General features: G+C 43.1%; 2 protein-coding genes and 1 long non-coding RNA gene across 10 annotated transcripts; all 3 read left to right on the top strand.

Annotated features, from left to right (window-relative positions):
• The first annotated feature begins 9490 nt into the window (after positions 1–9490).
• IL18RAP (interleukin 18 receptor accessory protein) lies at positions 9491–43601 on the top strand. 7 transcript variants are annotated; one of them, XM_033401693.2, is made up of 12 exons: positions 9491–9576; positions 9695–9826; positions 19287–19456; positions 19925–20246; positions 20343–20526; positions 27747–27897; positions 32442–32507; positions 34105–34228; positions 36957–37108; positions 38225–38362; positions 41422–41595; positions 42808–43601. In XM_033401693.2, exons 3-12 carry the CDS (start codon positions 19387–19389, stop codon positions 43179–43181), a joined length of 1755 nt encoding a protein of 584 aa, XP_033257584.1. In that variant the 5' UTR covers positions 9491–9576; positions 9695–9826; positions 19287–19386; the 3' UTR covers positions 43182–43601. The 7 variants fall into 7 exon arrangements, with proteins under 7 accessions (XP_033257584.1, XP_049552033.1, XP_033257585.1 ...); XM_049696076.1 differs by having other exon boundaries at positions 9515–9532; XM_033401694.2 differs by adding an exon at positions 17264–17406 and having other exon boundaries at positions 9548–9826.
• A 450-nt stretch (positions 43602–44051) lies between these two features.
• LOC117195809 (uncharacterized) lies at positions 44052–59884 on the top strand. 2 transcript variants are annotated; one of them, XR_004475626.2, is made up of 3 exons: positions 44052–44239; positions 45652–45778; positions 59408–59884. It is a non-coding gene; the product is annotated as an uncharacterized LOC117195809 (long non-coding RNA). The 2 variants fall into 2 exon arrangements; XR_004475625.2 differs by lacking the exon at positions 59408–59884 and adding an exon at positions 49146–50673.
• A 1968-nt stretch (positions 59885–61852) lies between these two features.
• SLC9A4 (solute carrier family 9 member A4) lies at positions 61853–120927 on the top strand. Its single transcript, XM_049696073.1, has 12 exons — positions 61853–62108; positions 67176–67639; positions 91643–91902; positions 93139–93356; positions 96131–96333; positions 96900–96986; positions 100924–100994; positions 103582–103743; positions 109273–109369; positions 112624–112755; positions 113508–113595; positions 119850–120927. Exons 1-12 carry the CDS (start codon positions 61853–61855, stop codon positions 120203–120205), a joined length of 2394 nt encoding a protein of 797 aa, XP_049552030.1. The 3' UTR covers positions 120206–120927.
• The last annotated feature ends 368 nt before the right edge of the window (positions 120928–121295 follow it).

Below are 121295 nucleotides of genomic sequence, written 5' to 3'. Positions count from 1 at the left end.
ATTATCCTTGCCCATTGCTTTAGCAAACCTAAAGAGGAAAAAATCCTTCTTCCCATCTATGGTCTGTTTTCTGAGCTCTAGAATCACACATTCAGCTCTACTTTGGGTAACTTTATCTAGAAACATACATAACATCTAAAACTCAACTATTTATACTGAATTGATTCTAGTTTCCCAAAGCCTGTACCTGTTTTGGTTTTACGAACCCATTTTCTACCTGATGAAAATGGTAGAACCATTTTCTTCCAAGCAGGAAACTGAGGGTCACCTATATTAATTCTCTTTCTCCCATGTTTCATATTCAGTCAGGAAGTTCTACCCTGGACCTGTGTTCTCTATAATAGCTCCTTAGCAGCTGCTTTACATATGTCCCTTACTAACGCCTGCAAAAACAGGTGAGTAGATGCTTTTGACGGAGCTTAAAGAAGTTCTTTTCTGTTTGCTGTTCTGTTTACTGCAAGTTTCTCAGTCATCAGCTGAGAATGAGGATGAGGGGGGAAACTTTAGAAGAAAGGAAGAAATATGAAGTTGTTTTCTAGGAAAATAAGATACTGAGTGAAGTAGAGAAATATAGCATGGCTGCTAACAAGTATTAGAGTCTCCCTCAGGTTATGGAGACCAGTCAGCATGCCTGCGTGTTTCCTCCAGCCATGTTCAGTTGTGTATGTTCAACTAAGGAAGAGAGTTAGTAATTTTTAAGCTAATGCGATAAAATAAGAGAGTGTCAAGTGAACTAAAGGTATAGGTAAGCAACTGATAATAATGCACAATAAAACTTAAGTTGGAAAATGCGTGTATAGAGGGTGTCGTTGAAGATTTGGTTAGAGCAATATAAGTTTCTTCTGTGACCACATGATTGTCACAAATGAATTGTTATCACAGTGTTTCAGGGAGTAAGATGATAGGATGCTTGAAACGGAGATTATTGAGGCATGTCAAATACTAGTAATGGCAGGTGTAGGAATAAATGCCTGAGGTAGGTGTGGAAGTCAAGACATTTGGAAGAGAAGGAAGTTAAAGAATCGAGAGACCAGAGTGTTCCATGGATCATCTATGTGAATACTAAGATTACCAAGAATCAAAACAGGGAGGGTTCTGGTGAGCATAAGAATAAGTGGGGGGACTAAACTCTTCAGAGAATGTGAAACTGAGAGGAACCCTGCGGGGCTTTCCCAGGAACAGACTCCTGTGTCCTCCGCCTCTTGTTGGTAGAGCTTTATCTTCCTAGGCTTTCCCTGAGTTCCAAAGAGCAAATTTAATCAGAGAAGCAAGAAAATGCAAAAACAAAGGAAAGCAGTCAAGCAAGACAAAATAATAATAGTTTAGCCATAAAATTAGGTCAAGGACTTTTAGTTCTTCCTCAAGGGCTAGTTATTTTGCAGATACTAAAGCCCCCACCAGGTGGAGAAAGTTAACTGCAAGCTGACCACCAGCATGGGGACCTCAGACACTTTGGAACCAGAAGGTTGACGATTGAGATTTCCAAAGCATGACCTGTTACCTCACCGCCAGCTAATCAGAGAATTGTACACGAGCTGATCTCATACCCTGAGACTCTCTCCCTTCACTTTGTCCTTAGAAACACTTCCCTGATAGCCACCAGAGAATTCAGGTCTTTGGAGCACAAGCTGCCTGTTCTCCTTGCTTGGTACCCTGCAATGAATGCTGTTCTTTCCTTCACCACAACCTGGTATAAGTAGACTGGCTTTGCTGCATGTAGACCCAAGTTCTGTTTAGTAACAAATGCAGCAGTGTGACCAGAGGTTTGGGGACAACCTCAACAAGGTGAGTAATGGGTGGTATTACAGGGTGAGGACATGCTATTCAAAGCTGGGGATTTTTAGGGAGGAGGGAGTATAATGGCTGGAAATCAGTGGCTCAAGGGGTCTGGGAGAGAAAACAACCACAATTTAAGTGGGCTGTTAGGGAAACAATGTCCTTGGGAGAGAGTCAAATAGCAATGGTGAGAAAGGGGTAAGAAAGTCCAGGGAAGAGTTTGAAGATATGACAAATGATCAATTTAACTATCTACAAATGAGGTTAGAAAAAAATTAATTAAAATTCAGAGAAATCCCTCTGGGAGACATCCCCAAGTCTGTAGTTTGGCTAAGAGCCTGTCTCCTGTGGTCCACTGTGCATACCTCTATTTAGCATTTACCATCTAAGAAATGATCTTCAGAGGTCCAGTCCCTCTTTGACCAGCCTAACTGTTCACAGTTACCAGAAAAAGATCTTGCCTATAGTAGATGGTTAGCAAATGTTTGTTAGATTAAACTTATTACTGTCCACTGTAATTATTTACCTTTTCCCCCAAATATGAACTCTTTGAGTGTAGAGCGTGTGTATTTTATTTATCCTTGTATCATGTTTCTGATACAATAATAGACACACATAAAATGCTTGGAACCATGAATGCACAGAATAGATTCATTTTGGTTTCTCCCAGCAATTTACTCCAAGTGAAATAGAATTCATTTATCCAATGGTAATATTATATGTTTCAGTTATTTATTGCTATCTAACAAATCACCCCAAAACTTAGTTGCTTAAACATTGACAGTTTGTTATTTCTCACAATTCTGCAATCTAGATTGCACTCCATTGGACCATTTTTCTGCTCCATGTGGTGTCTGCTGGGGCTGGAACATCTAATATATTCTTCACTCACATATGTAGACAAAGATGGTTGGAGCAACTGGAGTATGACCAGACAGCTCACTCTCTCTCTCTCCTCATGTTTTTACAAGTAGCTTTTACAGCTACTTGAGCTTCCTTACAGCAAGGTGATCTTAGAACATTTGGACAAGAAATATTGTATCTGGCCTCCAAAAGAAAGCTGAAGACCTTTAAAAAACTACATCCAGATGGGCACTTCCACTGCATTTTGTTGGTCAAAGCAAGTCACAAATTCAACCTAGATTCAAGAACAGGAACAATAGACTCCACCTCTCGATATGCACAACAATGCACGTGAAGGACCAGAGGAACTGATGGCAGCCATTTTTGGAGACTATCCCCACAATGCCTGTAGGAGGGTATTCTGTCTCCTGCAAACTCGATTAAAGTGATCAAACTGGCTTTAGGAATCACCTCTCTAAACAACTTTAGACTCAACTTCAAGGTCTGCATCAGGATCTCTGAAGCTTCAGAAGGATAGCTCCCACACCCCAACTCACTTGAATCAAGTTCAAATCAATAGGTATTGAATACCGGTCATAGACAACCCCTTACGTTTAGCCTTTTCCTTCCATCTTAGCCACATCTCTTCCCAGGTCTCTTGCCTTTATTCTTTTTTTTTTTATCATTCATCTTCCATGGATTTTATTTATTTTTTTAAAACATCTTTATGGAGTATAGTTGCTTTACAATGTTGTGTTAGTTTCTGCTATATAACAAAATGAATCAGCTATATGCATATGTATATCCCCATATGCCCCCCACTTGCATCTCCCTCCCACCCTCCGTATCCCACCCCTCTAGGTGCTCACGAAGGCACTGAACTGATTTCCCTATGCTATGCAGCTGCTTCCCACTAGCTATCTATTTTACATTTGATAGTGTATATATGTCAGTGCTATTCTCTCACTTCATCCCAGCTTACCCTTCCCCTTCCCTGTGTCCTCAAGTGCATTCTCTATGTCTACATCTTTATTCCTGTCCTGCCCCTAGGTTCATCAGGACCATTTTCTTTTTAGATTCCATATGTACACTTTAGCATACAATTTCATTTCATTTCATTTTATGGCTGAGTAATATTCCGTTGTATATATGTGCCACATCTTCTTTATCCATTCATCTGTTGATGGACACTTAGGTTGCTTCCATGTCCTGGCTATTGTAAATAGAGCTTCAGTGAACATTGTGGTACATGACTCTTTTTAAATTATGGTTTTCTCAGGGTATATGCCCAGTAGTGGGATTGTTGCATCATATGGTAGTTCTATTTTTAGTTTTTTAAGGAATCTCCATACTGTTCTCCATAGTAGCTCTATCAATTTACATTCCCACCAACAGTGCAAGAGGGTTCCCTTTTCTCCACACCCTCTCCAGCATTTATTATTTGTAGATGTTTTTATGATGGCCATTCTGACCGGTTTGAGGTGATATCTCATTGTAGGTTTGATTTTCATTTCTCTAGTGATTAGTGATGTTGAGCATCCTTTCATGTGTTTGTTGGCAATCTGTATATCTTCCTTGGAGAAATGTCTTTTTAGGTCTTCTGCCCAGTTTTGGATTGGGTGTTTGTTTTTTGAATATTGAGCTGCATGTGCTGCTTGTAAATTTTGCAGATTAATCCTTTGTCAGTTGCTTCATTTGCAAATATTTTCTCCCATTCTGAGGGTTGTCTTTTTGTTTTGTTCATGTTTTCCTTTGCTGTGCAGAAGCTTTTAAGTTTCATTAGGTCCCATTTGTTTACTTTTGTTTTTATTTCCATTTCTCTAGGAGGTGGGTCAAAAAGGATCTTGTTGTAATTTATGTCATGGAGTGTTCTGCCTATGTTTTCCTCTAAGAGTTTGATAGTGTCTGGTCTTACATTTCAGTCTTTAATCCATTTTGAGTTTATTTATGTGTATGGTGTTAGGGAGTCTTCTAATTTCATTCTTTTACATGTAGCTGTGCAGTTTTCCCAGCACCACTTATTGAAGAGGGTATCTTTTCTCCATTGTATATTCTTGCCCCCTTTATCAAAGGTAAGGTGACCATATGTGCATGGGTTTATCTCTGGGCTTTCTAACCTGTTCCATTGATCTATGTTTCTGTTTTTGCACCAGTACCATACTGTCTTGATTACTGTAGTTTTGTAGTATAGTCTGAAGTCAGGGAGTCTGATTTCTCCAGCTCCGTTTTTCTTTCCCAAGATTGCTTTGGCTATTCGGGGTCTTTTGTGTTTCCATACAAATTGTGAAATTTTTTGTTCTAGTTCTGTGAAAAATGCCATTGGTATTTTGATAGGGATTGCATTGAATCTGTAGATTGCTTTGGGTAGTAGAGTCATTTTCACAATGTTGATTCTTCCAATCAAGAACATTGTATATCTCTCCATCTGTTTGTATCGTCTTTTCTTTCATCAGTGTCTTACAGTTTTCTTCATATAGATCTTTTGCCTTCTTAGGTAGGTTTATTCCTAGGTATTTTATTCTTTTTGTTGCAGTGGTAAAGGGAGTGTTTCCTTAATTTCTCTTTCAGATTTTTCATTGTTTGTGTATAGGAATGTGAGAGATTTCTGTGCATTAATTTTGTATCCTGCTACTTTACCAAATTCATTGATTAGCTCTACTAGTTTTCTGGTAGCATCTTTAGGATTCTCTGTGTATAGTATTATGTCATCTGCAAACAGTGACAGTTTTACTTCTTTTTTTCTGATTTGGATTCCTTTTATTTCTTTTTCTTTTCTGATTGCCATGGCCAGAACTATGTTGAATAATAGTGGTGAGAGTGGGCACCCTTGTCTTGTTCCTGATCATACAGGAAATGTTTTCAGTTTTTCACCATTGAGAACAATGTTGGCTATGGGTTTCTCATATATGGCCTTTAATATCTTGAGATAGGTTCCCTCTATGCCCACTTAATGGAAAGTTTTTTATCATAAATAGATGTTGAATTTTGTTGAAAGCTTTTTCTGCATCTATTGAGATTATCATATGGTTTTTATCCTTCATTTTGATAACATGGTGTATCACATTGATTGATTTACATATATCAAGAATCCTTGCATTACTGAGATAAACCCCACTTGATCATGATGTATGATCCTTTTAATGTGCTGTTGGATTCTGTTTGCTAGTATTTTGTTGAGGATTTTTGCATCTATGTTCATCAGTGATATTGGCCTGTAGTTTTCTTTCTTTGTGACATCTTTGTCTGGTTTTGGTATCATTGTGATGGTGGCCTCATAGATTGAGTTTGGGAGTGTTCCTCCCTCTGCTATATTTTGGAAGAGTTTGAGAAGTTTAGGTGTTAGCTATTCTCTAAATATTTGATAGAATTCACCTGTGAAGCCATCTGGTCTTGGGGTTTTGTTTGTTGGAAGATTTTTAATCACAGTTTCAATTTCAGTGCTTGTGATTGGTCTGTTTATATTTTCTATTTCTTCCTGGTTCAGTCTCGGTAGGTTGTGCTTTTCTAAGAACTTGTCCATTTCTTCTAGGTTGTCCATTTTATTGGCATATAGTTGCTTGTAGTAATCGCTCATGATCCTTTGTATTTCTGCAGTGTCAGTTGTTACTTCTTTTTCATTTCTAATTCTGTTGATTTGAGTCTTCTCCCTTTTTTTCTTGATGAGTCTGGCTAATGATTTCTCAACTTTGTTTATCTTCTCAAAGAACCAGCTTTTAGTTTTCTTGATCTTTGCTATTGTTTCCTTCATTTCTTGTTCATTTATTTCTGACTTGGTCTTTATGATTTCTTTCCTTCTGCTAACCTTGGGTATTTTTTGTTCTTCTTTCTCTAGTTGCTTTAGGTGTAAGGTTAGATTGTTCATTTGAGATTTTTCTTGTTTCTTGAGGTAGGATTGTATTGCTCTAAACTTCCCTCTTAGAACTGCTTTTGCTGCATCCCATAGGTTTTGGGTCGTCGTGTTTTCATTGTCATTTGTTTCTAGGTATTTTTTGATTTCCTCCTTGATTTCTTCAGTGATCTCTTGGTTATTTAGTAGCATATTGTTTAGCCTCCATGTGTTTGTATTTTTTACATCTTTTTCCTGTAATTGATACCTAGTCTCATAGCGTTGTGGTCAGAAAAGATACTTGGTATGATTTCAATTTTCTTAAATTTACCACAGCTTGATTTGTGACCCAAGATATGATCTATACTGGAGAATGTTCCATGAGCACTTGAGAAGAAACTGTATTCTATTGTTTTTGGATGAAATATCCTATAAATACCAATTAAGTCCATCTGGTCTAATGTGTCATTTAAAGCTGTGTTTCCTTATTTGTTTTCATTTTGGATGATTTGTCCACTGGTGAAAGTGGGGTGTTAAAGTCCCCGACTATTATTGTGTTACTGTTGATTTCCCCTTTTATGGCTGTTAGCATTTGCCTTATGTATTGAGGTGCTCCTATGTTCGGTGCATAAATATTTACAATTGTTATATCTTCTTCTTGGATTGATCCTTTTATCATTATGTAGTGGCCTTCTTTGTCTCTTGTAATAGTCTTTATTTTGAAGTCTATTTTGTCTGATATGAGTATTGCTACTTCATCTTTCTTTTGATTTCCATGTGCATGGAATATCTTTTTCCATTCCCTCACTTTCAGTCTGGATGTGCCCCTAGGTCTGAAGTGGGTCTCTTGTAGACAGCATATATACAGGTCTTGTTTTTGTATCCATTCAACCAGTCTGTGTCTTTTGGTTGGAGCATTTAACCATTTACATTTAAGGTATGTATCGGTATGTATGTTCCTCTTACCATTTTCTTAATTGTCTTGGGTTTGTTTTTCTAGGTCTTTTCTTTCTCTTGGTGTTTCCTGCCTAGAGAAGTTCCTTTAGCATTTGTTGTATAGCTGGTGGTGCTGAATTCTCTTAACTTTTGTTTGTCTTTAAAGCTTTTAATTTCTCTGTTGAATCTGAACGAGATCCTTGCTGGGTAGAGTAATCTTTGTTGTAGGTTTTTCCCTTTCATCACTTTAAATATATCCTGCCACTCCCTTCTCGCTTGCAGAGTTTCTGCTGAAAGATCAGCTGTTAACTTTATGAGGATTCCCTTGTATGTTATTTGTTGTTTTTCCCTTGCTGCTTTTAGTATTTAATTTTTGATAGTTTGATTAATATGTGTCTTGTCGTGTTTCTCCTTGGATTTATCCTGTATGGGACTCTCTGTACTTCCTGGACTTGATTGACTATTTCCTTTCCCATGTTAGGGAAATTTTTGACTATAATCTTTTCAAATATTTTCTCAGTCCCTTTCTTTTTCTCTTCTTGTTCTGGGACCCCTATAATTCGAATGTTGGTGTGTTTAATATTGTTCCAGAGGTCTCTGAGACTGTCCTCAATTCTTTTCATTCTTTTTTCTTTATTCTGGTCTGCGGCAGTTATTTCCACTATTTTATTTTCCAGGTCACTCATCTGTTCTTCTGCTTCAATTATTCTGCTATTGATTCCTTCTAGAGAAGTTTTAATTTCATTTATTGTGTTCTTCACCATTGTTTGCTCTTTAGTTCTTCTAGGTCCTTGTTAAATGTTTCTTGTATTTTCTCCATTCTATTTCTGAGATTTTGGATCATCCTTTATTTGCATTACTCTGAATTCTTTTCCAGGGAGACTGCCTATTTCCTCTTCATGTGTTTGGTCTGGTGGGTTTTTACCTTGCTCCTTCATCTGCTGCATGTTTCTCTGTCTTGTCATTTTGTTTAATTTACTGTGTTTGGGGTCTCCTTTTCCCAGGCTGCAGGTTTAGAATTCCCATTATTTTAAGTGTTTGCCCCTGTCACAGACACCCAGTGGGTAAGGTTGGTTCAGTAGCTTTTGTAGGCTTCCTGGTGGAGGGGACTGGTGCCTGTGTTCTGGGGGCTGGGGCTGGATCTTGTCCTTCTGGTGGGCAGGACGCAGCCAGTGGTGTGTTTTGGGGTGTCTGTGAACTTAGTATGACTTTATCCTGCCTTTATTCTTATCACTGTGTTGCTCTCACATGACTCTGTAAGCCTGGAGCTTCATGTGCCCGGAAAATCGTTCAGCTGCTCCCTATGACCTGTGTTGAAGCAGGGCTGTAAAAAGCCTCATATCCTCTTGGAATCCTAGGCAGATTCGTGACCCAGGGCAGATATATTTTTTTGGTTCATTCCTAGTTATAAATGCTAATTCCCTCTTCTCTCTTCCACCTCAGGGAAACACTCATTTTGCCTTCATCCCAAAGCAAATGTAGTCTTCTTTTGTATTTTATGTTATCCTCTAGTTATGTGTAGAAGCAGCCCTGGAGCATTCATATGCTCAGAAGAATCAGCCTTCTCTTTGTTAGAATGTCAGCCTCTTGAGGATGGGTGATATCTAAGCTTAACCAAGTTGCTTTCTAGATAAAGCTCTTTCTGACCAGAGTGGTCTCAGAGTGGCCTAGGGTTCTTATTAAGTGATTTTATTTCTTCTATCAAAGGAACAGTGGGGTTCTCAATTATATGTTATATTTTGAATCTTTGTTTTAATGAAGAGGTACCAGAGAATCTTGGTGATTTCAGAGTTTAAATTTATTTCCCTGTCTGTATCAATAAATTATTGTTTCAAACAAATGGTGTTAGATGTTTTTTTTCTTTTTCAGAATTCAAAAAAAGTTAATCACAACAACAGTTTTAGGTTATATCATAAAGGTTACATTTTTGGGAGTTAGTTTTACAAAACGAAAAAAAAACACCAAAAACCCAAAACCCACAGTTGAGAAACTGTTGAGTGCTAATAATCTTTACAGGAAATTCCTGTAAAGGAAGTTGGATTACTCACTCTTTCAACTAAACCTAACCACAAACCTTATCTAGTGAAGGAGGTTGGTCTGGGGAGAGTTTTAGATGCTTCATCTTCAGGTCATTTCCTTCTACTTATAGAGGTCATTAATTTGATTTTCCTCTGTATGACCATGAATTTGACAATGTCAGTGGTCATTTACAAAATACTAAAGGTTTTCCTTTTTTTTTTTCTCCAGGTTTAGCTCATTATTTACAAACTTGTGTGAGTTACATGTACTTTCTCCCTTTATCTCTCTGACTAGGAAGAGATATTGTAAACCTCTGAAAATGGATATTCTCACATGCTCATCTTCAGAGAGAAAAGCCGGCAGTCACTGAAAGAAAGACTTGAAGTTCCTTTCTCTTTTTCAACGTCTTAAGAACAGGAAATACAGGTAAGACAATGGTATATATTTTTTTCCACTAGATTTCCTAACCAGCAAATATAAGTTGAGAAAAGAACTTAAATCATTTTCAAAATGGATTGCTAACACAATTCTTTTTCATAAACTATTTTGTACTAATAAATTTGTTACCTAATTAGCAAATTTTCCATCTCCACATATATGGAGACTTTATAAAAAAAGCAAAAACTGGTGTTTATGAAATAAACCTATCTACAATGCTTTGAGCATTTTGTGGGAAAGGTGGAGAGCAGAGGGGTTCAAAATGTTTGCCGACTCAGCCATAAAAAGAAACAAAATTGGGTCATTTGTAGAGACATGGATGGACATAGAGGCTGTAATACAGAGTGAAGTAAGTCAAAAAGACAAAAACAGATATCATATATTAATGCATATATGTGGAATATGAAAAAAAATTGGTATAGACAACCTTATTTGCAAAGCAGAAATAGAGACATAGAGAACAAACATACGGATACCAAGGAAAAAGGTGGGGTGGTGGGGTGAATTGGGGGATTGGGATTGACATATATACACTATTGATACTATGTATAAAATAAATAACTAATGACAACTTGCTGTATAGCACAGGGAACTCTACTCAGTGCTCTGGAGACCTAAATGGGAAGGAAATCCAAAAAAGAGGGGATATATGTATACATATAGCTGATTCATTTTGCTGTACAGTAGACACTAACACAATATTGTAAAGAAACTATACTCCAATAAAAATTAAAAAAACAAAAAAGCAAACAAAAAAGGGCATAGATAGTCCCTATAATATCTAGCATAAAGTTTGCCACATAACAAGAATTCAGCAAATAGTTGTTGTACAAATGTGTATGACCAAGATTGGCAGTTTAGTTTAGATTGGGTTTTGTTAAGCTATTCGTATCTGTATTCCAGCATCATCATTTTTTTTTTTTTAATGAAAGAAAAAGAATATTCATTTATTTTTAATGACTTATTGGAACAAATACCTATAGATATCATTATATATATGATATATAAATTAATTATACAATATATCATGTATTAATTATTAAAACATACTCTGGTAAATATTATATATTCAATATGAAACAGGAGGAAAGGGGGCAGGGCACAACCTTTAAAAGAATTACATAGCCCGAGGACACAACATAAACTGATTAGAACAAAATAGGTCCAAGATGGCGGACGAGTCTACTTCCACTAGACCTTGAGCCTCAGTATACACTCATTGTAACACATCAGCAAGCTAAGCGACACACCCACAGGTGCCACGACAGTTCCAAGGATGACCATAAAGGTCAAAAAGTGGGCGGTGGCTCAATTCCTAGAAATCCCCACCCCTTCCCCAAAATAGCTGGAATACTCCTCCCACTCATCAGCGTATGAAATTACTCACCCCTATAAAACTAACAACCCCATACCCTGGTGCTGCCCTCGCCTTTTTTTTTTTTTTTTTTTTTTTTTTTTTTTTATAGGTATACCTGGATTTAATTCTCACTTCTACCGCTTGGTAGCTGGATAGCCTTAGGCAAGTTTCATACCTCCCTGAAATTTACTTAATTCAGTCTGTAAAATGGCATAATAACTTATTATAGCATCCTTTTAGGAATTTTAAATCAGTTCTTGAAATAAAAGTACACAATATATAGACAAGTATGGATTCCTCAATAGATGTTTGACCTTTCATTTCTCCACTATCCCACCCGCATCAAATAAAGAAAAATACTTTTTAAAATTCACGAATATTTCATTGTTGTAAAGTTAAAGCCATAAAAATAATCAAATGGCCTACTATCATCCCGTTAGAAGAAAAAAAAAAAAAGGTGTTCATGAGAGTTCCATATTAGAATACAAGTTTTCCTTAGGCACCTGTTTATGTATGCTATTCTGCTCTTTACAATAAATAATTAAATTTAAAAGACTTAATTCCTCACTTTTAAGACCTTATTAGTTTACAAATTACATATTGACCTATGCTAAATTTTATACCGACCCATGCTAATGAATTCAGTACAGAAAACAAAAAACACTGCACTCAAGCAAACTACATATATATATATATATATATATATATATATATATAACTTATATGAGAATTGCTACTCCAGCTTTCTTTTGGTTTCCATTTGCATGAAATACCTTTTTCCATCCCCTTACTTTCAGTCTGTATGTGTCTCTAGGTCTGAAGTGGGTCTCTTGTAGACAGCAAATATATGGGTCTTGTTTTTGTATCCATTCAGCCAATCTGTGTCTTTTGGTGGGAGCATTTAGTCCATTTACATTTAAGGTAATTATCGATATGTGTGTTCCCATTCCCATTTTCTTAATTGTTTGGGGTTTGTTATTGTAGGTCTTTTCCTTCTTTTGTGTTTCTTGCCTAGAGAAGTTCCTTTAGCAGTTGTTGTAGAGCTGGTTTGGTGGTGCTGAACTCTCTCAGCTTTTGCTTGTCTGTAAAGGTTTTAATTTCTCCATCAAATCTGAATGAGATCCTTGCTGGGTAGAGTAATCTTGGTTGCAGGTTTTTCTCCTTCAACACTTTCAATATGTCCTGCCACTCCCTTCTGGCTTGCAGAGTTTCTGCTGAAAGATCAGCTGTTAACCTTATGGGGATTCCCTTGTGTGTTATTTGTTGTTTTTCCCTTGCTGCTTTTAATATGTTTTCTTTGTATTTAATTTTTGACAGTTTGATTAATATGTGTCTTGGCGTATTTCTCCTTGGATTTATCCTGTATGGGACTCTCTGTGCTTCCTGGACTTGATTAACTATTTCCTTTCCCATATTAGGGAAGTTTTCAACTATAATCTCTTCAAATATTTTCTCAGTCCCTTTCTTTTTCTCTTCTTCTTCTGGAACCCCTATAATTCGAATGTTGGTGCGTTTAATGTTGTCCCAGAGGTCTCTGAGACTGTCCTCAGTTCTTTTCATTCTTTTTTCTTTATTCTGCTCTGCAGTAGTTATTTCCACTATTTTATCTTCCAGGTCACTTATCCGTTCTTCTGCCTCAGTTATTCTGCTATTGATCCCATCTAGAGTACTTTTAATTTCATTTATTGTGTTGTTCATCGTTGCTTGTTTCATCTTTAGTTCTTCTAGGTCCTTGTTAACTGATTCTTGCATTTTGTCCATTCTATTTTCCATTCTATCTCCAAGATTTCGGATCAACCTTACTATCATTATTCTGAATTCTTTCTCCGGTAGACTGCCTATTTCCTCTTCATTTGTTAGGTCTGGTGGGTTTTTATCTTGCTCCTTCATCTGCTGTGTGTTTTTCTGTCTTTTCATTTTGCTTATCTTACTGTGTTTGTGGTCTCCTTTTTTGCAGGCTGAAGGTTCGTAGTTCCTGTTGTTTTTTGTGTCTGTCCCCAGTGGCTAAGGTTGGTTCAGTGGGTTGTGTCGGCTTCCTGGTGGAGGGTACTAGTGCCTGTGTTCTGGTGGATGAGGCTGGATCTTGTCTTTCTGGTGGGCAGGTCCACGTCTGGTGGTGGTTTTGGGGTGTCTGTAGACTTATTATGATTTTGGGCAGCCTCTCTGCTAATGGGTGGGGTTGTGTTCCTGTCTTGCTAGTTGTTTGGCATAGGATGTCCAGCACTGTAGCTTGCTGGTCGTTGAGTGAAGCTGGGTGCTGGCGTTGAGATGGAGATCTCTCGGAGATTTTTGCTGTTTGATATTATGTGCAGCTGGGAGGCCTCTTGTGGACCAGTGTCCTGAAGTTGGCTCTCCCACCTCAGAGGCACAGCACTGACTCCTGGCTGCAGCACCAAGAGCCTTTCATCCACAGGGCTCCTTAATTTGGGATGATTCGTTGACTATTCAGGTATTCCACAGATGCAGGGTATATCAAGTTGATTGTGGAGCTTTAATCCGCTGCTTCTGAGGCTGCTGGGAGAGATTTCCCTTTCTCTTCTTTGTTCTCACAGCTCCCAGGGGCTCAGCTTTGGATTTGGCCCCGCCTGTGCGTGTAGGTCGCCGGAGGGCGTCTGTTCTTTGCTCAGACAGGACGGGGTTAAAGGAGCCGCTGATTCGGAGGCTCTGGCTCACTCAGGCCGGGGGGTAGGGAGGGTCACGGAGTGTGGGGCGGGCCTGCAGTGGCAGAGGCCGGCGTGACGTTGCAGCCTGAGGCGCGCCGTGCGATCTCCCGGGCGAGTTGTCCCTGGATCCCGGGACCCTGGCAGTGGCGGGCTGCACAGGCTCCCCGGAAGGGCGTGTGGCTAGTGACCTGTGTTCGCACACAGGCCTCCTGGTGGCGGCAGCAGCGGCCTTAGCGTCTCATGTCTGTCTCTGGGCTCCGCACTTTTAGCCGCGGCTCGCGCCCGTCCCTGGAGCTCTCTCAAGCAGCGTTCTTAATCCCCTCTCCTCGTGCACCAGGAAACAAAGAGGGACGTAAAAGTCTCTTGCCTCTTCGGCAGGTCCAGACTTTTCCCCGGACTCTCTCCCGGCTAGCCGCGGTGCACTAACGCCCTGCAGGCTGTGTTCACGCCGCCAACCTCAGTCCTCTCCCGGCGCTCCGACAAAAGCCGGAGCCTCAGCTCCCAGTCCCGCCCGCCCCGGCGGGCGAGCAGAAAAGCCTCTCGGCTGGTGAGTTCCGGTCGGCCCGATCCTCTGCGCTGGAATCTGTCCGCTTTGCCCTCCGCACCCCTGTTGCTGTGCTCTCCTCCGCAGCTCCCAAGCTCCCCCACTCCGCCTCCCGAAGTCTCCACCCGCGAAGGGGCTTCCTAGTGTGTGGACACTTTTCCTCCTTCACAGCTCTCTCCCGCTGGTGCAGGACCCGTCCCTATCCTTTTGTCTCTGTTTAGTTTTTTCTTTTGCCCTAACCAGGTACGTGGGGGGTTCCTTGCCTTTTGGGAGGTCTGAGGTCTTCTGCCAGCGTTCAGTAGGTGCTCCGTAGGAGTTGTTCCACGCGTAGATGTATTTCTGGTGTATCTGTGGGGAGGAAGGTGATCTCCGCGTCTCATCATTTTTTAAATGTATGACTTTGGACAATTTACTTCACCAAAAAAAAAAGAGTTTTGCCGAATTTAAATGCTTGTCTTGACTTGACTGTAAAATCTTTGAGAGCAGGAGCTACACTCTTGATTTTCTGTAATTCCTAGGCAATGGGATATATAGCTACCATGGATCATGTGAGAACAATAATAATATTATTTGAATTAAATACTTACTGTTACACCAGACCAAATGTCTACATGTACATGTGTTCCCTGGGTAGTCATTGCTGATCCCATGGGAAATTGTCTTTAACTGTGGGATTCTCCTACCTGAGCCTCAGATTCCCTGTTGACACCTGCCTTCTCCACCTGCCTTTCCTCTTTTGCTCCTCCCACCAAAAGCTTTGGTCAGAAAAAATTTTAGTTCATCATCAACCAAAGATAGTTGAAGGTGTAGTCTGGACCAACTGATTGGGGGAATCTTCAACCACTAACAAAAAAAATATGGCTCTCAAAAAGCAGGTATGGATGCTGTTTTGGATAAGAGACCCTTCAGATACTTGAAGTCACCCTTTTGAGCTCTTATCTCTTTTTGTGAGGTGACGGCATATGATGATAGGAAAATCAGAGTCTCTGAGACCCTCTTCACATGGACATGAATTCCTCTTCTAATACTTATAAAATGTGCAATTATCATTAATAGTGGGGACCACTCTCCAAGCAATGTGAGCCTTGGTGGTCCATCAGTGAAACAAGGACAACAACCATCTTCCCGAGTGCAACAGAAAGTATGTAAGAGAGCAGGACACCATTATGTTCAGTGCCACCTGCCCCTTGATTTACTGCCAAGAACAGACCTGCTGCCTGGTTTGGTTAAGTTTCCCAATGCTTGAAAAATGCTCGATAAATGCACCTTGTGTGATTCCTTATGATTCTTGGAAGTGTTTTGGTGATGGTGGAATGAAAGGCATCACACAGACATCAAAAGATCTTAAAAAGGTAGATGTTGACAAACAATATCAGTTGTGTTATCCCACATTGATGGGGTTTCCAGAGTGGGCTTGCTCTTGTGTTGCTCAGTTGCCAACAGTGTTGGTAATAACTGCTGTAACTTAGCACAGACCCAGCTCCCCAAGGTCTATTCTTGTCCCTGAGCAGGGCTTCCCAGAGATGATCCCTAAATCACAGTGATTTCCCTGACACTTGTTTATAATATAGAGTCCAATGTTCTTCTCCTTGAGAATATGATTTAATTTGATTTGGAGAGCCCAGATATCTGAATTTATAAAAAGCATTCTGGGTGATTCTTGTTATGGAGATAATTTGAGAAACACAATCCCAGAGACAAAGCTGTAGCCTAGAAACAGCCCCAGGCAGCCTGAGGTCCTACGCCAGTAGGTGAGGGTATCATGGACAGAACATCTGACCACTCAAGGTTGGGACAGGAATTCCTGAGGGCTGGAGACTTCTGGGTGTCATGGTAAAAAATTTTCTATAGGCTTGGTAATTCAAACATGGAATCACAGAATGTTAGAGCTGAGATGATCTTAGAAATACTAAAGTCCCATGATTCTCAAGTCAAGGAGCTTTAAAATAAAATGCAGATTTTCCAGTTTAATCCCCAGAAGTTAGGACCCCCGAAGGTGGAGGAACAACTGATACAGTCCAGATAATTTATTTTGCAAATGAAAAAACTGAAGTGCAGAGAGGGGCTAACTAGGGTCACACAGCAAGTTAATGGTTAAACTTAGGTTGCTATGCATTTATTTTGACTTCTCCTGAATTCTTTTGCATTTATTTGGACAACAGAATTGATTACAATTTATGCATGAAGCCTTTTCCTAGGATTTGGAGATAAGATTTCTGAAACAGGATCCCTGCTCTTAAGGAGCTCCCAACCTAGTGAGAGGACATGGTATATGAAATAACAATTTCACTGTGGTGTGGATAAATTCTGAACAAGGACTTACCAAACTCCTGTGTGAGTCACTCCCTATTCCTTGAGAGAGTGTGCAGGCTGCAAGACAGGCTCAGTTCTGCCGGCAGGGAGCTTTGGTTCTAGTTAGGGGAGAAGTTTATAAAACAAGATATTTTCCAGACAGTAGTGTGTGCTAAGACAGAGTAATATAACATGAGTAATAAGAGAGAGAGTTGCTGGCTGGTGCAGTGGTGAATAGAGAGGAGGAATGCCATTATGCGCATGGTCAGTGGTGGTCTCTCTGGGGATGAAACACAAGATAAATCATGAGAGAGCCGTATCGAGTCATACGGGGTTTTGCATCTGATGCTTTGGAATGGACTTTTTATTTAGTGGGCAGTGGGGCTGGTGAGGTTATCAGCACAGAAATGACATCCTCAGGCTTGATTTTTAGGAAGATGCTTCCAGTGGCCGGAGATGGGGAGATTGTCCCTTCAGGGGCTTTGTGGGCAAAGAAAGGGTAAGCAGGGGGTGGGGGGAGGTAGACCACATCTGAAAGGCAGTTGCTTATCCTAGGTCCTTGTTCCTAGACCACAGTCTTGGAAAGAAGAGCTACCCATTGTCACCAATGGGGATAAGTGATGCAGTGACTCTGGTCCCCGTCCGTGGCACTCTAGGTCCTCCATCATCTCATGAAGCCCTTTCGTGGCTGAGCACACCCTCCTCTCAGCAGGTCAGCAGCCAAGTGGAAACGTCCTGTACTTCTGGCCCCACCTGGGTACCCCGGTCTGGAGAGACCTCGCAGAGTGTACGACTCTGTCCGCCTCCGTCCAAGACAATGACTCTGTGGTTTTGGGGGGTTGTCTTTTCCCGCCTCCTCAGAGAAGTTGGGCCACACACCCTCTTCTCACTCTCACTTGCATTTGGCCTGCTACCCTGCCAGCTCATTCCCCTTGATTCGCTTATGGAATCAAGGCAGCACAGGAGGAAACACCTCCCCGTCTTGTCTTCCATGTGCAGTGTAGCCTGGGGAGGGTGTGGCTCTTCCCCACTCCCCACCTTCCTTCCCGAATTGCTCGTCTCCATCACCTTAAACCCTCTGCACGTGCTGGTCTGATCTATCAGTGGCCAGACCTGATGGAAACTAAGTCCTTCTTGTGCCCGACTTCTCTGCTTAGTGTCAGGGTGGTCTCTCTGTTCTGTTTCTTCTCTTCCCTTTGGGTTTATCCTTTTGAATTTTCCCTTGGCCCTGACTCACCCTTGCGGGCTGGTGTTCCTCCGGGAAGTCTATCTACTGTCTCCTCGCAGCCTCCTGACTTCTCTCGCTGGAACTCTCCCCTGTGGATCCCCAAAGGCACATCAAGCTCAATGTTTCTGTTAGAGAAACATACTTGTTGATCATTTATAAATATTAAAATTACTCCTTTCTGCATCTGAAGATGTTGGAGACATGGAGTGCTGTGTGTGTGTGTGTGTGTGTGTGTGTGTGTGTGTGTGTAAATGTTTGGAAATGAAGAATTTTATAAGTTGAGGACAGTATTTATTTATGGTAAAAGATGGAGGTTCCTGAAGAGAATGGTCCTGGGAAAGTCTGGGTGGAAGGTGTGGTTGCAGGAATGGCCAGTGAGCACAGGGGGCAGTGAAAAGAGGAATGTGCATGATGGTTAGATTGTGTGTGTGGACGTTGAGAGAGAGAGAGACAGGCAGACAGAGACAGAGACAGAAGCAGAGGTTGAGAGAGAGAGAGGGAGAGATAGAGAGAGAGAGATTGATTTTTGTCAGCTGCCCAAGAAACAGAGATGTTCTGGGAAGAAGACTTTTAAGGAGAACGTTTAGAGGGACCATATGATAGTAAAATTTCTTTTTCTTTCTTTCTTTCTTTCTTTCTTTCTTTCTTTTGCTTTTTCTTTCTTTCTCTTTCTTTCTTTCTTTTTTCTTTCTTTCTTTCTTTTTTCTTTCTCTTTCTTCCCCTTCCTTTCTTTCCTTCTCCCTCCCTCCCTCCCTCTCTTTCTCTTTTTTCCTTGAACCACCATGAACACAGTCCAGGGTGACCTTCCCTCCCTTTTATACTTCAGAGAATTGGTAGAAACGCCATCCAGTGACAACTTTTCCTGTCTTATTTGGGGCACAAAGAGTAAAGCATCCTCTATTCTCTAACAGTTACTACAAGTTAGCAACGTGCAGACATTCTCAAGTTTACACACCAGCTACCGCACTGGTTTCCCTAATTGGGGAGAACCTGACATTTTCCTTCAACTTGGATGATCTTTTCAGGAAAACTTTCACTTAACTCTTTCCAAATTACCCATGAAAATATACGTACTAGGTCAGAAACTTAGGAAAAGAAAAAGGATTCCATAAAGAAATGGCATCAAAAGACCACACCGTACGGAGTGTAGGTACAAGCAGTACCGTGAGTCTGAGATGTCCTTCCTCCTTTAGCTGTGTAAGAAGTGACATATGCAGGACCTGCCACACGCTGTTGAAAATACCACTCTAGTGTGGGAATGTGAAGGCTTGCTGGGTAGGACCTGCCCTTTCAAAACTTCCTGTGTGACTTGCGTTTTGATCACTGGTTACCGATTTCTTCATTTCCCATTTCTTGATTTACAGAAATGAAGATGATTCTCAGGGTGGAGCCCTGAATTACAATGTCCTCCACTCTGGCAACAGAACAGATGTCCTGAAGCAATGACAAGACCCAGAGAGAACAATGCTTTACTTGAGCTGGGTATTTCTTTGGCTTATCGCAGGAGGGAAAATTAAAGGATTTAACACTTCAGGTAGGGGTTTTTCACTTTTCATGCTAACCTTATGAGTTTTATGGTCCAAGTTTAAAGTGACAGGTATTCTGGGGTACATCGGCAGCATGGCATAATAATATAGAACATTTCCTTTCTACTTTTAAGATGGGGGTAGGAGGAGAAATTATTGGGGTGAACAGCTTTCAGTTGATACCAAGCACATCCATGTGGAACCCAGTTACTATATCTGGGTGTTCAGTGGAAGCAGCTGAAGAGGAATTAAAGGTGGGTTGGCAGCTCTAACAGGAAACCTCCGTTGCTACTGGTGATACTGAAGACCAGTGGGAGGGAATTAGAACAGGAACTTCTTTTCCCCACAGAATGGGAACCGTGAAGGAGAAAGACACCCAAGGGAGCTTAATCCCTTGTGAAACCAAGTACTCTTTGTAAATATGTTAGAATTCCTCTAATGTGTTTCTGTGCTCCTTTGTTTATTGTGGTTTTCAGATTGCTCCACTGGAAAGCTTCTTAGGACATACTCTGCAAGGTGTGGGGAGGAGTTTGTCTTATTTTGTGATTTTCCAGAGCCACAGAAATCCCATTTCTACCACAGAAGTCAACTCTCACCAACGCAAAGCTCTGAACACCTGCCCTGCAGTGGTAGTAAGAACCTATCTGATGTCCAATGGTACCTACAACCTCCAAACAGAGATCCACTAGTAGAAATTACACAAAACTATCCTCACGTGATCCAGGACAAGAGCACCCTTCATTTCTTGACCACAGAGATGAATCATGCTGGGTCATACATTTGTAGACCTAGGATTAGGTAAGTCCCAAGTACATTTCTATCTGAAAACATTACCAAATCCTTTACTATCTGGATATAACATCTGTGTTCACAGGACCTTGTTAACTTTCCTAGGAGCCCCAAGGATGAGGCCTGTTGTGTCAAGATGATCTTAGAAGTTAAACCCAAGACAAATATGTCCTGTGGGAGCTCCATATCGCATGAACAACTCCTTCTTCTTGGTAGCATGGACTCCATTTATTGCCCCGGTCTCAGCCACCAAAGTGATACACAAAGTCCAGAGGTGACCTGGTACCAGGTAAGAATGACTTCACTGATGCCGGAGCTTAGTTGTTATGGTAGCATCTCCTTATGTAATTTATAGAAATGTGAGTCTGAACCTGAGCTCTAGAGCTTCCCAAAGACTGGCCTCACACCTACAGAGAAGACCTGACTTTCTAAAGCAGTTTTCCCCTAGGTAGCCACAGAGTCCAATGTTCCAATTATTAGAACCATCCTTTTGATCAGTGTCAGTAAATTTTCTAAAATTCAAGTCCATTACATGTGAGGTTAAGATATAAACTTATGAACACCCACTCATTCAGAAGACCAGATTTGTTCAATTTTACTGCCTTTGGAAAGCAAAGGGCATTGCTAGGGTGAAAGGAACACCCAACAAGCATGTCTTGAAGGGTTTCTGAAAGAAGTAGGAGACTGGAATACTTTCCAAAGAGGACACCTCTGGGAAGACAGTTAAGGCAAGCACCTGGTAGCCTGGGTGACACGTGTATTGCACAGGTGAGTCAGTGGGGAGGGAGGGCAGTGCTAAGAGAAAAAGGGAACAGGAATCAGGAAAAGACAAGTTTCAGAATGATTCTGAGTTATGAACCACATGTGAGTAAACTTCATAACAAAAACATTTCCATTGTATTTTATAGTTTTTCTAAGTCCTAACAGATATATAAATGCCGCGTAAGCATCTCTTCCAAAGTCTGGGAATGTCAGTTGACCCAGGGTGGTGGAATCTGGGAATAGAATTTAAATCACCTCCTACATTTGTAATAATTGGCTTTTTAAATATTTATTTATTTATTTGGTAGTGTCGGGTCTTTGTTGCGGCAGGTGGGCTCCTTAGGCAGGCTCACGGGCTCCTCAGTTGTGGCTCACCCCCTCCTTAGTTGTGGCATGTGAACTCTTAGTTGCGACATGCATGTGGGATCTAGTTCCTGGACCAGGGATTGAACCCAGGCCCACTGTATTAGGAGCATGGAGTCTTAACCACTGCGCCACCAGGGAAGTCCTATGATAATTGTTTGAAGTTCAATACTTTGCTTTAAGAAATCATGCAAAACTTTAAATTTGACTTCCAAAGATATCTGTTTGTTAATATAAAAATATCATTTTAAATTGTCCCTGATCAAAGTCCAGAAAGTGGCCCATGTTTATCTGTCGGCTTTTTGTACCCCCAAACTTAGCAGAGTCTCCTGGAGGTAAAATTACCATTGGGTGAGACAATATTTCCTCACTTGATTCTCTTGAGATTCAGTGACAACTGGTGTTATTATGTCCCTCCTAGAAAGAACTGTACAGGGAGGGTGAGTGTGTGCTTAAGGTCTCAATTTTATATTTTAAAATGACACAGAAAATGTGCTGCCCTCAATAAAATCCTAATGTAAGATGCACCTTACTAATTATTAGAGAAGTGCAATCAAAACTACCATGAGGTCCCACCTCACACTGGTCAGAATGGCCATCATCAAAACGTCTACAAATAGCAAATGCTGGAGAGGTGTGGAGAAAAGGGAACCCTCCACCCTGTGGATGGGAATGTAAATTGGTGCAGCCACTATGGAGAGCAGTATGGAGGTTCCTTAAAAAACTAAAAATAGAACTGCCATATGATCCAGCCATCCCACTCTTGGGAAAGTTAGAAAAACCTCTAATTTGAAAAGACACGTGCACCCCAATGTTCATTGCAGCACTATTTACAATAGCCAGGATATGGGAGCAACCTAAATGCCCATCAACAGATGAATGGATAAAGAAGGTGTGGTACATATACACACAATGGAATATTACTGAGCCATAAAAAGAATGAAATAATGCCATTTGCAGCAACATGGATGGACCTAGAGATTGTCATACTAAGTGAAGTCAGAAACAGAAAGATAAATACCATATGATATCACTTATATGTGGAAGCTAAAATATGACAAAAATGAACTTATTTACAAAAAAGAAACAGACTCGCAGACATAGAAAACAAACTTATGACTACCAAAGGGGAAAAGAGGGGAGGGATAAATTAGGAGTTTGGGATTAGCAGATACACACTACTATATATAAAATAGATAAACGGCAAGGTCCTACTGTATAGCATAGGGAACTCTATTCAATATCCTGTAATAAACTATGATGGAAAAGAATATGAAAAAGGACATATATATATGTAACGTGAATCATTGTGCTGTATAGTAGAAACTAACACAACATAGTAAGTCAACATACTTCAATTAAAAAAAAAGAAACACGTTAATTTCATAACCTCTAAAATGAGGTTGGTAAGAATAGCCGATGGTTCTGTTCATTATTTTCAGTTCACTCTTAAGAACAAAACTTCCCATGGTTCAAAAGTATTTGTAATCTGGGATGACAGATGCCTTACTACGTCAAGGTAGGCTGTTCCCAAACCAGGCTTGCCCCGTTATTTAAAATGAAAATGCATTTGAATTTTCAATGATTGTATCCCTGAAATGAAAGCTATTTTCACTTTCTGGTAAAGCACAAGCTACACGGTAGTTGCCAGCTTTCTGCATATGCTGCTCTTAGGAACTAAACCCCCATGTTCTATGACATTCACAAAACGAAGCTTTATTTCTCTTCTCTGGGGCCTCGACTGCAAATGTCAGGATGTGTTTAACGGTGACTAGGCATCTGTCTTAAAAGTAGGCAAAGCATAGCTGTTGTTAAAATTGTATCTTCTGACGGAGATTTGGACAGGTCATTATTTAGGTTATGTTTCATGGATTGCATGAAATTCATGAGTTGCACGTGTGTGGACATGTGCTTACACACACACATGCACACACACACAGACAGTATCCTGGAAAGTCACAGACCTCATGGAAGTATCACTACAAGTGATGCCATTAGGCAGGAAATAATACCCAATGTTCCTTTTCTTCATGCTAAACCACAGATACTCAGGTGAAGGGTGGCTCACACTTAAGAGTATCTCAAAACCGACAACACTAACACTGGCTGAGAGGATGAAAACATGGTGGCACTGAATTCACATGAAACTGCCGACCAGGGATGAACCTGCCGGTTGTATAGAACAACCACGCGAAATAAATCCATGTGCTGTAGTCTCTGGGGGGGTTCCAAAATATTTTTAATAGACACCTCAAAAAATTTAGACTTGGAGATTCGTAACTGAAATATTGAACGATGAAGAAGTCAGCATAAAGGGAATTATCTGTTTTTCATTCTAATACTATTTTCCTAATTCATAAAAATATAATGGGAATCCCCTGGTGGTCCGGTGGTTAGGACTCTGCGCTTCCACTGCAGGGGGCCCGGGTTCGATCCCTGGTCGGGGAACTAAGATCTCGCAGCACAGCCAAAAATAAGTTAATTAATTAATTAATTACAATAAAAATATAATGAAAAATAGCTTTAGCGTAAGCGGACTTCGTCTTAGATGATATGACCTTAATGGGAGGGCGTTTTCGGTTCTTTAGCTAAATGAATCTTTGACACCAGGCAGAATTCTAACACAGGGCAGTGGGAGAGGCTCTTCTGCAAGGGTCTGGGGCACCGAGACATGGGTGCCTGTGACATGGCTGTGACGTCCTGGCGGTAAGACTGTGCCTGAGTGACTTTTCCATTGGTGGTTTAAGTCAACCTCATTCACATGCCACTGTGCTGACATGGCTGCTGGGTCATCTCTGAACCCTGAGTTCTATGGAATTTTCGCACGTAGACCTGCCACCTCTCATTTCCTTTGGCCTCGTTCTCCTTGTCCCTGGCACCTGGTGGCATCCCGCGAGCCCAGGGACATGGAGAGCTGGTAAGTATGGTGAGACTTGCCAGACCAAAGGTTGATGCAATTCCTGGTAGGGAAGAGGTAAAAGTCATTTAGATTCGATGTTTGGAAGCTGTTTCCAAGGTCCATACATTGGCCCATTCGATTGTCCTCACTGTGAAATTTCAGAATCCTGGGCAACTTCCTACGGTGTGTACAATGCTGCAATCCGCAGGCTGTCACGTGTGTCAGTCCTCTCTGGGACTCACTGATGCTCTTTATACAGGATCACACTGACTGATGCTCCTGCTTCTGTATTTTGCTCTCGACCGCTTCACATCTGAGCAAAACAAAGAATTTCCTGTGTGGCCTCATTAGCACGTCTCTCTCCTACTAGGATCATTTGTGATTATGTTATTAGATCAGCTTCCCATCATTCTTGACACAAATTTCTTGCCCCTTATCTCTTCGATGTTTTGTTTGAGTTCCATCCCATAAAGTCTTGATGATACACACTAAGCCATACTTATCTTTTTATTAAAAAAAGTCAGGCCCACTTTGTAATCACTCATCCTCCCTATGGCCCAGGTGCAGCCTGGTTCCAACTCTGCATCCCCTCCTCTGCATTCATTTCTCATGTGATTTACGACACACCTCCACACCAGTTTCTGTTCTCTGTATGTTATTACCATGTTCTCTAGAAATTTCATCTCTGAATTTTACCCCGTGCCCTGAAGCTTCCTTTTAAAATGTTCTTGATAGATGTCTAACCTCGTCAGTCCCACCTCTTGGCCTTGTTTTACTTCCTACCTGCAGCTGCCCAGCTCTGACCAGTTCTGACCCTCTTCTCAGCTCCTTGACAACCTACTGGAAATTCTTTCTTGGGCCACAGGAACCACACCAGAGACTTGGGGGAGGGGAATTTCTGCTTCTACGAGTCATCAAGCAAAGGGGAAGGGAAATTCCTCAATCAGAACATGAAACTCAGAATCAGAAGAACGTAGATACATTCTCAGGCCTCTCACGAGCTATATGGTATAGAACAAAACACAAACTTCAGAACCTCGGTGTTCTCATCTATAAAATGGAAGACATAGAATCTGTGCAAGTCAGAGAATCCTTTTTTTTTTTAATCTGTTTTAAAGGGCAGTTATTTCCTTCTGCCTCATTTATCTATTTATTTATTTTTATTTTTGCTATGCTGGGTCTTCGTTTCTGTGCGAGGGCTTTCTCCAGTTGCGGCGAGCGGGGGCCACTCTTCATCGCGGTGCACGGGCCTCTCACTGTCCCGGCCTCTCTTGTTGCGGAGCACAGGCTCCAGACGCGCAGGCTCAGTAGTTGTGGCTCACAGGCCCAGTTGCTCAGCGGCATGGGGGATCCTCCCAGACCAGGACTCGAACCCGCGTCCCCTGCATTAGCAGGCAGATTCTCAACCACTGCGCCACCAGGGAAGCCCCGCAGAGAATCCTTTGAATGTTCACACGAGATACACATGAGAAATAACTTTGTAGTCTACATAGGTAATGAGTTCTTACTATTGATATTTTGTTATTTTTGTTGTTTATCTCTTTTCTTTTGACTGCAGTGGTGAAAGATATATTGCTAGTACTCTTAGTAGGAAATTGGAAAGCCAGGTGCTATACAGAGGTTAGAGGATTAATGATTATAAGATTAATGATACACTGATACCCCATCATTCAATAAATACTACTGTGCCCCTACCACTTCCTAGCCCCTAAAGATACAATGGTGATTATGATAGTCTTTGCTTAAATTTACAAGAGTTTCCACAGTCAAAAAAGAGCTGCCAGTCATTTTTCTAAAAATGTCTGATCATCTGACTCTTATACTTCCAAACCTTTCTTCCAACTGACTTGCATTTATTCACCCCTTATTCACAAAGACCTTGTTCTTGCTGGCCTGCTTGCTGTATCCTGGAGACACAAAGATCAAACACATCTACTTGCATCAGCCCTTTCACCTTGGCCTTGTTTCCTACATGCAGGCTTTGCTTCAGGTGTTCCTAAAATGTCAATTACGTTCTTCTTTCTTTTTTCTTTTTCAAATTCTTTTCCCATTTAGTTGCCACATAATATTCAGCAGAGGTCGCTGTGCTATGCAGTAGGTCCTTGTTGGCATTGACTGATTCCTGCATACCCTTCAAGTCTCGGATTACACTGGGGGGAGAGTCCCTACTTTTCCTATGAGGCAGAGCCACCTGAGTGTGCTATACTCTGGCTTACTGCTCAGACGCGCATCCTTAGGCTGAGAGCTCGCTCAGAGGAGGGATCTGTGTTTATTCCTCCCAGTGTGTCCAGGACCAGCTAAATGTCTTGGCACAAAGGCTGCCCTCGACAACTCACAGGAGGAGACACCCAAATGCATCATTACTATAAAAGGGCTATCGTGGGCTTCCCTAGTGGCGCAGTGGTTGAGAGTCCGCCTGCCGATGCAGGGGACATGGGTTCGTGCCCCGGTCCGGGAGGATCCCACGTGCCGTAAGCGGCTGGGTCCATGAGCCATGGCCGCTGAGCCTGCGCGTCCGGAGCCTGTGCTCCGCAACGGGAGAGGCCACAACAATGAGAGGCCCGCGTACCTCAAAAAAAAAAAAAAAAAAGGCTACCGTGATGATGGAGCAGAGGTCACTGAGCCTGCTCGGGGAGACTTGATAACTTCTCTCCGTGAGAGCCACCCCTTCAGTTGGATTTGAAAAATGAGCAACAGCCTTCCCAGTGGGGAAAGGTGGTGGGAGACATGCTGATTAAGAAAGAACGTGGTTATGTAGGGAATGACAGATGGGTAGAGGGGCAGAAGCAGGAAATGAGTCGGGGAAGGAATGCCAAGATCAGGCTGTGAAGAATTTTAACCTTTACCCTCAAGGCAAAGGAGTGTCAATGAGAGATTCTAAGTAGGAGAGAGAAATGTTCATAATTGAATTTTAGTTCTCGCTCAACTTTGAGTCCACTAGGAGTTAAATAATTGTTCCTGAATCCCAGTCCTTCTTTGTCAAAGTTAGATACATCTGTTTAGTTACTTACTTAATGTTTTCAATTTAACATTTTTTCTTTTATTCGAGTGAAATTTATTTAAAGAAGAAACTTTATGTAAGCCCAATACACAGAAAATCTATATCAATTTCCAGAAATATAAATATACGTGTTTTTAAAAAATTCATTTAGGTATCGACCACTTAGACCACTATGAGTTTTCTAGAGTCTAGGGGCCTGAATCTCGCTTTGGGCTTTACCAGGTGAAACAGCTCTTGCTGGGCTGTCTTCATCTCCACATGTAATTGTCTTTGAAAATGCTTCTCGTTTCAAGTAAGAATCTTACAGATATAGTTTTGAGCAGAATCTTTTATAGCTTGGGGGTGTTATGTTCTGCAATGTCCTTATATCAGACTGACCTTCCCCCTTCCTTGGTTCAAATTTGTGAAGTTTCGCTATAGGTGAGCTTAATATTAATAGTAATTCTCTGGTTACATTATTTAATTTTCTTGTCTCTTGGATTAGAATGGAAAACTACTCTCTGAAAAAAGGAGCAACCCAATTAAAGTGGATGACGTTTACGACCATCACCAGGGCACATACGTGTGTGATCACACTCAATCAGATAATTCAAGTTCATGGACAGTCAGAGCTGTTGTTCGAGTGAAAACCATCGGTAAGTGAGGTTTGTAGTTTCAGTATTTGAGATTTCAACCCCAATTACCCAGTTAAAGTTATCTTCTTTGGCTTAGTGATATTTTTCCTTTTTCTGTGGTGAGGAAGGAGACACTCATAGCCTACAGTCACGTAAAGCCTGGAATGTTGGTGAACATCAATTTTCCATTCACCTAGATTCCATCCTCCAAGGAAGGCCTAGTTCTGGGTCATATTCAAGTTGTCACAGGTTGGGTTTTCTACGCATTGATTCTGGTTTGTTTTGTGATAAATTAAAAAACAATATCAAAGGCTCATGTAAAGAAATAAACAAGATTAAAGATTTTACATATAAGAGATAATAAATTAAAAAACAATGTTAAATATTTCACACCCAGAAATAAGTAACACTCGTGTACCTATCACGAGCTTTAATAATGGTTTTTCCATCTCACGGTTTCTTTGTCGAAACAAAACAATACAGATACTACTTGAGGCCTTCCCACTTCCTCTCTTTGCAGATGTAGCCCACTCTTAGCTTATAATCCTTTCCATTTATGTTTTATGCTTTTTCTACATATGTAATGTATCCATTAATAAAACAGAATATTGTTTTATGTTATAAAATGTGTTTTGTGTTATAAACACATGGTATTGTTCATAGACATTGTTTTGCTAATTTATACCCGCATCAGCACTGAACAGATTCCCATTATTCCCAAGTAATATTTGGTGGTTTCAGACTTTGGTGTCAAGTGGACTCTCTTTTTTTCAGACCAATTTACGTGTCCCTGACTACGAATGAAGTTGAATGTCTTGCCATTTGCTTACTGGCCCGTTGAGCTTATTCTTCTGTGACTTGTCTGTTTTTGGCCCAGGCTTTCCCTTGGGTCATTCTTATTAGATTTACAAGTGTAAAGCATGGCTAAACTGTATGATGTAATCAATTTAAGCATGGCCTCTATCAAAACATAACCGTACAGAATGGTTGACTCTGCTCTTAGTAAATATAGTAATCAGTTTTACTTCCTCTTCTTTCATTGCAAGATACAAACCACATGGGGCATCTGAGACCAAGTCAAACTCCCCTGCTTACTTCTGGGCCCTTGCACTCTGCAATACTTTAGACCTCATCAGTTTACATTTATGTGAGATTGTTGCTTGGATGAGGGGTTAGAAGGCAAATACCCACCTTGGACCACTTGCCCCTCCAGGCCTGGTTGCTCTCTCCCTCGGGCATGATAACTCGCCCGTCAAACTTTCAGGGGCAGAATCTGCTTTTCTCTCTCCCAGAGGATGCTTTGCAACCTCTGTCACATCTTTTTAAGTCTTCTCTGTCGTCATTCCTGTCTTCCTCATCTACTCATTCGTTCTTTCATTCATTCATTCTTACACCAGTATTTGTGGAACATGTGATATGTGTCAGGCACTGGGCTTGGTGCTAAGGTTGTAAGAATGAGCACCTGGACACTTTCTCTGGCCTCCCAGAACTTACCGTCTCGTGGGGCAGACAAAGAGGAAACAGGCTACTACAGTCCGGTGTGATGAGTGGAGAGAAAGGGAAGCAGCGGGGCATGTGGGGGACACACAAACCCAGACCTGGGTACCCCGAGGCTGGGTGAGAACTGAGGGGTGAAGACAAACTAGCCCAGTGAAGGTGGAAAAGATGCCGTTCCAGGCAGAGGGAGCAGCACAGTTAACATCCAGGAGATGAGAGACAGCATGGTGCTTTCCAGGGAGAAAGAGAAGGTCAGTTGAGGGTATCTGGAAGCAGAACAGACATCACACTGTTCTAGTAAGTTTGGACTTTATCCAAGGAAAAATGGGGAGCCATTGAGGGTTCTATGTGGGAGAGTGTCATGAATAGATCTGGATTTGAGATAGATCACTCTTGTTATGTAGAACATGGGTTTGGGGGTGGGGTGACAAGGGAGACAGAGAGAAGAATTAGGAGGCTGCTGTGGGTCAAGCAGGCAACTGCTGATGGTGGCCTGAACTAGGAGGGGCAGTAGGGATGGAGAGAAGAGAGCAAACTCCAGAAATACTTAGGAAGTGACACATGAAACGCTTTGGGAATTGGGAGTGAAAAGAGGGAAAAGGAGGGGTCCAGTATGAGAGCCAGGTTTTATGCTGGGCAACGAGGTGGACTTTCTATAACATATTGAGAGAAGATGGGATGGGATGGGATGGGATGGGATGGGGTTGGATGGGATGGGATGGGATGGAATGGGGTTGGATGGGATGGGATGGGTAGGGGTGGGATGGGATACATAAGGGTGGGATGGGATTGGATGGGAAGTGGTGGAATAGGATGGGATGGGATGGAAGTGGAAGGGGTAGGATGGGATACATAAGGGTGGGATGGGATTGGATGGGAAGTGGTGGAATAGGATGGGATGGGATGGAAGTCGAAGGGGTAGGATGGGATACATAAGGGCTGGTGTAAGGCACGGGTGGGGGGGCCGCAGATTTGAATCATGTTCTAAAAAGATGTCTCTGGTCACTCTTTGAGTAGACTTAGCAGAGGTGATTAGAAATGGCTTTACGTGTGTGTCAACAGAACATGTTGATGGAGTTTACGTGCAAGATGAAAGAGGGAAATCAATGCCGGATTACTTTTCTGGCATGAGTTGGTAAACAGTGGCACCATGTAATGAGACAGAAAAAATACTGAAAGAGAAGCAGGTCTGAGGAAGAAATTCAGTGTTAAGCTTGAAATGACTTTGATTCATCAAGTCACCATGACAAGTGGGTATTTGGATAAACCAGTCTGGGATACAGGCTACTACATCGGGAGATGTGAATGTGAGGGTGGCCGCCGGCAGGATATCTAAAGCCGAGGGAGAATGGGGTCACGTGGGGATGGAGTATAGAGAGGAGAGAGCCTAGAACATCCAGCACTGGGAGGCACGGGGGCCGGAGAAGCATCCCCACAGGAGATGGAGAAGTGGTGTAAGAACATTGAGTAGCTATACCAGGGCTCAGCGATAAAGTGTCCCAAGAAAGAGGGAGTGACGCATGGCCTCATATGGTGAAGCCTGGAAACTGCTCCTTGGATTTGGGAAGAGGGAGGTCGTTATTTACATCAGCAAGTGGGTATCAGTGGCAAGGTGGGGAGGGAGCAGTAAAGGAAGTGAAATTGATGGTGTAGGCGAGAGAGCATTTTGAGGGCCAAGAACTTTCATAGGGAAGAGAGGCCTGGAGCATGAGCTGCCCCACAAGGAGAGTAGGTGGAATGAAGACCACAAGGAGAGACCGGGGAGACGTGATACTCACAAGAGGCGCAGAGGAGGAGAAGCCCATAGCGCTCAGGGGAGTGAGTGGAGAGCGGGGAGACGAGCCTCAGAGCACAGAAACGTGCACCCCGAAGAGGAGAGGAGAGCATGCCCGCCAGCAGCCAATGCTACTGAGAGGGAAAGCAGACTAAAAACTCAGCCGTGGGCTTCCCTGGTGGCGCAGTGGCTGAGGGTCCGCCTGCCGATGCAGGGGACACGGGTTCGTGCCCCAGTCCGGGAGAATCCCACATGCCGCGGAGCGCCTGGGCCCGTGAGCCATGGCCGCTGCGCCTGCGCGTCCGGAGCCTGTGCTCCGCAACGGGAGGGGACACAGCGGTGAGAGGCCCGCGTACCAAAAAAAAAAAAAAAAACCTCAGCCATGCCCAGTGGATTTAGGTGCAAGGAGGTCACTGGTGACTTTGGCCAAAGCGGTTTCAGTGGAGTGATGGGGGCAGAAATCAGACTTCACGGGAGGGGAAGGGAGGGAGGAAACGAGCACACAGCGCTCTTTCAACAACTTGGCTGGGAAGGGAGGAGAATGAGTGGGGCAGGGGTATAAGGTGAAGGGTTTTTTCCTCTTTTTTTTAAGATGGAGAGACTGAGAGTGGATAAATGCTGATGGGAAGGAGAGAGAGAGAGTCAAAGATACAGGAGGAAGCTAATGTAATTGAGGGAAGGAGGTCCCTGAGAATTAAGAGAGAACAATTCCAGAAGAGAGGTGACGAAGTTTCCTTTCTTAGGAGATGGGACATCTTCAGGAGGGAGTTTGACAGTGGAGGCATATGTGAAAGTTTGTGGCAGGAAGCTGAGGGATAAAATGATTCATGAAGGGCTGAGCTCACCTTTATTTTCAAACAAACCATGAACTTGAGGATGGAGGGAGGGGTGGGCTCCAATCTGGCTAACCTGTGCATTCTCTCAGGTTCGTCCTCCTTCCTGTGGGATTACTCAGCCGGATGCACCAGAAAACAGTCTTGGAGGAGAAGATGGGGTGGGGTTTCACATCTGCGATGGGCCCGCGGGGCTGGCCTGGAAGGAGGTTCCCCCTGGGCGGGTATGGATTTATCAAGGACTCAGGTTTCGCTAGCACCTGCAACCTGATGTCACAGTCATTTCTGGAGGCGTGATTTTCACATGGAGACTTGAGTCTCTAGCCTTGTACATTATGGATGAAATTTGAAAAGGAAGTTCCAAAACATTTAGATCAAAGTGTGACCGTGCGTTCAAATCTTCAGGAAGCAGGCCTTCGGATTTCCTGGTGCAAATAATAATTTTTATTTTCATCTTTTAGTGAAGAACACGAATCTCAAACCAGATATTCTGGATCCCATCAAGGACACCCTGGAAGTGGAACTTGGTAAGGTGGGTGGTGTCATCACCCTTGAATGACACTTTGCTTCTGGGAGCAGGTCTAAGTGTGTTACAGTGAAGAGCCTGGGGATTTCAAATTAAACAGAATTGGGGTGAATCTAGCCTCGGCCACTGACTCGGTCTGTGATCTTAGACAGCTATTTAATCTTCTGAAGCCTCAGGTTATAAATCTGTAACTAGACAAAATAGAACTGACCTCACAAGGTGGCACTGAGAAATATGGGATGATGTATTGATATATTAGGTGACTTGTATGTGAGGCATGATCAATAGATTTTTTTTTTTTTTAAGATTCTTCCTTACTCCACCCAGGAACAGTGGGTTACACAGATTGGTTAGGTTCATTGATTAAATCTATAAATTTAATCAGTTAACCAACGTAGGTAGCCTTAACCCTTACGAATACAGCGTTTGGTCTAGCCTTTAAGATAAATTGTAGGAGAATACTACAACCCTTGCTCAAATAAGCTGTATTCCAAATTAGTGTCTTCTTTGGGGTAGAGGGGGAAAGTGACTTCCTGTGGTCCCCTTTGATTTTGTCAGCTTCAGTGACATCTACATCTTCCCACATAGCCAAATAGGAACCGTTCTCTTCAAAACCAAGTGCTGGTTGTTTCAATAAAGTAAGTGTTCTTTTAAGTGCTAATAAGATATTTATCGTTGTAGAAAGAAAGGTAAAAGTAGATATTATGGTAAAAGGCCACTGGGTGGCGGTTTCCTTTAAATGCTAATAAGATGTTTATCATTATAGAAAGAAATGTAAAAATAGATATTATTAAATCACCACTAGGTGGCGGTAGCGGTATACCCTGATTATGAAATAGAAATAACGGTACGGGCAAAATCACAAGAATGAAAGGAAGGAGGAAAGAAGCAGGGAAAACATTAATTAATTCAAAAATAGCCAAGTTACACAAGGTACCAATGAATTTTAAAGTATTACTGTGGGGAAAGAATTATTAAGGTGCAAAGGTGAGTTTTCAAATGGAGTCCCTAAACATTTCACGGTTAAAATATTGAGTTTGAGGCAGAGCATATCTGGATACCCCTTCCAGAGAAAATGGGCAGAAAGAAGGTAGCGCAGTTACATGCATGTCAGTCCACAGTGTAACGTTCAAAATACTCAGCTGAATATCTAAATACTCTCTTCTTTAAACTTCATGCCGCCCAAACCTCAGGATTTTCATTTAATATGCAAATACTAGTTAGTATTTCTTTACTGGCACCCTTGTACTACTTCAACAGCAGCGTCGGAAGACAGAGCTGGTCCCTGAAACTGCTCATTTTCCTGGCGTTTATCCTTAAACCACATCAGAACCCGTAGTGCTGTGACCATGCCTATCTTCGTTTGCAGAAATGTAGTCACAGGTTTGAGATCTAAGAGCTGCCCAGTAGAGACAAACATCCCTGGTTTTACCTGTTTCCGAATGAGAGACAGGTGGACGTTTGGCTTTGTCTGGTACACCTGTTTTACCTGCGAACCTGACTGCCCCAGGGAACAGTTTCCAGATGGTGTCTTCCTCCTGCACGGGACAAAGTGTTCTCACGGGCTTCCTTCCTGTGTTCTGTGGCCCTTTTTTCAGGAAAGCCTTTAACTCTTAACTGCACGGCCCGATTTGGCTTCGAAATAAACTTTAAGCCTGTGATACGATGGTACGTCAAAGATTCTGACCAGGAGTGGGAAGTCCCAACACCTGAGGGGAGAAGGTAAGAAGGAAATGAGCGAACTTATTCTTTGCAACTCACACTAAAAGCTTTCACCTTTAGAACCCCCTGAAATGTACACACAGAGCTGAACAAACAGAAGGAGTTGGTGTGGCCACTAGCGCCAACTAGTCGTGCAAATAAAAGTATAGAAATGCAAAGCGTGAGTTAATTTTAAACTTGGGGGCCAAATGCAGTTTCACAGAGGGCCATAGAATGAAATATTTCCGTTGTGTTTTTTTTATTGTTATTTTTTATTTTATTTTTTATTTTATTTTTTATTTTTGGCCGCACAGCTTGTGGGATCTTACTTCCCCGAACAGGGATTGAGCCCAGGTCTTAGGTAGTGAAAGTGCTGAGTCTTAACCACTGGACCACCGGGAAATTCCCCCCACCTTTTTTTAAAATAATCTTTTTATTTTATTTTTTACATTTTTTATCAGTTGTTTTAAAGTTCAATTTGTAGTAACAATTTGATGTGGCTACTTTGCCCACCAAACCAACCAGCAGACATAACAACCCATGCTGCTTGAATAGACTTGGCATATGGAACAAACGGGAAAGGATTCTGCACCCTAGCCAGCCATTCTCCATTCCCCCCTGTGCCGTCCGTCCAGAGTGGGCCGAGTCAGGGCCCCAGTGTTGGGGTCCTTAACAGTCCGGAGCGTATGCAGAGAAAATGGCACAATAATAAGCGATCTGACCGAAAATACGAGAAATGAGGAATAGTTGATGCAATCCAACCTGGAAAAGGAGACCCAGAGGTGAGATAGCTGTCTTTTTTGGGGTTTTTTTAGGCATATCTACAGCAGCTTCATTTACAATAGTCAAAAATTAAAACACGGTTACATTCATTCATACAGTGGATTATTATTCAACAATAAAAAGAACAAACTGACTAGAGAAGGAAAAACTAATCTAAGGTGAAAAAAATCAGAACTGTTATTCCTTCTGGTAGGCTAGGCATTGGCTGGAAAGGGATACAAGAGAACTTTCTGGGAAGTTGGAAATGTTGTATACCCTAATAACCATTTGTCAAAAGTATACAGCTAGGGACTTCCCTGGTGGCCCAGTGGTTAAGACTCCGCCTTCCACTACAGGGGCACAGGCTCTATCCCTGGTCGGGGAACTAAGATCCCTCATGCCATGCATGAGGGAAAAAAAAAAGTATACACCTAGATTGTGCACTTCAAGGTAGGTAAATATTACCAAAAAGAACCATATAATGACAAGGGAGTAGGTGTAGGGAATTAGTGAAGGCTTAAATAATACCAAAATGGCTGAGGTATAACTGAGGTATAACTGATAACTGAGGTATCATTTTATTGTTGTCTGCATATGTGAAACTATAACTTTTAAAGAAATTAAAGAAAGAAGAGATAGTCTTACATTTACCCAGACATTTGCCAACTACAGTCACCCTCGTTCTTTCCCGTAGATCTGATTACTGTTGCAATGTGGGACCTCTGTCTTGAAGTACTTGGAAGCTATTAAGTTGTATGAGAAACTAGACTTAGTTTGCAACCCAGATTAGTGGGAAGAATTTACTGGGAAGACAGTTTGGCTCAATGGAAAGTAAAACTCTAGACATTTGGAGCTAGAGTCCCTCATTTTCCCAACATCTGTTCCAAAGTAATAGCCTCTGTATTAAGCACTTCCTCCTGGATTTTAAAACATTTCAACAGACTAATGTAATATCGCTTTGAAGAGTATACATCATTTAAAAAATAAAGGTTGGGTTTTGGTAACAGTAATCAAATTGAGAAAGAACTTCTAAGACAAGGGAACTCATTGGGTCCCATATTAAGGTGATACTGCATCAGACTTGAAGGTAGTCAAGCACGGTAAAGGGAGAATGCCCTGACTATATGCTCCCGGGTTTGAATCTCTGTTTCCACCTATTTAGCAATGTGAACCTTAACCTCTGTGAGCCTCCACCATGCCATCTATCATCTATGGATACCAAACTTCACCCCTGTAAGGAGCAAATACGGTAGAGGTGATATGCTTAACACAGCCTCTGGCAGGCAGGAAGCGTCCAGTGAATAAGAGTGGGTATTGTAGGCCCCACACCAAACAGCCTAAAACATCACCCACAGAGACTATGTTCTTTAATGTGAAGACAGACTGCAGACGGGCAACTTTAGAGAATCCAGACTGTGAATCAGTGCCGAGATTCACACTTTCTGGACGGGGCGGAATGACACAGGCCCAGGAATCACGCTGCCACTTCCCAGCGGTGTGACCTTAGATTGTCTCCCACCTTCTTGCCTGTTCTGAGCTGCTCAAGTCAGGATGGTCACACCATTACCCGGTGGGGCTCCTGTGAGGATGGAGGAGATTTGATCCTCTCCTCCACATTTACGCTCGGGGGACCAGAGGACCGTCTGATACACACAGCCCTCAGTAGAAGCTAGTCATTTCTAACCTTATTCTCAAATTGTTGTATCTATTCTGAAGGGGAATTCTTAGAGTAAGGAAGATCAGATGAGCCTCGCAAGTAATTATAGTCTAGCGTAAATGCTTAGAATGATGCTTAGCTGATTCAATCACTTAATAAAAAACGAGCCACCTCTGAGCACTCTCTGTCTTTCTGGCATCTCCTTGTACTGTCTGATCCCACAGCTCTTCTGAAAGCCAAACGGTTATCTACTTACACGTGTTCCAAAAACTGCAAATGGGTGTCAATCTGTGTTACTAAAGGGGTGTGGTATTTTCCCTCCTTTCCTAGTGTTAAATCCACCTTAAAGAATGAAGTCATCGAGCGTGTTGTCTTCCTGAAGGAAGTTACTCAGAGCGATCTTCGCAGGAAGTTCATTTGCTTTGCCCAGAACTCCATTGGGAACACTACCCAGTCCATCCAACTGAAAGAGAAGAAAGGAGGTGAGCCTGAAGGTGGCTGCAGAGTGCATGCCCCTGCTTTCACCCGGGAGGAGAGGAACTTGCCCAAGGAAGTAGCCACAGTGATGGTAGCCACTAACGTGCTCTAGATGCCAGACAGCATTCTAAGTCAGCAATGTGCTTGTGCTGATTCATTCAGTACCTTGACCGAGGCCACACAACTAGTAAGTTTCACATTGGTAATCCAGAGCTGGTCCTCTTACGAATGTTCTGCATATGGGAGCTGTGTTCGTTCATTCATTCATTCACTCCTTAGTTCATTTACTTATTCATTCATTCATCCTACAAAGACCTACAGAGCATGCCCTGTGTGGCAGGTATCGTACTAGGACCTAGCTCCCTTTCCTATTTTCCTCCCCTGGCTTCCAAATCCAGAGAATGTGATGGTCTGGTGTCGGAGAGTAAAGGAGAAAAAGAGGGGAGAAAGAGTATTCTTGTTCAGTTTAGGAGTGATATGTGTACATCACAGATCATAGCCTCTTAAAGCTAGAGAGGAAATTCCTGGTAAGGAATAGCTCTTAAATTTCTTTAAGAAGATGCTCAGAGATGGAGGTGATATCATTCATTCATTCAGTTAGTAGAGATGAGAGAACAAGCAGGTTCTGAATGCTTGTGAGGCTTAAATAAGACACATTTGGTGGGTGCTCCGTAGAGGTGGGTCAGAGGTGCCACGTGTTAGGTACGGTGGAGGTGAGAAAGCCAGTCAGATGTGGCTCTGGGCTTCAGGGAGTTTAGACTGTAGTAGGGTCGATAACACGTGACAATAGTTTACAGTATGAAATAAGAGGGACAGAAATGGGTTGTGTGGAAGCTTATAGGAGAAAACAATTTAAAAAACGAGTTTTTGTCAGTTTCCCAGCCACCCCAATCAGAAACGACCCATTACCCTGGGTTTTCTTGAGTTCATTTTATGGTAATTCCCTCAAGATGTGATTTAAGATGTGTCCAGATTCAAGAGAAATGTTTCCAGTAGATTTTGATAAAAAATAATAGGGCTGGAAAAGGTGCTGGGCTGGCCTGAATGTGGCCTTATAGGGGAGGCGGGTGTTGGAGGGGACGCGGCCCCTGTACCTGCTCACGGCCGCCGCGTCTCCGCAGTGGTGTTCCTCTACATCCTCCTTGGCACCGTCATGGCCCTGGCAGGTGTGCTGACCACAGGTGCGCTCTTCTACATGTACTGGATTGAAATAGTGCTGCTGTACCGAACCTACCAAAACAAGGATGAGACCCTCGGGGGTAAGATGACCCAACTCGCCTCGGAACTGACTTAGAGGGAGGGGCTTGAGAAATGGATGTTCCACGATGGAGAAGGTCATGACCCTCGGGCTCTGAGACCCTCCTGCAGGTCTGGCGGCTTCACACCTGGGAAGGGCTGGGAGCCCAGGGGAGAAACAAATTCTCTTCATCCCAGTTACTAGGAATCTTGCCAACGATGTTATTGTAGGGCACATTGGACTTGAAAATAACTCTCCACTCACCAACCTGAAGCAAGATGGCAGATGACTTACCATCTCCATGCCTCACTTTTCTCTTCTGTAAAGTAGGGTTGTAATCACAATCACAATGAATGCAATGTGGGCTCTTTGAGTTAAGACATATTGAGCATTTAGAACAGCATGTAGCACATGGTAAGCACTCAGTGATGCCGGCTCCAGCTCTCATTACCTCTTGAGGACTGAGTGCACGCCAGGCTTATGTATCAGCTGCTGGAATCGTCACCGAAATCCTACACGCCAGGCAGAGGCGTGAAGTCTGTGCCCCCAGTGGAACTGCTAGGGGATGTTAGAGGTTGGGATGGACCCCAGGCAGTTAGGTTTAGAGCCCCATTAGCTATTGCCTCAGTTAACTTCTTCTGTAAAGTGAGGGGCTTGGGGATGTGGAAACGTCCCTAAAAGAGGGACGTTCTGGAAAATACTAGCAGTGGCACTCTCCACGAAGTATCTGTCAGTTTTCCCATGAGACAGGTTAATAGTGTTTATTAACATTTGCTTCTTTCGACTAGAAGAGCTGCTGGTGTGTTTTTCTAGTCCCGGAAGGCTCAAAGGTTAGAACGTTGGCAGTTTTAGTGAATGATTCTATTGCTTGGAAAGGGCAGAATCCCTTCTGCTGGATTCCAGGGACAATTAAATACTTACCTAATGGGGATGCCCCTTTACACACACACCAGTGGTTTCCCCACACTAGGAACTCAGTGAAGAGCTGTCAGATCACTGGGAAAAGGGGCAGCACAGAAATGCATCGATCACACTTTTCTTTAGACCAATGATTGAGAATACACACTAGAAGTCCTCAAGCCAAGAGGATTTTGAGGTTATATTTTAAATAGCTTTTTAGAATTGAGCAAATTATCTAATCACTGTCTTCATTGTTCTCCTAGACAACTTCATACTTCTTTGACTCAAATGCTATTTTTCCTAAGATTCTAGACCTTGTACAGAAGACTCAATCTACTGTGAAACATCGTAATTTTTGGAGGGATGTTTTTTACCCTAATTTATTTTTTAATTGAAGTATAGTTGATTTACAATGTTGTGTTGGTTTCAGGTGTACAGCAAAGTGATTCAGTTTTATATATAAAACTGGATTCTTTTCCATTATAAGTTATTACAGAATATTGAGTAGAGGTCCCTGTGCTATACAGTAGGCCCTTGTTGGTTGTCTGTTTTATATATAGCCGTGTGTATATGTTAATCCCAAACTGTGAAGTACCTTAAATGTGTCCGCTCTTGTTTGCACAGGCAACGTTTTAGTAATCTGACAGGGAGGCAGAGCCCAGTTTCCAAGCACAGAGATTCATTACACTCTGTGGTCAATCTAATGTTTCTCAGCAAAAAGACTGTTTCCTGTGACTATCCCAAAATTTAGAGAGACATAGGATGTCAGAATTGTGGGGATCGTCTAATTCTCCCACTCGCTAATATTATTACAAAAGAAATTTAACGTTTTCCGGTTATAGAAAAATCCCAGTTTGCTGGAGTGTCACAGGGATGTGGAAAAAATCAGGGTGACTACGGTGTGTCACACAGGAACTGCACAGCGTGTACCTGCTGGCCGCGCCCCCTGAGCCGCCGCCTCCCCACCTGGGCAATGAGAAGTATCTTAGATGCACCTCCAGGACCTCGCTCTTTGGCATCCTCCTCTCTTGACGCCGGACCACCTCTGTTTCCCTCTTGCTTTTCTGTTTCTGACACTTCTGTTGGCTAAAGCCTCGTAGGTCCATGTCGAGCAAACTGCGAAACTGCATCAGTAACAGCACTGCTGTTTGCTCCTTTGTAATAATACTATTGGTCGGGCACTGTGCAAAGTGCTGGAAGATGAGCCAGCTCTGTGCAACTCCAGAGCTCGTGGGTTAACTTTTGAGATTTTCTATGGCTTCCAGTTGGTTCTTTAGCACATCCCAGAATCTATGTGCATTTATAATAGTTGAGTCAACAGAGGCATATGAGACCTTAAAAATACCCTAAAACAAGTTCCAAAATATAGTTTTCCATCTAAAAGGGAAAGGAATGCATATTATCTTGTGCCTGCCATAAGTCACTCACCAAATCCTTCATATACATTATCCCAGGCAACCCTGACAGAAGCAAGACGGGGAGTTATGACTATCTCATTTTACATATGGGGATTCAAACAGACACGTGTGCTGTCAGCTCGCTAACGCACTGGGTCTCTGCAGGGCTTTGCTCACCGGGTATTATCACGCTTTGGTGGAGCAGACTCCACTTTGATGTGTGACTAATGAGACAGCAACGCTGCAGATGCAAAAAAAGCTCCGAGGAACTCCTGAGATCATGTGATTTAATCAGAGAAGGCCCCAGCTGTTTGATCTGACGTCAGTGAAGGTGCAGGAGGGCCTCATCGATTAGAATCTGATTCTGGGTGGATAATCAATACCCCTCAGCAGTGTGATTCTGAAATGAACACAGATGCTGCTTTTCATTTAATAAATCCATGCAGTAAGGCTCCCAAATCTTAATTCTTATCCATGTACCATATGGTTTGAGTGTATGTAGGTATGCCACGAGAGTAAAAAATAGGTCAATGGCTTGCATTCTTTTTTTTTTTTGCGGTACGTGGGCCTCTCACTGCTGTGGCCTCTCCCGTTGCGGAGCACAGGCTCCGGACGCGCAGGCTCAGCGGCCATGGCTCACGGGCCCAGCCGCTCCGCGGCATGTGGGATCTTCCCGGACCGGGGCACGAACCCGCGTCCCCTGCATCGGCAGGCGGACTCTCCACCACTGCGCCCCCAGGGAAGCCCCGTGTGGCTTGCATTCTTCATTGTGCTTCTTCCTCAGATAAAAAGGAGTTCGATGCTTTCATATCCTATGGGAAATGGAACTCTCTTGAGAGTGAGGCCACTTCGTCTCTGAGTGAGGAAAACTTGGCTCTGAGTCTATTCCCTGAAGTTTTGGAAAACAAATATGGATACACCTTGTGTTTGCTTGAAAGAGACATGGCCCCAGGAGGAGGTAAGTCCTGCACGCCAACAGAAAACGTAGCACAAGAAGGAGAGCTACGTGCAAGCACTCTCTACGTTGTCTCGTCATCTTTCTGCTGGGCTATTTATCTTCTGGAAGGTTTCATGAGCTTAGAACTTCTGGGGCAACAACACAGAAAAATGTGTGTTGCAGAGACACGCTCCATCATCAAAACAATCCATCTTCAATGGATATACGTATATGTCTAACTGCACCACTTTGCTATACACCTGAAACTAACACAACACTGTAAATCAACTATACCCCAATATAAAATTAAAATTTAAAAATAAAAAAAATTGCCACAGGAGGAAAATAATCCATCTTCAGGAAAAAACATTATTGGAGCGCAGGGAGCCTTCCAGAATGATCTCTTTTCTGGCTCCTCAACAGGAAGTTATCTCTTGTCCTCCCAAACAGGTGGTCCCCCTGCTTTCTGGGACTGTGCCTGACACAAACTCAGGACTGGGTCCAGCAGACTCCCCAGGCCCGGGCCCAGTCCTGGGCACGATCAGATGTGCAGACCTCATCCTGTCCCGCTGACCTCCTCTGCCTGAGATGCGCAACCCAGGAGCCTGGGACATTCCATGCCCCTCTCTTATCCCAGCCAACCTTGTTCCAACGAGCTTTGCTCCTAGAGGAATTGGCAGTTTGAGGAGACAGAACACAGGGAGGAATGTGAAACTGACAGTCACTAGACACTGGAACATATCTTCAACTGTCCACAGAGTTGATTTAGGAGAAGTGATAAAGAAAACCAGGCTTCCTTTCCTCTTTGCCTCAGAGTGCCCATTGCAAGGAACCCGCTGGATGGATCTGGGAGATTCAGGGTTATTGTGACTCAGGGTTTAACAATAACAATGTCATGTATACACTGATGTGTATAAAATTGATGACTAATAAGAACCTGCTGTATAAAAAAACAAACAAAAAAACAACTAATACTAAACTTTCTTTGGGTTATTTGTATGGAAATATGCTAATATAAATGTTTCAGACATTACATGAAATTTCTAAAAATCTTATATGTTCTGGTATAATGTAATAGGTCATAATTCTAGTTATTACTTTAAAATGTATAACTCAGAAATAACTAAGTTTCCTTGTCAATTGCATTATTATGAACTTTTATCAAATCTTTAACCGTGGTCATTAAAAAAAAAAACAATAACAATGTCGAATAATTAAATCTTTTATTTCCAGTGTATGCAGAAGACATTGTGAGCGTTATTAAGAAAAGTAGAAGAGGAATATTTATCTTGAGCCCTAGCTACGTCAGCGGACCCAGTGTCTTTGAACTACAAGCAGCAGTGAACATTGCCTTGGAGGATCAAACACTGAAACTGATTTTAATTAAGTTCTCTTCCTTCCAAGAGCCGGAGTCTCTACCTCATCTAGTGAAAAAAGCTCTCAGGGTTTTGCCCACGGTCACCTGGAGAGGCTTCAAATCAGTTCCTCCCAATTCCAGATTCTGGACCCAAATACGCTACCACATGCCCGTGAAAAGCTCTAAAGGATTCACGTGGAATCATCTCAGAATTAGCCCAAGGATTTTTTCTCTAGAAAAGACTCAGTAAAACAGAAACCGCTGGGAGGCGCTCCCAGCCTAAAGGACGGTGAAATGGGCCCTGAGCTGCCTCCTCCTACACTCCTCCCGTCCTGTCCCTGGTGAGTGGAGAGAGACCCTGATGGACAGAGCACACAGCGTGGATCAGGCTGATATAGAATGGGAAGCGTTCTGCCAGCCCTGAGCGAGTGTGGCGGGCACTGGAATGACACGAAAACTATTGTGGGAGCCTCAGATTTCCTGGGCTAGACAGAGGGAGAGCGAATTCAGCCCACACGACCCCTAAGATTTTCCTAGTAGTCTCAGCGGAATCAGCAGTTACAGCCACTTGGCTTTGTGGCTATGGACTTGTCATGTCTTCTATGTATTGTTCACATCACTTTATAGATCTTTGCAGTCAAATAAATATTATTTTATTAGAAACAAGTGATTTAAACTTTGCCTAAACCGTCTCTGTGAAGAAGACAATTCTTATTCCGTGTTCACCCATTCACTGGAGCACAGAAAGCAAGTCGGAGAGGCAGAGACCAGGGGCAAGGAGCAGACAGGGCCATGGTTCCTCTCTACTGTGTCCTTGTGAGAGCTGGAAGGAAGAGCCCCTTCCTCGGGACCCGTGTAGCCCTGAGCCAGGACACAGGGCTTGGGGAGAAGAGTGGGGCCAAGTTCAGCTCATCCTTGTTGCCTTGGCCTTTGCGCAGGGCATGAAGTACACAACCTTACTCTGGGCCATAGGAAGTAGGAACCAATTAGGCCAAAATGATTTGGAGGAGACAAGGAACAGACCAGCAGTTATGTGCAAAGTAGAAAGGCAGAAGCCAGGACAAGAGTCTGGAAAATAAATGTCTACACTGGTTAAAGGACAGCAAGACTGGGGCTTGCCTCTCGAGGCTGGTGGCCCCCATGTGCTTCCTGACTATCTGGTCTCCTTGAGTTCCTCCTAAGTGATGGGCCTTAGGCCAGAGGACCAAGAAGCTGTTCCACGTAGACGAGGCTCCTTTCATTCTCACCAGTGTTTTCCTGATGAGAGTTCAATGTGCAGTTCACAGGGCGTTCTAGTCTCACGTGAAGGTACAACACTCATGCTTCGTCTTCCCCGATAGAAGGGCGCGATTTATTTGAGCAATAAAGAAAAGCGATCTCTGGACGCGTTCACGTTTAACGTGTCCCATCCGCTTGTCCGAACGTGATCCAGGTTTGGAGGGGCTCAGAGTCATTGCCATCTGGCCACTGCTGGGTGCCTGTGTGAAAGGCTTTTGAGGTCTTTTTGCACAGAGACACCCACATCACAAAAACCACTGTGGTTTTGGCACCAAGCAACATCTTTGTTGGGAATTTCAGTGATAAAGTTAAAGATGAGTTAAAGGGTATAAATTATTCCTGGAGGAATTTTCTTGTGGGAAAAGCTCATTGTAGGGTCTCAGAAGGGAAGGACCCACACTGTCATCGTGTCCTTGTGTTCTGGTGATGACTAGAAGCCCTGGTTTTCCTGCCAGCCACTCTCAGAGATCTAAGACTCAGAAACCCCTTTTGGCCAGTGTGTCCAGATTTATTTTATTCTAAAATAAGGATGGCTGTAACTGATATATCCAGAGGTCCAGAGTGTTGTTCTTAGCTTAACCAAACTCAAAATGATCCCCAGATTTGTGCATACACACAAAAAAGAAACTATCTGGGTCTATCTTTTACAGAATACACTCTTCCAGGTGAGTGGGTATGCTAAGGACGACAAATTAACATTTAGGACAAGGTTTTATTTACAGTTCTTACGTGTAAATCAGTCAAAACAAAGTGGACAACCAAAACAAGTTTTCTATATACAGAAGACTGATGGTACTTAAACAGTGGATCTCAGTAGAATACAATGAGAAGGGATAATGGATTCCCACCACACCTTCTAAACAAGGTGTCCGTATATTCTGGTTCCGGCTTTACACTTGTTGTCCAGGTATGATTTTCATAGACCAAGTATAATTTCTTACTCTGAAAATGTATCCTACTTTGGACGGTGGTCATCTTACCTCTAGTGCACGTTGTAGAATAGTCCTTACTGACCCTGGATGATGTCTCAGGCGATCTCACCAAGAGCTTTCCTGGTCTCTTTTGGGTTTTAGTACCCACATTTACTATCTATATCATTTCCAGATTGAAGCTCCAGGTGAGATGGAGTAAGCACACAGCCCCCTACCTTTCCCACTCATTGTAGCTATGAAACCTGAATAAAGTGCATATAAAAATCAGTTTGAGGATTTTGAAAAGTACGTCAAAGCAGGAAGATTGGAGAAGACAAGGATTCAAAGTTCCACGATTTTATTTTCCTCCAATATCTCTTAGTTTAGACTCAGCACAGTCCAAAACCCAGGAGTGGACCTTAGTGTTAACACTAGTTCCAGAAGAAGCCCTCTAGTTCTGCGTTGAAGACTGGGAAAGGTGTTTCCTAACACTCCCGTATAGTTTCCTTTCTATATTCTCTTCCTTCCTAGCCCCTGTGCAATCCTGTGTTGGCATCAGTGACACCAACAAAAGCAGAGAAAAGAGGGGTCCTCAAGAGCCTATATCTCTCTAGGAGGGAGAATTGTCCATTTTGATACAAGGAGCTGTGGTCTCAAGGTGTGGCAAATCTCTATTGATTTTTATTTTTGTCTCTCTTACCACTTGGCTGGGGAGGTGGAAGCAGTGGGGGGAAGTGCACTGCAGGGTGGAGTACTTAACGCACCAGCACTCTTGCCAGAGAACTACAGAGAGGAAGACAAGAGACCTATAGAACCTGAAAGTACTGTGCAGAGTGCTGACAGAGAGGAGCTCGGGAAAGCAAACCCGTAAAGCTGCTTACAAACTCCAAGGCTCATCGCCAAGCTGCACATGCATGAGTCTGACCCTAAATAGAATCCCATAAACTCTGAGAATTAAACTATAGGATAGACTGCTTCCTGAGTTCCAGGGACAAGTCTAAATAGAACTGAAGGACAGTGAAATAGAACTGACATTGAAACCACAGGCTGGTTAGAATTTTGGGCTTGAATCCAACTAGGTCAGTTGCCTGCTTAAACAAAAATAGCATCGTACATAGGATTTCAACAAGATCCAGAGTTGCATGACATAATATTTTAAATATTCGGGATACAATCCATTGAAAGCAAAATGTGATAACCTTTTCTGATGGAATTTTCGATGTAGGTAGGTGTGATATATAAGTCAAGTACAACATAAAAGGGACAGAGTAGGGGAACTTGTGTGGTGGTTAGGTAACTACATCCTACTAGAAATGGTAAAATATTGATTCTAAGAAAAAAGTGAAAGCATACTTTAATCCCTTGAGCAACCACTAAAACAAACAAACAAATGAAAAACAAGTATTGTTAAAACATAATAGATGAATTTCAATGGACTAATAAAAGTGTTTAAATAACCCAAAAGAAGAAAGGAAAAGGAAAATAGAGGAACAAATAACTGAGGAAATAAACAGAAATCAAACAATAAAATGGTAGACATAAACCCAAATATATTAATAATTATATCAAATGTCAAATGTATAAACATAGTAAGTAGCAGACCAAGATTATTAGAACACACTTTTTTAAATGACTGTATTTAAACTATATCCCTCTGCAATAAACACATTTCAAATATAATGATATAAGCAGGTTGAAAGTAAAAGGTTAGATATAAACATATTATAAACAATAATTAAAGGAATGTTAGAGTGCTTATATTAACATCAGCTTAAGGAGACTTCAGAGAAAAGGAAATTACCAGGGATAAAGATGATAAAAAGATGAATTTGCCAAGTCTTCAATGTGTATGCACCTAACATCAGAGTTTCAAAATACATGCAACAAAAACTGACAGAACTAAATGAAGAAATAGACAAATCCACAACAGATTCTCAAATAAATTCTCCCCAAATTGATTTAGAAGTTTAACATAATTTCCTCAGTATCCAAGAAGAATTTTTTGTAGATCCAGGCAAACTGATTCTAAAATTTTAATGGAAAAGTAAATAACCTAAAATAATCAAAGCAGGGACTTCCCTAGTGGCGCAGTGGTTAAGAATCTGCCTGCCAGTGCAGGAGATACGGGTTCGAGCCCTGGTCCAGGAAGATCCCACATGCCGCGGAGCAAGGAAGCCTGTGCACCACAACTACTGAGCCTGCATTCTAGAGCCCCTGCGGGCCACAAACACTGAGCCCGTGTGTCACAAAAACTGAAGCCCTCATGCCACAACTACTGAAGCCCACGCGCCTAGAGCCCGTGCTCCGCAACAAGAGAAGCCACCGCAGTGAGAAGTCCGTGCACTGCAACAAAGAGTAGCCCCCACTCGCCGCAAATAGAGAAAGCCCGCATGCAGCAACAAAGACCCAATGCAGCCAAAAATAAAAACAAATAAATAAATTTTTAAAAAATCAGAGCAATTTGCAAAAGAAAATAAAGTTGGAGGAATTACACTACTCAACTTTATAAATCAATATAAATTTACAGCAATCAAGACAATGCTATATTGGCTAAGTAATAGATCAATAAAACAAAATCAAGAGTGCAAAAATACACCCATACAGATATGGCCTGTTGAGTCTTGATAAAGTGTGAAAGGTAATTCAATGAAGAAAGGACAGAGTTTTAAACAAAGGGTGTTAAATAATTGGCCATCATATGCAATAAGATGAACTTGAAACCTTACACAAACATTAACTCAAAATGGACCATAGATCTAGATGTAAAACTAAACCTATAAAAATTTTAGAAGAAAATATGACCTGAGATTAGGCAGAGTTCTTAGATATGTCACCAAAAGCATGACCTATAAGAAAAAAGATTAGTAAATTGGATTTCAAAAAATTAAAAACACCTGTTATGAGAAAAATACTGTCAAAATAATGAAAAAACAAGCCTTAAGCATGTAGAAAATATTTGAAAATCACATATCCAATGAAGGATTTGTAACTAGAATATGTAAAGATCTCTCTAAATTCAATAATAAAAAGCAAACTACCCAATTTAAACAAAGGAGCAAAAAATTTGAATAGAAAATTTACTATAAAGGATACATAGATGGCAAATAAGCCCATAAAAAGATGTGCAACATCAATATCTATTAGGAAAACGTAAATTAAAATAGCCCCCCAAAAAAGAAAAAAAAAATTGATGATACCAGATGCAGATGATGACATGGATACCTGGAGCTCTCATATACTTCTCGTGGAAAGCAAATGGTCCAGCCATTCTACAAAACAGCTTAACACCTCCTTACAAAGTGAAACATCCACTTACTATATATTCCAGAAATCCCATTCCTAGATATCAGTCCCAGAGAAATGAAAATTATGTTCACATACATACACATACTCTGTACATGAATGTTTATAGCAGCTCTGGTCAAAATCATCACTATCTGGAAAGAACTCAACGACCTTCAACTAGTGTGTATCAGTTTGGCTCTAATCAGGAGACAGAAACCGCACAGTAATTTTTAAAGGGAATCTTTAATATAAACAATTATTTGGCTATAAGAGAGTGAGTATAGAGATGTCAGTAGAACTCCAGAGTATCTTGGGGCTGAAGGAGAGTAGGGAGACAAACTTGGAAGGAGTCCCCTCCCCAAGTCTGGGGTTCAGACATTGTTAGAGAAGGTGAGATATTGCCCACTGAATGGCAAAGTTCTCTTAGTTGCCTGGGCCAGAGCTAGTCCACAGTTGCTGGAAAGCAGCCAGCAGACTCCCAGGACAGAGCAAGCCATGGCTGGTGGACGGACTCATGGCATGAATGGGGGCACGGCTGTGGGCATGAGGTCTGGAGCACCCGGGTCCGCATTGTGGGGGCTTCAGGGACCAAAGTTTTGGTGTGCAGGTGAGCCAAAGCCACGGCAGGGGTGCAGGGGGGAATGCGGAGGGCCACGTGGGCCGGAGGCTTGGACTGCACGGTGTCCATGAGAGGCCAGGACTGCAAGGTGCCTAAGAGGTAATTTCCTCTGTGTGCACAGCTTGGGCAGGGCACCAACAGATGTCACACACCCATGCTGCTGACTGATGGTGCAGCAACAGGAAGAATAACACAAAACACAGCAGCTGGAACCAGGAAGGCCCTCCTGCAAGGCCCCTCCAACTCTCTCCACTGATGGAGCTCAACGCTGTACTCGCCGGAAGGGATAAACGCTTCAAAAATCCAGTCTATTCCGTGGAGCAGATACTGAATGGTGAATTTGGGGCTCAGAGGTAAGCGAGTGATACCTGGCATAGGGTGCATTGATCACTCAATAGTTGTACCTGCAAAAATTAAACCCTTCGTAGAAATAAAAAAGAACGTACTACTGAGACACACAGCAGCTAGGCTGAATCTCAAAGCATAAGGCTGAGTGTAAAACATCTAACTTCAAAAGGTTACATTTTTCCATTTATATGACATTTGCAGGGAGCCAAAACCGAGGCAGAGAAGAGATCTGTGGTTTCCAGGGGTTAGGGGTGGAGGAAGGTGTGAAAAGGGGACACACAAAAGGAGAGTGCAAGAAAGTCACCTGCCTTCCTTGGTGATGGTGTGAATCTATATGTGTTAAAATTCATACAGTTGTGCACCCCAAAGGCCGATTTTGTTCTATGTTAATTTTAAAATAAAAAATTTAAAAGACTACTTTAATCTAATATCAGAACTTTAGTCTCCAGTCCAGTTCAGACTTCTCCTTTTACCCCAGCTTAGGTCCGACCGGCAATGGGACAGAGAGTGGTCTATTTTCCCCTCCTGTTCTACTTCCTCCTGTCTGCTTCGGCCTTTTCCTTCGCTGTGTTTAGAGGGAGGAGAAAGGAGAAGGAGGAAAGAGTTTCTTTGACTCAGATGATTCTCTTTGAAATTCTCTCTTTCTGGTGGAACGCCCTTTCTTCTACGTGATGCCAAACGTCTGGCTCCTTCTGTTTGAGGCATTCTTGTGGGTTCTTTGCACACCCTCCCCCAACCCCCAGATCCCACCAGGACATCCACTGCTCCTGATGCACCTGACTCAGGTCATGCCTTCTCTGGATACCCCTCATCTCCTGCCCCACGCAGTGAAGCCCCTCATGGCCAGTTTTTCCACTGTGATTCACCCACCTCACGGGGAATCAGATGCCCACTTTCCCGCCGCTGCACCTACTGTTTCTCCTCTGCTCCAGCCGGTCTCCTACTTTCAATGATATCCTGCTGAGGGTCAGGCACCAGTCTGATCTTTGAATTCCAAAGGAAAAATGAATTCTCAAGAATTTTGGGGGGGAGGTGGGATGAATTGGGAGATTAGGATTGATATACGTACACTACTATGTATAAAATAGAGTACTAATGAGAACCTGCTGTAGAGCACAAGGAACTCTACTCAATGCTCTGTGGTGACCTAAACGGAAGGAAATCCCAAAAAGAGGGGTTATATGTATACGCAGAGCTGATTCACTTTGCTGCACAGCAGAAACTAACACAACACTGTAAAGCAACTGTACTCCAATAAAAAATGTTTTTTAAGTTTTTTAAATTAAATTTAATTTTTAAAATTTTTGGCTGCATTGGGTCTTTGTTGCTGCGCGTGGGCTTTCTCTAGTTGCGGCGAGCGGGGGCTACTCTTCATTGAGGTGTGCGGGCTTCTCATTGCGGTGGCTTCTCTTGTTGAGGAGCATGGGCTCTAGGTGCGTGGGCTTCAGTAGCTGTGGTTTGCGGGCTCCGTAGTTGTGGCTCGAGGGCTTAATTGCTCCACAGCATGTGGGATCTTCCCAGACCAGGGCTCGAACTGGTGTCCCCTGCATTGGCAGGCGGATTCTTAACCACTGCACCACCAGGAAAGCCCCTAAACTCCAATAAAAATTAATTTAAAAAAAAGAATCTTTTTTTACTCCTCTACATCCCAGGCCCACAGATGCTGTTGGGATGACACATCTTCAGCTCTGGGAACCTTCAGTCTTCCCAGCCAGCAGACAAGCCCCATCTCTATGAGTTATTCTCTTGGAGTTCTCACACTTGCATTGAGTCACAGAAAATGGGATTTGTCAGTGGTTTACTAGCATGCAAGTGGGTTCCTTGAGGATGAATTGTGAAAAAAGGTCACAGCTATGCTTTTTCCACATCCATCTGTGTCCTTGAAGCCCAATTAGAGGAGAAGGTTGGAAACCTCCTCTGGCCCGTGATATCGCCACATCTCACTAGCCTGTATCTGTCACTTCCACCTAACCAAAATGCCTGAATACCCACCAGCAATTCTCCTGGGCTAACAAAGGCAGCCTCTCCTTGATGTCACCCACCATCGAGAGAATCAGTGCTCCTTGACATCCAATGTGAGAATCAGTGCTCCTTGACATCCAATGTCAAAGCCACCCTAAGGGAATTGAGGCAAGAAAGAAAAGCAGGTGTAATTTCAGAGAGAAGAGAGGGAGAACCGACCTACTAGACATTCTTAGTACCAGTGATGGTGGCAGTGGATTGGGGAGGGAGGTGACACTCCTGAAACAGAGAAGAAAGAGGGGGGAAAGTACAGATGCTAGCTCACCACGTTAGTCTGGGTTCAACTAACGTTATGACTCATCTTCTGAGCAGCTGTGACTGGCGATAATGTGTGTAGGTAGAGTAAGATGAAGCATTTCATTTTAAATCACCTGCTGTCTTAGTTCCGTCATCCGTTTCATTCATTTAGGGGATGTTGTGGAAAAGAAATTGCTTAGGAACTATGGTGAATACAAAGGGATAGAAACCTTCTGCCTATATAGAGTTCATAATCTCTTTGAAATAAAATGAATCTAAAATTCATCTGGTATCTAATATGTACTAAGCATTTCCCTCTCTGTCATATGTTATGTCACTTGATCGTCACACCATCTCTAAGATAGTCATCATCACCACCACCACCACCACCACCATCATCACCATCACCACCATCACCATCACCACCACCATCATCACCACCACCACCATCACCACTACCACCACCATCACACCATTACCACCACCACCATCACCACCACCACCATCACCACCACCACCACCATCACCATCACCACCATCACCATCACCACCACCACCATCACCACCACCACCACCATCATCACCATCACCACCATCACCATCACCACCACCACCATCACCATCACCACCATCACCATCATCACTATCATCACCATCACCATCAATATTATCATCAATAAGGCAGCTGAAGCTTGGAGGTGTTTAGGACACAACCAGGATCGCACAACTTCAAGCTTCTCTCCTCTACACTCCCTTAGGGAAGCAATCACATTAGAATTGTAAGACCATGACACTAGCCATACTCTGGAGTGAAGACCTGTTCCATTTCAAAGCCCACATTCATGCCCAGTCCCATCCACCTGCACCACCATGGTGCCTCTCCTCTCCTCCTCACAATGTGGAATCTCCCAGAGTTGATTACACCCTTCTGCAGCACCCTCTGAGTAGTAGTAGTTTGACTCTGGGAAGCGGAGACAGAGCTTGGCTTTTCTGTCCTGAAAACAGGGTCAAAGCTCTTGACTTCACTCCAGCTCAGGATGCTGGCTTTCAGTTTAGGGGTATGATGTGCCAGACCTTGATCTGAGGTCATCCAACTTAATTGCTAGCTGTGGGCTTGGAAAGCAAGTCATGTTTCTGGACAGCGCTGACCAATTCTCTATCATTGCTTTCTTCTTCTTCTTTCTTCCTAAAAAAAGAATAAAGTTCGAGCCCCCCCAAAGTAACAAGAGCTCAGAGGCAAGCAACAAATACTTCAGTTCCAGAAGTGCTGTGCAGATACCTTCCAGTAAGGTCAATTATACCGCATACTATGGGAAGGAAGAAAAGATGTGCTGATCATTTTGTTTAAAACTATTCTTGGAGGGAGATGATTTTCCACTTCACCATGGGAAGGCACAGAACAGTCAGTTTTGCTCTTGTTTGTTTTGGAACTTTTCTAAGACAGAAGTTGCTTTGGGAAACTGAGGGTGAAAAGGAAAGAAAATCAACCCCCCAAAACTCTGCTCCCAGCTGTGCACAGCTGAAGCCCTGGGTAATAGGTGAGTCCCTGCTGGGTGCATCACCCCTTAATTAGTCTCATGAGGGTAGACCGGATTTGGTCGCTTAACTTATAAGGGATCCACTGGGGAGAGGATGTCATTCTCTCCCCACCACTGGACTCTGAGTAGACAGGTTTAGAAGAGCAGATGACAAGGATCACAAGGGTTCTTGGGACCTGGCACCAAAGGTGGTCTGAGCAAGCAAGGTTTCTACTGCTAATACAGTTATCTGGATAATTAGACCAGAAGCTTCAGATAATTCAGTAGCTTGCTGTTGACCTGAAATTCCAGAATAATTCCTTTAATGCTCTGCTTTGCAAGTATAAGCTGAGCTTTTTCCTCCTTCATATTTCAAATATCTTTTTCTATGTACAATTATAGTCAGGGAAGTGTCAGCAGTTCTGTGGTGCTCTGATGCCTCATGAATTGATCTTTCCCAAGGAATTAAGTTAACCAATAATTATCATTTGGATCTTATTACCATGTAGACACATCAGGAAGTGCTTGTTTCAATTAAACTATGAGGATTGAATTTAAAAGACACCTTCTTATCAATTGCCCTGACCACTCCCCCAAATGTCTGCAACCTCTTGGTTCTAATCAGGGAATCCTGCACCACGTAAAATGTGTTCTTTTTTTTTTTTTTCTTTTGCGGTACGCGGGCCTCTCACTGTTGTGGCCTCTTCCGTTGCGGAGCACAGGCTCCGGATGCGCAGGCTCAGCGGCCATGGCTCATGGGCCCAGTCGCTCTGCGGCATGTGGGATCCTCCCGGACCGGGGCACGAACCCGTGTCCCCTGCATCGGCAGACGGACTCTCAACCACTGCACCACCAGGGAAGCCCTCCCTCTCCATGTGCTTTGAGATTATCTTTCATGACCAGTGATGAGCAGCATCATGTTGTTTCATGCAAGAACCTGCAGCTCATCCTCCAGTTCTGACCCCTTGGGCTGCAGTATTATATGTATATGTGGGGTGGGTCGTATCAATGGCTCCTGCAGGATCAAGCCCTCCATGGTCTTAGCCTGGCTGGACCCAAGGAGGCTATGGCTCCTCCTCCTGCTTCCAGGCCAATGTGAAGCCCCCCATTGCAAGGTGTACTATCAGGCTTCCACAGGTACTCCATAAACACATCCGGAATATATCAAGTTAATGCCCTGTGGGACAAAGGTGGACCATTAAGAGACGGGAGATAGTAAGGACCCTCCGGATAAATCCTTTCTCTTCTTCTGCATCTCCTGTAGAACTTTCTGAAGCATGGTGACTCCACAGGGTTTTCTGGAAGATGCCCCATGTGACCAAGGCACCAATTGCGTTTCCTTGTGAAGCTATGGCTGCTGAGTAATAACAAATGAACCCCCTTCTCTGTCCCACTTCCTAGTTTTTTAAAGGAGATTTATTGAGATATAGTTCACAATCTATACCATGCACCCATTTCAGGTATACAATTCAAATAGTTTTCAGTATACTCGTAGAGCTGTGGCAGCATCATCACAAGTTTAGAATATTTTATCAACCCAAAGAACACTTCACAGCCATGAACAGTGGCTCTCCATCCCCCACCTCCACTTCTCTCACCTCAGCCCTAGGCAACAGCTAATCTACTTTCTGTCTCTTCAGATTTGCCTGTCTTGGACATGTCATACTAAAAGAGTCTTATGGTCTTTTGTGACTGGCTTCTTTCATTTATCATAATTTTTTCAAAATCATACACATCGTAGCCTATATCAGCACTTCATTCCATGGTATAGATATTCCACATTTTACTTATCCATTCAACATTTGATAGGCATTTGGGTTGTTTCCACTATTTGGCTGTTGTGAATGATGCTGCTAAAAATATTCATGTACGAGTTTTTGACTGGATATATGTTTTCATTTTTCTTGGGTATATATTTATGAGTGGAATTTTTGGGTCATAGGTAACTCCGTGTTTAACATTTGATAAACAGATAAAACGGCACCAGTTTAGATTTCCAATAGCACTTATTTCCACCACATCCTTGATCCTTGCCAGCACTGACAACCTTGGTTATTACTTGTTTTCTGTTTGTTTGTTTGTTTGGTTGGCTTTTTTTGCCCAGTGTTCTAGTGAATGTGAACGCTATCTCATTGCGGTTTTGATTTGTGTGTATTTCTGTATGTATCTCCCTTAGGACTAATGACGTTGAGCTTTTTTTCATGTGCTTACTGCTCATTTGTGTATCTTTTTTTGAGAGATGTCTTTTCAGATCCTTTGTCCATTTTTAAATTGGATTATTTATCTTTTTATTATTGCATTGTAAGAGCTATGAATAGATTCAGAATACAAGTCTCTTATCAAATATGTGATTTGAAAGTATTTTTTTTCCCATTCTGTGAGTTGTCTCTTTTCACTCCCTTGGTAGTATAGTGTTTTTTGTTTTTTGTTTTTAAATTTTGATGAAGTCCAATTTATCTACTTTTTTCTTTTGTTGGTTATGGGTTTTGGTGTGTATATAAGAAAGTTTTGTCTAATCCAAGATCATCAAAATTTACTCCTGGTATTTTCCTATGAATTTTAGGGTATAGCTCTTACATTTAGTCCATGATCCATTTTAAATTAATTTTTGTGTATGGTATTAAAAAGGAGTACATCTTTATTCTTTTATATGTGCATATTCAAGTTTTCCAGCGCCATTTGTTGAAAAAGTCATTTTTTTTTACCTATCAAATTAATTGTCTTAGAACACTTGTCAGAAATCAATTGACCATAAATATGAGGGTTTATTTCTGCTTTCTCAGTTCTGTTCTATTTATCTATAGGTACTTTCTGATGAAAGTGCCACATTATTCTAATAACTGTAGCTTCGTAGCAAGTTTTTGAATTGGGAAGTATGAATCTTCCAACTTTGTTTTCTTGTTTCATTATTTTTTTGGCTCTTATAGGCACATTCCATATGAATTTCATGACCAGTTTGTCAATTTCTAAAATAGAAAAAAGACACCTAGGATTTTGATAGAGATTGTGTTGAACCTGTAGATCATTTGGGGGAGTATTGCCATGTTAACAATATTGTCTTTTGACCCATGAACAAAGCGGTCTTTCCTTCCTTATCTGTGGTTTTCCTTTCTGTGGTTTTTGTTACCCTTGGTCAACCTTGGTCCAAAACTATTAAGTGGAAAATTCCAGAAATAAACAATTCATACGTTCTAAATTGAGCACCGTTGTAAGTAGCGTGAAGAAATCTTGAGTTGTGTCCTGCTCCATCCAGCTCAGGAAGTGAATCATCCTTTCTTCCAGTATATATATCCTGCTGTTGGTCACTAAGTAGCCTTGTCTAGGTTATCGGACTGATCGTCCTGGTATTGCATACAGTGATTGTGCTCAGGTGACCCTTATTTTGCTTAACAGTGACTCCAAAGCGCAAGAATAGTGATGCTGGCAATTCAGATATGCTAAAGAGAAGCCATAAAGTTCTTCCTCTAAGTGAAAAAAGTTCTCAACTTAATAAGAAAGGAGAAAAAAAATCATATACTGAGGTGGCTAAGACCTACAGTAAAAATGAATCTTCTATCTGTGAAATTATGAAGAAGGAAAAAGAAATTTGTCCTACTTTTGCTGTCACACCTCAAACTGTAAAAGTGCTTAGTTAAGAGGGAAAAAGGCATTAAATTGTACAATAAGATATTTTGAGAGAGACCACATTCACATAACTTTTATTACATTATATTGTTATAATTGTTCTATTTTATTATTAGTTATTGTTGTTAATCTCTTACTGTGCCTAATTTATAAGTTAACTTTATCATAAGTAGGTATGTAAGGATAAAAACGCAGTATATATAGGGTTAGGTACCATCGGCTGTTTCAGGCATCCAGAGCAGGTCTTGGAATGTATCTTCCACAGATAAGAAGACTTCTACATTTAAATCTTCTTTGACTGCTTCCAACACTTTGTTTTTCTGAATACAAGTTTTACATCTCTTTTATTGAGAGTATTCTTAATAATTTTAGTTTTTGATGTTATTGTGAATGGCATTGCCTTTTCAATTTTATTTCGTTGTGTTCATTTTACTGTAAAATACAATTTACTTTGGTATGTGTCATGTCTTGCAAATTTGCTAAACTTCTATATTAGATCTAACAGTATTTTAGTCAATTATTTAGGATTTTCTATATAAGAGGTCATGTCATATGTAAATAAAGATAGTTTTACTTTTCCCCTTCCCACTTTGACATCCTTCATTTGTCAATTGCCCTGGCTAGAACCTCTACTAGAATGTTGAACAGAAGTGACAAGATTGGACATTCTTATCTGGTTTCTGATCTTATGAGGAATTCATTTAGTCTTCATTATTAAGAATGATGTTGGCTGCAGATTTTTTATAGATGCCCTTTATCATATTGAGGAAGTTCCCTTTTATTCATAGTTTGTTGAATATTCTTAAAATCAGTGTTAGATTTTGTCAAATGCCTTTGCCTAGTCTATTGAGATGGCCATGTGGCTTTGTCCTTTATTGAGATGATGTATTATATTAAATGACATTTGTATGTTAAAACAGCTTGCATTCCTGGGATTAATCCCACTTGATACAGGTTAGGTTTATAATTGCTATATCCTCTTGATGAACTGACCTTTTTATTTTTATAAAATGTCCCTCTTTATCTCTAGTAACATTTTTTCAATCTTCACGTTTATTTTGTCTGGTATTTGTATAGCCACTCTGGCTCTCTTACCAACTGCTTGCATGGTGTACCATTTTTAACCCTTTTACAGTCAATCTACTTGTATCTTTGAATCTAAAACTCTATCTTCTGTAGACAGCATAGAGTATCATTTTTATTATTGTTGTTAACAACTGGACATTTTAAATAACTTTGTAGTAATTCTTGATACTGATTCTCCCCCTCCCCTGCCTCCAGGTTTTGTTGTTGTTTGATTATCTGCTTATTTATTTGTTTAGCAACTTGGATGAACTATTTCAGTAAAGTCTATTTCTCTACGCAGACACTAATGCTGCCCTCAGTCGGTAGAGCCTTGGCCATTCTCATAATCCCCTTGACCTCTTCCTCTCTCACCCAGGATGACAGTGAAACCAGGGTTCTCGTTTACTCTCACTGATCTCCCAGTGAAGCTTCTATCTGGTCTGCTGTGTCTGTTGATATCACTCCACACCCAGTAATTGCTAGCTGAATGATCTACTGTTTTCTACATGCCTTGGGTCAGAAATTGCTCCACAGTCTGATTCAGTTAAAGTGCAGAGTAATTTTCACAGGAGTAAACTTTGAGGCCAGTCTTTGACACTTCTCTGACCCCACAATGGCTCCTCACCGGTCTACCCTTTCGTGTATAGATACCATGGAGCAACCAGCTCTTCCTACTTGCTCACTACCTAAACGTCCATTGTTTTTGACAGTGCCCTTGGGCTTGAACTTCCCTACACTCTGTTCCAAATAAAGCAAATTCCCTTAGTGGTACTTACGGAGTTCTCTGTTCTATGGGCTGCCTCCCACTTTAACAGAACCTCCATTCCACTGCTCTGAAAAGGGATACAGGAACAGCAACCTGCTTCTCTTAGAGAGACACTCCTGCTTTATGAATCGGGTGCTGAACAGGGGCAGTAGCTCCAACTCTTCTCAGCTTGTCTCCCTTTGCACAGAAACTCAGCCCTATGAGCAAGACAGGGCGAGAGGGTTTGGGGCCCTTTATTCTTGGCCTGCCATGCCTGGGGTAGAATTGCAAGCCTGTGAGTAGGGGCTTCTAGAAGAGGAGATCTCTCAGCCATACTTGCCTGCAGTAGAGCTTGTGCAACACATTTCTTGGGGCGAGGAAGGGGCGTTGATGACAAATACTGACAGCCTGATTTTCTGGGTAGAAACTGTAGCCCTGGACAGGGAGCTGGGGTTACAAGGGAGCCCCATCCTCTCGGCTGTGCCCACCCAGAGTAGAGTTTTCCTCACACTGAACTGGGAAGTAGGAGAGGGAAACAGTCCAGGACACAGACTCTTGCAGGTTTTACCAATATTTAGAAGATTGTCTTCAATTGCTGTATGCTCTCAGTACCATTTCCAGGGACTGAATGGTTGTTTTTGGTTGTTTTTTTTTTTTTTAATTTTTAACAGTTCTCACCAGTGATGGTTTTCCCACTAGGGAGAGCATCCAGGGCTCTCATGCTATCATTCTGAAAGTGCTTTTCCCTTGCTTCCCTTTTTCTCTTACTCTTGCTGCCTTTGGTTTACAGAATTCATGCAATCTTTGTCGTACACTGTTTTGTAGGGAACCCGGATTAAGAAGGCACTTTAGAAAGAACATTCAGGCAGCTGTGTGAAAGTACTGCTGCATGGGTGGAAGTGATACCAAGAGTTGACCAGGTTGACGAGGAAACTTCACCCTGGAAGAAGATAGCAGGATGCCACAGAATTCTAGTTTTTCTTCTATTACCCTCCCTATAGTGGCATCACTTATCTGACACCATCAGCTATCAATTGATGAAAACATGTTGTCGTGTATTCACAAAGAGTCAGAAATTTAGAGCAGGAAAAGGATACCTGGTATAGAATCTTCATTGTAGAGACGACAAAATTCAGGCTTAAACAGGTAAAGTGACTTTCTCAAAGTCAGTCAGGTAATTAATGCCTGAGGACAGAAGCTTCGTGGTGCTTAGTTTTGGTCTTTCCACAGAGCACCATGGGAAACGCTCTCTCTCATTTCTTTTTAGAAGAAACATAAAATAAAATTCAAATAAAAAGATAAAATATCTATTATAAAGAAGTTGTCCATCACAAGGCTATTCATGTAACTTTTTCTGAAAAAAAAAATTGACCCAGTATAGTCATCATCTGTGGTTCACCTGATAGTCTCGTTTTAGTGACTGGATCTGGTCAATTTCAGAGGCAAACTGTGAAGGAAAGAGAAGAAAAAAAATCCAAATGTGAGCTATTAATTCTATTGCCTTACTAAGAAGTTACGTCTAGAAGCTAGCTTTCCTCAACATTTTCCACCTCAATTTTCCATGATCTTCGCTGAGTGTGGGGCTGAAGTGGGAACCATCTACATGCACTAATATGAATGAAGAAAAAAGATGCAAATCACCCTGCAGTTTGATATGGAATAGGTGTTGAGATAGTCTATGGATTATGAATAATAATTCTCATTCTCCGTTGAGCATTGTTCATCATTGCAACAGAATTCTTATCCTCAGATAGAATAACAGATGTGATTAATAACAGAAACTAACATTTATTAAGCATCAGTTATATGCCAGATACTTTACTTGCTTTATCTCATTTAATGATCCTAGCCACTCGATGAGATAGATATTATTCCGTTCCCTCTTTTTAGACAAGGACGCTTTGAAAGGTAAGTGACTTGGCTACAGTCATCTGGCCAGATGTAGAGGAAATAGGAATAGATTCATGGCATGCATCTCAAAATTCTTCCACAAGCAGTCTGTTATCCTGCTTCTTTTGAACAAATAGGCCGTAATAACACGATTCTTTAAAATGAAAAGTTTGATGTGCCACAGAATTTTTCAAAACCGGTTTTTAGAGGCATTCATGGAGCTTGTTCCTCTGCTTATTCTTTTTGTTAATACTGTGGAAAGTTTATGGAGCGCTAGAGCTTCGTGTTTTGAATTACTGTCCAGACATATTCTATGCTGCCGCCTCCTCCTTCCTCTTTTTTTTTTTTTTTTTTTTTTTGCGGTACGCGGGCCTCTCACTGTTGTGGCCTCTCCCGTGGCGGAGCAACAGGCTCCGGACGCGCAGGCTCAGCGGCCATGGCTCACGGGCCTAGTCGCTCCGCGGCATGTGGGATCTTCCCAGACCTGGGCACGAACCCGTGTCCCCTGCATCGGCAGGCGGACTCTCAACCACTGCGCCACCAGAGAAGCCCCTCCTTCCTCTTTTACAGTGACCACATGACACAGTTTTCCAGCACGGTTCTGGTTTCCAGCTGTGGTCTGGTATGATTATTAATAGGTCTCCTGTACTTTCAGAAGTGCCCTGGTTTGGATGAGAATTACCCCGTCATTCATCCTTGAACCGGTCAAGGTGTAGTATTGTGGCCGCCCACTAGGTGTCAGCAGTGTAACCCCCGCCAGAGAACTCAGGGAAAGCATTTCATTACAAAAGTCATATCTAAGCAAATAATTAAGTGTTTTTCAAGAGCTACCTGCAGCCTCGGCCATTCAAAACAAGTGAGGTAGCAGGGGGAGGAGAGAAGGACGGGGTGCAGAACAGGTAGCTCCTTTTCTAGGATCTGGAAAAGAGGGAAGAATTCTCTTCCTGGTTAGAAGGGCTCTAGTGACATCTGGAATGAGCACCGTGGTGCCCTTTTTAATTTTCACTCACAAAGCGAAACCAGTGTGCAGTGAGGTGAGGAAACAGTTTTGAATGAAGAAGTATTTTTGCTTCATAGATTGCTCTTCAAATCACGATCGGATGAAGGTCGCACAGGTAGATCCCTGGGCTTTCTCAAGTCTATTGAATGACTAGATGCATTTGGGCCAGAGGCTGAGTTGCCTGAACACAAATACTTTAAAGGCGATTTTGAAAATATCTATACTCAGAACTCAATGACGTGCTCGGACTCTTCCCGGAATGACCCACGGACTGTGCGTGTTTCACCTGTGACCCAGGTAGATGCTGCCGCTCTCTGGAAACCCTCCTCACTTCAGAAGCACAGCACACAAAGGCACACACAGTGAGAGAAGCCCACAGCATGGGTTTGCAGATGCTTGTGCCTTTCGGTCCTTGGAGTTGGTTGTTCTTCCTGGTGGCCCTCAGGTGTGGTGGAGCATCTTCTGATTTGAATGAATCCACAAATGCCTCTCCCCAGCGTGAGCCTGATGTTCGGTTTGCTGCTGCCGGCTCTGAGCCAGCTGAGACGGTATCTGTTTTCGCACTGGATTATGACTATGTGCAAATTCCTTACGAGGTCACCCTCTGGATCCTCCTAGCATCCCTTGCAAAAATAGGTAAGGCCCCAAACATCTACCTGGTTTGGGGAGTTGTTTTCCACGTGAGATAAGGTGTGTGAAAATGCCTTGGTGATGGTGAATTAAGTGGATTTTAACTCTTGCTGCTGTTACATAAAAAATTCTATTCCTGAGTCAAGGGAAAGTCATAACTGATTTTTGTCAAGCCATTTAATACTTCAGGTTGTGTTTTGAAATTTAAGAACCTACATTTGCGCTCTCGGTTCTTTTGATTTCCTCTCCTTTCAGGGTAACAACCGCGTGACATTATTTGTCATTGAAAAATCTCGAGTTCTATGCTTTAAGAAATACAGAGTAAAATGTGTCGCGCTTGGAATGACGCCCGTTGGAAATTTCTGGAACCATAGAATGATTCTTCTGTAAAATGTGCTTCTTTCATTCTTGGCCATGGAACCATGGGCTTCATCAACGACGCGCATTGTTTATTCTTTAAAAGTGGCATGTGCTCCTTGAAAATTGACAGAAAGCAAGAAGCAAGGCAACCAGAAGCAACGCGTATCACTCAGGGATGGGATATGGTGGGATAGAGATGGTATCTGTCCGTAAAATCTTTGTTTACACCTGAGTCGAATGGAACCAGTGAAGCACCCCTGGTTTCCTCTGTGACATAAAGTGGATTCAAGTTAATAGATGAAATTCGAACCAGGGTTCTTTGTGCCCAAACCAAAGTGATGGTTTCCACTCTGTGACCATTTAATTTCCAAGTTCACCCCCTTGTCTCCTTAGAAACAGCTTATTTCAGAGTGGGAAACTAATACAAATATCTTAATTGTCAAGAATAATGTGTCCTTTGCTTTAGTTATGAACTTTGTTATTTGAGTAGATAAGATTGCCTCATTGAAATAGACCCTACGAATCATGTTAGTGCTTGTTTATATGTTTCCTCTGGAACAGCTGTGAAATATGGGGTGAGCCATGAAATCGGGCAGTTAACTCCTTGGCATCAGGATACTGGGCTCTGTCTTTTCATCTAACTCCCTGCCCGTGGATGTTGGGGGGTGTTGGCATATTCATTAGGTGCCCGTCATAACTGCTGTCCATTTTGAGCTCATAAGATGTGAAGATAAAATGAAATTCTTAGTTTGAAGAACTCTTGTGCAGTTTATCAAATGACTAAATGACACAGAGGGTTGCACATTATTTCTGAGAAGGGCTCAAGTAAAAATGGGTTTCCAAAGAGATGGTATTCTCAGTTCAGAGCTAGGGGTCTAACACCTGTCATGCAACCACATGGACACTGAGAACGTTCAAGTTGGTCTTATGTGATCTTGAGTTTTCCTTTGTCAAAATGCCAGAGATTCTGACCCCACCCACTCCCTTCCTTTTCACAGTAATGGGTGAAGTTGGTCTGGAATCAGGAAACTAGCTGATTCCACTGACTAGCTCTGTCTTTCTTCATCTCAGTTCGTTCATCTGTGAAATTATTGCTGAGATCTCTTTTTGGTAAAAATAAGAATTTTCTAATGGAAAAGAGGCTTCTATTCTATATCAGTGAACATCTCAAGGCACTAAGTATATGTTTTATGTTAGCATAAGACACGGGTTGTCCTTCAGAGGTGTTGGGTGTGCCCAGACTACATCTACAAGTTCAGAGTCCTGTAAGGACCCTATTGTTCATGGAATTGCTGTGTAAACGTTCTTGATGTTCATGTGGTTGCAACTCAACATACTTTAGAAAAAGAAAATAACTGAAGTAGGTTATCAGTTGGATCATGCTTATTCAAGCACAATTTCATATTTACTGGCCTTTAAGAATTCAGATCATTTTTATATTGTACATGAGAAGAAGGTCAAATTTACTGAATATATACTGTGATGCAAGTACTGGTCTTGTAGCTTTATATATGGTAGCTTGTTCACCTAGGGCAAAAAAAATAATAATAATGACATAAAACTTGAACACTTAAGGAAACCGTATCGCTTTTTTAGATTCTATATTATAAATCTTGAATCAAAATATAATTAATAATCGCTAGTGTTCTTTTATTCCGTCATTCTATCAAGACACATTTATTGAGCACCCAGGCAAGGTGTAGGAATGATTGTGGTCCCCAGCTTCAAGGGGGAAGATGGGTGAATCCAGCACTGCCTAACAGGTGCTCAGATAGGGCCATCTTTGACTTTCAGGCTGGACTTTGTCATTCGCGGCCTTTTAAGTTTCAGGCCAGGGAACTAAAACCTCAAAGTGACTGACTCTATTGTCCATTACGGAAGGGGAGAAGAATTTTGAAATGTGAAATTCACATAGCATTTCCCTTAAAGGGCCCTGCTTACAGGTTAAACCCTCTTCCTGCTATCACTGTGTAGATGCAACCTGGCTTCAGGCAGGTGACATTGGATCCATTTCAGGAAACTAGATCCCTGGAAGCAGGACCAGACTCGGGAGACACAGGGCCTGAGAAGATTACACTATGGGCTCTTCCGCCTACTTTACATATTTAAAAAGTTAAGTGTGGTTAAAATGAGCACTAACTGAAGAAGGAGGAGGAGAGAGGAGAAGAAGGAAGCTGTTATTAGGAAATGGACAGAGCAGGACTTTAGAAGGAGGCCTTAAGCTGATCTTGAAGCCAGTGGGCTCTGTGGTTTGGAATAATGTCTCTTGATACTCCATTGTATTAACCTGCCTGCTGATGGTGGATGGAGCAGTTCAAAGCTGTGGTGAGGGAAACCCATGTGTTTTTGGATGGCTGAACCTAAAACTTCCTAAGGAGACATTCCACGGCCCCAACACCTATGGGAGGGAGCCTACGTCCTTAGCCTTGAATTTCAGGCCCTCCATTGCTTGGTCAAAATCAGTACACTTCCAATAGCCAGGACATGGAAACAACCTAAATGTCCATCAACAGAGGAATGGATAAAGAAGATGTGGTACATATATGCAATGGAATATTACTCAGCCGTAAAAAGGAATGAAATCGAGTCATTTGTAGAGACATGGATGGACCTAGAGTCTGTCATACAGAGTGAAGTAAGTCAGAAAGAGAAAAACAAATATCATATATTAATGCATATATGTGGAATCTGAAAAAAATGGTATAGATGATCTTATTTACAAAACAGAAATAGAGACACAGACATAGAGAAAAAATGTACGGATACCAAGGGGGAAGGGGGGTTGGGAGGAATTGGGAGATTGGGATTGATATATATACACCATTGTTATTATGTATAAAATAGGTAACTAATGAGAACCTACTGTATAGCGCAGGGAGCTCTACTCAATGCTCTGTGGTGACCTAAATGGGAAGGAAATCCAAAAAAGAGGGGATATATGTATACGTATAACTGATTCACTTTGCTGTACAGCAGAAACTAACACAGCATTGTAAAGCAACTATACTCCAATAAAATTTGTTTTTAAAAATCAGTACTCTTCCCAATTAAAATTTGCTCTGGCCAGATGAATCTCCTCAGTGAACGTCAAAACTATCTGGCTGGGCCATCCCTGTCTCTCCCCTCTTTTTCCTGGAGTTCTCCCCTCCTAAAATGCCTTCCCTCTGTTGTCCAACTATGTAAGCCCCACTCATTCTCCAAAACCTGTTCAACTTCTCCTTCCCATGCAAGAGCTTCTCTGATGAACAGCTGACCTGTTCATTCATTCATTTATACACTTAAGAAAGATTCTTTGAGCAATTAGACATGCTGTTATGGACAAGACATCTTGCTAAGCGCTTTGGGGAGATATAAGGATGTGTACCATCCTGCCTGAGTTGGAGGAGTTTAGAGATTAGTAGGGGAGAAAAGTCATGGACCAAAAATGGTAGAAAGGGATTGTTGTTGAACAGGTACAGACAAAATGTTACAATAATTCAAAGGAGGACATATTATTCCCTTGGGAAGAGATTGGGGAAAGCTTAGCCTCAAGGATTGAGCAGAGGACCAAAATAAGGTGGAGAGAAGGACAATGCAGGCAACGATAATAATACGTCAAGACAAGAAAGGAGGCCTCCAGGATGAAAAGGCGTGAGCTTGGCTATAAGGTAGGATGCATGAAGACAGTGCAGGGTGTGTGGGATACGGACTCGGGGAGAGCCCCAGGTGGCCTGCTGTGCCTGGATCTCTTGTCATATTTGTTGATATATTCAATATACACTTCTCCGTATACTTATACATTATATTGGCTTTATCTTCTTATTTGTTAAGAACGTTTCTAAAATTTCATCAGTAGCTGGAATTGTAGAAAACATGTTTGGTCCCTCCCCCTCCCAGGACTTACAGTGGGTTGTTCTTGTCACAGGGATGCTTAACAAATATTCTCAGTTTAAATTCCATGAGTTGCTTTGTGTGGAGTCTTAGGTGGGGAATTGAACAATCAGATAACGTGGTGTAGAATAGTCATCTGGCAGCAGGATGTGGAATAGACCGGGAGGGGGAGGGAGAGGGAGGAAATCAGGAAGACACCGCAGTAAGTAGGATGAGAAGTGGGGCGGTCCTCAGTGAAGGCAGTGGCTGCAGGAGTGGACAGAAGGAGACGGACTTCCGGGGCAGCTAGTGGGAGACATAACTGATGAAATAGGTTGCCAATTGCACGAAGGGGCAAAGGTGACGGGGTCCCCATAAGAATGCGACTTGATTTCCTCTCAAGTGGCTGACTGGGTGGCAATGTCATTGGTTAAATAAAGGAAACAAAATAAAGACTTTTCATTTGTATTCATTTGTTTGTGGTGGAGAAGGAAGTGAGGTGAGGTAAGTTTGGAAGAAGCTGGGGTTTACGTCACTGTGATAGACTCTTGCAGGAGCTTCAAAGGTGGGTTTTGCATGAGAGCAGAAGAGTTCCACCGCTCACATCCCTCAGGATGGGGAAAACAGGAGGGCACGGCTGGCTGAGAAGATGCTGGACCCTGCACTGAGCACGGAAAGCACTTCCTCACACCAAGCCGCAGCCACACGTGCAGCTCCTGCTGCAGATGGGTGCTGAGGCTGGGCCCGGAGAGGCCGCCACCTGTGTGGCTTCGAAAGGCCTCTCGCACACCCCTCCCCTGGCGTCCCGGGGGCCAGAGCCGGGTTATTTGCGGACATCTAAACACGGTTCTCCGCTCTCCGCAGGCTTCCACCTCTCCCACCGGCTGCCGGGCCTCATGCCTGAGAGCTGCCTGCTCATCCTGGTGGGGGCCCTGGTGGGCGCCATCATCTTCGGCACCGACCACAAATCGCCTCCAGTCATGGACTCGAGCATCTACTTCCTGTACCTCCTCCCGCCCATCGTCCTGGAGGGCGGGTACTTCATGCCCACCCGGCCCTTCTTCGAAAACATCGGATCCATCCTGTGGTGGGCAGGGCTGGGGGCCCTGATCAATGCCTTCGGCATTGGCCTCTCGCTCTACCTCGTCTGCCAGGTCCAGGCCTTTGGCCTGAGCGACGTCAACCTGCTTCATAACCTGCTGTTTGGGAGCCTGATCTCTGCTGTGGACCCTGTGGCCGTGCTGGCCGTGTTCGAAGAGGCGCGGGTGAATCAGCAGCTGTACATGATGATCTTTGGGGAGGCGCTCCTCAACGACGGCATCAGCGTGGTGAGATGCGGCCCCCCGCCGTTCCCAGGGAGGCAAGGGGCCTGGCGGGTGGAGAAGGCCAGGCAGGCCTGGGCCTCAGCAGGACAGAGATGGGCCAGGGCAGCGTGGCCCCAGGTCTGGCCACCGCCCTTGGGATCTGCACAGTGGCCACGCTTACTCGCTACACTGCTTGCTATCCACTGGCTTCTTTAAAGGAGAAGCAGGAGAGAGGAAGTATGATTCTTTAGCGAATTCGGTGTTTCATTGAGCAAGCAGAAACTGTGGCTAAAGGCTCTTCTGGGTCTAAGGCTCTTCTGGGTTTAAGGCCCTTCTGGGCTTTCGCACTAGGACAAGCAGTACTTGTGTCTTATTTTCTCTCAGTCACGGGACCTCACCCTCCTTCCCTTTATATGCTTTCTTTTTAAGCTCTGTTTTAGATGATGAAGTTAAATAAAAGGTAGGGGTAGGGAGAGAGATGACGGAGGATTTGCACAAATGCATTGGCTTGTGTATCAGTCTCAATTCCGTGACTCCCACGGAGAATGTGACAGAGCAGCTTTGCTTAGGAGTCCTTCCAGAGAGAGGCCAAGAAGCGTTTACAGGCCAGATCAGCGCAGAGCATTGAGGCCCAGAGAAGACTTTGGCTAGAGGCGCTGAACTCTTCCTGATTGGCTGCCGCATTGCCCAGTTTCCTTACATTACTGCAAACCTTCACCAGGAGTTAGTCTATGTGATTTTATATAAATTTTGATGTACTTTTCTTATTCTTACATTTATATCATGTCACATAAGTAATACTAGAATGCATTTTCAGTGTAAAAGACTTAAATAGTACAGAATCATACAGCATAAAACACAAAAGCCTCCGCCTGACCCTCTTCCCTCCCCCTTGGATCCAGTTTGCGTTTCTCTCCCTGTTTTTATCATGGACACATGCATATACGTACGCAGATATAGATGTATTGACACATCATTCTACATAAAGTGGGTGGCATTAAATCACATGTACTGCTTAGATGTAACAAATCTTGGACTTCTTTCTAGGTCTTTTCCACTGTTGCAGAGTATTTCATAGATTACGTTTATAAAGATTTATTTAACCAGTTCTTGATGGGTGAATATTCAGGTGGTTGTCAAGTTTTCACTTTAAAAAACAGTGTTGCGATAAGTATTCTTGTGTCTGCAGGCATCTCTTTTCGTACTTGTGAGTCTTTTTATAGGATATATTCTTGGAAGTGAAATTTTTGGGTTAAAAGTAGGTATACTTAAAAATTTGAGAGATGCTGCTATAATCACCTCCTCTTCATTCAAATGATGAAGGAGGGATTCCCACCAGAAGGTTATAGAGTGACACCGATGCTAAACAGATGAGACTAATGACAAGTGTGTTCGTCACCTATACTCACAGCCCGGGGTAGGAGGCCACCGCACACCATGCCGGGCCACATGGGTGCTGCGCTGGGGAACCGAGTGAGCTATCAGGGACTGCGGGAGGAACTAGTAGAAGGATGGGGTACCTCCTGGTTCCTAGGGGATGATGTGATTGACTTATTAGTTTTTATTTAACAAACTTTCATTTGGTACCTATTGTGTTCTGGGCACAGTGCTAACTGCTTGGGTGGCAATGATGATGAATGAGACGAGGTCCCCTGCTCTCTTTTTTTGTAAATGTTTATTTTATACTGGAACATAGTTGATTAACAATGTTGTATTAGTTTCAGATGTACAGCAAAATGATTCAGTTATGTATATATATGTATCTATTCTTTTTCAGAGTCTTTTTTTTTTTTTTTGCTGCATTGAGTCTTTGTTGCTGTGCGCGGACTGTCTCTAGTTGTGGTGAGCGGGGCCTACTCTTCGTTGCAGTGCACGGGCTTCTCATTGCGGTGGCTTCTCTTGTTGCGGAGCACGGGCTCAGTAGTTGTGGCTCGCGGGCTCAGGAGTTGTAGCCTGCGGGCTCTAGAGTGCAGGCTCAGTAGTTGTGGCACACGAGCTTAGTTGCTCCGCGGCATGTGGAATCTTCCCAGACCAGGGCTCAAACCCGTGTCCCCTGCATTGGCAGGCGGATTCTTAACCACTGCACCACCAGGGAAGCCCATCAAAGTCTTCTGAGTAATTCCACAGGCTGTCAGGGAAGTGGTCCCCAGTACACATGGATATACGAGTACCGTGCCTGGTCCCTTGATAAGGAGGGTAATTGGGCTGGGGGACCTTACCGTGGGGTCAGATTGCAGGGGGAACTTGCAGGAGAGCCATTCAGAACCCTTCTCACTTTACCAAATATATTAAACCTTAATTTTAGTTTTTATGTATACGGCTGCCAAGGTTTTCCAGAAATCTTTATGGGCTTGCATTTCCACACACGGTGTATTAAGTGCATATGTCCTTGTAGCATTGTCAACAAGGGGCATTGCTTTCTTAATGTTTTCCCATCTAATGAGCAAAAAAGGATGACACATGTTTGCTATAATCTGCATGATGATACGAAGCATCTTTTCAAAGATTGTGGATCATTAGTGTTTCTTACGCTATGAATTGGAAGTTCACGTCCTTTCAGGGTTACCAGACTTAAAAAAAAAAAATACAGGTTACCAGTTAAATTTGAATTTCCTATAAACAATGAGTAATTTTTTATCAGCATGTCCCAATTATTGTATGCAAATATCGCTTCTTGTCAATTTTTCTTTGAGACCAGTTGCTGTTTTTTTCTTTTTTAATTGATTTGTAGACTCATTAAATTATCTAAACTTTAAGCTTTAGATAAACTTTAAATTAGCTAAAGTTGAATGTTACATAAAAAGCAAACATTTTCTCCCATTCTGTCACTTAAATTTTTTTAAGTCATGTATCTTCTATCTGTAAAAGTTTTAAATATGTATGTAGTCAAACCGACTAACGTATTCTTTTATTGCCCCGGGTTTCACATTTTGTTTTCCGAGACTGTGCCTAACCAAAGAACATGCACACATGTTTTGTTTTGTTTTTTAATTTTTCTCCCTTTTACAATTAATTATTTAATTCACCTGGCACACAATTTTTTTAGTGTTGTTATTCATAATTTTCTTTATTTTTTCTTTTTAAATTTTAATTTATTTATTTTATTGAAGTACAGTTGATTTACGTTGTGTTAGTTTCTGCTGTACAGCAAAGTGACCTAGTAATACACATATATACATTGTTTTTAAAATTCTTTTCCATTATGGTTTATCCCAGGATATTGAATATCATTCCCTGTGCTATATATCAATAGTAGGACCTTGTTGTTCATCGTGGCACACAATTGTTTTTTTTTTTTTTTTGCGGTGCAGGGGCCTCTCACTGTTGTGAGAGGCTCATGGGCCCAGCCGCTCCGCGGCATGTGGGATCTTCCCGGACCGGGGCACGAACCCATGTCCCCTGCATTGGCAGGTGGACTCTCAACCACTGCGCCACCAGGGAAGCCCGGCACACAATATTTTATCATGAGGACTTTATGCCAAAATGGATAGTACTGGGGGAAAAAGCATTTGAAAATAATCTAAGATATCTGGGGTGGATTCACCAAGTGGAGGAGACCCACACTTGAAGTCAGAAGCCAGGTTATTTATTCATAATGAGAATCTCTAACTATTGAGCGAGATACTAGACTCATCAGACCTGCCTGTTCTTCCCTGCTGGGCGAGCATCTCAGAAAGCCAAGTTGTCTGTCTGCCGGTTGCCAGGGGAGCCTGGACTCCAGCCTGCCATCCCATTTACGTATCTCATTTTTCAGTGTGTCCTGCCTCAGAACCCCCCAGGTGGGCTTGGTGAGCACTCAGATGGCCAAAGAGCAATGACTCTGTGGGAACAGAGCCTGGGAATCTGTATTTTTAACCAGCACCTCAGAGGATGGCTGACGTTTGGGAACTACTTGTTCACGGCCTTTAGGTGGTGAGAGCTGATATATCTTGATCTAAAACGATGCTACGTCTGGGAAAGGTCTGGGCTAGATTTGTCTCCACCTATTCTTTCTTCAGGTGCTTTCGTCCTTTGGGTTTTGTTACAGTGGAATAAGTCCCCTTGGCTGGGAACCAATTCCACCTCCTAAGGCACCCCTCTGAGCCACGATGCCTCTGTTTCACAGTTTATCCAGAGAGCATCTCATTTTACTCATATCCAAGTTCTTTGGGGTCCCTTGCTGACTGTAACCCTACGAAAGCCATGCCCTTGAGGGTGCTCATCTGTGTCAACATCAAGGCCACCTCCTGGCAGCCCATTCGGAGATAATTATCCAACTTTCCCTTCCTAAATGGTTAGAGAAATTTAGCAATGACGATATCACCTCACTTAATTTTTCACAGACCAAAAAGCTCTTTCTTGATACAACCTACAAACCTTGCTGCTGAGACATAGTCTTTGTTAACAACCCATGAAAACATGGGGCTCCTTTCCCTCTGTGGTGCTGCCTCTGAACTGGAGACTCACTTCAGCCTGAGTTTTCTCTAGACTTTACATCTAGAGCCAGTCACGGCCTGGGGTTTCTTTGCTAACTGCATTTGTTTGACTTTCCCAAAGTTTAATTGTTTCCACTTGGACTTTCTTTTTGAAATGATCATTTCCCAATAAAATTGTAATCCTCAGCTGACCAGAGTATCTGCTTGAGGGCACTGCTGTGACCTCCACGTGGTGAAGCTGCTGCGGTGCTGGCTCCGGGGTGGGGATGGAGGTGCCCACACGTCACTCGGGGTCACCCTGGGGTCACCCTGGGGTCACCCACAGCACAGTGATATTAAGTGTGTGCTGGGGCACTTCTGCGTCCCTGCGTGAAACTGGAGAAGCTCGGGGCCGGATTTAGAAAGCAGTTTGAGAGCAACTGGTATTTAATGCAGTGCAGTTGTCTTTTGAGCCAAGGGCCTTGGACTCACCCTTTCATTGAGGAGGGAGCCTTCCCGAGGGCAGCCGTCACAAGCGGGCTCTTTCAGCAGAAAGTCTGAGTCATCCAGAGAGAGACCTGTGATTAGTGGGTTACATGTGACAACTTTGCAGATCCTTATCCCACGAAAAGAGCTGCCTCTCACTAAAGAGGAGATGCTCCGGAGGAGATGCAACCCTCGAAAGAGCAATGAACCTGACCCTCCAGGTCTCTTGTCCACTTATTTCTCCTTCTCGCTGAATATTTTAGGTTATGACTCCAATCATGAGAACTTCCTTAATGGTGGGCAAAGGGAGAAGAGACAAAACCCCAGTAGCTTTCAAATAATAACTAGTATCCCCAGTTGAAATCTCATGGCCAGCATCATAGCAGTAAGAGAGATGCAGCCACTATACCCAGGCCCTGTATGGGGTCACTTGTACATTTATTATTTTATTAAATCCTTAGATTTTCCTGTGAGGCTGAATTAATAGTCACATTTCACAGATGAAGAAAATAAGGCAAAGGGAGTACAATAGATTGCACAGGGGCAACCTGCCTGGCCATGACAGAGCGGACATGGGTACCCAGGTCTGTCTCTTCCCAATCTCTTTTCTTTTATTCTTACCTTTTGAATTTTCAACTCATGGAGCTGAGAGGAACAGGAGAGAACCAATCTGTTACCCCTGAGGAGACTGGGCTCATGTCCAGTTGGTAGGGAATCCAGTGCTTTCTCCAAAACAGAACTGGCTTGTTTGGCCAAGTCCAGTATGTGGCTCCGGGCAAGATTCTGCTCATCTCTGTGCCTAATTTCTGTAAAATTGGGGTGATGGTATTACTTAGCTCGCAGGGTCACTGGAAAATTCCCATTAAGCTGTCAGTATAGTGAGTGTTCAGCATGCAGTGAGAACTCCAGGCATGTTGGCTATTATTTTTTATCACACCAACTCAGGGACATGCATCGTGGTTGGCTCCCTCTTAACAAGCGTTTGGTTTTTGGTTTTGGGGGGTTTTTTGCAGTACGCGGGCCTCTCACTGCTGCGGAGAGGAGCACAGGCTCCGGATGCGCAGGCTTAGCGGCCATGGCTCACGGGCCCAGCCGCTCCGCGGCATGTGGGATCTTCCCGGACCAGGGCACGAACCCGCGTCCCCTGCATTGGCAGGCAGACTCTCCACCACTGCGCCACCAGGAAAGCCCAAGCATTTGGTTTTAAACACGGCACTGCTTCGTGTATTGTAGGCAGATCGTTCTTATATTTGTATTCCTCCCGGGTTTTCCTGCATCAATTTGCTGAGTAAGCAGCAAGGTGATGCCACCACGGTTTCTATCATCTTTTTGCCCCATGTCCCCTCCTCCACCTCACCTGGGAGGTGTCGGCATCCCCCCCTGAGGTTGGAACCCAGGCAGCCTGGCTCCAGAGCATCTCTGCTCCTAACTCCTACTTCATGCTGGTTCTTCACCCCTCCCTCTCTCCCCACCACTTTCTTTCCCTCCTTCCTCTGGTGATGTCTTCATTTCGCATCTTGCTGCCACTGTAGTCCATTCTCTAGGCATAAGGTGGACGAGAGAGTGGTAGAGGGAGCTGCAATGCAATAAAGTTTCTGAGCAGGACCCTTGGGCTAGTCACACTGGCAGGCATTTTATCTGCTTTTTCTTCTTAGAGCTTTATAACAACCTACTGTGGCAGGATTGCTGTCCCCATTTTGTGAAGGAGCAGTATACAGTGCTTAAGAGCAGAGGACCCCCCTGTCCCCAGATGTCTATCAACTGAAAAAAATTGCACAACGTGAAAGTCGTGAGTTAAGTTGTCTGGGGCAAAATGTGGACCATAGCCTGGGAGATAGCCTCTCAGAGAGCTTGGACGCACTGCTCCAAAGAGGTCAGAGGGGAGGTCATATATATGTGATATTGGTGAAGGGGGTTCGTGGAGTCAAAGCACACACTTTGGCAGAAGGTTGCCGCTAGTCACGAAGAGCAGATGTCACCGTTAATGATTTTAGTGCTTTTCTAGATATGAGAAGATGCAAGAAATTGGGCTCATAAAATCTCCTGAAACTATCTACCTGGGGCACAGAGAGCCTCATTCCTGATCTCTGCCCTGAACTCCTTTCAGAGGGTGTTTGAGGTCAGCGACTGCAGAGGCCGTTGGTTTCATCCTCGTAGAACCCGCCGGCGAGCAACAATTTTCAGTTGGCACGTCTGTGCCCGCGTGTCTGTACTGGCCCTTCTTGGTCCTTTGAGCCTCTCAGGTGAATTACCAGATCTGCAGGTGCTTACGTTTCTTCATTGTTATTTTTATTATAAACACACAGACTGTCAGGGAAGTCATTTATTGAATATAATTTATTCTATGCGGCTCAATATCCAAAAGATATAGTCCCACTGCTTTTCCCAGCCCCCCATCAGTAACAACAGTTTCTTAGCATTGACCTTATACCTTTCATTCAATTTGCCTATTTATTATGCATTCTTATTGCTGGCATTAGAGCCTGAATTTCCTGACCCCTTATTCTAGAATTCCTTGACCTCTTCTCATCTCCTCTTTGCATCCCTTTATCAGCCCAGCTTTGCTGACTAGTTCCTTGTCGACCCTCATAATTTTTCTCCTAAGGCCTCCTGCCATCATCGTAGGACCCAGCAGAGAGCTCTGAGCATCACGGATGCTGAGGCTGCCTAGGAAAGGCTGTGCCCAGGCTGTGCTGTGGCCGCAGCCCTCCTCTGATTCCCAAGAGTGACACTCCGCTTGAATTGGGATTTGTCAGGGAAGCTGCCAGCAAACCAGGGGGCTCTCCCTCTGACCAGCTCCCATCATGGAACTTTGGAATTGCTCCCTGAGACTAAAGGGTAGAGGTGGGATGCAACCACGGGTAGGCACGCAGGGAGAGAAGAGTCTCAGTGTCCTTCCTTGCTGCACCTTCGTGGAGTCTGTGGACGCTGTCCTGGGCACTGTGCGCACGGAGATGAGCTGAGCATCTCTGCCCATCACTCAGTGGTGGGGGACGGTCATGGACCCTGCCGGTGTGAGGATGCCATGGCGAGTTCAAACCAAGCTAGATGGCAGGGAACAGCTTGCCAGAGGAGGCTGCGTCTAATCCAGGAAAGATTTTTAAAAACATTCATTTGAGGGTGAATTTTCCTCCAGGATTCTCCCTGGTTTATATTTTCCTACCTCAAAGAAGTCCTAGCTCCAGGAACATCCCATTCAAGAGGCAGTAAATGGTGCCCAAGAACATGGACAGTGAGGCCAAATGCCTTGGTTCTAGTCTTGGCTCCTGTACTAGTAAGCTGTGTGACTTCAGATGAGTGACTTAACCTCTCTGGGCCTTAGTTTCCTTTCTGTAAGCTGGAGATCAGGTTGTTTGAGGGTTAAAGTGAGTTGATACAGGTAAGCATTTAAAACAGTGCCTGGCACAGGGTTCAGTACAAAATGTTTCTAATATTATGATTTATAAGAAGAAATATATATTTGGGCTTTGTCCCCATTCAGGGCACAGAGCTCATTAAAACCCTTGAAATTTCCTAAGTGAAGAGAGCTGCTTTTGTTATGCTAATGAGGCGAATTTTGGAAAGCCCCTAAGTAAGCTAAGGAAGGGGGCTGGTTGCCAGTGGAATGGACTTTGTGAATAGGGGGTTGGAGCTTTCTGTCTCCCTCCCTAAACCACCCACAATCCCCGCCTCCAGGAAAGGACCTGGAGATTGAATTCAGTGACCCATGGCCAGTGATTTAATCAACCAACCGCAAGGAATGAGGCCTCCATAAAAACTCTAGAGGATTGGGTTTGGAGAATTTCCAGGTTGGTGGAGATTCGGGGAGGGTGGAGCTCCTGGAGAGGGCATGGAAGCGCCTCACCCCTGCCCCAGAACTTGTCCTAAGCATCTCTCCCACCTGGCAGTTCCTTTTTTTTTTCTTAATTAAAAAAAAAATGTTTTATTGGAGTATAGTTGATTTACAATGTTGTGTTAGTTTCAGGTGTACAGCAAAGTGAATCAGTTATACATGTACAGATAGGTCATTACAGAGTATTGAGTAGAGTTCCCTGTGCTATACAGGAGGTCCTTATTAGTTGTCTATTTTATATACAGGAGTGTGCATGTCAATCCCAATCTCCCAATTTATCCTTCCGCCCCTTAACTCCTGGTAACCGTAAGTTTGTTTTCTACATCTCTGTAACTCTACTTCTGTTTTGTAGATAAGTTCATTGGTACCCTTTTTTCTAGATTCCACATATAAGCGATATCATTTGATCCTTTTGTAGTAAACCGGTCATCTAGTGAGTAAAATGTTTCTCTGAGTTCTGTGAGCCATTCTAGCAAATTAATCAAACCCAAGGTGGGGTTGTTGGAACCTCTCAACTATGGCCGGTGGGTTAGAAGCCCAGGTGACAACCTGGACCTGCGATGGGCATCTGAAGCCGGGGGAGAGGTTGTCCTGTGGGGCTGAGCCCTCAACCTGTGGGATCCGACCCTGTCTCCAGGTAGATGGTGTCAAATTGAGTTAATTGCTTGATGGTGTGAGAAAGAAGCACACACGTTGGAACCTGTGTCAGGGTCGGTGTGTTATTTATAGAAGTCTACCTCCATGAGTGCCTGAGAGCCACAGAGCCTTCCTTACAGCCTAAGCGATGCCCCATCTGTCTGGACTTGGCGGTCTCAGCTTTTCCGCGAGAAGCGCTGCACAGAGACCTGAACAGACTCTCTCTGGGGGGGTGTCGGGCAATGTTTTTCTTGGCCTCTTTTTATCTCCTTATTTACCTTCAATTTTTGCAGGTTCCTAGGAAAGGAGGAGAGAGACTGCAGGTACCTTTACAAGTAGACAGTTTCCTCTGGCCAAGAATGTGGGTATATACAAGGGAGGCGGAACCCAACAAGTGTGGTCTTGAGCAAATGACTCCATCCTTTTGTGCCCCGCTTCCTCATGTGTAAAATGGGAACGTTTAGTCTGACCCCAGAGGGTGTTTCTGTGGAGGCTGTGAAATCAGACACACAGACGCCGGCACCTGGTAGGTGAGGAATCAGAGTCCTGTTGCCCTTCCCGGGTTCGAGGGGGGGGTTCCACGCAAGATGGACCATCTGGTTGGTGTCTGTCGGCCTGGAGATGGGGATCAGGCCTCAACCCCAGATGGACACTAGGCGCACCACCCTCCTAGCACCAACAGGGAAGCGCCCACCCGGCCCAGGGCACAGGCATCTTCCTTCTGGCCTGATTCTCATCAAAGCCGCTGGAGGTCTGCCTGGTGAGCTTCCCCTCAGATCACAGCTGCCATTGGTCATCAGTTACGGTACTGGCCGTGGAGCCCGCGGGGGTGTGTGTGATGCAACACACACTATAGCTTGGGTTGGCTCTTGGACCAGGTTGGGCAGTGGGAGGGGCTGGGAGAAATGAAGGGCAGAGGGCAGCCCAGGGTTGGCCCCAGCAAACAAGGATGTTCAGGGGGTCAGTTGTTCACCAACAGAGAAGCCAAATTTGACTGCTAAGCTTTCCCAGCTGGGAGACACCTTTACCTCACCGTGCCTGGGGTTTCAGCTGTAGGCTCTTGTTAACCAGAAGCCTGAAAGGTCTGCTCCTTGGGCCTGTATAAATAGTTCAGAGATGCACTCAGGCAGGGCAGGGTCGCGGAGGGACACTTCAACCGTAGGTCGTTGGAATTCCTCAAATCTGTTTCAGAAACACTGGTTTGGTTCATTGTCTTCTGGTTGAAGAAACAGATTAATTGAAGTCTGAGGGGTACAAGTGGGTTTTCCAGCAGCCTGAGCTGTGAGCCCCTGGTGGGTGGTTAGAACTAACTCCAGTTCGCAAGGGCAACAAGAAGAACTGAACCTCGCTGGTTACCAAGGTGTCCTTCCTTTGTCAGGAGGCAGGGTTGAGCAGCTATGGAAATGGATTTGGAAAAGAAAAACCTCTCGGTAGAAAAGCAAACTTTAAGCTGGGGACTCCAGACAGCAAAGAGTTTCCTAGTTCAGTGGTTTTCAAGAGACGCTCCTGCCCCAAAGAGCACGCCTGCATGCGTCCTCAGGGGTGTGTCAGGTGTGTCGGGCTTTGGTGTGGAAGAAATCTGCTCGGGCTCATGTGAGCAGTGCCATGAGCTGGCCGTTTGGAAGAGGTGGTGAGCAGCTAGTCTGTTCCCCCGTGGCTTCCTCAATGATTACGTAAAACGAACGGTCTCTGGCAGAACCTGTCCTGTGGCGGGCTCTGTCACATCACATCCAGGTGATGGGTCAGAGACGGAGCCGCTGGTTCTGTCCCCAGGCTGTGGTTTGCCCCAGTTCCCTCCTACTCACCTGGGATCACGTAAGCGAGCATTATACTAGCAGCACGGGAGAAAACGGAGAGCTCGTGAAATCCAACTACTTTATTTCAAAGTTCAGTCCTGTTTGATCGAGACAGAGTTCCCTTGAGTTTGAATCTTTCATTTATTCATTCGTCATTCATTCATTCATGAAAAAAATGACTGAGCAGTACTTTTTCTCAGAAACTGCTCCTTCTGTAACAGAGAAGGGCCAAATCTGACTCCATGTTGGCTGTTTTTTTAACTTTAATCTTTGCTTTCGCTGCTTTTGTTCACTAAAAGGACACTGTCTATACACAATGGCCTGCCTCGGGGAACCCTGCCCCTCTGCCTGAAGGTTAAACCAAAGTGCCTTTGTTCAGGGAAGCATCCGGACCATGTCCACCTGCGAATGGCTGCAAGAAACAAGAAATGAACACATCCCCTCCCCGAGGCTGGCCATTCCAGGGGGTGTTTGCAAATCTTATGGCCTTTTTACTTTACTTCCTCATCTCCTCCCCCTCTCTGTGCTATAAAAGAAACTGGCATCCAAACCCCGAAAAGATGGTTATTTTGAGACACTGGTCTGCCATCTTCTCAGTCTGCCCAGCACCTCGTGTCCAGTTTATTAGCCTGTCGTGCGCCCAGCAGAGCAAACTTGGACTCGGTAACATTTCCACTGTGCCAGACTGACCCTCTCAGAAGAAGCAAATCACTGAGCTAGTCTTCAGTGAATTGACATCTACTGGTCACAACTGATGTTTGCTTTTATAGTTTAAAAAGTTTGGAGGTTAAACAGCCTTAAAATGACTTTTCCTGTCCTGCAGGTGTAGTAGCACCAGATGGTGAAAGTCAGTCCTCTGGGCGTTTGCTTCAAGTTGGCATGGAGGTGATGGGAGGGGAAGATTGCTCAGACTCAGAGGGGCCGGGCTGGGCGGTTCCTTGAAGAGATCACGGCTGAGGAACAGGGGTGGGTGTGGGTGTGTGATTGCTATTAGCTCTGAACTGCTAAGTTTCATTTACCTACAGGCCACTGAAAAGAAATTTTACGTAGTTTTAGAGATAGAAGTCTGGAGCCTGGGGGAAAGATTGGAGGGAGATACGTATGTAGGAGCCATTGGCAGGTAGGTGGGAATAGCAGCTATGAAATACGGCCTGTCCTCTCCCCTGCTGTTCTTCAGGCTGAGGAGAATGTTCAGACTTTTTCAATTGAAAAGAATTTCCATAAAGAAACATCTTTGCTGCGCCCTAAATCAATAAAATCCTACCACTTACTTCTCTTTGTTAAATTTTCTGACCTCCGCTTAGGTCATCTTCCTGGTCTTTCTGAGATTATAAGCAGCTAGTGATCAAGGATGTCAGTCCTAAGAGAGTCGGGAGATCCCATGTTTAATCTCCTGTCCTGAGTTTCAGATCTTTTTTCCTTTCCTTTAAGGAGTGAAGTATAAAAGCTTCTTCCCTTCGTCCCTTTCTTTAGCTTTTTTTTTTAATTGAAGTATAGTTGATTAACAACGTTGTGTTAGTTTCAGGTGTACAGCAGTGATTCAGTTATATATATATTTTTCCAGATTCTTTTCCCATATACAAAATGTTGAGTATAGTTTCCTGCTATAAAGTAAGTCCCTGTCGGTTATCTATTTTATACACAGTAGTGTGTATATGTTAATCCCAAACTTCGAATTTTTCTCTCCACCCCCCCCTTCCCCTTTGGTAACCATAACTTTGTTTTCTATGTCTGTGGGTCTGTTTCTGTTTGGTAAATAAGTTCATTTGTATCATTTTTTTTTAGATTCCAAATATAAGCGATATCATATGCTATCTGTCTTTTTCTGGCTCTATCATTCTGGAGACTGCTACGTAACTGCTGGGTTTCTTATTTCTTAGTTAATTTCCTTTAATAGTCAAAGAAAGTGGTTGCCAAGGAACTGCTCTATGACAACTTAACGTGCCAGTGCCCTTTCATACCAAATGGAAAATTAACGGGATTCGTTATTTAATTTCCTGTGTCAGGTTGATGAATACAGTTTGTGTGTGTGTGTGTTATTCTCTGTACCTGTCCAGCATCTGATGTACAGTGAAGATCATTTCTGCTGTACTGTGCTGTGACTCTGAACTTACAATGTTTTTTTTTTAATAGATCATTATTGGAGTGTAATTGCTTCACAATACTGTGTTAGTTTCTGTGGCAGAACAAAGCGAATCAGCGATGTGCACACACCAATGCTTTTTTACAGGTGTAGAGTCAGTACTTAGTTAGGCTTTTTTTTTAAGGAACTGGGTTTATGGCAAGCTCAAGCAATAAGGATTAATTTAAAAGATACACAAGACAATCAGGAAGACATAGATCTTCTATTAGTCCACTAAGGCTGCCATGACAAAATACCACAAGCTGGGTGTCTTCAACAACAGAAATGTATTTTCTCACAGTTCTGGAGGCTGGAGCCTTTCTTCCTGGCTTGTGGCCAATCACCTGCTTTGTCCTCACAGTGGCCTTCACTCTGTGTGCACTCCTGGTGTCTCTTCCTTTTCCTTATAAAGACACCAGTCCTATTGGATTAATGGCCCCACACTTAAGACCTCATTTTAACTTAACCACCTCTTTACAGACCCTATTTCCAAATCCAGTAACATTCTGCAATTAAGACTTTATGAATTTTCTTTTATAATTTTTTAAAATTTATTTATTTATTTATTTATTTATTTTTGACTGCGTTGGGTCTTCGTTGCTGCGCGCGGGCTTTCTCTAGTTGCGGCAATCAGGGGCTACTCTTCATTGTGGTGCGCTGGCTTCTCACTGCAGTGGCTTCTCTTGTTGTGAAGCACGGGCTCTAGGGGCACAGGTTTCCATAGTTGTGGTGCGTGGGCTCAGTAGTTGTGGCTCACGGGCTCTAGAGCGCAGGGTCAGTAGTTGTGGCGCATGGGCTCAGTTGCTCCACTGCATGACCAGGGCTCGAACCCGTGTCCCCTGCATTGGCAGGCGTATTCTTAACCACTGAGCCACCAGGGAAGCCCAAGACTTCAACATATGAATTTTGAGGGACATAATTCATCCCATAGAAGACGCCGCAGTAACCCAGGGATAGGAAGTGCTTTATGAGGGATCTCACAGAGGCTGTAACTAGAACCTAGCTGGTTTTAGTGATTTCAGATCTTATCTTACAGTCAGCATGGACCAGGTTATGTTCTGGTAATAAACATCCCTCCAAACCTCAGTGGCCTACAGCAACAAAGGTATATTTCTTACTTACACTTCTTGTCTTCTATTGGCCAACAGAGCCCTCTGTCTATTCTATTCTATTCTATTCTATTCCATTCCATTCTATTCCATTCTATTCTTCAGGACCTGGGCTTATAGAGCAGCCATTGTATTGAGCACTGCTGGTCTCTGTGCCAGAGGGAAGGAGAGGAGATTCATGGAAAGCCTCACCTCTGAAACAAATGCCCAATCCCGTAGAGGACATATCGCTTCTGCTCAAAACTCATTTAAACACAAAATTTGGCCAGGCAGAGTCACATGGTAGAGGCTGGACATGCAGTCCTATCAGATGCCTTGAAGGAAAAGAAATACTGTGTGAACAGTGCTAATAACTATCATATTCTTACTCCAGAGCCCCTCCATAGATGCAACTTGGCCACTTGCTCAGACTCTGCTGCATTTTTGTAGATCTTTGCATTTCTCTTCCCTCTCCAAGTAGCTTCCACATAATCTCCTCCATCATCTGTCCTCTACTCCTTAGCTTTTATTATTCACAGTTTTTTGTGCTCATAACCCATCCCTCCTTATGGCCTCTCATAATCTCTTCATCTGCCTCATTAGACTTCTCTGTTCATCCACACCTGGTCCATTATCTCCATACTTCTCAGAAGACATGGTTGCTACAGCTCATAACTGAACAGAGGGTTTCACCTCAAGCTACTTCGTGGTCCCTAGTCTATGAACACATTTCTCAAGGGTCTGTCAACTCCTGTTCTTGAATGAGAGGTCTCTGGTTGAAAGTACTGTAGCCACACAAGGCTCCTCCCCCTCAGATGCTTTGTCATAGATGTTACTCTTACAAGGAGCCATGAGCACGGTGGCGACTGTGGTTATCAAGTCTAGGGGGATTGGTAGTCAAAAGTATGCAATCGGTTATCATTAAGCTATCAGCTCTCAGGGTCAAAGAAATCCAGGAGATTTAATATTGTGAAGAGCTTTTTCACTCCAGTTCTTAAGGATAGTTAAAAGTCAGTACGTTTAATGAACCTACATGGTTATAAGTTTTCTTAATTTATGTGAAGTGGTATAGTGTTAACCCAGAGTGTCCTGTAAAAAGTTAAGAATGTTATATTGTAGAGTACCAGTGAACATAATGCAAAGAGGTATGGCCAATAATAAAATTATAAAAGAATTCTAAAAAGTATTAAAGGTCAGAGATTATCAGAATTGATTATAATGCAAGACCCAAGTACATCCTATTTGCAGGAAACACAACTATAAAGATGCAGACAAGCTGAAAATAAATGGATGCAAAACTATACCAGACATATGGTAGACCAGGCATTAGAATGCTGGTGTGGTTATATTAATGTCAATTAAAATAGACGCAAAAGTAGAACATTTTACAAAGATAAAGAGGGATGTTTCATAATGACAAAAAGATGTCAATTCATCAAGAACACCTAACAGTGATGCACGGGTATGCACCCAGTAGTAGGGCATGAAGTAAAAATGGACAAATTTAAAGGAAGGAAATGACAATTCCACAATCACAGCAAGAATTTTACTACTTTTCATTTAGAAAATGATAGAACAGATAGGCAAAATGGCAGCAACACACTGAGGAGCTGAGCGCTTTCAACCACCTTCTTCTAACTGATATTCATAGAGCGCTGTCCCCAGCAACTACAACACATACTTTTTTTTTTTTTTGCGGTACGTGGGCCTCTCACTGCTGTGGCCTCTCCCGCTGCAGAGCACAGGCTCCGGATGCGCAGGCTCAGCGGCCATGGCTCACGGGCCCAGCCGCTCTGCGGCATGTGGGATCTTCCCGGACCGGGGCACGAACCTGTGTCCCCTGCATCGGCAGGCGGCCTCCCAACCACTGTGCCACCAGGGAAGCCCCATACATTTTTTTCAAGTTCAAATACCATGTTCATCAAAAAAGACCACATATTTGACTGTAAAAAAAAGCCTCAGTAGATTTACAAGCCGTGCAATCAGAGTGTGCACTCTGTCCCCAGCAGAATTAAATTAAAAATAAATTACATTAAGGAATATCCCAATATTTGGAAATTAAACAATACACTTCTAAGTAATCCATGATTCAAACAAGAAATTACAAGAGAAATTAAAAAATACATTTAACAAATGGTAATGATGTACCAGAGGAAAATGTATGGCTTTAAATGCTTATAGTAAAGATTTTAAAGTTCTAAAATCAATGACATATGTTCTACTTCTTCAGGTAATTTCTTCAAACTAAAGAAAGGAGAGCAAGGTAAATCTAAAGTAAGTAAAATAAAGGCAATGGTAAAAATAATAATAAATGATAATAATAGAATAAATAATAAATTAAAAGCTATAAGACATCTTGCCTGTATCTTAAGGAAAAACTTATTCTTCATAAACGCTTTCAAAAATAGTAGTGATCGGGGCTTCCCTGGTGGCACAGTGGTTGAGAGTCCGCCTATCAGAGTGGCTAGAGCTGATGGGATATGGAACTACTGGAAATCTCATACATTCCTGGCAGGAATGGAAAACGATCCAATGTCTTTGGCAAACAATTTGGTAGTTGCTACAGACTGAACGTCTGTGTCCCCCGGAAATTCATATGTTGAAATCTAATCCCCAATGTGATGGTATTTGGAGGTGGGGCCTGTGGGAGGCGGTTAGGTCATGAGAGTGGAGCCCTCATGAATGGGATTACTGTCTTCATAAGAGAGACACCAGAGAGCTCCCTCGCCCCTTCTGCCATGTGAGAACACAGTGAGAAGACAGCTATCTAAGAACCAGGCTCTCACCGCTGAATCGCTTTCACCACTGAATCTGCTGGTGCTTTTATCTTGGCCTTGGCAGCCACCGGAATTGTGAGAAATAAATTTCTGTTGTTTATAAGCTACCCAGTCTATGGTATTCTAGCCGCCTGTATAGATGTAGACAGCAGTTTCTTACATTTTTAACTTGTATCTACAGCGCTGCCTACCCATTCTACTCCTGTATATCCAAGGGAAATGAAAACATAACTCTGTGCAAAAGAGTTGTACGTGAATGTTCATAGCAGCAATATTCCAAGAGCAAAAGCTGGGTGGTGGGCAGAGGCAGGAAACCAATGTCCTTCAACAACTGAATGGATGGAGAAATTGTGCTTTAGCCATATAGTGGAATACTACTCAGTAATAAAAAGGAATGAACCACTGATCCCTGTAACAACAACTGCTGAGTTGAAGAAGCCAAACACAAAAGGGTCTGTACTTTATTATTCAGTTTATATAAATAAAAATTAATCTATGGTGACAACAGTAGAACGGGGGTTTCCTGGTGTCAGGGTTGGAGGGAGGGATGGACTTTTAAAAAGGAATGAAGAACCTTTCTGGGTTTGTGGAATTGTTCTAGATCTTGACTGTGGTTATCTTACGGGTGTATACAGTGGCCAGGGTTCATTTGTTTTAGATGCAGCTTACCATATGTAACTCATTCCTCAATAAAATTGATCAAGAAAAATAGATCAGCACGTTTGAAATCGACTCTCCACCTCTGCTAAGGCTTGGGTGGTGGGCTGCTGTCCTTGGTCATCATTCTGTGTGTTGGAAGGGCTTTGCAAACTTTTACGGTGGTATCCATAAAGGGTTACCAGTACTATGATCTTGGGAGGTTGGTGAGCTTGTTAAAAGTAACAGGAAAGGACCATTTTCTGAGACTTCTCTGAACTGTTTTTTTTTTTTTTTTTTACAGCATCACGTCTGACACCAAATGTGTGCGTGTTTTTTCCCATACCCGCTCTCCAGTTACCACCTTGGTGTCTTACAATTTAATTCAGTTCTGACACTAACCACGCAGAATTAGCACAAACCCCAAAACCCCATAGGCTTAAGGGCTCAGTCCCATAAGACTCTCCAGCTTCAGACACCAGTTCCGAGACTGGACCTCTCATATGTCTGACTGACTGGTTGTAAAATTGGGGGTTCTCACAACCCCTCCTCAGGTTTGACAGTTTGCTAGAGCAGCTCACAGAACTCAGAAAACCTGTTTACTTTCTATGGCCCGTTTCTTAGGAAAGATGCAACTCAGGAAGAGCCGAATGAAAGGGATGCGTAGGGTGAGGTAGGTGGGAAGGGGTGCGGAGCTTCCGTGTCCTTGCCAGGGGCACCACCCTCCTAGCACCAACCTGGAAGCGTTCTGAACCCCGTTGGTTAGGTTTTCATGGAGGTTCTATTACATAGACATGACTGATTAATTTATTAGCCACTGACTATTTTTTTAACTTTTTATTTTATATTAGAATATAGCCGATTAACAATGTTGTGATAGTTTCAGGTGCACGGCAAAGGGACTCAGCCGTACCTGTGCACGTATCCATTGTCCCCCACGGCCGCTGTTTATTGAAATCAAGCTCCAGCCCTTCTCCCCTTCCTGGAGGGGGGATGAAAGTTACAACCCTTTACTCACTTGGCTGGTTCCTACGGCAACCAGTCCCCCTCCTTGGGGCGGGGTGTGGGCGGGGTAAAACCCAGGCAAGAGTCACCTCATTAGCATAAGCTCAGGAGTGGTTGGAAGGGGCTCATTACAAATAACAAAGATGCTCCTCTCCTCCGTACCACTTAGGGCATTACAAGATTTTTAGGAACTCTGTGCCGGCTGCTGGGGACAAAGACAAAATATATATTTCTTACTATGTCCCAATATTGCTCCTCCCCACTGAGTGAAGAGGGTGAATCTGATCTTGTTTTCCCTTAGTGCCAAGGACATGTTTGGGCTTTAGCATCGGCTGAATTTTTCCTTTCAATATGTAAAAAATACACACACATGATTGCGATTTGAAAGAAGTCCAAAGCAAATCTTTCACAACCGTAATGACATCCAGAGCCGTATAATTTGAAAGATAAGAATTGTTTTTCGTGCAGTCATATAGATTGTGTCTGTAAATGTAGTCTTCTTAATTATATGTACTACTTTAGCTTCTGAAACTGCCTCTTCCTGGCAGGGTGCCCTGGTGTCCGGGGACAGGGCTGGCCCCGTTGACTTTCCCAGGCCCTAGGAACAGAGGGGGTAGCTACTTATAATCTGGAGAGCCATGCAAAAGAGTTTTCGTTTGTGGCCTCAACATGCAGATCTTTGAGTCTCAATCATATTCCCTGAGTTTCCTCTGGGTCTGAGAGTCAGATAAACTCCCAGGTCCCAATTTAACTCATTCAAACTCGTCTTTTTTTTTTTTTTTTTTTTTTTTTTTTTTTTGTGGTACGCGGGCCTCTCACTGTTGCGGCCTCTCCTGTTGCGGAGCACAGGCTCCGGACGCGCAGGCTCAGCGGCCATGGCTCACGGGCCCAGCCGCTCCGCGGCATGTGGGATCTTCCCGGACCGGGGCACAAACCCGCGTCCCCTGCATCGGCAGGCGGACTCTCAACCACTGCGCCACCAGGGAAGCCCCAAACTCGTCTTTTTTGAGTCTTGTGCAAGCATCTGGCTCCTTGGAACGTGAGCACAGCTCCAAAGGTACAACGCCCAGGGCTTCTAAGACCCATATGTGGGTTGCTCCGAGGTCAGGCAGAAGGTGAAATTGAACTAAACAAACTCACTGAGTTGGGATACAACCACTAAAGTTCTTTTGGATTTGTTTTGAAACCATAAATCACAATTTTCTTCCAAACACTCAGCCAGGATTTTTCTTAGAACGTGGCTTCACTTTTCTTAAATAAAATAGACCCATATTACAGCAGTTTTGTAAAACATGGTTGATACACAAGGAGACAGCTAGATATCGTTCAGGCCGTCCATGCGTCAGACACACAGAGGGTGTTAGATGTGCAAGAGGTTTATAGGGGACACTCTTGCCAGAGAAAATGGAGATAGAGTTCAGGGAGAAGGGAGAGCAGAGTGACCCCAGAGGAAAGAGAGGGATGGAGGGAAACTGGATGCATTTCTACAAGAGTTTATCAAGCCCATCCGGAGTCTTCAGGCCAAGGACACCCATCAGAGGAGTCCCGCACCTTCCGGAAATGGACCTGCCTTAGTAACCCTGCCACACTAGGTCTTTGGCTGAGATATTATATTATATATAATATTGTATATATATGTATATATACATATATGTGTGTATATATATATACACACACACAATGTTTATAGTGGTTTTCTCGGGAAATAGTAAGTAACATTTTTGTATGGGGGGAGGTTCCTTTGTACTTTTATATCTTCCAAAATTTCTGCACTTCGCTATGTGTATTCTTAAATCTGGTTTGAGATTTCGACAAGTCTCTCTCTCTCTTTTTTTTAAAGTAATCCCTTTCCTAATTTCAGAAATTGGCAATGCTCATGGCACGTGTGCGCCCGCGTGTGTGTATGTGTGTGTGTGTGTCCTTGCTTGGGCCAATTTGCACCAAGCTTCCTGATTCTTCTCTTTCACCTTCCCCAGATTCTCCTTCTTCCAGAAAATTCACTGGAAACATCTCTTTGGGATGAGAAACAAACCTGTTTATCACCTTCTGTCCACTTTCCCTTACCCAAGTGAGTTTGTAGGTTACTGGCTGATAATTATTGTACACTAAAAATTGGGAACTAATCCAGACACAGAAAAACATGTGTCCTGGGCTCTCCAATGAAGCGTAATGAATCCATTTGGAAGCCAAGCTCCAGATTAGGGTCTTATGAAATTCGAAATGAAGTTGTGCCCTGAAAGGACATATAACTAAGATCTTCTAGGCTATTTTACAAGTTAATTGCATTGTAAGGTCATTTTGGCTACAAAAGCTGCATTGGGTTCAATAGAGCCCCTTCCAAAATTCATGTCCACCCAGAACCTCAGGATATGATCTTATTTGGAAACAGTTCTTTGCAGATATAACTAGTTAAGATGAGCTCATTTTGGATTAAGATGGGCTCTAAATCCAATGACTGTTGTCTTATAAGAAGGCAATGTGAAGACGCAGGGGTGACATGTCCAAGGAAGACTATAGGAAGACAGGAGCAGAGACGGGATTGATGTGTCCACAAGCCAAGGCATGCTTTCCAGATTGCGTCCCCCCAGCACCTTCAGAGGAGGCATGATCCCGTCCACCCCTTGCTTCTAGACTTCTATCCTCCAGAACAGTGAGAAAATAAATGTTTGCTGAATTAAGCCACCCAGTTTGTAGTACTTTGTCACAGCAGCCCTAGGGAACTAACATAGAAGGCAATGTGACAAAGCTGCTCTGGAGAGGGCCACGAGGACCGAGAACTCATGAGCAGAGGGGTCATTGCATGCCTTCCTCACATTCCCTCCCCTCCATCAACAAAGTTCACTAGATGAAGCATCCTAGATGGGGATTGGTAATACCTGAGCTACGTTGAGGACTGGTCCTCTCCGCCTACTCACATTCCAAAGCCGAGTGCTGGGCTGGATACGATTCTTCATCTTCATGTGCAAACAGATAGCAAACAGTGTATAAAGAGTTTCCTTCGTGGCTCCGGGTCACCCAAGAGCAGAGATGCTCATCCCCACAGACTAGCTGGTTCTTCTGCTTCTCTCTGTTGACTAGAGAGTGCAAATGAGATGAAGGGGGGGGAGGGGGGCTTTGTTTTAAATGCACCCTGACAGTTTATGATCATGACCATGAACAAGGTAGCAGCCTAGGGACAATTTGCAGGTTCATTGCCAGCCTCTCCGTGGGAAAACATCGATCTTCAGTCACAAAGGTGATGTCATGGGAAATCAGCAGAGGCCATGCACCAAGGGGACCTGGAGGGGCCAGGACTGGGAAGGGGACCTGGGAAGAAATGGCTGCAGCTGTGTGCAGGTAGCAGACCGTGGCTGAGGGGTCAGCATGAGCACAGGGCAGCTAGCAGTTTGGTAAGCCCTGGGGGTGAAGCCAAAGCAGAAGCCAGAGGCTGTGAGGGCACCCTGAAGAACAGAGGGGCCGCTAGTGTCTTTGTCGGGAAAGATGAATTGGGGATGGAGAGGGAGTAAGCAGGAGGCAGAGTGTGGGATGACGCCCAGAGGGGAGGGGAGAGCAGAGTGTGAGGGAGGAGAGGGAATGAATGGGACATAGACCTGCGCGTGCTGGAGGGCCCGCAGCACTGCTGCAGTTCTTCAGCGCACAGAATACCATCACGGACATGGTTTCCTGGAGTTTAACTTCTCCCCCTGCTCTGATTTTGTCTTGGTGTAAGCAAAGTTGATAGGTGTGTGCTGTGGTTTAGCAGGACCCTTCAGGGTCTGGGGGCCTCAAAGGTCTTCATGTCCTGCACTGATCTTACTTTACTTGTTTATGTGTCTCACTGTGTGGCAGGCGGCCACTTTTCAGAAGTTCAGTCCAAGTTCTGGGTTGCCAAGTGGCATGAAATAGCGATAAACCGATCCCTGCAGCTTCATATGAATGTGGAAATAAGCAGAGAAATAGTAGGAAAATTGGGGAGTGTGTATCACGCGGACTGGAGTCGGTTGGGGGACTCTAATGAGATACTGTATATGGAAAGCAGGTGGGGTCCAACCAAGAAAGAGAAAGCACACCGTAGGTTAAACAGAGAAATTTTAACATCAAAATTATCAACTATATGGGCTTCCCTGGTGGCACAGTGGTTGAGAGTCCGCCTGCCGATGCAGGGGATGCGGGTTCGTGCCCCGGTCCAGGAAGATCCCACATGCTGCGGAGCGGCTGGGCCTGTGAGCCATGGCCACTGAGCCTGTGCGTCTGGAGCCTGTGCTCCGCAACGGGAGAGGCCACAACAGTGAGAGGCCCGCGTAGCGCAAAAACAAACAAACAAACAAACAAAAAACTATAATAAAGGAATAGCTACGAGACGTAAGAAAACTTTTTAGGGTACCCTAGGGCTGAGGGATGACCCCCAAAGGAGGACAAACTTGGAAGGGGTTCTGATCTCCCTGGAGAAGGTGTGGATGGGCCACTGGACAGCAGAGAAGCTGGCTGATTTAGCCAAGCTAGAGCTGGTCTGGACTTGATGGGCGAGCAAGGAGGGCAGACAGGGAGCAGTCTTCCGCAGTCAGTGACACTGGGCAGTGGGAGCCTCGGCTCAAGAGGGGCCAGGGGGCCTTCAGAGGAGCAGACTGCATGGCTGGGTTCACAGAGGGATGCCTGCGGAGGTGGACCCCTGGCCACAGGCATGCTGCACCAGCGCCATGCTGGGGCTTTTTTGTCCTGTGTCAAGAGGTGTGTGGAGAGATCATCAGTCAGCTGGAGGATGCAGGGTGGCAGAGGGACCACTTGCAGGCCCTGTGGCCCTGACAGGACCCCCTGGAAGCCCTCACGCACACATGGCTGACTCTCATCCCTCCCACGGAAGTTGCAGGAAACCCCTACCTCCTGCAATGCCCCTCAGTTGAGCAAGCTTAACATGGTGTTCATTTTAAAGGAGAAATAAAGGAATGTCATTGTATATTACCAAGCCTATGTTGGAGGGTGCATCTGGAGCCAGAGGAAATCAATTGATAATGACACAGAGCTTAGTGAAGAAACTGGCACGTAGTAGGTGCTCAGTGATTGAAAGCTGTGAGTGTCATACTTCTTACTCGGAGAAACAATAAACTTAAATTATCTGGAAGGCATTTGAATGTTAGGCAGCCGTGTTAGTATTTCTTGTTCTGTAATTTTTGTGGTGTATTATTTAACTAGACACAAAGTTAAGAATCTGTGTGTAAGCTGTTTCTCATTTCTAATTCATGTTTACTTTTCTGTTTTCTCATTTTCTTTTTGTCTAGGTCTTATATAACATCTTAATCGCCTTCACAAAGATGCATAAATTTGAAGACATAGAACCTGTGGACATCTTGGCCGGATGTGCCCGATTCATTATCGTGGGGTGCGGGGGAGTATTTTTCGGCGTCATTTTTGGATTCATTTCTGCGTTTATCACACGTTTCACTCAGAACATCTCAGCAATTGAACCCCTCATCGTCTTCATGTTCAGCTACTTGTCCTACTTAGTGGCTGAGACGCTCTATCTCTCTGGCATCCTGGCGTGAGTACAAACCAAGGACCACCTCTCATCCAATAAAAGAGAGTTTAGGACCACATCTGGTGGACCAGGCTTTGAGAAAGGCCTGACTCCTAATGCCAATCTTCAAAAGCGTTTCAGGATCCAGGTTTTTTGAACTTTTGTAAAATCCAATTCAGGTCCTTTGCCAAACAAATGTTCTCTCCAGCATTTGCTTTTGCTCTGTTCTGGTGATTTTCCTGCATAGCAATTATAAGGTCAATTTATAACTCTCAGAAAAGCTGGTGCAGAGAAGAGCTGGGGGAGGTTCAAGGTTAAAGTCTCACTTCAGTCGTTATTTTTTTTCCTTGAAAAATGCATTATTTTAAAGTTAAAGGGAAGCGTGCCGTGAGCTACTATCATTCCTGGGCTCTGCCTTCTGCTGTTTCCCTCAAATCACATCACAGCTCCAGGACTGGTCAGTGTGGAGTGAAACTGGGTAGATGGGATAAGACTAGACATTCAGATTTTTTTTCCTAATGAAAATATCTTTGAAATGTTTATCCTTGTGTAGATCTTGGAATGAAGCTTCTCAACTTGGCTTATTGTATCTGATCATGTTGCCTTCTTTATGACATCATCCTCATACCCAGCCACTTGGGCACAATGTTATTGTATAGAAATATTTATCTTAATTAAATACAGTAGTGTAAAGTCTAGGCACTCATCATTTTCCCACCTTAGAAGTGAGCAAACTACTAAGACAAGGCAAAGTCCTTTCTTTCCCATCCAGACTTGCTAAGTGACTCCAGAACAAAACATTTTAAAGGAAAAATTTCTCATTAAAATTTTGTAGGAAACATTACAATGTGAGGGGGTCTCGCTGAAGTATTCTTTCTAGGTAACTGCACTGGGTTATTTTGGTTTAAGGCAGGTGAAGTAGAGAGTACGAGGTGGGGCTGACAGAGCTCATGATGGGGGTGGAGGGAGCAAAATAAAAACAGTCCTGCTTCTGGCTCGTGCATGAATTGTGAGCCATTTTGTTGCGGGAAAACCATGTCAAGCCCACCTTCCCTACCACACTCAACTTGTGCAAGACCCCTTAGGGAGGAAGAAGAAAGAAAATCTCAGGAAAAACCTGCAGCCAGAAAGAGGACTGGAGAAGACGTTCTCTCTGGATAGAAACAGGATTTGTGTCTCTGTACCATCACCAATAGGGAGGACTTTCCAATGAGGGGCAAGGTCTTGTGGCTTCTCCCTGAGACTCTTTTCCTTTTGCAGAATCACAGCCTGTGCAGTGACCATGAAAAAGTACGTCGAAGAAAACGTGTCCCAGACATCCTACACGACCATCAAGTATTTCATGAAGATGTTGAGCAGCGTCAGCGAGACCCTGATCTTCATGTTCATGGGCGTGTCCACCGTGGGGAAGAACCACGAGTGGAACTGGGCCTTCGTCTGCTTCACCCTGGCCTTCTGCCAGATCTGGAGAGCCATCAGTAAGACACAGCAGGGCCCGGAGAGTCCCACCTGCTTCTTTTTTTATTTTTCTTATTCCTTCCTGCAAGGTTAAAGCAAAAGCAATGGGGTGATGCCAACTGGTTTTACTGGTTAGGGGGGTTTGGGTACCTTGTAGTGACCAGGAATGTTCCCCGTTTGCTTCCTCAATCAGTTCAGAATAATCACTGGCCGATAAGGTTCTGCACTGAAGCAAGGCTGAAGCAGGAGCACTTGTTTTTAATTGAGAGAAAACTCTCACATTTACACATTTAAATATAACTCAGTACATTCATCCCTTGCTCTTCACTTCTTTGCCAGCTTATGAGTTCTTGCACCATAAATCAGACACAGATTATAAACTGCGGGCTTTCTTTTATACTTTTGTTACAGGAAAAGTGAGATCTCACAAACTGTAAGGCAAGTACTGTTAGGAAACCGTCTCCTAAATATTACAAGTGGTTTTAGTGAAGGGTTGAGTGTGATATATAGAAAACAAAGGAAGTGAATCTCTATTTTTGAAAAGTGCTTAGTAAAGGCAACTCTACAGTGTAACTGGTGTCACCCCTATAAAATATGCCTAGCTTAAAAACACGAGGTGTCTTGACTAATGGCTTTTAATTTAACTTGTATATTTATGTTTCTGGAGCTAGAAAGAACACTCGGTACTGAACTACAAGATATGCTTTACCATTTGATTAGAAGAGATTATATTTTTAAATGACTTCAACCAATATTTGAAGCATTTTTTTTACGTGAATTTGACCAGTATTTTCAAGCCAATTGCTCAAAGAGAAATTAGGAGAAATGGCTCAGAATTCATCTTGAACATATCCATTCTAAATTTAGAATGGTTTTTAGGATTTAGGCAAGAATAACAAGAATGTAGAAATATTAAAAATATTCATAAAAATAGCTCTGAATATATGTGCCTATTGGGTCTCCAGGGGAGAAAAGAATTAAGGATTCTGTGATATAAATTTATAATCTCACAAGTCCTACCAGTATTACTAACTAGCTATTTGACCTTGGACAGATAGTTAACTACTCAAAATCTTCTTCCCCAACCACAAAATGGTGGGTCTGGACAAATTTCGTAAGTCCCTTTCAGTTCTAATACTGTAGGGATCCACAGGACAGTAGGGTTCATGTCAAGAGTACCACCTCAGAGCTTCTGCCCAGCCAACAAGCATGGAAACCAGCTGGGAGATTAATGTTGGGGAGACCTCACGATGCTTCACCCTTGGTGACCAGCCACCCAGCTCCTTCATTTTCCATCTGAGAGAAATGATGTAACAGTTCCCAGGAGAATGACTTGGCCACGTCACAGCGAGGGACAGAGCCAGGTGTCGGAGTCCAGCTCTCCCACTCCTGCCTGACTCATCCTAGCTAAGAATAGTTGAACTCATGAAGGCTTACAACATAGAAGGTCGTGCTTTATGTTATTCATAGATATTAAATTATTAAACCTTACGTCCACCTTCTGGTGTAAGTACTCAGTACCTCCAGAAAGCAGATGAGAAGATGCGTACATGAAAAGATTGACTTTTGCCCAAGGTCATAGGACTAGCCCGTGGAGGAGCCGGGACACACAAAACAAGATGAGAAAAATTAAATTTTACTGTGTCCTGCACGGTCAGTGTCCCTACTATCAGAGGATGCTAGGAAAGAATAACAAGAATGTAGAAATATTAAAAATATTCATTAAAGTAACTCTGAATATATGTGCCTGTTGGGTCTTCAGGAGAGAAAAGAATTAAGGGTACTCTGGTGTTAATTTATAACATCACATCAAGTCCTATCACTGTTACTAACTAGCTATTTGACCTTGGACAGAGAGTTAACTACTCAAAAGCTTCTTCCCCAACCACAGAACAGTGGGTGTGGACAGATTTGTTAGGTCCCTTTCAGTTCTAGTACTGTGGGGATCTACAGGGCAGTAGAGTTAACGTCAGTGATGCTTGCTGTGATGTCTGTGCGATTAGAAACCACATGAGGATACCGAGAGGTTTACTGTTCTCCAGGGAAACCTCTGCTTTGACGAGTCAGAGCATCAGTGAAGGGACCTTTCTCACTAGGAACCACTGCATGGGTGGCAGCTCAGCCACATGGGGATGGAAAACCAATGTGGTAGAAAACACCTCTGTGTTTTCAGCAAGCTCTCCTGCCCTCCACCTTCCACTTACTGACAGTAAGAGACCCCTCCTTGGACCCCTTGCCAACTTCCTTCCTTTTTTGCATCGAGCCTCAAGAAGAACCAAACCAACCACAAAAGATCCGCTCACCTGCACAGACCCCAGGCACTGCGAGGGCTAATCTCACCTTCAAAATCACACACCTCCTCTGCTGACCCAGGGAGAGTATGAGCTGATAAAAATGCTTCCACCCTCCAAGTGATACCCTTGCTTTTCTTAGTTTTGAAAGGCTGAGCAAAATTTATAAAATAGATTAGAAAATATATACCATTTCTTATATCAAAAGTATCAAGATTTATTACTTTAAATACACACACACACACACACACGTGCACACGCACGGAAGCAGTTATGCTGGGAAACTACCAGAGAACACTTCTGACTTGAAGCACTGCCGTCTCACAGCTACCCAAGAAGTAAAAAGTTTTGTACGCTGTTCTGTTTGGGACAGACTGCCATGGGTGTGATGGAATTAGGTTGCCTTGCTTTGTGGGCACGTGCACACGACTTGGGTTCCCTAATGCTGCTTTGTCTCCTCGTTCGTGACCCTCTGCTCTAATACGTATTTCCCCCCCTTCTAGGCGTGTTTGCTCTCTTCTATATCAGTAACCAGTTTCGGACTTTCCCCTTCTCCATCAAGGACCAGTGCATAATTTTCTACAGTGGTGTCCGAGGAGCTGGAAGTTTTTCACTTGCGTTTTTGCTTCCTCTGTCTCTTTTTCCTAGGAAGAAAATGTTTGTCACTGCTACTCTAGTAGTTATATATTTTACTGTATTCATTCAGGTTGGTAGAATTTCTTTCATATTTGAAATAAGTCGATTCTTCTCAGGATTGTGTATTAAATTAGTAAAATACCAAGAAAGGGACACTTTATCTGATTTTCAGACAAGTGCCCAAACTAAATTCCCAAATATTTCTAGATCATGTTTTTGGTCCTCCTGTAACCTCGACATTTTGTGACCTTTTAATTGATAAAACCTATCAATCAAAATGTCCCTTTGTTCAGGTGAATGAGAGCTCACCTGATGTCTATTGCTGAAAATGAGATAACAATTGGTATTAAATAGTTTTTATTATAGCTGGTATGAGCTCTCAGCAAACTAATGGGAGGTTATTTTAAGGAATGAAACTAAATCCCTGCTTTAAATTATAGACATCAGGCCTATTTTTATTGCAGAGTGTAAAGGTATTAAGTAAGAACTAAAGTAAACACTGGAGCATTTATCCAGGAGAAACTAGTACAAAACAAAGACATTAAAATTGGAAGTTCTAAATTTGCAATAGATTTGCTCTCTATCCTGACAGTCTTCACTACAACAGAATGCTTTATTTTGTGGTTTATGATCTAGGGAATCACAATTGGCCCTCTGGTCAGGTACCTGGATGTTAGAAAGACCAATAAAAAAGAATCCATCAACGAAGAGCTTCATACCCGTGTAAGTTATCTCTTGGTCATAATTAATAAGTTGATAAGACGTTCCCTCTTCGTCACCTATGGGAGTGATTTAGAACTTTGATGAGGTGTGTATATATCACTAGACATGGCCTCTTTCCTCTCCAGCTCCACCAACAGTGACTGTACTAGTTTCCTGGTGCTGCTGTAGGAAATTATCGTAGACTTAGTAGCTTACATCTTACAGTTATTATCTTACAGTTCTGGAAGTCAGAAGTTCACAATGGGTTTCACCGGGATAAAATCAAGATGTAGCAGGGCTGCATTTCTTTCTAGGGGTTCTAGGACAGGGTCTGTTTTCTTGCCTCTTCCAGCTTCTAGAAGTTCTTGGCATTCCTCGGCTTGTGGACCCGTCCTGTCTTCAAAGCCAACAATGACCAGTCAGGGCTTTCTCATGCTGCATCACTCTGATACTGACTCTTCTGCCTTCCTCTTCCACATTAAAGATCTTTATGGTTATACTGGGCCGATGGGGGTAATTTAGGGTATTCTCTCTATCATAAGGTCAGCTGAATAGCAAACCTAAATTCATCTGCTATCCTAATTCCCCTTTGAATAAAAACTAACATGCTTGTAGGCCCTGGGGATTAGGACCCTGGACGTCTTTGGGGAACATACATTCTGCCTATCGCATCTGTCCTTTGCTCTTCAAAGACACATGTCTGTTCCACATGCAAAATACATTAACCGATCCCAACATCTCAAAAGCCTCAATCCACTATAGAATGAACTCAGAGACCAAAAATCTCACCTACATCTTGTGAGTTCAAAAGACCCAACTCTCAGCATCTCAACCACCTGAATCAAGGATGGGTGAGGCTTTAGGTATAATCCGTCCTGAGACACAGTTCCTCTTCACTCTGAACCTGTGAAACTCAAGAAACAAGTCATCTTCTCCCAAAACGCACTGGTAGGACAGTCATCAGATAACGGCTATAGATACTCCTTTTCCAAAAGGGGGAAATATGGAAGGAAAAAAGGAGTCCTCTACCCCTACCCCAAGCAAATTTCCAAGTCTGCCTGGGTTTCTAGTCCTGGTTTCCAGTCCTGGGAACAATCTTCTATGATTCTTTGCTCCCCCTTCTGTGTTCTCCCCTCCACCCACTGAGTCATAGTTCTTTTTTCATGAACAGTAGCAGGTGTTTGTGACTTATTAATTTTGTTTTGTTTTATAATTTTTAATGGAGCATAGTTGATTTACAATGTTGTGTTAGGTGCAGGTGTACAGCAAAGTGAATCAGTTATATGTATACATATATCCACTCTGTTTTAGATTCTTTTCCCATATAGGCCATTACAGAGTACCGAGTAGAGTTCCCTGTGCTCTACAGTAGGTCCTTACTAGCTATTTATTTTATGTATAGTAGTGTGTCTATGTCAGTCTCATTCTCCCAATATATCCCTGCCCCGCTTGCCCCCTGGTAACCATAAGTATGTTTTCTACATCTGTAACTCTAGCAGCTTATTAGTTTGTTCAGCCTGCTTCTTGCCTGTAAAATGTGGGGCCCGGTAGCTTTCTTTCATTTCATCTTCTCTCTCTCCCTTTTGGGTCCAAGCTAGCATTGCTTCTGTCAGGCTTCAACAAGGGGAGCAGAACTAGTAGGAGATATATATTAAGAGCTTTGTTGTAAGGAATTGGCTCACCTACTACGGGTGCTGGATAGACAGATCCAAAATCTGTAGGACAGGCCATCAGGAAGGGTGGACTGGAACTCTCAGGCAAAAGCAAGTGGAATTTTCTTCTGCTTTATTCTTCAGGCCTTTCGAATGATCACATCAGACCCACCCAGATTATCTAGGATAATATCCCTTACTTAAAGGCAACTGATCAGTGACCTTTAATCCTATCTACCAAATACTTCCACAGCAACATCTCAATGGGTATTAATAATAACAGGGGAGTAGCCTAGCCGAGTTGACACCTCAGAAAACTATCATGATGAATAATGTTCAGGGTTGCCTGACTTGCTTCCAAAATTATTGTTCTAAAAAATAAAGAAAGAAAGAAAGAAAGGAAGGAAGGAAGGAAGGAAGGAAGGAAGGAAGGAAGGAAGGAAGGAAGAAAGAAATAAATCATTATTCTAATGGAACATGGGGTTTTCTGCTCTTCCTGAACTTATAATAAAGAAGGGGTAACAGCTTCCAGTTCAGCAGACATGGCCTAGTGGCAGTTTTGGTGACAACTCTGATAAAAGTGAAAATGAAGTCGATCATGGTCTCTGTTTGTTTTAAGTTTTAAGTCCGACACAGTTTTGAAGGGATGGCGTTTCATGTGGCTACAGGAAATAGAAATGAGAACTAATGTATGGAAAACATAGGGTGAGAGGCTTCAGCTCTGTTAATGAAGAGTGTCTGGACAGTTGCTTGTATGGCTCACCCAAAGGTGAAGTGGATGTGTGCAAGCAATAACCAGAAACACTCGGCATAGTTGCTGTACAAGAGATTCAGGCTTGGAGGGGATGATTGACCCACATAATTTGGAGGTTTCTTTCATGCCTGAAAGTCCATAACTTTAATGCTGGAGAAACTGATGAAGTCTTTCAAAATCAGACCTGAATTTCATGGCCAAAGTCACCTAAGGAAATAAAGTAATTTTAATTCCAGGAAATGCAAATGAAAAATTTTCAAGGCCATTTGAAACTATTCAACAGATGGGGATAGGGAGTGAGCATTTTATAATCAGTAGTGCTTTAACCCGATTGAAGATTTTTGTCTCTATCTTCATCCCCTCTGTTCATTATTTTAAGAAATTAGATTTATACCTAAGACGATAGAACTTCAATATTTCACCCCTTTCTTATTTTTCTTTTTCTCAAAGAAAGGTATAATTATTGGTAGAGAGTACATAATTATTTCAGAATTAACTTAGTATTTTAATTTATTTTGCAAAAAAATTTAGAAGCCATGTTAAACTTCAATGATTACAAATTTAAATTATTTGTAAAGTAATAAATTATGAAGAGACTGTGTTTTTTCCTAAATTCCTATACACAATTTGGATAAGGCAAATGTAGTATAATTGGCTTGGATGGTGAGATGTAAATACTGAGACAAAATGATCAGATAAAAACTGAGGCGTTGGGGCTTCCCTGGTGGCGCAGTGGTTGGGAGTCTGCCTGCCGATGCAGGGGACACGGGTTCGTGCCCCGGTCTGGGAAGATCCCACATGCCGCGGAGAGGCTGGATCCGTGAGCCATGGCCGCTGAGCCTGCGGGTCCGGAGCCTGTGCTCTGCAGCGGGAGAGGCCACAGCAGTGAGAGGCCCGCGTACCGCAAAAAAAAAAAAAAAAAGTGAGGCGTGGGAATTCCCTGGTGATCCAGTGGTTAGGACTCTGTGCTTTCACTGCTGAGGGCGCAGGTTCAGTCCCTGGTGGGGGAACTAAGGTCCCACAAGCCATGTGGCACGGCCCAAAATAAGAAGAAAAAACAAACAAAACAAAAAAAGAACTGAGGCATATAGATAGATTTTGTTGTTATATGTTGCTATTATAATAGAATACCTGTCGAATTATATTTTCAGGAGTCGTATAAATTGGATACTGGCATATTCTTTTCTTTCTCAATGAAATTCAAAGAATTAAAAGTTAATTATTAGGCTTTATATCCATTTGATCTCAGTAATGAGAAATTTCCTAGATCATTCTAGAAAAATAGTATTCAAAGCAAAGCAGGTACCTTGTTTTCATTGCAAGTTATGTGCTTTATTAAAGAAATTCTCTGCAGAGGCTTTGTATCACGAAACTAAGTGGTGTTACTGGGAAAGGCATTATAAGCATCCGTTACATGAACAGTGATAGAAAAGAGGGTGTGCTCCTGGAAAGTAAAGCCCCCTTTGTTTTCCAAGGTGGACTAACCCTCCTTGTGTGTCTTGTAGGGTTAACGTTTCATCAGCAAATCATTTCCCTGTGTTTGGTTTTGCAGCTGATGGATCACTTGAAGGCTGGAATTGAAGATGTGTGTGGGCAGTGGAGCCACTACCAAGTGAGAGACAAGTAAGGAGGCAGAGGTCTCACCACCAAGGAGGGATATATGTGACATGCGGAACCTCAGAAGGTTCCACTGGAAGCTAGGTAGATGGGATACGATAAAAGTAGAAGGAATCCTGAGGAAGGTGGCCAGGAAGATAAAGGGCCTGGGAGCCATGCCATACAAGAAGCAGGCAGAAGTCCTGGGAGATGGAGAGCTACCAGGTGGAGGAAGCAGTGAACTTGGGCTTGGTTGCTTTAGAGGAAACTAGTACAACTGACGAGTGGAAATTAGAGACACCAGATTTAAGTTTAAAACAAGGACAAGTTTCCCAGTGATACGAGAAGCACAACCAGGGAATAACAGGCTTCAAGAGGCTGCAAAGGAGGGTTGGTGAGTCATCAGGGATCCTGGGGAAGAGATTCCTCCATTGTGGGGGAGGTCCTTCCCACATAACGATTCCGGGGGCCCTCTTCTCCACAACATCTCACATTTCAGAACTCATCCTCTTCTGGATTTAGTCTACAGCCATATTTCTTAATGACGTGGCCCTGAGGAGAGTTTATTAAGGATGAGGAAAACGAGATTTTTGAAGTTTTGCACTGCTGTTTGGAGGATGTAGGCATTAGCCATAGTTCAATTAACCAAATGGTAGACATTTCCAACATATTGATGTTGGTGATGCCAAGAGAGACTAGATCTTTAAAATTCTGGCTCTTGCAGGGTGGTGGCCCAGAAACTGAGAGCTTTTGAGTGGGATTTTTTTTTTTAAGATTTTTTGATGTGGACCATTTTTTAAAGTCTTCATTGAATCTGTTACAATATTGCTTCTGTTTTATGTTTTGGTTTTTGGCTAAGATCATGTGGGATCTTAGCTCCCCGATCAGGAATCAAACCTGCACCCCGTGCATTGGAAGGCGAAATCTTAACCACTGGACTGCCAGGGAAGTCTTCTGAGTGGGATTTTTTTTTATGAGGTAGAAAGAAGCATCGTTTTAGCAGTCCTTACAGTGTTAAAATAGAATTTAAATTCTGTGACTATCCACCGATCTAGAATTTAGGCCATGGATTTTTTTTTTAAGTTCAAATATCATAGTTATTCCAATGAAGCATTATTAAATATTTTTCCATTTAGCCGAATCTATACCTAACTTTCTAAACTGTGTCAAGAGCAGTAAGACACCCTCACTGTGTTCTAGGTCTTCACAATGTAGTACATGTGGTCCTGGGGGTGGGGTGGGGGAGAAGAGAAAGAGCCTGAACAAATAATTATGGTCAATATGGCGCATGTTATAACAGAGGCAAATGCATAGAACTACAGCAATACAGAAATGGGAGTGGGTTTGGAAAATAAATGAGTTCTCCAGGCCAAGAAGAATGGGAAGCCTGCCAAGCAACCACAGTAGCAGCAGTGTATTTCCAGCTGCAAAGGCAAGGGAGAACATGTCATGGTTTGGATATGGGAGAGTGACAAGGTGAGAAAAAGGTGAGAAAAAAGGAGGACATGACTGGAAAGACAGGGACACGCTTTTATGGTACAGAGCTAAGGAGCTCTCTACAGCCATTAACACTATAAAGTTCTATTTGACCTTTAAAACTCATATCAAAAGGCTATTAAGGGCTTCCCTGGTGGCGCAGTGGTTGAGAGTCCGCCTGCCGATGCAGGGGACATGGGTTCATGCCCTGGTCCGGGAAGATCCCACATGCCGTGGAGCGGCTGGGCCCGTGAGCCATGGCCGCTAAGCCAGCGCGTCTGGAGCCTGTGCTCCACAACGGGAGAGGCCACAACAGTGAGAGGCCCGCGTGCCGCGAAAAAAAAAAAAAGGCTATTAAATAGGAGAGTGGCATGGCCATACTTGACTTTTGGAAGACAAACTACAACAGCCATAAGGAAGCTGGATTAGAAAGAGAGGAATTATCTTTCACATGATCTCCTTAACTCTCCTGTGTTATCACTATTCGTCTCATTTTATTTTATTTATTTATTTATTTACTTTTGGCTGCATCCGGTCTTAGTTGCAGCACGTGGGATCTTTCGCTGCAGCACGGGCTTCTCTCTAGTTGTGGTGTGCAGGTTTTCTCTCTCTAGTTGTGGCGTGCGGGCTTCTCTCTAGTTGTAGCATGTGGATTTTCTCTCTCTAGTTGTGGCGTGTGGGTTCCAGAGCGCCTTGGCTCTGTAGTTTGCAGCACGCAGGCTCAGTAGTTGTGGCCCGCGGGCTTAGTTGACCCGCGGCACGTGGGAAGTTAGTTCCCTGACCAGGGATCAGACCCATATCTCCTGCATTGGAAGGCGGATTCTTTACCACTGGACCACCAGGGAAGCCCCTAGTCTCATTTTAAAGATGAGCAACCCTGATTACAGCTTGTCCCTTCCTTTTGTTTGGTTGATTTTCAATGTATTCAGGTCCCTAGGCCATTCTTTCTTTATTTTAAAAAATGTATAAATGCTATGATTATTTTTTTTAAAAATGTGTTCAAAGTCACATGTGTTCCAGGCACTGTCGTGGTGTTTTTCAGAATAAAGTTAAGTGTAGTTTGTTTCTAGAAAAAGGATATATTTACATAACACATACAGAGATTGAAGATTTCCAAACTGTTGGTTTCCGTTTTTAGGTTTAAGAAGTTTGATCATAAGTATTTACGGAAAATCCTAATCCGAGAGAACCTGCCAAAATCGAGCATTGTTTCTTTGTACAAGAAGCTGGAAATGAAACAAGCTATTGAGATGGCAGAGACCGGGATACTGAGTTCTACAGCCTTTTCCATGCCCCACCAGTAAGTGACATCTGCCCTCGATCTAGACTTTCAATGTCAGAATTACAAGGGGCACTAACTCATTGTTCCATTTAAAGGTACTATTAAGAGTGAAGAGGCAGAGATGTGACAAAGGAAAAATGGAAGAAATAAGATCTAAGTCTTGGCATCTTATAGCTTGGTCCATGCTCGATCTGTTTCACCTAGTTTCTGAAAATTACTTTCTAGCAAAAAGATGAGAGTTTTTTGACATCTTTCTTTGGGAGGGCGGGGCAAACGAATTTATAGAAGATCTTTAGCATATGTTACAATCTTCCTGTTTAGACATGTCTACCCTTTCACCCGTGCTCATTTGCTTCTGCTAATCTTGCTGTTGTCTTTGTCCCATAAGTCATCTCTCTTCCTGTCTTCTATGAGGAGAGACCAGGTCAGCATCCTAGGATGCTAACTTGGATTTGGGCATGAGTGGTATAGGAGCAAGAGGTGTGGTGATTGGTGGGATATTTAAAGAGAGGGCCGTGTTTGTAATTGTGTCTCAGGCAAAGATCTGTGTGCAATTGGGAGAATGCCGCGTTTGTGTGAGGCCAGCTGTGAACAGGAGCAAGGAGGGAACTGGCTACCAGTGGAACAGAGGGTGGGGTAAGACTGATACATACCCCATCATTACAAGATGATGCCCTTTGAAGCCTGGTGCTTCAGTTGGAGTATCTGGAAACCAGTTGTCCCAAGAGCTGGTTAGACATTTTTTAAAGCTGCTTTAAGTCTCTGACATTTACCGAGAACTCCTTGAATGTCATAAGAATGAATTCACCCCCTCCCTAAAGATGCCCAGTTTTCTCCCAAGAAATGGTTTACGAATTGGGGAAATTAGTCAGAACGTATATTTAGCATAAGGAACACTAGCTCCTCCATCCTGACGTCCTCAGAAGATAATGAGTTTCAATTATCTCCCCACATCCTCACCTTTGAAAAGCAAGTTGAGAGAAGAGCTAAGAATAGATAGCAATGAAATTGTCATTAACACCTGAGTGTTACTTCTCATCCCTTGCTTGCTAATGAATCAGAAACACCATCACCTTTTTTACACGGGGAACATTTCCAGGAGCAGCCCTGAGGGCACCTTTGTATAAACAGAAAGCTTTCTGCCATATTACTCAGCAAGACTGTTTTCGTGGTTGGTTGGTTGGTGTGCTGCCCACTACACGGCTTTAAGGAAATTTCTGGTCCTAAAACGGGAATGTGCTAACAAATATTTATTGGCAACACCGTGCTGAGCCATATGAGAGCCTGAGGCAGAAAAAATGATCGGGGATACTGATCTCATCTTTATTTAAAATGTTGATATATCACTCATCATGGATAATTTTGCATTCTTTTATTTTCTACAATATTGCCTTCAAATCCTACTTCACTTGATTCCTGAACTTTGGGGCATCCCCTTAGCGAAGGAGAGTACTAGGGCACCTGTTATGTGCCACGGCCTGTGGAAGCAGACGGTCCCTGCCCTCAGGGAGTGCACCCCTGGAGCAGGGTCTTGATAGTAATAAAATAGGGCACACAAACATAGGATCATAAAGTCCAGGGAGCTGTGAGAGGGTGAGAGGGAACCTCATCTGGTCCCCAGGCATTTGACCTGCTCACTGAAGGATGGATGAGAATTAACTCAATGCTCAGCAGGAGGGCTGGACCTGGACGGATGCAGGCAGTTTAGACCATGAGGAACTTCCTCAACCTTCTGCTCACTAGTGATGTAAGCACTTGGTCTAGGAATGTAGGGGCACTTATCTCAAATGAGAATCAGTTTCTCATGTACTAAAATATATTTTGAATCTCTGTACATTACGTTGCACTGGTCATAAGCAGGTTTCCCAGTTCCTAACCTCAAGGCAATTTTTAAGCCAGTTTCATTTAGAGGATGCCCTTGTGTTGAGTCAATTATTTTTCAGACATTGACTCAAGATTAGTAAGAGAGCCTTCTAGATTGGAGACATTTTTTCCCCCTATAGCCCAAACCGGTTAGTTAACCGAGGTGGGAGAGGAGATTTTTTAAACCGATATTTACTACAAGTTTAGTATTTAAGTTGCATTCATTTGATCTCATCAGAAATCTGTAGGACGTCAAGCAAAAAGGAATTCCTCTCCTAAGATCAAAGCAGTAATTTCTTAAAAAACAAACCTTCATACAATAATAGGAAAAAGAAGTGTGTACTCAGCTCACTTTTTGTGACTCCGTATGAAAGGATAACAACAAAACGCACATATATTTTTTTTCTTTAGAAGTTTAAGCAATTGTTCTACAAGAGGTTTAGATTTCCAAACTCTGTGACCTTCAGGAGAACACTACCCCTAGAAGCTGTCTGTGGCACACGGCAGACACTGCTGATTCTAGGGAATTCCTTGACTTTTACGTACATTATTTTATTTGACTCTCAGAACAACCCTATGGAATAAATAGACTATGGACTTTGATTATTATTCTAACTCTGAGGCACCTTGCTTTACCCATGAGTAGGAAGTTCTTAGAAACATCAGTGGGTAGAGGCTCAAGCTGATTAAAAAATATTTGGTTACTATTAAAGAGAAGAGATATTAAAATATTTATAATAAAGATGTTAAAAAAGAAGAAAGTGAAAGATAAAAAATATTTATAGTAAATGTATAGGCATAACACACTAAGCTGTGCGACTTCAAGATACTGTCTTTAGAAACTCCCAAATAGTTACAATGTCATGTATTAAAAAGCACAGATTAATTTATTGCAGTTGAAGAATTTTTAAATTGATCACATAACGACAGGTATGAGTTCACAGTCACGCATTCTGACACCAGAGACACTAGTGTGAAGGTTCTCATGCCACGTTCACTTCCATGATGGAACGTTGCCTTGTAGGGAGCCGAGCCCACAGCTCTGCATTCTTCACTCGTTCTCAGTGTTGGTCACCTTGGTGACCTTTCTAAGAAGACACAAGGCAACCACATACACAGAAGAGCTGTTAGTACCATTGTTTACTTAGTGGGCACATCCTTCAGTCAACATACATTTCCCTGGATTTCATGTATAAAGCTACTAAAAGAGGATGGATTCCTCCAAATAAATCAGGAAATATTTGACCTTTTGGGACTTCGTCTTATGGCATGAAGATAACATCTACTAGATTTCATATCTCTATTGCTGTGTTTAGAACTGAAACCTCTTTTTACAGCATTATAGCATCTGATTTTTTTTAAAAAGTTAAGGGAAATGTCAGCTTTTTATTCAAATACATTTAGATTCAGATTTCCCCAGTTTGATTTCAATGGCCATGAAATTACCAGTGGTCTTTTATTTAAGGTAATAGAGGTTTCTTTTATATCTTGTTCCAGCGATGAGACTTTCACTTTATAATTTTACTTTTTTTGCCCTAGAGATTACTAACATTCAGTTTTTCTGAGGATTGTATCTTTCCTGTGCTCATGATATCATTTCAGGAGTGATTTTGCTAACGAAGTAGCAGGTAGGAAAGTCCATGCATCAGTGATTGCCCGAATCAATCATTCATCCTTCTGATTCTATAGCTGCAGCTTCTCAGTGTGAATAAGTACGAGGCAATGCTGCTGGGAACCCTGTACTGCACATCCAGCCAGCAGCCTAAATGGGCTTGAACTGAGTCTGGTCCTTCCCAGAGTGGTTAATTATAAACTGGGGAGAATGCCAAGTTAGATTTCCTATCTCAGGTTTAACTTTACCCATAGTTTTTTCCTATTTGGTCATTTTATTATGAACACACAAAGTGGAACTATTTGATTAGCTGTTGTTTCTGTTTAGCAATAGATTCCTTCCACCATAATAAAGGAATGTGTTCAGATTGTGGGAATGCGTGGGTGTATCTAAATCAGAATAAATTTTATTTGAAGGACATTTAAACAGTTAGGTTGAAATGCCCTGATAGTAATGTTTAAATCACCGAGGGTGGTAACTGAATATCGATAGTGTTGACGTTTGCAGCTCCGCGATATGGAAACTGGTTTCAGTGATTTTGTAGGAAGGGCATTAGTCAGTCGACAGATCGCATTGCTAAGTAAATGCTGGCGTCCTGTGATATCCAGTATCCAAGCCCTTAAAAATCTTTTACCCATTGTGCATTACTTACAAAAATATCCTTGCTATGTATGACGATATCGCTACCAATGTTTGGGGAAAGGGACTTAAAAAGTGGCCTGTCTTGAAACCAATAACTTCTTGTCTCTATGGTCAATTATCCTAAGACCTGTGCAAGCAGGTACCAGCACATCAGCACACGTGTACTTTTCAAAAAGCTGCAGCCAGAAAAGAAAAAACATCACAGCTCCGTAAGGGTTTACACCAATATGTCAAGGGAGGTAATAGTACTGAAAGATGGGTTTAATTTTCTTTAGTTCCCCCAATTTTGTTGTTCCTATGTTCTACAGTGAGCGTATATTATTCATACAATAAGTTTTTAGAAATTACCACCACTAGACCGAAGTGATTGAAATCAAATATGTGTGTCACATGAGAATTCTGCACATAGCGATGTCATGACTGAAATCCTCGGAGGACAATTGTTCATTGACTGCTAACCTGGCCATGACTTGGCTTTTAAGCCCTTTTTTTTGGGGGGGGAGGGAGGGGTGCTTATGGTGAAGAAAGCTGAAAGAAGTCAACTGCTTCTAGAATCTCAGAGGGTCCAGTGTCTCTGAGCTGGCCTGATTTTCATGGTGGCAATGGTCTAATTCTCCTCGTAAAATATGATTTTAGTTTCTTCCCATTATTCTTTAACCAGAGATAAAGTCCCTAAAGGGACAATTCCAAGATAAATGTACTTATAAAGGTACTCGTAAAAATTTAGTACCGCATAGATTAGTGCTATTCAAAATGTGGTTACTACATGGTGTTGTCCGTGAGCCTTGAAGGAATAATCTTATTTCTGTTGAATCTAACAGTGAAACATTTGGTTTGCCCTTTGTGGTATCCTTTCCAGAAATGTATCTCCTAATCATTGATTTTTATTGTTTTTTACAAACGTGTCTGTTCCTAATAGATACGGAGGAAAAAAGTAACTGGTTTGCCATGACTTTAAACTCCTTTTTAAAAATGGGTTAGGGCTTCCCTGGTGGCGCAGTGGTTGAGAGTCCGCCTGCCGATGCAGGGGACGCAGGTTCGTGCCCCGGTCCGGGAAGATCCCACATGCCGCGGAGCGGCTGGGCCCGTGAGCCATGGCTGCTGAGCCTGCGCGTCTGGAGCCTGTGCTTTGCAACGGGAGAGGCCACGACAGTGAGAGGCCCACGAACTGCAAAAAAAAAAAAAAAAAAAATGGGTTAGAGAAATTCCCATATACAAGCTATAGGCAAAGAAGCCACATGCTCAAAATGTAAGTCAAGACACACATGCTGACGTTTCATATGAATTTACTAAAACAACAGGAAAAGTTATGTTAAAAACATAACCTTTACGTTTATCAATTAGAACTCCTGAAAGTAAATTCATGCTTTTGTGGTCCCCTTGCCAAGATGGAAGAATAATGCTTGGCTTCCCTCCAATGATGTTTCCAGGGCCCAGAGGATACAAGAAACCAAAAGACTCTCCCCTGAAGATGTGGAGTCCATGAGGGACATTCTGACACACAACATGTACCAAGTTCGACAAAGGGTGTGTATAAGACGTGTCCCTGTTGCCTGTCCTGGGATCCAGTCCTCCAGGAATCAGCTCTTGTTCATGTTATTCTCTCCAAAGCAGTCTTCTTGATGAACAATTTCTCTCTGCTTAGTTTGGAGAACAGAAAGTTAATTGTTATGTTTCTGCAGCAAAATCGGCACCCATGGTATAAAGAGAAATGCAAATCCAGTTGCAGGCCCTAGGGGTCAGGCTGCCCTAGCCCTGCAGCCCCAGAGTTTTCCAGAACCAGCAGGGCTCCCTCCCCCTCCAGAGACAGAAAAGGAGTGACACTCACCCACCATGGAAGAAAGATGGCCCCAGGATGCCTGTGATGGTGGAGTTGTTTCAGCGTGGTTGACTGTAATAGAGCTTAGAAAACTGAGATGGTTTAGATTAGAATATCGAAACCACATTGCTGAAAGCCTAAGATAAAAAAGGAGACATTTCAGGGACTTCCCTGGCGGTCCAGTGGTTAAGATTCCAAGCTTCCACTGCAGGGGTCATGGGTTCGATCCCTGGTCCGGAACTAAGGTCCCACATGCCGCTAGGCAAAAAAAAAAAAAAAAAAAAAATATATATATACACACACACACACACACACACACACACACACACACACACACATATATATATCCACAAAAAGGAGGCATGTCAGGCATAGTATTTTTCAATTTTGGAAAAGGGTATGGAGGCTATACTAGTACTTGGGACCTGGCCCAAAGTTCACAGCAAGAACATTTCAGGGACAGTAAGTGAATCCTCCTGAAACTTTGATTTAATCAAATGGTATTTTCATTTGTGTCCTCTAATTAGGAGTTCTTTAAGTTTGAGGACTCAATGGAACATCCCAATTGTTGACTAGGCTTATAAGTGAGTTAACTGTGAGGGCCTCGGTTTTGGTGACCAGGTCATGGGACTCCAAAAACTCATCTGGTCAAAACTCATCTTCTCAAGTAGAAGATGCTGAGGTCAGAGGAGTTGTTTTTCTGACTTGTTTAAGATCTCAAAACGAATCTGCATTAAGAGCCCAGGTCTGCCAACTACCCACCCACAGCTCTTTCCATGACTTCAGAATTACATGGTCCAGGGCAAGGGAATGTCTTCTGGCTGCCGTTCCGAGAAGGTCAGTGATGAAGGGGAATGTGTCAGCAAAAAGGCCCTGCACCTGCGGGAGGAACCCAGGTCAGCAACACTCATAGCACACGTCGAGTACATTCAGCAGCTTTCAAATCATTCCAGGTGAAACTGTTTCAGCAAGACTATCACATTCTGCCTTAGATAAGTCGTTAAGAGCTTCCTGGTTTGAAGAATGCTGGCCGGCTCAGTGAGGGCTGGAGTCCAGAGGGTGCCTGGTACTCAGACGTGCCCCGTGGGGGTGGAGGTTGAGTTTAGGGAAAGTCCAGAAATAGAGAGAGAGATTCTGGAACTCCAAGCCGCCCCAAAAATGAGGCTAACCGTGCATTCTCTCTTTTTTATCAGGTTCCTAAGTAATCAGCTTTCTTCTTCTTTTATCAGTGCCTGCTCAGACTGACCTCCAGGTTTCTCCCTTCTAAGCTGTGCAGGATCTCCCTTCCTTGTTGATCACGTAGAGCCAGTAGGTGATGGAAACTCCCACGGGGAGAACATACATAGTAAACAGAGGGGGACTCCACCCCTGAGATGGCTTTTGCTTCCTCTTTTATCACTTGGGAGAATGACTCACCAGTCCGACCCTTTCTGTCTTTCCTTTCTCATCCTAACCTTTAAAAAAATTTTTTTATAATATATTTTATTTAAACCACTATATCAAAAATATTATTTCAACACATCATGAATTTAAAAAATTACCAATGAGATATTTTATACTCTTTTCTTTTAAATTAATATCTTCAAAATCAGTGTATAGCTTATTCTTATAGCACATTACGATTCAGATTAGCCACGTTTCTTTTCCTTAAAGCCTCCTTTATTTTTCTTATTTTTAAAAAATTTTTATTTTATATTGGAGTATAGTTGATTAACAGTGTTGTTGATTGACAAAGGTGTACAGCAAAGTGATTCAGTTATACATATACAATATATCTATTCTTTCTCAAATTCTCTTCCCACTGAGGTTACTACAGAGTATTGAGCAGAGTTCCCTGTGCTACACAGCAGGTCCTGGTTGGTTATCATCCTGTCTTTTTTTTTTTTTTTTTTTTGCGGTACGCGGGCCTCTCACTGTTGTGGCCTCTCCCGTTGCGGAGCACAGGCTCCGGACGCGCAGGCTCAGCGGCCATGGCTCGCGGGCCCAGCCGCTCCGCGGCATGTGGGATCTTCCCGTACCGGGGCACGGCCCCGCGTCCCCTGCATCGGCAGGCGGACTCTCAACCACTGCGCCACCAGGCAAGCCCTATCATCCTGTCTTTACGTAGTTCATATGGCTCCTCTCCTCTGCCATGGTCCTCTTGCTCTCTTGAAGGAAAAACCAAAGGTACAATCCAGGACAACTGTCTGCTTTGTTGCTAGTGGGAAGTCTACAGTTTGGAGGCTTGTCACAAAAGGTGACATCTGTAGTCCTCTAGTTTGGGTGAAAGAGATTCCCGGCAAGCACTTCGTAAACATCTGAGGACCATGCTGGTCTGTGGTTCAAGACAAATTTTCACTGGCCTCTGTGAAGATAAGGAAGACATTTTTCATAAAACTAAACTGATTCAATTTGAAAAACTGTTCTGTATCGAAGATCATGCCCGTCCTACTACTTTGGTTAAAAGACTTTTTCCTTTTTGAACTGATGGTGGTGATACTAATGGGCTGATTTTTTTGTGCGTATCTTTGATTGGCAACATTTTAAAATAGCAACCATCTAGAAATTGCCAAAGTCGTTTTTAAATTCCCCTGATCCCTAAACACTCAGCAACCGCTGGCCTAGCATAACAAACGTGACCTGGGAAAGAGAGTGTGTGTTGGCTGGGGGGGAACCGACGTCTGTGGGTACCTCGGGGGTGAGCACTGGGGGAGGCCACAGGGGGACAGCGCAGATGGCGGGCACTAGCCTGTGAGCCAGACGCAAGGCTCCCACCGCAGCTTGGTCCTGAGGGGCTGGCCCCGAGCACAGACCTTTCCTCCGGGGCCACAGCTGTGCCTGTGTAATTGGGGCAAACGTTCAGAGGACCTGAGCACCACCTGCTCGCTCTACTAGTCTTTGTTCTTGGTTTTTCCACGGTCTCCTGAGGCTGGAAGTTGTGCTGAGATGTCTGTACATGTTTGACATCCCCTTCTTTCTACAGACCCTGTCCTACAACAAATACAACCTCAAACCCCAAACGAGTGAGAAGCAGGCGAAAGAAATCCTGATCCGCCGCCAGAACACCTTCAGGGAGAGCGCGAGGAAAGGTCACAGCCTGCCCTGGGGAAAGCCGGTAAGGCGGAGACACTGACTCACCTGAGCTGGGCCGGGCCGGAGCAGGGCCTTGTCAGGTGACTACCTCAGTATTTAAACAAACAAACAAAACCACTCCCTCGTTGACAGAAAAAGACAAAACTAAGGGGGTACAGGACACCAGACACCCCCTTCTCTGGACCTGGGCCCTTTGGAGCCCAAAGCATCGGTCCACGGGGTATGTGGCAGCAAACTGCCCTCCAGGATGGGTCAGTGACTGGAACACACTCCCTGGGCTGTGAGGCTAGACTAGCTCCCACGGTGGCCAGGGACTGGACATTCCAGGGGACCATCCGTGGACAGGGACCCTGGCTCTAGGAAGCTTACTCCTCCCCCAGGGAGATACAGGGAGGAATTTGTTCTCCCCACGTCTCTTGGACCCTATCTTCATGGCAACCACTGTGCATCTGAGCTACTCCATCTGAGGCCATATCCAAGCAATCTTACTGGGACTCTGAATGGAGGCTGGGTCTGGAGTAGACCCTAATCTCTACCCTAAGGTCAGTAGGGCTGCAGGAGAAACTTTGAGAGGTTTATCATGGTCTATTTTATCATGAGAGAGAAAGGACATATACTGAAGGCGGAGGCATTTTGTTTCCCTTAAACTGAAGTAACTGAAAGGCAGTGATCCGAACACGGTGCTCCAGAGTGGGTCTGTATCTCTCACTTTGTCGTGTGAAGCTGTCAGTTGCGTGGCTAACTCTGCTTTTTATTTCTCCTTGTTACCCACAGGCTGGTACCCGAAACATCCGCTACCTCTCCTTTCCTTATAGCCATCCTCAGCCAGCAGGCAGAGATGTGAGGGTGGCTGAATTCACAGGTAACCTGCATCCCTGGCTGCTTCTCTTTTCTGGAAAGGTTCAGATGGTAAACTGTTTCAGGCTTGTGGGCCAAAAGGCAAAATCAAGAATATTATGAAAGTACATATATGACAAGAAAAAGAGAACACAAGTATTTTATTAGTTGAATTCAGAACTATAGTGATGAACACTGAAATTTGAAATTCATATAATTTTTACTTAACAGGAAATATTCTTTAAATTTTTTTTTCAGCCATTTACAAGTGTAACAACCATTCTTAGCTCAGGGGCCATACCAAAAGATGCATCAGAGAGATACACCTGGGGGTCATCAACTGCTGACCCCTGTCTTAGGGAAACATAAAATGGGCCCTTCTTTGAGGTGGTGGGATTCTCCTGTGTTTTATAAATTAGCAGAATTCTCCAAAGTTGGCTAAATTTTACTAAAATAACTTCACCAGATTTACTGATTGGATGTTTCCCATTTAATACCTATTACTTAAATAGAATTCTTAGAGTTATTGAAACGGGCTATTGTGCTCATAAAAGCTATTATTATTATTATTTTATTTTATTTTATTTTTGGCGGTACGCAGGCCTCTCACTGTTGTGGCCTCTCCCGTTGCGGAGCACAGGCTCCGGACGCGCAGGCTCAGCGGCCATGGCTCACGGGCCCAGCCGCTCCGCGGCATGTGGGATCTTCCCGGACCGGGGCACGAACCCGTGTCCCCTGCATCGGCAGGCGGACTCTCAACCACTGCGCCACCAGGGAAGCCCCAAAGCTATTATTTTTTAAACGTGTATATAAAATGATTTTCTATTAGCATAAAGTGGCATATAATATATATGATATGCCATGTTCTCTAGTTTAATATTCCTAAATTTTTAAGACTTGGAATCACATTGGAAATTTGAATAAACTAAACACATAGGATTTGAGAGTTAAATCTTTGAAGAGTGAATATAATTATTCCTTACAATGAAACTTTATTTTTTTCTGATATAAAAACATGCTTGATATAAAATCAAAGTCAGCCAGTGGAGAAAAGCATAAAAAAAAATTTAAAAGCACTCGAAACTCCAACACCCAAGATAATCACTATAGAACATTTTGGTAAGCATCCTTCTATAATTCTATCTATATCATCCTGATCTCTACCCTACCTGGACCCGATACAAACAAACAAAAAAAAATCACAAACACACAGCAAGGTATTATACATAAACTCATAATACAGTCATTGTTTTTCAATATTTATGAATTGTCTAGTTCACTCAACCACATGTTGTGGACATATTTTAGTATCAATAGATATGAACCTAGTAATCATTTCATGACTTAATAATAGTCAATTATATGAAAGCCCCCAGCTTATTTAGCAAAATCCTTATTAACAAATATTTAAGATGCTTCCAATATTTAATGAATATAAGCAAAGATATCTAATAATTTCTTTGGATTACTTGTGATTGATTTTTGCTCAAATAACCAAGTACTCCCTTAGTATATATTCCTGGAAGCAAAATTTTTAGATAAAAAATTACGTATATTTAAATTTACCTTCAGATCAACAGTTGTGAGAAAGGTGATTTCTGAACGTTTTCAGCATCACTGGGCTATTTTTTTTGTTTGTTTGCGGTACGCAGGCCTCTCACGGTTGTGGCCTCTCCCGTTGTGGAGCACAGGCTCCGGACGCGCAGGCTCAGCGGCCATGGCTCACGGGCCCAGCTGCTCCGCGGCATGTGGGATCTTCCCGGACCGGGGCACGAACCCGCGTCGCCTGCATCGGCAGGCGGACTCTCAACCACTGCACCACCAGGGAAGCCCCACTGGGCTATTTTGAGTTAACGTTTGAGTAGTCTACTATATGACAGGATAAAATCTATATACCACAGTTAATTCTCATCTGAGTCTTTTTGATTTTCAGTGAGGTTGAACATCTTTTCATATTTTTAGAGGCAACCATATTTCTTTCGAGGAAGTTTTTGTTTCTGCCGTTGCCCATTTTTTTCTGCTTTTTTTTTCTTAAAACGAATTTGAAGAACACCGTATAACACGAATATCACCCATTGTTTCATATTTGCTGCCAATAATTTTTCCTAAAGTTTCACATTTATCATTTAGTTTTTAGATATACTTGTCTTCAAATTTTTGTATTCTGATTCATCAAATCGGCTCAATCTTCCACAGAAACATTAGAAAAATGATTCACCAAGTAATTTAAAATCTAGAACTTTCATAGTTTAATTTTTTCAATTTCAAGCCAAATGGCTAATAGTTATTTTGATAATACAGATATTTATCTTTGTGTAGGTTAAGACAGAGACACATTTCAAATTGTTTTCAAATGGCCATGCTCCTGCGCCAGCACCTTCTTTTCCAATTTTGTTGTACTAGTCATTTACCCCTAAACTAGAGAGTTTGGACACTTAATTCTGTTTCATCGATCTAGTCATCTATTCCTACGTCACACTCTTCTAAGTAGTATTATTTTATGTTAAAAAGAGCTATAATACAAACAAAAGCAAACAAAAAAAAGAACAGCAAGCATAGGGTGTATAATAGATTAATTTTTAAAACTCTTCCTGGTACAAGCAGCTGGTGCTATTTATGTTGCTTGAGTGATAGAGAACACGAAAGCCTCACAGTCACTTCTTGAGATGAATGTCAATATCACAAGCTACGGTAGCAAAAAATAACCACACAGCAGCCTCAGCTGAGCACTAATGTACAAACACGTTATAAATAACATACGGCGGGATAGTAAAAGAATACTACACCTTACAAAGTAGGACTTATCCCAGAGGTGGGGTTGTTTAACATTTGGAAAATGCATTTACATTATTCGCCAGATTAATAGGTCAAAGCATCCTTTCAATAGATGCCCTAAAACACATCTCACTCACGCTTTCAATAAAAATCATAAGATCCTAGGAAAACACATATAGGACTTATATGAAGACAACATAAAACTCTCCTTTTCCATGCTTCATTTCCTCTCTGTAAAGAGGAGAATGTTGGTACCTCCCACATACAAGTGTTGCCCTGAGTGAAGCCATTTGGTGCAGGTAAGACTCTTAGAACAGTGCCTGCAACCAAGTAAGTGGGCAAGAAATATTAGCCACTATTGATTTTATTACTAGTGAGGGGTATCGAAGAAGACTTGACTTGGGTAGATAGGGGTGTTATTGAAAAGAAGACGGTACTTTAGAAATGTCAGTTCTGGGCTTCCCTGGTGGCGCAGTGGTTGAGAGTCCGCTTGCCGACGCAGGGGACGCGGGTTCGTGACCCGGTCCGGGAGGATCCCACATGCCGCAGAGCGGTTGGGCCCGTGAGCCATGGCCGCTGAGCCTGCGCATCGGGAGCCTGTGCTCCGCAGCAGTAGAGGCCACAAGAGTGACAGGCCCGCGTACCGCAAAAAAAAAAAAAGAAAGAAAGAAATGTCAGTTCTACATGAGTTAATCTAGACGTGGAATGAAATCTTAGTCCCAATGAATTTTTTTTTCTTTCAAATGTGCTCAACTCGTTCTAAATTTCATTCGGTGAGGAGAAACAGTGGGTAACCTAGAAATCTGTGAAGGAAAAGTGAGACTTGTTTTATCAGTTATTCTTAAGTTTTAAAGAATTATAATAATAATCAGGATTAGACTGAGATAGTCCTCCGTGGGTGTCTGGGCACAATTATTTGCATCCACCTTCTCTCCAAATCTGAAGCCTTTACGCACCAGGACAAGGTCAGGGAATGGCTGGAGGGGCTCTAGGGGAGAACGTAGAGGGAGGTGTAGCATCCGTCAGGCAGCCCCCTGATGTCCCCCGCAGCTAACCAGGCTGTGACGTGCAGAGCACTGTCCCTCTTCGCTCTCCCCTTGTCCGCCCGTGTTAGGACACCCCTTCTCTAGATGTCTGGGTGCTCCCTGCTGGATTGCAGGCTCCCCACACTCCTCCAAGCTCCTTTGCCTTTGGGGCTCCCTTGGTGTTGTAAGTAGAGAGGTCCTGCCTGGACAGCCCTCCTAGAACCCAGGAGCACTGGGGAAGGTGAGCGACTTCTGTGGGTGGAGTGCGGTGATGGTTGCCCTACTATGTGAATGTATCTAATGCCACAGAACTGTACACTTCAAATCCATTAAATGGTAAATGTTATGTTTTATGTATTTCACCACAGTTAAAACGAAACAAAACAAGACCATGGGGAGGGCAAGGTCCGGGTCTCTAAACAGCCTTTGTTGTATCAGGAGTGGGTTAGGCTCCGCCCTGCCCTGAGCAGAAACCCTTTCCCTGTCTCTCCTTCACCCACCCCCCGGTGCCCGTGTCCAGAGGTTAGAGCTCTCAGCCAGGTGGAAGGTAGAGGAACAGACACTCAGATTTTGCTGCAAAGGTTTCCATTGATCTCTCCCTGGAACTGCACTGCCTGGCGCCAACCTGGAGGAGGACTGTGCAGATAGGAGAGTCCCCACCCTTCCTCCTTCCGCCTTCCACTTTCCAAGCAACTCCTTCTTCCCGTTTTGGATGGATCTAGTGACTTAAGTTGAGTGGAAGCTTGCAAGTCACCTGCCCAAGCCTCTCCCTAGTTCTAGGACCCCACTTATCAGTAACCAGAAGGTGGGCAGGAGATGCAGCTGGAATCTGTCCTCTGAGGGGGACCTTAGCTCAGAAGGATGGTTGGAAACCAGGAGCGGGGCTGAGGGGAGACAGAGGAAGGAACGGCTCTTGGGGGCAGAAGGACCAGCTGTTGTTTTCTTAGTTAGCGTTTCAGGCACCAAAGCATCAAGAGGAACTCTGGTTCCAGACCAGATCGTAAGCACAAATTAAAGGGAAGTCCTGAAAAAATGGCCAAATATTTTAACTCACTTTTTTTAAAATTCAAAGCAGCTGATTCCCCTCCTCCCACCTCCCACCCCCTCCTGAACTTCCAGACAACCTTCTCAGGACAATTTTGGTCACATTTTTGGAAAAATAGTATTGAACAGGATATTTGAAGTTTTTCTGATGTCCCACATTCCAAACACATTTTATCAAGTATAAACCTGTGTACATATTAGTTCTACCTGTGAAGTTTTTGTTTTGTTTTTTAGAAGGAAGTAGAGAGTGGGAGAAAGAACCCTATTTCAGATTTAAATATAGATCTCTTAAAGTACCTAAGTTTTCAGGAGAATATTTAAAGGGAAAATACATGTATAAGGTGAGAACTTGAAGAAATGAGAAGAAATGAGATTTCTGAAAAATCCTCCCTGGAAGGCATGTGCACAGTGAAGGAGGGAAAGACAACGTCCCGGACGTGGTTTAGATATCTGGAGGGGACATGACATAGGTACCCAATGGCTGCCCTGCACTCTTGACGGAGCTGTCCTGACCCACACACAGCTTTTATAAAGGAGACAGGGACAGCCTGGGGAGGAGCAGATGCCAGCTTCTCAGACAGGCTCTGCTCAAACTGCAGCCCCATCCTCACTGTGTGATACTGAAAGTCACTTAACCTCTTAAAAACCTAAGCCTCCTCACCTGTGAGATGAGGCTCACAATTTTCCTCCTCTCAGAGTGCTGTTGTGAGGATTAAATGGCATAACATGTAAAGAGATCAGCACCGTGACAGCACAGAGTAAGTTCTCAGTAAGTGGACGTTCCCATCCTTGTTGCCGTCGTGGGCCAGACGCACCCTGTGCACACCTCACATCCTCTGAAAGGAAGGCATCACGGCTGTTTTGCTACTCGTGACTCTGCTGTGGTCCTGTCCCATCCCTGTTTCTCTAAGATTAGCTATTTCAAGGTCAAAAGGATGAAACTCAGATTTAATGATTTCTGGTAGCCACCGATTAAAAATCAAACCTAGAGTTAAAAAATGAAAAAAGAAATCAAAACAAAACAAAAAACCACAAACAAACCTAGATAAGATCCACCTTTTCATATCATAGTACCTTGGAACCTTCAGTTTACCATTGGTCTTTGACAACACAAAGCATCTTTTTGTGCTTTATGGCTAATGGATCTGATTTTGTGAGAAACACTCCCTCATTTCCCTGGGAGAGACCAGCCGGACACGCAGGTTTCCGTGCATTTCTGTTTATTTCTCACACCGCGTCTATAGCTTCTACTCCACCCCACCTTGGGGTAGCAACCTCGGAAAGGGAAAACCATGCTGACGAGAAAGGTGAGTGAGTGTAGGAGCTGGAACAGCAGGAGGACTCTTCTTCCCTCTGAGTTCTCTCGCCTGGATATGAAGTCTCCACTCCCTGATCTTAAGTCCTCTTCTTTCCTCCTTCGATTATCCTTTCCCAGATCACGACGGCAGTGACGCAGAAGTCCCCACCATCATGTTCAACACACACTCTCCAACGGGGTCACTTCAGGAAGGACGACGGACACAAGAAATAATCCCGATGAAGAACTTACACAGAGGAGGGAAGCCAGCCCACTTGGGCTATCAAAGAAATAGGACCCAAGAAGAACAACTGGGCGGGGGCAGAAGGGTGGTTTTGAGGCCCAAACCGCTCTTTCACGCAGTAGATGAGGACTTCGAATCTGGGGAGGAGAGTGAGGAAGAGGCCTCAGCCATTGGGTCCCGATGGTCAGCTGAGCACAGACCCAGCAGGGACCTCCAGGGATCCCATAGCCCTTTGCTCCAAAGCAAGTAATGTCACGGTCCACAGGACTGTGTTGGGTTTTTCCAGAGTCCATGTTCCGATTACTGTGAAAGAAGGATGTTCAGAGTTCTGAAGCGAGCCATTGAGTTTTGTTCTTGTTTATTTTTATTTTTTTGATGTGGACCATTTTTAAAGTCTTTATTGAATTTGTTACAATATTGCTTCTGTTTTTTTTTTTTTGCTTGTTTTTTATAGTTTGTTTTTTTGGCCACATGTGGGATCCTAGCTCCCCGACCAGGGATCAAACCCACACCCCCTACATTGGAAGGCAAAGTCTTAACCACTGGACTGCCAGGGAAGTCCCTTGAGTTTTGTGCTTGTTCCTGGTTTTGGGAAGCTATTGTGACTCTCTAAGAGGCAAGGAGATTCTTCAGAGGACTGGGAACCGACTCGCAGTCTCTTCCACATTCTTAGCTGTGCTTAGCTGTGCTTTGTAGACGAATTCCCTGTGAGAGACAGACGTCAGTCACCCCAGGGGTTATTCACTAAATGTGTCATTCATGTAATTTATTGAGATACAAACATGATTGGTCAATAATTCCCCTTGAGGGCTTCCCTGGTGGCGCAGTGGTTGAGAGTCCGCCTGCCGATGCAGGGGACACGGGTTCGTGCCCCGGTCCAGGAAGATCCCACATGCTGCGGAGCGGCTGGGCCCGTGAGCCATGGCCGCTGAGCCTGCGCGTCTGGAGCCCGTGCTCCGCAACGGGAGAGGCCACAACAGTGAGAGGCCCGCGTACCGGAAAAAAAAAAAAAAAATCGGACACATATAACAAACTTATGGTTACCAAAGAGGAACGTGGTGGGAGGGGATAAATTAGGAGTTTGGGATTAACATATACACACGACTATATATAAAATAGATAACCAGCAAGGACCTACAGTATAGCACAGGGAACTCTACTCAATACTCTGTAATAACCTATATGGAAAAGAATCTGAAAAAGAATAGGTACATGTATATGAATAACTGAATCACTGAGCTGTACACCTGAAACTAACACAACATTGTAAATCAAATATACTCTAATGTAAAATTAAATTAAATTTCAAAAAGAGGAAAATGTTAAAAAAAATCCTACAG

The sequence above is a fragment of the Orcinus orca genome, chromosome 13 (genome assembly GCF_937001465.1).
Source record: "Orcinus orca chromosome 13, mOrcOrc1.1, whole genome shotgun sequence".
NCBI classification, from domain to species: Eukaryota; Metazoa; Chordata; class Mammalia; order Artiodactyla; family Delphinidae; genus Orcinus; species Orcinus orca.
Note: the sequence above shows the minus strand (reverse complement) of the source record. Positions and strands in the feature narration are given on the sequence as shown.

Excerpts from the sequence above, each read along its gene's own strand:
- IL18RAP (XM_033401693.2), top strand. The coding sequence starts at position 19,387 with ATGCTTTACTTGAGCTGGGTATTTCTTTGGCTTATCGCAGGAGGGAAA. Across the intron at positions 37,109-38,224 it reads ACTGAAAGAGAAGAAAGGAG|TGGTGTTCCTCTACATCCTC; the intron begins GTGAGCCTGAAG and ends GCGTCTCCGCAG. Across the intron at positions 41,596-42,807 it reads AGACATGGCCCCAGGAGGAG|TGTATGCAGAAGACATTGTG; the intron begins GTAAGTCCTGCA and ends TTTTATTTCCAG.
- SLC9A4 (XM_049696073.1), top strand. The coding sequence starts at position 61,853 with ATGGGTTTGCAGATGCTTGTGCCTTTCGGTCCTTGGAGTTGGTTGTTC. Across the intron at positions 67,640-91,642 it reads TCAACGACGGCATCAGCGTG|GTCTTATATAACATCTTAAT; the intron begins GTGAGATGCGGC and ends CTTTTTGTCTAG. Across the intron at positions 112,756-113,507 it reads GCCTGCCCTGGGGAAAGCCG|GCTGGTACCCGAAACATCCG; the intron begins GTAAGGCGGAGA and ends TGTTACCCACAG.